Below are 144,179 nucleotides of genomic sequence, written 5' to 3' on the forward strand. Positions count from 1 at the left end.
TATAGAGATTCCCTTCATACTCTCACATTCCTTACCTCCCCCCGTGGGCACACTCTTCTCGATGTGACTCTGTCACTCCTGCCAGCATTGGTTCCGGGGAGCTCCACACACCTTGAACTCATATTTGTTACCGGCTTTTGGCAGTGGGTGTCCATTTTGTGACACAGCAGAGGTTGGGAAAGTGTTTGTGCTTTTCTGTTTCTGCTTTCTGCTCTCCCCCATCTTGTGGACACTCCTGGGCTAGCTAGAGCTGGATGGGGCCACTATCTCAGCAGACAGCCGGGCAACTGCCGGGCATGTGAGTGAAGTCAGCAGAGCGTTAAAGAACTGTCCAGGTGAGCCCAATCTAAATGCCTAACCCACAACCTCATGAGCGGAATTACCGCATTGTATTTTAAGCCCCTGAAGTGAGGAATGTTTGGTGTGTGGCATTATGGTGGCACTACATCACCAATCGTTGCTCAGATTTGCCCGTTTGAATGGCAACACAATGATATCACCCCAAGAGAATGCAGAAGAGAATGGGTGTTCCTTTTCCCCTTGCATGTGGGTTCCTTTTCCCCTTCCATCCATTGTTGTGTTGATTTAATCAACTCATTATAAGTTAGTCATGTAACATTCTCTGCCCTATTAACCTGCTAACAATGATAATAACTGTGTTAATATCAGAGGGATGGAGTTCAACTGTGTTTCAGACCACATGACATTAAAGCTGCTTCACCAAGATGACAGGTGGGTTCGAGGCTTATCACTTTTGAGGCATGCTTGTATTAGTTCATCCGGGTGCCCTGTGGATGAAATCAACTGATAAAGCAGGAAAGTCTTTTAAAAATCTCCAAGTATTCTTAATAACACCAGGCTACAGGCTGAATATTCAAAACCAATATGGAACCTGTGTTGTCACTTACATTGTTTCCAGAAGGATGAAACGACATAAGGGACTTTGTGCTATCACATGGCAGTAAGGCATACGTAACTTTGGAGCAAAGGAGCCCTGTGTACATGTGCCACCAGAATAGTTTAGCATTGTTGGAAATGTGGATATAATCCTTAAAACCTCTGAGCATTAGCTTTCTCTTTAAAACATGGAGTTATTAATGTTACTTCCATTAGAATGTTGCTTTGAGAATTAAATCCAATGATACATTCAGAATGCTTAACAGAACACCTGAAGACAGTTAACTGTTCCGTAAGTTATTATTTTATTATTATTATTTGGTTTGTTTGTTTATATATTTCTAAATTCCAGTTAACATATAGTTTAGTATTGCTTTCAGGAGTAGAATTCAGTGATTCATCACATACATACAACACCCAGTGCTCACACAAGTGTCCTCCTTAATGACCATGACCCATTTAGCCCATCCCCCACCCACCTCCTTTCCAGCAACCCTCAGTGTGTTCTCTGTATTTAACAGTCTCTTATGGTTTGCCTCCCTCTCTGTTTTTATCTAACTTTATTTTTCCTTCCTTTACCCTATGTTCATCTTTTTTGTTGCTTACATTCCACATATGGGTGAAATCATAGGATATCTGTCTTTTCTTTCGCTGACTTATTTTGTTTAGCATAATACAGTGTAGTTCCATCCATGTTGTTACAAATGGCAAGATTTCTTCTTGATTGCTGACTAATATCCCATTGTGTGTGTGTGTGTGTGTGTGTGTGTGTGTATGTGTATACACACACCCCACATTTTCTTTATCCATTCATCAGTCGATGGACATGTGGGTTCTTTCCATAATTGAGCTGTTGTTGATAATGCTGCTGTAAACATTGTGGTGCATGTGACCCTTAGAATCAGCATTGTTATGTTCTTTGGATAAATACCTAGTAGTGCAATTAATGGGTTATAGGGTAGTCTATTTTCAATTTTTTTTCCACAGTGGTTATACCAGTTTGCATTCAAATCACCAGTGCAAGAGGGTTTCCCTTTCTTTGCATCCTTACCAACACCTGTTGTTGCCTGAGTTGTTAATTTTAGCCATTCTGACAGGTGCAAGGTGGTATGCCATTATTGTTTTGATTTGTATTTCCCTGATGATGAGCGACGTTGAGCATCCTTTCATGTGTCTGTTGCCATGTGGATATCTTCTTTGGAAAAGTGTCTATTCATGTCTTTTTCCCATTTCTTCATTGGACTATTTGCTTTTTCGGGTGTTGAGTTTGATAAGTTCCTTATATATTTTGGATCCTAACCCAAATATCTTCTCCAATTCTGTAGGTTGCCTTTTAGTTTTGCTGATTGTTTCTTTCGCTGTGCTGAGGGTTTTTATCTTGATGAAGTCCCAATAGTTCATTTTTGCTTTTGTTTCTCTTGCCTCCAGAGGTATACGTAGTAAGAAGTTGCTGCGGCCGAGGTCAAAGAGCTTGCTGCCTGTTTTCTCCTTTAGGATTTTGATGGTTTCCTGTTATTAAGACTGCTTGCTGCTCATATAAGCCTGAAAACTTGGGAGCAGGAGTTTATTGAGAAGAACAGTGGTGTAGAATTCTGATGAGCTATGCAGAAGAGTCATGAATCACAATGTTTGTGACACAGAGTTGCCTCTTTTTGAAAATGGTGCAGATGATTTTTTTTAATCCTAACAGACCCATGCCCAAAGGATAAGAAGAAGCACGGTGACGACTGAGGTGTGTCTTGTTTATAATAGGATGTGAAAATTTGGGGGAAAGCTATCATCCCGAGCAGTATTCAGTGAGGCTACTTAATCATACGAATTACAATGTGCCAGGCAATGTTCCTGATGCTACCAAGACCTTGGTGAATTTTGGAGTCACATGAAGTCTTTACCAACTCTTGGTATATTTTAAGAACAGTTCCAATGATAGAAATAATTATACATTAGGAGAATAGTTGTCAATACAGACAAGTGAAAAGAAAAAAAATAGAGATCTCTCTTTTCAGAGCATAGATGTTTTGATGGATTATCTCCCAATCTTTCTGGATGTTTAAAGGAGAACCACAAACTAAATTAAAAATTATTTCAAAGGAACTAGTTTTGTTGTTTTTTTGATTTTGTTTTTAAGAAAGCAAGGTATTACTTCCTTGTCTCTGACAAAGGAAGCTGAGCGATGAACCCTGAGATTCCAAAGACAACATTCCAGTACAATATCAAAGTTCTTGTTTGTACCCTTAGAATTGCTGTAATAGACCTTGACATTTCTGAATTCTTGTTCTGCTGAAAAGTGCGAGGAAATGGGAGTAGGTGTCTCACATAAACGAGATTATATTAAACTGCCCTATATTGGTAGGTTGGAAATATGCTGATGAAATTAAATTAACAGTATCTTTTTTAATGTTTATTTATTTTTGAGAGAGAGAGAGAGAGAGAGGCAGAGACGGGCAGAGAGAGAGGGAGACGCAGAATCCGAAGCAGGCTCCAGGCTCTGAGCTGTCAGCACAGAGTCTGACACGGGGCTCAAACTCATGAGCCGTGAGATCATGACCTGAGCCGAAGTCGGACGCTCAACTGACTGAGCCACAGAGGCGCCCCAACAGGATCTTGAATAAAAATGAAAAGTACATTTTCTGGCCTATAAAAAAAAGCCCAATTCAGAAATTTGCCTTGGTTTTAAGTTTATGGGCACTCTGACTTATAGAAGGGATATTCAAAAATGATCTCATAATGCTTCATATCAGCACAATTCATGAATCCTTGTGGCAGAAACGTACTTGATTTCCTGATGCCAGTTTTAATTAGTCACGTAAGGGCATCCTGGAAGCTTCATAGTAACAGCCAGAGTCTTTGTAGGTCATGGATCCAAAAGGAGGTCAAACACAGTGCAGACTGACCCTAGCTAGCAGGTTGTTGGAAAGGTCCATGGGTGATTTCTGTTTAAGGATTTACATTTGGCTCCGTGTCCTGGATTGAAGCAGGTGTCCTGATTGAAGTGAGTTCCTGGGAGCCCATAAAAAACATCTTCCCCTGCACTCTTATAACCTGGGTCATGCCAGACACTCTCGGGGCTCTTACCTGATTTATAACCACCCAATGGCTCAACGAGCCACCTGTGAATGTGCACAAGTGCTTAAGTGGATCTGGACTTGGCCATACATAGCCCAGGATGAGGAAAGCTTCAAGTAGATAAAGGAAGTTGCTAGCTAACCGCTTCCATGACTCAAAACCTAAGCCATATTAAGAGAAGCCTATGTATCTTCACCACCTGTGCCCTGCAGAGACCACAAAATGATGGAAGAGGATGCACACATATACCAGAGATGTGAATTTCTTGCAATGCATGTGCCCGAGACATGAATTTCCCTTTCGATTCTCTGTAGGGTTTGTTTCCAAAGACACAACAGAAAATAACAGAGTGATGAATCAGTGCCTGGCAGATCCATAACTCTCAACACAGAGGAATGACTGGTAGTTGGCCAGATGACGGAGGGATTCCTTTTCAAATTACTGCGTTAGCTCAGATCTACAAACAGTTATTAAAAATGCAGAGGAGGAGGTCCCAAATCACCAGCTTTCAACATTAAGAACCAGAGAACTCATCATCATCCATTTGCTTTCCTAGAAAATATCTCCTTTTGCCATCTATTAATGAAGCACTTACTTGAGTCACTCTGTCTCTGTTATCAGCGTGTCATGATTTTGGCATTTCCTAATTGGTGCCCACCCGTTAAATGGAAATTTCACCTTTTTTGACTTCAATCAGTCAAATGACTGATTTCCTCTACAAATATATACAAACACTCAAACTATGAGTTGAGAGCAGTGCCTTAATGGGATTTCTCACACCACATTCCAGTATGTCACTAAGGAGCCCCATGCTTTATTTCCAGAGTATGCTCTTTGCTCAGTGCAGATAGATGAGTGTAAAAGAAATTTAGCCTACTTCCCTGTCCACAAATTGCATTGGCTCCCTGCCCCCCCCACCCCTGCTGGCTTCTCTATTTTCTTGTTTTTGTTATTGTTGTTTTGTTCACCCTAAAGGAAAAGATTTTATTTATTTATTTATTTATTTATTTATTTATTTATTGACAGAGTGAGCAGGGGAGGGGCAGAGAGAGAGGGAGTCAGGATCTGAACCAGGCTCTGCACTCAGAGTGGAGAGCCCGATACAGGGTCGAACTCCTGAACCTTGAGCCAAAGTAGGACGCTTGACCGACTGAGCCACCCAGGTGCCCCTAAAAGAAAGATTACAGTGTGAAAGGCAAGTCTGGGTCTGGGCTCTGAAAACGTATGTGGAAGAAGAAGTTAGCAGGTGTGGTCTTGGTGGCATTAGCATCATAGGGCACCACTGACCAGGCATCACCCAGGCACTGGAGTTCTGGTGTTTTCCATTCCTTTCCTTGCCCCACAACTTAAACTTATTAATGATTAAATGGAAACATCTATCCATCAGGTGAGGTGATGAGGAACCGTCACTTAGGAAGCGTTGGAACATGTAAAGATTCATCTAGAAAAGGCAGTGTCCTGCTGTTGAAATAATTGAACACCACAGGGTGGAAGAAATCAACGTAGGCATCAGATTCCAAAGGGCAGATGTAGATCTCAGAGGCATAAGTTACCAGGAGGTCGAGTTACCAAAAATGTAAAAAATATTCTAGGGAATAGAATTCTAAATATGCCTCCGTTTCATAACGAACATTCATTAATAACATTATGATATATATTCCAGCAGTTTTCCAAACAATATTGATATTTGCTCATAATAGTTAAAAAAAAATTTTAATGTTTCTTTATTTTTGAGACAGAGACACAAAGCATGAATGGGCGAGGGTCAGAGAGAGGGAGACACAGAATCTGAAGCAGGCTCCAGGCTCCCAGCTGTCAGCACAGAGCCCGATGTGGGGCTCAAACTCACAGACCATGAGATCATGACCTGAGATGAGGTCAGATGCTCAACCGACTGAGCCACCCAGGCGCCCCAACTCATAATAGTAGTTTTAATGCCTTTCATGCTGTCCGCCATTTAAGACATGTTCAATAAGTACTATTATCCTTATCCCTTCTGTTGTTATTATTAATTCAGAGTTTTCTTGGATATTAATAAAGACTTTGCAGACACAGATCATCTATCACCTACTCACTTCATTATCGTCAATACTAAGCTTATTCCTGACACGATAGACCCTGAATTAATGCTGGTTCAGTAATAAAAACAAAATAATGAAAGCAACATACTCTTTTTTTGTCTGATGGTTAAATAAATATAAAAAGACACTGGAAAGTATATAGAGAAAGCAGGATATAATTATATTAGGAACCACTGTGAAACAGTCACTAATATTGAGCAATATATTTAGTCCCGACAGAGTTTTCTGTAAATCGAAGCTGGCTTGCACTGTGTATTGAATAATGGAGAGATTCACAAAGATGTCAACTGGGTCCCTCAGGAGGGTCCTGCATATTTCTGTTCTGATGTGTAAGACACCAGGAAACACCCGAATGATTTTTAGAACAGTGCTAGTGCTATGGATGTGTCATTTTAATCTAATAGTATATGCAAATCTTTTTTTTCCTTTAATAAAAATTGGTGTCATATAGAAATATTTCCTCAATTAACTAGATACCTTAGAGCAATGACTATTTGATAAATATATGGATATGGATATTAGTTTACAGTCTCCTTTGGATATGGATGTGCTAGTTTATACACTAGACTAAACTGGGTGTGAGTAAGCTGGCCTACAGACTTGACTGGATATGAACAAGCTAGTGTATAGGCTCCATTGGGTATTGGTAAGCTAATATCTATACATTTTAGTGGATATTTATAAGTTAGTCTATGAACTCCAATCGGTATGAAAAAAACTAGTCTATAGACTTCACTAGGTATAAATAAAGTAGTCTGTAGACTCCATTGAATATGGGGAAGCTAGGCTATAGACTTAACTAGGTATAAGTAAATGAGTCTAAAGACTCGATTGGGTATGGGCAAGCTTGTCTAGAGACTTCAGTGGATACACATAAGCTAGTCTACAGACTCCATTAGAAATGGGTAAGCCCGACTTCACTGGGTGGTGTAAGTAAGGTAGCCTGTGGACTTCTTTTATAAAAATAGATCCATTTAGATGGCAGGGGTGGGAAATGCACAAGTGAACATGAAGAAGTGTCAGGATGAGCTAATATTCTTAGGAACAAACACTTGGATTTAAAAAATCAGTAGTGTTTTTGCACTGGGCACAAGCTTGCTTCTGTTTGCCATGTGTTGCGATAATCACCAGGTACAGAATTAAGCAAAAGAGAACAACATTATAACTGGTGCTTTCTCATGGTTAAGGACTCAGAACCACAAGCTACTGCCTGATGCAAGTAATAATCACAGAAAGGACGGGGCGCCTGGGTGGCTCACTTGGTAAAGCGTCAGACTTCGGCTCAGTTCATGATCTTGTGGTTCATGAGTTCTAGCCCTGCCTCGGGCTCTGTGTTCAAAGCTCAGAGCCTGGAGCCTGCTTCAGATTTTGTCTCCCTCTCTCTTTGCCCATACCCCACTTGTGCTCTGTCTGTCAAAAATAAATAAAAACATTTAAAAAAATTAAAAAACATTTAATCACAGAGAAGACAGTTATGTTACTAAAGTGTAATGTGAAGTCTTTTGGCTGATGGAGAAATTTTTCTCAACGGGTGATTGGGTAGAGAATCCTTCTTTGAACTAAGAATGATTAGTTGTGTTGAGGGTTTAGGAAGACCTAAGCAATATAGGACAATCAAATTGTTTAGTTTTTAAAATATCGGTAATAACATGACCAATACATTTTTTTAATGTTTATTTTTGAGAAAGGGAGACAGAGCACAAGCTGGGGATGGGGAGAGAGACAGGGAGACACAGAACCCGAAGCAGGCTCCAGGCTCTGAGCTGTCAGCACAGAGCCCCATGCAGGGCTTGAACACAAGAACAGAAAGATCATGACCAGAGCCAAAGTTAGGTGTTTAACTGAATGAGCCACCCAGGTGTTCCATATATATTTTTTGATAAGCTTATATTTTTTCATTTCTTTACATTTTATTGCATTGAGAACCTCAAAATTGGAACTCTTTTTTGTTTTTAAAGTGGATTTCTTTATTTTGAGAGACAGAGAGTACAAGGCGGGGTAGGGCAGAGAAAGAGAAAGAGAGAGAATCCCAAGCAGGCTCCACAGTGTTAGTGCAGAGCCCGACATGGAGCTCTAACTCAGAACCATGAGATCATGACCTTAGCCAAAATCAAGAGTTGCATGCTTAACCTACTGAGCCACCCACTCACCTCTGATCAATATGTTTCTAATTTTGATAATTATAACTAGATAGCACATAATGAATTCAGTCATTTAAAAGTCACATATTTTGAACTTTTTCTTACATAGGCCATAAACAAATTGTAATAGGTTGAGATTAGTCTTTCATGGTAACATGTCAGTGATACTACTTAGCTCAATTATTTTCGTTTCTCCGTTTCTGCTTTCTCTGACAAACTGCCTCAAAGAATATTAGATGTCATAAATGTGAAGAAACTGTTTAAGCATTGTCAGGGTCTAAGGAAAAGTCAGGAAAATCTGACCATTTATTTCCTATGTCACAAATGCTTCCTAGTAATTGTGTTTCTTGGCTAAGTCTGGTTAAAACAACGAGTTATTTATACCCCTGTTGTAGATGAGTGTCATCATGCCATGTTAGACCCCCCCAGTTTGTATGTTTTGAGACTTGCTAATTGTGTAAGTAACCAGGCTGCAGAGTCCATATGGATAGGTTATAGGGATAATTCAGACGGTCATGAGTTTGTAATGCAGCTGAACAAAGACTTTGTTTTATATAATGCTACGCCCTGGACTCATTAGTAAACAAATTATTTTTCTATTACCTGCTGCAAAAAGATGGAAGTTGTTTGAAATACAGTATACCTATTATATGTTGAAATTAAAGAGTCTTTTATGGCATTAAAATATCCCACGGATGGAGAGAGTCCAAATCACTGGACTCAATTCACAGCTTCACTGAGCCCTGACAGATCAATTTAATATGTGAACATCATTAACGTCAACATTTCTCGTGCAATTTAAGGCTCCCACCATATAATACAGGGGCAAAGTCAGGGTTTGGACTTGGACAGATAGTTTTTAAAAAAGCTATTAAGATTTAGGAATATGAGAAATTACAGTGGTTAGTAAAGTAATATGAAATATTCTAGAAGATTCTCCATTTTTAAGATACCACACACTAAATATGGAGTGAAATTTACTACAAATCAGGTGGACAGGTTTAGATAATTGTTTCTGAGCTCACATTTGAGATTCACTCTATCTATACTTTATATCTAATATGTATGCAGTACCTATATAGACACAGCTCGTTTCGTCCCCAGTCACCATTCTCTTTCACCATCTCATTTCTTGTCAGGAACAGAGGCTGTCACAGCAACATGGAAATCTGTTAGAGATGGACTGATCTTGCTTTTTAGGCACTTAGCCCTAAAATAACATTCTTTTTGTCTTTTACATATGCCAGAAGAAGAAAATCTATAGCTATTTAGAACCATATGTACGTTCTCAAATACAAAGACAAAAGGCATTCATTTTATGCAAATCAATATAACCATTTCTATCAAGTTTTAAAAACAGCATAATCATTTTTAATATCCAATATTTTCTACTGCAAAGAATAGGTTTTTAAATCATATCACAGGTCTTTGGTCTTGTAATAAAAAATCATAAAAAGATTACATCCACAAAGGATTTGACATTAGGCACTTTAACTGGGTCTGTTAAAAAAAAATAATAACGTTAGGGACGCCTGGGTGGCTCAGTTGGTTGGGCGTCCCACTTTGGCTCAGGTCAGGATCTCACAGCTTGTGAGTGTCAAACTCTGGGCTGACAGCTCAGAGCCTGGAGCCTGTTTCAGATTCTTTGTGTCCCTCTCTCTCTGCCCCTGTCCCACTCATGCTCTGTCTCTCTTTCTCCCTCAAAAATAAATAAGCATTAAAAACATTTTTAAATAGTAATAACGTTAGAAATTTCAAATACTTTTGACTTCATCTTACTCGCATTTTAAATGGAAATAAGATTGTATTTAGAAAAGGAGATCAAGTGTAAAAACCATACAACTCACCTCTAGGAAATGTGGAATGATGATTAAGGTATGAATGACTTACATTTGGGAACATGACTTCTCCCAGACTTCATTTCGCCTGGATTTTCTCATTGTTGCATAGTTGTGATATCATTCTTTAGACATTCTTGCACACAAGAGAATTTGAGATCCCTATCACAGAATAATGATTATTCTGTATTTAAAGGTCCATATTTCAGAACACTTTTATTGTGGAACCCTTTTTAGTAGATTGTGCACATTTAATCATGTAGTTAATGAGATTTTTTTTTCCCCTTCTGGAATGATGAGACAAATTTTGAGAATTTTTCCCCATGGTGCTTCCCTTTGCCTTTCTTAATAAATGAGATGTCAATAATGAGCGATAGCATTGTTATTAATATGGGTGTGCTGAAGGGAAACCTTTTTGATTTCAGCCAGTCTTAGGGGGAAATTACAGTCCAAGAAGTTCTCAATAAATAAGCAAGAGTCATTGAGCAAAGCCATCCCACACCGATGTCGCATAATCTCCTAGTCAGTAGTGTGAGTTTATGTCTGAATTTTTTTCTGTACATGTTCTGTCATCAGTGGGATCAGAAGGTAACTCGGGGGGCCGCAGAGGGAAATTGTGGATTTCAGGTATGGGAAGTACCCTTGAGATAGGGACTTCTTTTATTTGTTCATCTTTACACTGCCCCACATTTCCAGGTGATACCAATGCCGTTTCTAGCCAAGAATTATAATGACACCACCTTGGTTTTCGTAAAGGTGGGATCTAATTAAAAGGAGATTCATTAAATTGAGAAACTTTGAATTGTTTTCTTTAGTACATGCTCCGTCATAAGTGAAATAATGCTCCATACATGATAGAACCTTTGCTATATATATGTATGTATATATTACATGCATGTATAAAATAGCACATATATTACACATGTTATGTATGTTTTGTATATGCATACAGATATTTGTATCTAGATCATGTATATTATATACACAATAATATGTATCATGTTTGAACATGTATATGATATGATTATATATCACAGACTCTGGGTCTGGAGTTCTCTCTTGTCCAGCAAGAGAGCGGACGCAGGATTGAAATGAGATAGAGGCCAATGTCCGGGAAGAGGCAAGAGTCCTGAGTAAGGTTCCTTGCTCCGTTTTTATTAAGATAAGAAGGCTTACAAGCATGATGAGCATGCACAAAGAGACAATGAAACTGTGAACGTTAACTCATGGGCCTTGGGAAAATGGGGTTTTTAAGATATGTAGTGTTAGGGTTTTGGGTTGCTAGGTGGAAGGTTGTTTACAGCAGACATGAGGCACCAAGTCTGTTTACCTAAACTAGCCTAGGGAACAAGAAAGACAGAGCATCCTACCTCAGGGTCAACAAGGCACCTTTCTTTTGCTCATTAGCTCCACTTAGGGCAACTTCTGCCCTGCTTTACCTATTTACCTATTTGGGTCCTTCCTTCCTGTGAAAGCAGCTTTCTGCTATTGTACTAAGTTGGTCTTAGTTAGGGACGCCTGGGTGTTTCTGTCCTGAATACCTAATCTTGTTTACCTCATTTCTGATGTTTTCATCCTGAGATGTCTTATTTCTATACCTTTGTAGTATACTGGGGGCCTTTGTTTACCTAATCTTGTTTACCTCATCTTTTTACCCAGACTTGTGTGTGAGCATCCTGTGCTTTCTAATTCTTTATGCCTTGTTAACCCATTGGTGCAAGCTCAGGGAATTCCTAAGCTTATTCCCCACAATTATATATACTGATATGTATATATGCACGATATTGAATTCTACCTACACCAATATTTTGAATTTCCTTTGGTATAATGTTTGTTATACCTATTTCTGTTTAGGCTTTTTTTTTTTTTCATTTTATTTTTCTTCTTTCTATTTCTCTTGATTTCTTTGGCCATTAATTCCAGTATTTTAAGATGTGAGAAGATGTTTGAAATGATAGGATGTTTAAACCTAATCATGTAAAAAGATTCTAACAGTGCTATGGAACTTACTTTTCATAGAATATTGTGAATTTGGATTTGGTTACTTGATCAAGCTCAGTTAAGCCAAGCCATTGTTTCTTTAGAAATGGAAACCTGTTTCCAGATCCATTTCACTCTCTGGACTTAATGGATGAGAATGTGAACTGTTCACTTTATGCTGTACCTGCTTTCACAGCATAAACACAGAAGATACAATATAAAATTATCCACCAGATCTGAGGGTGTCGAAAATTCACAAGGTACCCTTCTTAAATAGCCAGCCATATGGATTCATTGGCAGTTTACATGAAAAGTGTGTATGTTCCCTATAAAGAGTGCTACTTTTCTGTTTTTGTTTTTGCTTTGTTTTGTTGTTTTTACACAGGCAATGCATCTTAACGTATAGGAGAAGAGTTCTCATGCTGTGGGAAGCTTGCGTTTGCAAGATTTTGAAGTAACCGTTACTTTTGTGCAACGTGTGTGATTAAATTCAGCCTTTTTCTTGATTAGATCACCAACAGTTTTCTTTATTCTCTGTAGCTTTTCTAAGAGTAGGGATAAGGGACATCATAAACCTACTGAAATCCTGTTTCAACTGGATGGCTAAAAGTGAGCTTAGGGATTGCGTTGTTAAATCTTTTTTTTTTTTTTCTTTGAAACACACATAGTAATTCGGGCCGTGTTCTTCCCTAGAAACCTTGAAGTAAGGAGTTCTGAAGCGTGAGGCTGGTGGTGACCCCAACCACTGCCTGTTGTGGTGGGTCAGGAGGTCAGGTATCTCAAAGAAGAAACTGGTCTTTCAAGTGTGGTACCCTGTCAGATATTGAGCATTACTTAGTAATTACTGAGGCCTCAGGGCACCTGGGTGGGTCAGTCGGTTGAGCGTCCGACTTTGGCTCAGGTCATGATCTCACAGTTTGTGGGTTCAAGCCCCGCATAAGTCTCTGTGCTCACCTCTTGCTCAGAGCCTGGAGCCTGCTTCAGATTCAATGTCTCCTTCTCTCTCTGCCCCTCCCCCGCTCACGCTTTGTCTCACTCTGTTTCTCAGAAATAAATAAATGTAAAAAAAAATTTTTAAATTTTAAAAAATAATTACTGAGGCCTCAGCAATCAGGGGAAGAATGCTTCAAATCATATATACTATACTTAACGAATTTGTATTGTTGTGTAGGGACTACAGGTCCTGGTCTAAACTTCGGAATACTGATGCCAATGTGGAAGGAAAGGAATACTCTCCGATGAAAAAGTGACGTGTGCATTTGAGAAATTCACCTGCTCTTTTTTCTCCTTCCCATTCCCCAAGTGCTAATAAAAATTGCGATAAATTTTTAGAATAGATTTTTTCCCTCTTGCTACTGTTATCATCTTTCATAGCAGTGGTATTTCAAATTCTTTTTGAGATTTTTATTACACCTATGGGGGATATGAAGGAAAAAAAATAACAATGGGATTTTGTCTGTTTGTTTTCTGAAAACATCAACAGGTTGCTCATGAAAAGGAGTCTTAGTTGTAATAACATTTTACTATGGTACATTATTAGTGGATGATGGCATGAGGTGTTCATTTCTGTCACAGTCAGGAAAACCAATCCCTTGCTGTGCTCTCAATTTAACTTAAACCTTATGATTTCATGTTTTGAACAAACACCTACTTAATTTCTGGCACTCACTTCCTCCCACTGACAGCAGATGCCTGGTGGCCGTGATTATTAACTCATACAGTGATGGCCAGAGGAAGGCATTAAGTCAAACCTTGGCTTTAGGATAGTGAAAATCCCTTAAAGTGTAGCAACACTTATCCATATTAGTGAAAATAAGTTATATCACAGAGTCACGTAGTTTAGTTTTTTCACAACAACACTGGTTCTTTGTTTTGCCTTTGGTGTATATGCATGAATCCTTCCTTTGGGAAATACACAGGTTTTGACTTTTTACTAAACTTAATGAAAGAGGAAGTGAAACACGGAGTGACCTACAGATAGCTGCGATCTGTGCTGAATCGTGGCTGCTCTTTGAGTATTTCTTCTCCGTATACATCTGGAGAAGTTGGCAGCAAAGTCACATTCTGCACAAATGCTTCTTTTGGAACATGCAGTTGTACTGATGGGAGAAATGCAACAGATGCTGGTTCTGACGAGCGCAGAAGACTGGCATCTCATGTGAGGACATCCATGCAAAGTCGGAACGTCAGCCTGCTGCATTAACGTGTTGTTTATATTCCCCTCCAACAAATGGTATATGACAACTTCCTTCACATCTATTCAGTGTCAGGTTTGTGTTGTGATCTTCTGAATGTCAGGGTCAGCCTCACAGCTTCAGGGGAAATAATACCTACAGAAAATGTCTTGTGTGCACATCAAGCCTGTGTCTACACTGAGGGAAAGGGCTGGCATCCTCCCTGGGATCTCTCCATTTGCTCCTTTTCAGTCCTCCCTGTACCTACTTCCTTGTGGCTGGCCAAGGCCAACACCAGCCATCACTGATTCATAGGGCTGACAAGGCTTGGGTTCTTGGGTCTTTACCACTCGATTTTACTTCCTGCCTGTTCTTGCCGCATGTGATGTTGCCCTGTATTTGCAAGGCAAGTGACCTCAGATTCAGTCTTAAGGCTGCAGAATTTTCCAGTGCACACAGCTCTGTTGCCATGTCCGGACAATAGCCATGCCCCGAGAACAGCCACGCCCTCAGAATAATGATGAATCCCAGTCCCCACCTCCTGCCATGCATCTTCTCTTGTTGGGGCTGCAGCTGAAAACCAATATTTGGATCTATGGACTCTTGAGAATGTACCGATGCTGACCTGGAATTGAGCCCACATGCTAATGTCTCCTAGTCCTTGTACACCTAAGTTACTCAAACATCCTGGCTCATCTTTAGCCTGATCAGTCTAAAGAAAGCAGTTTAACGCATGACAGTGAACTCTACAGAGGTTGAAAATTCAAAGTTTAAAGGAGTTATGTCTCATGTTTCAATAAAGGACATCTGTTTAGCCTTACACAGTTAATTGTCGATCAATCAAGGCTTGAAAGTCCTTTGAAACACGTGAGAAGCAATCAATTATATTTATTAAAAGGATCCTTTTAAGGGGCGCCTGGGTGGCTCAGTCGGTTAAGCGTCTGACTTTGGCTCAGGTCTTGATCTCATGGTTGGTGGGTTCGAGCCCCGCGTCGGGCTCTGTGCTGACAGCTGGGAGCCTGGAGCCTGCTTCTGATTCCGTGTCTCCCTCTGCCCCTCCCCTGCTCATGCTCGGTCTCTCTCTGTCTGCCAACAATCAATAAATGTAAAAATAAATAACTAAATAAAAATAAAAGGATCCTTTTAAGATAAAAGTCACTAAAATAGTGTCCAGAATATACACACACATATTTTATTAATGTGACATATTGTGTAGTATTAAATAATAAATAAATATTTGGTAATTATGAATAGAAAAAACCTCTAAAGTTACAGAGGTCCAAAATGTGTGCCTATGAGTAGCACCTGTATTATTAGTGTCAGAAAAGCACACAGTATAAAAATATGCACCAGGGTGATTTGATTTACAGAGTTCGTCACTGTCCATTTCCAGAATGCATTGTCACATTTCTCACTGCTGAGAGGTCCCATTACCACATGGCAGGATGGCAGGATCAATGCTCATCATTAACAAGGGGTGGCCAAAGCCCAGGAGCCAATCCATGTTTGGGGATCCCTTGTTTCCTCCAGAATCCTTCCCCTCCTTTCCTGAATCTCATGAGGCTATGATTCTGTGTCTGGCATTGTGTGTGACTCACTCAGATTCTCCACACATCTTTTCCTGCCTGTTCAATGCTGGTGACATTCCTCAACATTGGACACACTGGTAAAATGATGTTAATACAGTGGGTCTTTCCCACACCCAGCAGGACATCCTGGTTAGCTCCCTATCATTAGAAAAGTCCCCACTGCAAAGCTGTACCCCAGAGGGAATGCAGTCAGATGGCTGAGGAGAATCACAAATCCAAATGTGGGCACAAGGACAGTGTCGCATTTGGGAGTTGGCTGTGGTTTAACTCATCCAATTGTCTCGGTGACCTCCTCCATCCATATTGGCTGTTACCTCTTATTTAGTCAATCTGCACTATCAGTACATTGGCTGAAACGCTCCGGAGAGCATTCCAGGTTTCCGCTCAAAATGTGCTTCCGAATGAGTCTGGGCAGCCCTCTCCTGGAAGAGACAGAAGACCCTCCATTTTGGCTTCAGATCCTGATTCCAATCTTGGCTGTGTGGTCCTCCCGCAAAGAACATTCATGTCTCACTTTCTTTCTCTACAGATTCTACCTTATTTCAGTGTGTTCCTGTGAAATGTGCAGTGAATGTGAAAAGGTTTCCAACACAGAATACCTGCGGGGCTCAGTCGATTAAGCATCCAACTCTTGATTTCGGCTCAGGTCATGATCTCATGGTTTTGGGATCGAGCCCTGCGTCAGGCTCCATGCTGACAGCGTGGAGCCTGCTTGGGGTTCTCTCTCTCCCTCTCTCTGTCTCTCTGCCTTTCCCCCAACTGGTGCACGTGCTTACGTACTCTCTCACTCTCCAATTAAATAAGTAAGCATTAATTATTTTTTATCACACATTGGCATGGATCCAGGCATGTTCCTCCAGCTGCTGAGTAGTGAGGAGGTAGCTGCAGAAATTGTGGCTAATGAAAATCTGAAGGTGAACTGAAGAGTGGAAGGTAAATATGTGCTCACCTAGTCAATGGAGCAAAGGTATTCTAGGCTAATGGGTCCCTCTCCTACGTCGAATCTGTCACCCTTCAACTACAACCTAGACCTTCAGAACACTCTCTTGAAACGTGAATCATGCGTTCACTTTTATTGATAACCTCCCCTGAGAAAGGCATCTTGCTATTCATCAAGAGTATCGCTTTTGGGGCACCCACATTGCTCAGTCCAACTCTTCGTTTTTGGTTCAGGTCATGGTCTTGCAGTTCATGAGTTCAAGCCTCACATCAGGCTCTGCACTGACAACATGGAATCTGCTTGGGATTCCCTCTCTCTCTCTCTTTCTCCTTCTCCCTCTCCCTCTCCCTCTCCCTCTCCCTCTCTCTTTCTCTTTCTCTCTCAAAGTAAATAAATAAAAACCTTGAAAAACTTTTTAAAAAGTTTTCACAGCATCTCAGTAAATATTAATGACCCACAAATCCCCATCATAGACTTCGGGAATTTACCAATACCCTAAACTTTTTTATATAAGAAAAAATGAAACACAGTATATAATTTCTTTCATTTTCTTCAATGCTTTTTCACTTGATTAAGGTTTACATGGTACTTATATGCCTAAATATTGACTGTACGTTTTTAGTGACATTTAAACTCTGAATTATCTTTTTGTAAGTAAGTTTCTTTAGGCACATTGGTTTCTATTTTACAGGAAACCCTTATCTTTACATCACAAATAGGAATAATTTTCAAATGTTTATAATTTATAACTTTCAAATGTTACAAGGATGGTTCTAAATTTCAGGTAACCTCTTCCCGAAATTGCAACCACTCATTTAGTCTTTAATGAAAACGGAAAAACCAAAAACAATTGCATTAACGTGTCACTGTGTAGGGGCACGTGGCAAACTCAGACAGTTGAGCGTCCAACTCTTAATTTGGGCTCTGGTCATGATCTCACAGTTCTGAGATCAAGCCCCCATAGGGCTCCGCACTGAGCGTGCAACCTATTGAAGATTCTCTTTCTGCCCCTCTCCCCCACTCTCTTTAAAATAAACATAAAAGTAAAATTTTATTTTTATTTCTTTTAATGTTTACTTATTTATTTTGAGAGAGACAGACTGAGCAGGGGAGCAGCAGATGGAGAGGGAGAGGGAAGATCCCCAGCAGGCTCCACAGCTGCCAGTGCAGAGCCCAATGTGGGGATCAAACTCACGTACTGTGAGATCATCACCTGAGCCCAAACCAAGAGTTGGTGGCTTAACTTTAAGCCTTTGGCACCCAGACACCCCTAAAACTAAAATTTTAAGTGTATCACTGTATCAGAATCTGGTGACTAAGAAATCCCTCAAAGAACAGTGAGCCAAGATTACTGGGAGACTTGGAACACTAGCAAGGCTTAACTCCAAAGAATTTAACAAGTGGCCACAAATTGTATTTTCCTACGAGGAGCTAGGAACTGCAGATAGCATTTGGTGATGCATCGAAATGGCATCGCCTAGTGCAACTGTTGCACAGAAACTCCAGATCACCTCCTCTGTCTCTATTAATTTGGATAAGCTCCCACTAGCAAAGCATGACCCTGCCCTCCAGTTATACAGGCAGCCAGTAAGCAATACTGGTCTCCATCCTTCCATAATCTGTCGGCAGCTGCCATGACCAACCGGCAGCCAGTGGTTCCAAATGAGTGTGCCAGGGACAGCCCTCCATCCCAGTTGTTAATCTTCACCAGAGGAGGTAATCCAACCTTGGTGTTTCTTCCCAAGTATTTTGCAAAAGCCAACCTGTGGCTTTAAAATCAGCCGCCAGCTGACCTGAGAAGGCTTCCTGAGACTCAAAGACATCAGTACCATACGTTCTTAATGCTGCCTTTTCCGGAGCTTATGGAGCATATGTTGACCCAAGTAAAAGTGGATCCTTTGCATCCTGAGGCACATGCACAAAATCTCTCAAATATGCCTTCGGTTTATAACACCTGGCCAGAGATTTTTCCTCTGCCATCATCAGTGTCTCTGAAGCACCACCAGTCAGGAAAGAAGAATTTGTAGCTGAATGCCCTGATCTTTGAGAACTGTATCTTTTCCTGGTAGTCTGAAGGGGACAACATCAGCTAGGAGTCCTTCATCCCGTGCCTTCTTGGCCAGGCTGTGCAAGTACAGCACGTCCTCACCCTGGTCCAGTCAGGAAACCGCAGAAGCGGTGGCCCGCCCATCTGCAGAGTGGTCCATGGTCTCAGCAGTGCAGAACTCCACCAGTGCGGGGAGCTTGGATGGTCGGAAATTCAAACTGACCCAGAATCTTGGCCTTATTGAGACCAAGCATCATTTTCCTTACTTTCCTTGAGTGGTGAACAGGGACGTCAGGCAGTAACTTCATGACCACATCACACTGCCCAGAAGCAATCAACCCAATACCTGCAGTTATGGTTGGTTGGCAGAGATGAAAAGCATGGTGACCGTGGGAGCAGGAGTCTTGTCTGAGAAGCCAGCTCGGAGCCCAGCCTCTCCAGCCACACTGCCGGTTTTCACTTCCCATGTAACTGTGCCAAAGATGACCCTATCAGCGGCTTCCTTTGGGGCATTGGTCTGATGCTTCAAAGCCAAAAGTGCTGCTCTATCCAAACCATGTGGCATCAGGTCCTTCGCTGATGTGTCTAATTGCAAAAGTGGAATGTTAGCACCAGCCACCACCGCGATGCTCCTCGTGTTAGGTTTGGCTAAGGGGTTCTTTAATTTGGTCTTGGCGACTGGGGCACCCCTTGCTTGGAGGAACAGCTTCGAGGTCTTATGGAAAATCTGAGGCCCCATTCTAGTGCACTGGCAACATTTTTAAATGTGGCAAGACTAGACTACAACTTATTTCTTAGCAGAAGAAAACAATAGAAGTACTTGAAGGTCTGAATATGTTTTTGTTATTTTTTAAATGTTTATTTTTGAGACAGAGAGAGATAGAGTGCGAGCAGAGGAGGGGCAGAGAGAGGCAGAGACGGAATCTGAAGCAGGCTCCAGGCTCCCAGCTGTCAGTGCAGAGTGTCAGGGTGCTTGAACTCATGGACCGCGAGATCATGACCTGAGCCGAAGCCAGACACTCAACCAACTGAGCCAATAGGGCACCCCTGAATCTGTTTTATAGACAGACTATTTCTAGAAGTATTTAAATATGCTCGTTTGGAGTCTCAGTCTTTGTACTGACCTAACGCTTTTCAATATGTACCGATCAGTGCTGACTATTGGTTGATCAATTCAACAGTTGGGAATGATAGACTGTTCACGATACCCTCTATTCTTGACTTACTCTTATTTCTTTTCTTTGTCTTTCTCTTTTTCATATAGTAAGGTGGCAGAGTAAACAGCTGGATTTTTGTGTATGTAGAATAATCTTGAACTATTTGATAGGTCACAAATCCTCCCCCTGAGATCTGCGTTCATAATTCCATCCTGTGAGGTATGTGTGCATACACTCACGCACACACACATACAAATATATACACAGACTCATCAAAAGTTGATGGTCAGGGGCGCCTGGGTGGCTCAGTCGGTTTGGCATCCAACTTCGGCTCAGGTCATGTTCACACGGTTTGTGGTTCGAGCCCCGCATCGGACTCTGTGCTGACAGCTCAGAGCCTGGAGCCTGCTTCCGATTCCGTGTCTCCCTCTCTCTGGCCCTCCCCCGCTCACACTCTGTCTCTCTCTCTCTCTCAAAAATAAATAAACATTAAAATTTTTTTTAAGTTGATAGAAAATAAATGATGGTTATTGGCTTCTTCATATACATTTTTACTCAGGTGGAATTATGAGTAAACAGTTTGAATCAGCACTGAAGGCTGTTTCATTAATGCCATTTTTTTTTTGAAATTCCATAAAACTTCCTGATAATTATTATTTTCCAGTCTTTGGGTTCTTCGCTTCTGGAGTTCAGGTGACAAATTTGCTTTCTCTTCATTTGTTTGATACATATATCTGGTTTCTGTGCTGCAGTAAAAATGCCAACTGAGAGTTTTCTTCTTGTTTTTTCCCTTCTGTGAAGAATTTTTGCAGAGCTCCAAAGGAAATACAGAAAATACAAGATAAGCTACTGCATGAAATAAAATTCATAAAACGCCCCTCCCGACTGGTTCTCTGAGAAGCATGTGCCTCTGGTTTCTGAAGACTGCCAAGTTTATCTCTTTGATTCAACGGTACGAGCCACCCTCCAATTTCGTCCTGCGGATGTAGGATAGTTTACTTTTCAAGTCGGTCATAAAACACTCTGTTTATAAAGTACTTAGCTACAGTGCATCATGCAAAGAATAATGTGATAAAACACACAGAAGCTCTTTCTTAAGGAATTTGATTTTTAAAAGCATCACAGCACAGTGAATTATTCTCAAAAATCTGCCCTGCAGGATTCATGGTTTCAATTAACGAACGATTTCAAGGGCCAACACTCCAAAATTCGCCAACACGGGCCGACATCTGCTCTCCCGTCCTACTGTCTTTGACAATAGAGCTAAACACAGAATCCATTTCCCAGTTTCAAAAAGGCAACTATTCACACCAGTTGCTTGGTTAACATGTTTCATCAGACATTAGCCAGTCATCCATCAGTGAAGTCGTTCAGAATTAATTTTGTGACAATAAATAGCACATGTAGCAGACATGATCTGGAGTAGGAGTTCCCCAAAGGTTTCACAATGTTGCAACTATTGACATTGGGGCTGGACAGTGCTTTCTCAGGGGACTTGTCCTGTGCTGTGCAACGTATTACACAGCATCTCTGGCCTCTACCTTTTCCATACAGGTAACCAACCAACCCTCGTCTGCGTTGTGATAACTGAAAATGTCTCTAGACACCAGGGAGGGAAAATGTGCCCATGTTGAGAAGAACTGGAATTCTCAATTTCAAGATTTTTTAAGTGCTATGTTAAACCTCCCTGGGTGATTCCAATATGCAGCCGACTTGGAGAATCAGAGGCCTATTCCTTCGTGGCCCAAAGTCTTGTCTCCACACAGGGATAATCCCGTGGCAGCTTGTTAGGAATGCAGAGTGTCAGGCATTTTTCCCAGACCCCCCAGGCCCTATCCATGAATATCAGGTCTTCAAAGCACGTTCCTCTCTTGTCTGAGAATTCTCCATAACTCCCAAGTCCCGCCAATTGGGCAGTCCCTGCTTTGGTCAGCAGGTCAGGTGGGAGAAGATACGTGGCTCGAGTGTCGGAATTGGGGCAGAATCCATTCCTAGCGGAGAGTAAATCAGATTTCCCCTAGAGAGTTTATGTAACTGGAAAAGACTCAAGAGTTTGTGTGGGTTCTTGTTGGAAGACAGGAAGGAAAGGAGCTGAACAGAGCAGTGTGAGGAAAATGGCCGATGAGGGAGGATTGCCTCCTGTTTTTGTTCTGCAGAGCTTTCTCCTCTTTCTTTCTTTCTTTTCTTCTCAGCCCTGCTTTACAGATTTTCCTTTGCCACCAGCTGTTGCTGAACAGTGCATCAGCAGATTTTGAGTTCGCCTGCGAGGGCGATGCTCCTCATGACCAGTTATACCCAGCCAAAAAATGATTCTACTTTAATCAATGTGGAGTGGGGTGGGGGATAAAATAATGATAGTAACACTATGCCATTAAGTTGATAATGAAAATTCTATAGTCACACATTGTTGCTTCAAAATTTCTGAATGGCCATGTGATGAAAACATTTAAAATGGGCATAAAAATGGATAAGTACTTTACTGTCTAATACTGTTTTAAAATAAACACATATTTGTTTAAATATTTTAAATGAACACATATTTGGAAATAACCCAAAAGAATGAAAAAGGAGAGTTAAAACCAACTCCGTGCTAGTGAATAAATGAGTAAAAAATGTTTTGTAAACTGATAGAAAGATCATACAGCCATGAAAACATGTGGTTGTAAAATGTGTGGCTGTATAAGGAGGGAAATGTGAATGAAATACAGAGAAGAAGAAGCTTTGTTGTTTAAAAAAGAGATTGTGGGGGCGCCTGGGTGACTCAGTCGGTTAAGCGGCCGACTTCGGCTCAGGTCATGATCTCGCGGTCCGTGAGTTCGGGCCCCACGTCAGGCTCTGTGCTGATGGCTCAGAGCCTGGAGCCTGTTTCGGATTCTGTGTCTCCCTCTCTCTGACCCTCCCCTGTTCATGCTCTGTCTCTCCCTGTCTCAAAAATAAATAAAAAGTTAAAAAAAAAAAGATTGTGCACATTTTTAGATTTTTGTTTTCATAAAGTTAGTCAACCCACGAGAATGTACATGTGTTTCTAGGATACAGGAGACCTTAGATAGAGTGTGATTGTCTGTAAGGCTTAGATGGCACAAATTCAGGTATCATCTTGTTTTAAGTAGTTTTCAATCTACAGGAAAGATATAATGGTTTCAATGTAATTGTTTCAAGCATACCCAGGTGCAAGAAATAGGAAACAAGTTCTTTGTCTATAGTATTGGATGTGTTTCCAGAAACAAGTACTTTGTCTATAGCATCAGATGTGTGTCTGAGCCACGTTTAACCTATTGCTTATTTATGTTCTCATGAGCACAAGTTTGGATGCGGATAACTTGGGTGTGCCTGCCTTCAGAAGCTTGATGCAGTTAATGTGACTTTTTCAACTCGGCAGGCTCTCTAAGGCTCTACCCCTTGAGGCATGAAATTAGATGGTTAGAACAGTGGGGCACAAAGGTTTTATTAAAGGGACGTTAACACAAGACTTAGTGGAGTGCCTGGCAAATTATTCTCACTTAATGGATAGCAGGTGTCATTCTCATTGTTTCCAATTATGTCATCAACAAGTTCATATGTGAGAAGATAATTGTGTGGTCAGTGCCTTCTTTTTTACAGATTTTAAGCGTTAGTGTTTTATTATGATTCATAAGCATTAATATTTTACTATTTATTAATATATTAAGGCGTACTTATTAAACTTCAATTTATAAAGATGGTTTAATGAAATTGATGGAAGAATACCCACTGATCTTTGAATTACTGTTTGAAAATCTGGCTTGATTAGATACACACAAAGATCAAATTCTTTTGTTAGAAGCCCTAATGGAAAAGTACAAAGTTTTTCTCTAAATTTTTTTTCTGTTATTACATTTAGATGACCTAACCTATTGGAATTACTTAGAACTCTAGCAAACCAAATTGTCCACAACTTCTGTATGCTGTTTTTTATTCCCTTAGAAATGTGTTCCCGGTGGGGTGCCTGCGTAGCTCAGTTTGTTGAGCGACCAACTGAATTTCGGCTCAGGTCAGCATCTCAGGGTCATGTGATCAAGCCCTGCGATGGGCTCCTCTTTGAGCGCAGGCCTGGTTGGGTTTCCCTCTCTCCCTCTTTCCCTCTCCCCCGCTCATGGTCTCTCTAACCAAAGAAAAAATAATGTCTTCCTGGGGAGATACCAGCACCACAGTGGTTTTCACTGTCTACTTCCTGTTATAAACCATTCATTTTCCTCCAGCTCAGGATTGCTGTCCTGTAACCTAACCCACAGCACATGTACACACCCATCTTAGCACATTTGCTTCACCCCTAAAGACATTGGGGCAGGTGGAAATGATGAAAACAGGGTAAGTGCTCCACCTCCTTGATGTGTTGTGAATAATAATCTTTCCTTCACCTCTGACCCAAGATCTCATGTATTCTGCCAACATCCATGAAATGGTGGCAGGCACCTCATTGAGTTGCAAAGAGGGAAAAATCTAAAATCCTTCAGATCTTGATGTGCGTAGGAGTCCGCATCCTTAGATACTAAGTTTGAGATGCTTGTATGGCACTTAGGAGTAAACATTCTTAGTATTTAAAAGTTTCACTTGTCACAATATTGTCTCTGTTCTCTTTGCAAAGATTTTATTTTAAGTACCATTTATTTATTTTGAGAGAGAGAGAGAAAGCATGTGTGAGCGCAAATGGGCAAGGGGCAGAGGGAGGGAGGGAGAGAGAATCCCAAGCAGGCACCACACTCAAGAGGCACCCTACACAGGGCTTGATCCCATGACCATGAGATCATAATGAGCACAAATCAAGAGTTAGTTGCTCAACTGACTGAGCCACCCAGGCACCCCTCTTTGCATAGATTTTCAAATCCACCAAATCTATGTTGTTTTTTATACTATTTCCATTTTTAAATGATTTTTGAAAGATTTTATTTTTAAGTGATCTCTGCACCCAACATGGGGCCTGAACTCACAACCCGGAGATCAAGAGTCACACACGTTTTGCCAACCAGGCACCCCTACACTGCTTGCATTTTTAATTCTAATCACCCAAGATCAGATCCTTGGTTCTTTGTAAAAAAATTTTGAGTGTGGTTACATATATACATACAAACCAATTTTTATATTTTCTTTTTGCAAATCATAGGGATTTCTTTTATTTTCTTCTCAATACTAATTAAAACAGTTCTTTTTTAAATTTTTTAATGTTGATTTTTGGGAAAGACAGAGCATGAGCAGGGGAGGGGCAAAGAGAGAGGGAGACACAGAATCTGAAGCAGGCTTCAGGCTTGTTGCTGTCAGCACAGAGTCTGAGTCGGGGCTTGAGCCCACGAACTGTGAGATCATGACCTGAGCCGAAGTCGGACACTTAACTGAGCCATCCAGCCGCCCCCTAATTAAAATAGTTCTTAATGTTAGCAGTTGCACATTAGCCTAAACAATGGGCATTTAAAAAAAAAATCCCAATGCCTCCCTAGAACAGTGTGACAAAATCTCTTATTAAATCTCTTAATGCAGTTTGTAATGTGTTTCCCATTTTTATTTTATTTACTTATGTTTATTGATTTTGAGAGAGAGAAAGAGCATGTACACATGAGTAGGGGAGGGGGATAGAGGATGTGGAGAGTGAGAATCCCAACGGCGAGATGTGGGTCTCCATCCCACAAACCACGAGATCATAGCCTGAGCCAAAATGAAAACTCAGATGCTTAACCAACTGAGCTACCCAGGTGCCCCAACGTGTATCCAAATTTTAAAACCATTGGACTAAAGTTGCAAACGGAGCTGTCCTTGCCATGCCTCGCTTGTGTGCTTCTCAAACTTTAAGGTATGTAAAAATCACGTGGTGATCTTGTTAGGTTTCAGACTATCATTGTTTGGAGTGGGAGCTGTTAATCTGCACCTACAGTAGGCCCACAGTTGAAGTCATTGTTCCTGCTTCAAGTTGAAACTTTGAGATGCAATATCGTAAAGGTAATTCCTGCCAAAGAAAGCTAAAGCAAAATAGTACGAGAGAAAGAAAAGAAAAGAAAAGAAAAGAAAAGAAAGAAAGAAAGAAACAGAGAAAGAAAGAAAGAAAGAGAGAGAGAAAGAAAGAAAGAAAGAAAACATGACCCAATAATCAAACATTTCACCTACTGAGATGTAGAACATGCTTTTTATATTTTTTTTATTAAAATTATTTTTAATCTTTATTTTTGAGAGAGAAAGAGAGACAGAGTGAGAGCAGGGGAGGAACAGAGAGAGAGGGAGACACAGAACCCAAAACAGGCTCCAGGCTCTGAGCTGTCAGCACAGAGACCGACGTGGGGCTCGAACCCACGAACCGTGAGATCATGACCTGGGCTGAAGTCGGACGCCTAGCCGACTGAGCCACCCAGGCTCCCCACATGCTTTTTAAATGACCTTTTTTTGGTAAGAGCACTGAGCAAAAATCGGAATCTAAGAAAAAGAGACATGGTTATGCCGGGGTGTCAGCAGACTGTCAGTGTCTATCCAATGCACTGAGTTTTGCTACCTAAATCAGGGTCTGGTACAGAAAAAGCACACAGAAGTGTAAAGTTGTAACCAACTGAAGGCCCCCTGCCTTGCCTTGACATTTATGTAGCTGAAAGGGGCCATTACTTTAGGAAGTGCTCTCTCTGAGGCGTGATCTTCATTAGAACCACAGTGTCACTTCAGTCATATTTCTTGAGTACACTGTCCTGGACAGACAAACATTGAAGTGAATTGTACTGTGACACCCTTACCATGTGGGCCATGACAGGTGGTCTTAATGTGGTTTTAAAAGTACACTAATTGAAACACTGGGACAGTACCAGCTTTAGAAATACCTTCCCTGTTCATGTTAACCCTAAACAGTGAGTCGAGTTCAAAAGGCAACGAGAAACGCAAATGACGTGTTGTAGCTCAAATCACACACACACACACACACACACACACACACACACACACACAAAGAAAACAGAGATGACTATACAAGTATAACATCAGGTATGGGTATGTCCAAAACACAGAAGGTGAATAAGAAAATAAGCATGTTAACCCATGGACACACATGCATGTATCTTCATTGATGGGATGTAGCTCAAACTTGGAATATAGCAGTGACAGCAGATGTATTGTTCAAATGATGGATACACATACTATATGTTGTTGTCTGTCTGTACCTTTAGAAGGCCTGAAACTTACATGAGCCTGCAAACCGGACATGGAAAGTGCAGTGGAACGCTTTAGGATTGAAACAATTGGACAATTGAAACAATTGTATAACCTGGTGTGATAGGAGCTTATGTCAAGGGTCAGTGTCCACAGAGCTCCTATGGAGAATTATTTTTCGTTTCCTTTCCTTTTTCTTTTCCTTTCCTTTTCTTCCCTTTCCTTTCCAGCTTACTTAATTATTCATTTGTTTATTGAATTAATCTCTACACCCAACATGGGGCTGGAACGGATGGCCCCAAGATGAAGAATCTCATGGTCTTTTGACTGAGCCAGCCAGGTGACCCTGGAAAATGTTTTCTAAACAAAAACAACAAAACTGCACCACAAATGATAACCAATAGAAGGCCACTTTCTGTGACAAATAGAGCATAAAAGAGTCTTACTTGCTGAGATTTTGACCAAAGAAATGGCAGTGAAATGATATTTATTGTTATGGACACATAAACGTGTATGAGTGTATATGTATGCATATGTAAGAATATGTATTCACCGGGTATACACGCATACCATACACGCATATCTTTTTACATGTGCAATTTTTGAATTTTTACAAGACCCCGTGAGGCACTTACTATATGGAGCTGAGGCGGTACTCAGTCTGAGAGCTTAAATAATTTATAGCGTGTCAGGCAGGTAGTAAGTTACAAAGCTGGAAATCAACCCCGTAAGTTGTTTTTTAATGTATTAAGTGAATTTACTGATAGTGTCCACTACTAATCAGACCAAGAATAGGTTCCTACACCCTGGATGGCTATATGCTATTAACTAATGCACGAAAGAAACCTATAATTTAAAAAAGAAACAAAGAAATTAATAGTCTCTCATGTTTATACTAAACAGGCAGTACTATCTTTTTTTTTTGAGGCAAATGCTTTCTAAAATTTATTTATTTTTTATCATTTACATCCATGTTAGCATATGGTGCAACAATGATTTCAGGAGTAGATTCCTTAAGCCCCTTACCCATTTAACCCATTCCCCTCCCACACCCCCTCCAGTAACCCTCTGTTCTCCATATTGAAGAGTTTCTTATGTTTTATCCCCCTCCTTGTTTTTATATTATTTTTGCTTCTCTTCCCATATGTTTGTGTTTTGTATCTTAAATGCCTCATATGAGTGAATTCATATGATATTTGTTTTTCTCTAATTTTGCTTAACATAATACCCTCCAGTTCCATCCACGTAGTTGCAAGTGGCAAGATTTCATTCTTTTTGATTGCCGAGTAATACTCCATTGTATGTATATACCACATCTTCTTTATCCATTCATCTGTCGATGGACATTTGGGCTCTTTCCATACTTTGGCTATTGTTGATAGTGCTGCTATAAACATGGGGGTGCCTGTGTCCCTTCAAAACAGCACACCTGTATCCCGTGGATAAATGCCTAGTAGTGCAATTGCTGGGTCATAGGGTAGTTCTATTTTTAGTTTTTTGAGGAAGCTCCATACTGTTTTCCAGAGTGGCTGCACCAGCTTGCATCCCCACCAACAATGCAAAAGAGATCCTCTTTCTCCGCATCCTCACCAACACCTGTTGTTGCCTGAGTTGTTAATGTTAGCCGTTCTGACAGGTGTGAGGTGGTATCTCATTGTGGTTTTGATTTGTATTTCCCTGATGATGAGTAATGTTGAATATTTTTTCATGTGTTAGTTGGCCATCTGGATGTCTTCTTTGGAGAAGTGTCTATTCATGTCTTTGGCCCATTTCTTCACTGGATTATTTGTTTTTTGGGTCTTGAGTTTGATAAGTTCTCTATAGATTTTGGATACTAACCCTTTATCTGATATGTCATTTGCAAATATCTTCTCCCATTCTGTCGGTTGCCTTTTAGTTTTGCTGGTTGTTTCCTTTGCTGTGCAGAAGCTTTTTATTTTGATGAGGTCCCAGTAGTTCATTTTTGCTTTTGTTTCCTTTGCCTCCGGAGACGTGTCGAGTAAGAAGTTGCCACGGGCAAGATCAAAGAGGTTTTTGCCTGCTTTCTCCTCGAGGATTTTGATGGCTTCCTGTCTTACATTGAGGTCTTTCATCCATTTTGAGTTTATTTTTGTGTATGGTGTAGGAAAGTGGTCCAGGTTCATTTTTCTGCATGTTGCTGCATGTTTCCCAGCACCACTTGCTGAAGAGACTGTCTTTATTCCATTGGATATTCTTTCCTGCTTTGTCAAAGATGAGTTGGCCATATGTTTGTGGGTCCATTTCCGGGTTCTCTATTCTGTTCCATTGAGCTGAGTGTCTGTTTTGGTCCCAGTACCATACTGTCTTGATGATTATAGCTTTGTAATACATCTTAAAGTCCAGGATTGTGATGCCTCCTGCTTTGGTTTTCTTTTTCAAGATTGCTTTGGCTATTTGGTGTCTTTTCTGGTTCCATACAAATTTTAGGATTGTTTGTTCTAGCTCTGTGAAGAATGCTGGTGTTATTTTGATAGGGATTGCATTGAATATGTAGATTGCTTTGGGTAGGATTGACATTTTCACAATATTTGTTCCTCCTATCCAGGAGCATGGAATCTTTTCCCATTTTTTTGTGTCTTCTTCAATTTCTTTCATAAGCTTTCTATAGATTTCAGTGTATAGATTTGTCACCTCTTTGGTTAGATTTTTTCCTAGGTACTTTATGGGTTTTAGTGCAATTGTAAATGGGATCAATCCTTGATTTCTCTTTCTGTTGCTTCATTATTGGTGTATAGGAATGGAATCAATTTCTATGCATTGATTTTATATCCTGAAACTTTGCTGAATTCATGGATCAGTTCTAGCAGTTTTTTAGTAGAATCTTTGGGTTTTCCATATAGAATATCATGTCATCTGTGAAGAGTGAAAGTTTGACTTCCTCCTGGCCGATTTGGATGCCTTTTATTTCTTTGTGTTGTCTCATTGCCGAGGCTAAGACTTCCAATACTATGTTGAATAACAGTGGCGAGAGCAGACATCCCTGTCTTGTTCCTGACCTTAGGGGAGAAAGCTCTGAGTTTTTACCCATTGGGGATTGTATTAGCATTGGGTCTTTTCATATATGCTCTCTGTACTCTCCCCCCGCCCCCCCCCCCACTGCATCTCTGTCCTGTCTCTGCAAGCAAAAACCTCTCCCTGCCCTCCTTGGCTTCTGTCTCCCCCAGTTCACCTCTCCACACCGCGTACCTGCTCAATTCTCTTCTTCAGGTTGTGCAGATTGTTGTCTTAATCCTCCAATCAGTTTTCTAGGTGTGCAGGATGGTGTAGTGTTGATCTGGCTGCATTTCAGAGGCACGAGATGCAAAAAAATGCCCATGCCTTTCCACCATCTTGGCCCCTCTCTGCACAATAGTGTCCTTAAAAAGAAGTTGCTTCTACCTAGGACAGTATTTGTGGTGAGGATTTGTGTCTGACCCTACAGGCGATGCTGATAGTTAGGTATGAGGGTCCTCACTTTGTCCATGAGGAAACTGGGCCCGCAAGAGGTTAATCTGTCACCTGGTAAGACACCTAGCAAATGACAGAGTCCCTGCCCTGCCTCTTCCTTGTTCTGTGGTATGGGCTCCATGATACCTGTGCACCTTTTCCTGCAGACAGCATGTCCATTTCCATCCCTGTTGGCCCTGCCCCGGCCCCCTGGGTGTATGTAGTTGCTTCCCTGTCTCCATTCCCCATTGCCAGCTGTACCTGGATGCCCACATGTGTCCCTCTGTGGGCAGGTCCCACTTCTCTTTCCCTTCTGTCGACCTACACATTTTGCAAGAAAGCAGTTGCTTTGGTGCCCTGCATTCGCCCAAAGACAATGGGGGATCCAGAGCCTCATTTCAAATCCGAGTGAGATGGCTGGGCTCCACGTCGTCTTTTATATCTGCCAACACGGTCCTGCTCAGAGGAGTTATCTCTAATTAGGAAGATACGATGCCCATGGCAGGTTGTAGCGTTTAAACCGCTCAGATGCTATTATGTGGACAGTTCATCTGGCCGGCAGCCACAGACCTCACTGTGCCGAGCCCTGCTCACAGCCCTGTGAAGGATCCCCTACTTTCCACCAGGCAACTTCCTCTTTCATTTTATCAGATTATAATATTGGACTTAGTTGGACAGTGGGCTGTAATTCTTCTAGTGATCCCTCTGTGCGTCCAGACAAAACATTCTTGCCCAGCAGTCCCAGAATTGAAATTTTGCAGTGGGTCAGAATAGAGGACTCCCAGGGGCCTGAAAATGGATAAATGATCAGTTCCCAAGCTTGGTCCTGCATGAAATACTTTGACCTCCACTCAGGTATAATGCAGGCCTGTTTGAATGTCATCGTAGGAAGGGTTTTATCTGCAGGTGTGAGGAACAGCATGCAGTATCATTTTAGTACCTGGCTGGTACATATTGCTTGGGGGTGGCTCCATCATTAAATATTAAAGAAAAGAGTGCAGAAGGCATGAGATGAAATTGTCTGGAAACCCAGTGAATATTCTTCTACTCAGTGATGTTCTTTGCTAAGTAAAATGTGACTAACTAGCACAATATTTTTGTTTTCATTAATTTGGTTCTCAGAGGACTTGAATAAGAATTGTCAATAGCAATCTCTGGCCAAATCTGGCTTCTTCAGTGGTGTCTTGAAAACTTCTGCCCCTGTCTCATACTTTTCGGGCTGCTATAACAGATACCATGGACTCGGTGGCTTAATAAGCAACAGAAATTCATTTCTTGTGGTTGTGGAGGCCGCAAGCCCAAGATCAAGGCACAGGTAGATTCAGTGTCTTGTGAGAACCCATTTCCTAGTTCATAGATGGCCATCTTCTTGCTATGTCTTCACATTGCCAAAGGGGTGGGAGATCTCTCTGGGGTCTATTTTATAAGGGAACTAATTCCATTTTGAGGGCTCTACCCTTATGACCTAAACACCTGCCAGAGGCCCCACCTCCAAATACCAACCCAGTAGGGAAAAGTATTTAGAGGTGGGTTTTGGCTGGTCACAAACATTCATGCCATAGCACTTCTTAAAACTGGGCTGGCTTCTTGGCACCTTCTTGAAGAGGGATATGAGATAGACACAGGTAATGAATTGAGAAGCCTACAGTGTGTAGTGATTAGAAACCTCATTTTTCCCAACTGAAAATGTCCTGGAATGCTAGAGCCTCTCTCCCTGGTGTCTACTGGGGCCATGACAGTGCTCTCAAAGAAAGCCAATTGTCACAATGGCTTGTGGTCTCTCATGGTTTGGGAAGGATACAGATATACTGCCTGAGAGTTGTGACTTCATAGGTTGAAGGAGTGGGGTATGGCTCACCTGAACTTTTGTGTGACATGTAGGGAATGTAGAAGTTTATGTAAGTGTAATGGGGAGGTACAGAGGTGCTGAGAAGGGCACAGGGTCAACAGAGGCTGCAGAGAGGGAGTGAAGGCTTCCGTGTACAGGCTTGGGGACCAGGGGTGCATGGCACACCTTCCCAGCAGGATAGATGACACAGATACGACCAAGTCCAGGATCCAGACCACACGGGTTTCTGTGTGAGCATTCAGGGAAGCAATGTGTACCCAGTCTTCCTTCTCCTGAGCACCATGAAGTCATGGTGGTTTGCCAATGGACACAGATGTCATCTTGGAGATAAGCGTTTCTTAGTGGGGCCATGGTAGACTGAGCCCTTATCCAAAAGACCAAGCCATGTAAGAACATGAATGGAAGGAACTGTCCTGCTCAGATTTGATAGGTTGACAGTGTGTGATCATCTCCCTCTCTTAATGAAGTGGGGAGGATTAGATCTACTTTTCAATAAATCAAGATGTCATAACATTTCTTTGCACATCTGAGTATAGAATGAAAACATTTTCAAGTGGGGAAGAGACAATGGAATGTAGGCAGATGCTTAATCTCATTCTCTGTTAATTAAGCAACTAGGTAAAATACGAATTAACAAGTTGCTTTTTCAATAAAGCCCACACAGTAACCTTGGCATGTAGGTCATTTTGGTGAAAGGTTGAAGAGAAGTCAAAGTTTAGTTATATATTGTGCTTCTAGGGGCAGAAGAAGGGCGTCCCTAAAGACATGTACAGGAATAATTCTTTCTAGACTGGAGAATGAGTTCTAAGGCTTTCCTTGGCTAAGTTTACCAATGCACCTATGTTCTTGCAACTGGCTCCGGGCGGTATAGCTCCCATGCGGTCTTCATGATAGAAACACCGCAGTGCGGACCATGAGAGTGAACACTTAGGGTTGTATTATTAAAAACATATTTTTGCTAGAGAGTTTTCAAAAATGAAATGTCTTGCTCCTATGGGTCTTAGGAGAGATCTGGCTAGTTTACAGTATCACAATTACAGAACCTGGGCAACAGTCATTTATCTGTGCGTATCAGTGGGCCTTGCACACAGATCTCTTTCCTACGGTGTCTTTTAAAAATGGCATAGCTTGTATACAAAAATGTTCTTTTGAGATTCTTCCGCACATATTTAACTGAAACATAGGATGATTTCAGAGCTGTTTTTTATTCCCCTAATGGTTTAATTGCTAGGGGAACCTATTCCATTCTCCACATCATAGTTACAAACAGAAGCCCTTTATTTTCCCAGATCCATGCTGGGGGAATAGTCCATTTTGACCACATCCCAATTAGAGGGGGAGTCATAAGGGCCATGTGCAATTTTAAGTTTTAATAATTGTATATGAACAGAGGATTGATGCAGATACCTTAGTCTGATTGTTCATTCATCAAAACCCAATTCTTTGGAGGAACTCAGGGTCAAGTTCACAAACTCAATTTACAAAATTGCTCAGCAGTATCCAGGGAGCATTTTCACTAAGTTAGAAACTTGTAAGCCTGAAACTTGGAAAATTTGGAAGAATGAGTAAGGCATTTGCTCTTAATGGAACATGCTTTTATGTATCGAATGAGATTGTTTCAATCATATGCACACATGAGCTTTTTAAAGCTGAAGGGAACCCAATAAATATCACAGGCAGAACAACCTATCTAATAGAATGTTGGGTATTTCTTGATGGAGTAGGTCCAAAATATATTTTCCCTACCCCGAGAAACATTACAGTATATTTTCTCATAAAATCCTGTAACAGGTTTCTTTTTCATGTCCTTCATCTATCAGTAATGAGGTTTGTTTAAGATATAAAATGAGGGGTGCCTGGGTGGCTCAGTCAGATAAGCATTCGACTTCAGCTCGGGTCACGATTCATGGTTGGTGAGTTTGAGCCCCGCGTCGGGCTCTGTCTTGACAGCTCAGAGCCTGGAGCCTGCTTTAGATTCTGCGTCTCTGTCTCTCTCTCTCTCTCTCTCTCTCTCTCTCTCTCTCTGTGCCTCCCCTACTCGCCTTCTGTCTCTCTCTGTGTTTCTCAAAAATAAACATTTTTTTAAAAACCACAGAGATATAGTTCACAAATAAGTCATGGCTTTCACTATGCAAATATAGCTCTTAAAAAAAAAAGACATGAGAGGAAAAGTCCAGGCATGTGTGGGTAGTGGCTCAATCCATTAAACATCCAACTCTTCATACCGCTGAGGTCATAATCTTGTGATTGTGGCATCGAGCCCCAGGTCAGCCTCTGTGCTGAGTGGACCCTGCTTGGGATTCGCTCTCCTTCTGTCTCTAACCCTGTCCCGTGTGCACTCTCTCTCAATAAGTTAATAAAACTTAAATAAAATAAAGACATGAAAAGTAGTCCATGTGCTTTAGTTTTTCTATTGATCACCAATTATCCCGTCATATTAATTGATGAGTCCCCAAGTTAGTGCATTGCTACCTCTATTAATATCCTTTTTCCATACATGTATCGGTGTGTTTCTGGATGAGTCTATTCATTCTTTCCAATGATTAATTGTCCATTGCGAAACAACAATTGTACCTGACCAAAGAATTTACCTAAGTCTACTGTAAGGTGTTTCTCTATAAACTTCTAGCATGTTGAACTTTACAAGGTACCAGACATTGGATGATAAACCATAATTTTTGAAAATATTTATTCTAAGTCATTTCTGATAACTTTAAATGCAACAAACTTTTATATTGATCTTATCGTAGCCCAACCTGGTAAATTCTACCATTTGTTCAATAATTGGTATGCTGATTATTTGGGGGTTTCCACGTAGCGATCATTTCATCTCCAAGCCATTCATTTGTTTTCTTTCCAGTCCTTATCCTTTCAATTTATGCATGCATTTATTTTTTTATTACATAGTATGTGCATAGTACATACTATGTGCATAGTACATAGTACATAGTATGTGCATAGTACATAGTACATAGTACATAGTACATAGTATGTGCATAGTACAACAGGAATGATTTCTGTCTTGCATTTGCTATGAACTCTACGTTTGTAGTAGTTGATTGGGTAAGATGGTTACTTCTTTTCCTGTTTCAGTAATGGTCACTATCATGAATGAGTGTTGAATTCAAAGTTCACTAAATGTTCTCTAGGGAAACTCTGACTTTTTTTCTTAAAAAATATCATATGTATAGCTTGTAACCAATCATAAGGTAGGTGTGTAATATTGTGAGTTCTTTCCAGTCCTTGGGAAGACTAAAAATTAACCTGCTTTTAAGAAGATACTGTTGAAAGGATATATATAAGGATTAATTTGGCCACTAACCCTTAGAAATTATGGTGTCATTCATACTTTATCCGGACAAATTATTGATAGTTTCTTACTGAATTATGACACATAATGTGTCCATGTTACAGTTCATAATACTGAAATGGATTGAGTTAGTCGTAGCATTACGATATTTATCGGTTTTCTTGAATACATTGATAAGTATCAGTTGATAGACGTACAAAATTTCAAGAACATCATGTCTTGTATAAATTTGCTACAGTATAGGGGCACCTGGGTGGCTCAGTCGGTTAAGCATTCAACGTGGGCTCACGTCATGATCTCACGGTTTGTGGACTCAAGCCCCACATCAGTCTCGTGCTAACAGCTCAGATCCTGGAGCCTGCTTCGGATTCTTTGTCTCCTTCCGTCTTTGCCCCTTTCCCACTCACGCTCTGTCTATCTCTCTAAACATTAAATAAACATTTAAAAAATAAATAAATTTGGTATACTATAATGTTAATGCAGTGTTCATACAAATTACATGCCTTTCCTGAAAGCACCTGTTCCATAATAAAATTAGTGAGTGTCCCTAGATGTTGTTGTGGAGGGACTTACTGGACACTGCACAGACCTGAACCATGTCACTGGACCGAATCAGGTGGCTTTGTCCATGTGGAGTCAGGGGACAAATAAGGTTGACTTCAAGTCTGCGGTTCAGACATAGCTTCTGGTTGAGCCTGCTACATGCTTTCCAGTTGAGGCCACTAGTGTGTACTTGTTCTCCCGAATTTCCTGTCCTGCTGCAATGTGCTTTGGTGGCTAGTGTCTTATGGATATCATCCTCTTCCTGTGAGAAGCCCCCCAAGGTGACTTTCAGAAAAGAATGCACACAAATTCAGATCAGATGGGCAAGCATCACTTCCCAGCATGTCTGCTGTTTCATAGTGAAATGAAGACTTCTGATCTTCAGGGTAAGAATGTGATCTCCAAGCAGGGTTTTGGTCATCACGTGCTGAAGTCCTCTGTAACTGAATGGTCGGGAGGTCTCATCAGGGCCCCCATTTAAATCATATATTTATTGGATATTTTAATCTCTCTGGGTTTTGTTCAACTCACAAGTCGCCAGGTCTTCTCCAGAATGACAGGAGAACTTTCAACGAGGGCCCATTTGGACAAAGTCATTGTCTCTGCTGATTAGCAATGAAACTCTGAGTTCACTTAGAATAGGCAATTATTTGTTTGCAAGAATTGAGGTCATATTCTTTCCCATTTGTTGCATCTTGTTAGGAGGAATTCAAGTTTGCTATTCAGACAGGTGTCCTACGCCCAGCCTTGTCATGACATTTTGCCTCTGGAAAGATATTACCATTGTGCATACTTAAGGACAAAATATGGGTGACTCTTCCTTTGGGACAGAAAGAGGTCCATCTATTTGGTGCAAAAAAGAGGCCAAAATACAGATTCCATTAACTCCTTTAACTTTGCTGACATAGTGTCCTTGTTTACCAGCAAAATAACATATTCAAGAGAACTCCTGAGTTGAAATGAAATTCTCAGGGATTTCCTGAGGTTCTGATTTTAAAATGTTCCAAAGAACAGTGTTGGCTTGAGGTCCTCAGTGTGTTCCTTTAGGTCATTCAAGTGAAAACCTCACCTCCCAGTGACGATGGATGCTTACCACTCCTTACTCCTCATTTCCACAGCCTTTCTCTATACGTTATTTTAGTATCATAAATTTGCATGCTGGAAGTCCTGCATGGAGAATAGCAGCACCCTGGGATGGAGACCCTCCTTCATGATACAAACATTTTCTAGAGTAAATCAGGCCTCAGGGTTTAAAACATTATATGTGAGTAATCTCCCTCCAACATGTTTCCAAGGAGAAACAGATGCCATCTGGGTCCTGGGAGCTTTAAACACGAAGAATCCAGATTTAGTTTAAATAGGTGCCACCCTCTGCTTTGGCCATGATCCCAAGCTTTGGGACTCTTTCTCTGTATACAATTTCTTACTAATCAAAGACCTATTTCATGAAGCTTACCAGTAGTATTTTTTCTAATAACAAGTGGTAGAAAGACACTTAAGAAATTACTCCCAGGCCTGAGAGAGAGAGAGACTGAGGAAAAGTTTCTTCTCATTTTTAGCCAGTGTGCCTGGAGCTCAGGGTCAAGTTTGTATATAATTATAGATTCCCCAACTTATTTTTTTAATGTATGTATTCACTTTTATTTTAACTTCTTGGCTTTGGCCTTCTTAGTCAGTTCTTAGTGGTTTGGGATTTTCTCTATCCAAATCATTTATTATTGAGCATTTTCAAATATTTGTACTATAAAATATTAAAGAGATCACTTTATAGTTTTACAGTAAAATAAGATCACTTTACAGTTTTTTAAACTTAATCTAACCTTCATGTATTCGAAAGTGCTAGGCCAGACATCGACAGCAGCAAATGTTTTCTGTTTGGGACCAGAAAGTAAATACTTTTGGCTCTGGGGGCCTTGTGTATCCCCATTGTAATTACTCGGTTTTGCTGTTGTAGAGTGGAATTAGCTACAGGCAACACTTACCCAAACAGGCAAGGCTATGTTCAATAAAACTTGATGTGTAGACACTAAATGTTGAATTTCATATAATTTTCACATGCCATGAGATATTGCCCTTCTTTTAATTTGTTCCCTGATGATTTAAAAATGCAAAACCCGTTCTTAGTTTGTGGGCTAAATGAAAACAGGCAGGGGGCAATGAGTCACAGTTGCCCAAGCCCATTCTGAGTCAATCCCAGTATCAAACTTGATGAAGTGCCCATTTTGGATCATACCTAGTACGAACGTTGAACGGGTGCTTATTCTGGATGTACTCAGTACCTATCATGAAGTGGTTCCCCTTCTCGATTGTAGATAGTGCCTCCCTTGAAGAGATGTCCATTCTGGATTGTACTGAGTATCTACTTGGATTGGGTGTCTAACCTGAAGCGATGCCCATTCTGGATCGTACCCAGAACCTACCCTGAAGAGGTGCCTATTCTGTACTGAAGCCAGCACGTACCTTGAAGAGATGCCCATTCTGGATCATAATCAGTATTGAACTTGACAGGTTACCCATTCTGGATCATACTCAGTACTTTGCCCTATCTGGATCGTACTCTGTACCTACTTTGAAGAGATGCCCCTTCTGGATCACACCCAATACCTAACTTGAAAGGGGGTTGCCCATTCTCGATCATACCTAATACCTAACTTGAAAGGGTACCCTGACAATCCTGCATTCAGCACTCCGAGTTTCTCACACATCTGGACAAAGCATCAAGAAACATCTACATTGTCTCATGTATTTACATTGAGAGGACATTTTTGTTTGTGTCCTTGAGGGAAAGTACATGGGAGTTATTTACTCATATTAAAGAACAAGTTTTGAGAAGATAAACCACATATGAAATAATGTAGGCATATACCTTATATTGATTTTGGATAACTAAACGTATTCAGTAACACCAAAGAGCAGACAGGTGATTTGTTAGGGTAATGATTTTTTTTTTTTTTCATAAAACAAACCATTTGGGTTTACTTAATGATAATCTCATTCTGCCTTAAAAAAAAAAAGTATGACCATTTTCATGAATACATTGCCGTTGCATATTTTTTGGGAAAATGTTCAACTGTCTTGTGATATATGTGGATTTCCAACAAACCCAAAGTGATAAAGTTTAGCATTCACTTTTTAAAATCTTTTTTAATGTTTATTTATTTTTGAGAGACAGACAGAGATAGACCGTAAGCAGGAGAGGGGCTCCAAGAGAGAGGGAGACACACAATCTGAAGCAGGCTCCGGGCTCTGAGCTGTCAGCACAGAGCCCATCATGGGGCTTAAACCCATGAACCATGAGATCATGACCCGAGCCAGAGTCGGACGCTTAGCCATCTGAGCCACCCGGGCGCCCCTACTTAACATTCACAGGACATTCACTCTGCCATCTGTAGACATCTGCTGTCTTCTAGCACTGCTGTGGAATGCTTCTCAAACATCACCAAGACTTCCTGATGACAATTTCAACAAAATCTTCTCATTTCTCATCACAAATAATGGAATAATATTGGCAGGCCCATGATGGATCACTTCAAGCTACGGATATTGTCCCCCCAAGTCCTGATGGGGAAGGCTGGTATAACTTTTTCAAACAATTGCCTCTGACCATGAAATTTGTTTAAACATTGCCCTCGAGTCCCTCTTATCTACTTAATGAGCATGCATTGATTTCCCATTGTATGCTAGACTTTGTGCCTGGCTCTACGGGAGCAAGTGTTTCTGCTCCACTCTTACACATGAATAATTAAAGTGGAAATATGTTCTTCATTTACTTGAATTTCATGTTTAAAAAGTACTGGGCGAGCTACCAAGTCCAGTTTACTATTATACTACACTTGTGTAAATCCATACCAATCTAGATCGCACATGTTCGAATACCAAAGTGAGCACTTGAATTTAAATGTCAAGGTTTGGGGCGCCTGGGTGGCTCAGTCGGTTGAGTGTCCGATTTCAGCTCGGGTCATGGCCTCACGGTTCGTGGGTTCAAGTCCCACGTCTGAGCTATGAGCTCAGAGCCTGGAGCCTGCTTCAGATTCTGTGTTTTCCTCTCTCTCTGCCCCTACTCCGCTCGCACTCTGTCTCTCTCTGCCTCTCAAAAATAAAACTAATAAAAAAAAATAAATGTCAAGGTTTCTGAAACTCTCCAAATGATATGTTCAACATCGCTTAAGCAAAATGCATTTTGAAGTTATATTTTGCCATACATCAGCAAATTGTGAAATATCTTAACTGCACACACTTTCAATTAACTTACCACTTAGCGTAAGAATATATGATGAAATCAATGAAAGCTGATTATTTCAACATGCACTTTTCGAGGTGACTGTAAGTCTGGCATTTAGACCCAGGTAACAGACATTTAAATACCCAAACATGACTACTGCATACATTTAATCTTGAAAATTAACTCACACAAGATAGCTTCCCATGCTGATTGCATCATCTGTAAATGACTGTAATCCAACTGCATAAATATTGATGAACTTCTCAAGTTTGGAATTGCTATTGCTGAATTTTACTACGTTCCTTGGCGCTTCTAAAATGGAAATTCTTCTCTCGATCTTGGGAAAGTTCCATTATCAACGTGCCCAAAACAGGTCACATGCAATGATGTAGGTGATAAGAAAGAGCAGATGTGTGAATTGAATCATGTTATATGCATTTAGCTCTGTCTGTCTCTTAAGTATGCCTGAAAAGTCTGTCTTTTGACAGGCCCTGCAGACATAACCAGGGACCATTATTTCCTGTGAAGACACCCTCAGCAATCAGAGTTAACTTTTGGTTATATTAAAGTAGCAATCTACTTACTTAACTACCTATTTCAGAAGTCCTCCCACGGAAGTTCACCCTGAGTGAGGGGTGATTTTGCCAAAAATTCAGGGAGTCCGAAGACCTGGGACCATCATCAGTATTACACCTGTAACAAAACAAATAAGATGTTATTTTCACAGGCAGAAAAGCTAATGTGAAAAAGGTAGCTTTCCTTTCCCTTGATTTTAGATGCACAGGTCTGGGGACTGTGAAGGGTTTTGGTTGGAAGTGTGCCTTTCATTTACAGATATATTCCAAAGCTATGGACCTATCACTTAGGCACTACCCAAAGCTGTTTGTGTTTTTATTTGTTTCTTTTGGCTCTAGAATTGGGAAAGTGCCAAATAGGTATGGACTTCCGTTCTGGAGGTTTGAGACAATTTCCATGTATTGACATTTATCTGGAAAGAGTTGCACAGGGACAGGGAAAGTGTAACAGAATACTTTTTTTTTTTTTACTATGACAGAAGGGTTCAGGGATTTTTAATATTGTTTTCAGGTGGGTTTACATGTTTCACACTCCTGTCTCTTCCCTTTCAGTCTTAACGCTGTTCTGCCTTGTCGGCAGACTTAATGTAAGTTAAACATTACAATCTCAGGTTGAGTGAAGATGGCTAAGTGGACATACATGGGTCAGTGGGTTCCCAAGGTGGCACCTGTGCCCACCCAGCCATCCAACCCAGACTCACTGGTAAGAGGCAATTTTGAGGGACATGAAAATCTGTTACCCACTGAAAGATGTAACAGAAGAAAGTCACACCAGTTTAAGTAAAATGCTTAATCCCAGGGGAAGGAATGTCCAACCTGATGCTCCATGGCTACCAATAGGAGCCATGTGTCCCAGAATGTCCAGGTTGGGGAAGATACCATTTGATTGTGTAAGATCTCCTAACAGTTGTGGACAAAGTCTTGGATGGGCTTCTTGGATGGGATATTGATAATATTGGACCTTCTGCTGGTCTATGTGAGCTCTAACTGTACAATGGGACATCAGTGTGGAATTTAACATGCTGGATTCACTCAGCCCATATTCACACTGTCCCCAAAGATCACCCTAGTGGGTATTCTCTGATCCCAGGTAGGAGCAACCTGGACACGCTGGGCTGGTACTTTGCTAGTGATCCTCAACCAGCAACAGTCGGAGTTGATATAAAATGTCCCAGCTTCTTGGCCCCTTCCTTGGACAACTTTGATACATTTTCTCCTAGAGGATTGAGTCCCTGCTCTCCACAGGGGTACTCACTTGTTAACACAGTCTTCATTGGCTTTTCTCTTTCCTGTCTCACCAACCCACACCTTCCTTAAGAAGAACCACCTCTCAAATAAATGATGTGAGTCCTCAGCCTTACCTGGGAGGGTGGATTTGTTTTGGGGGGAGTCACAAGACAGTGCCTATGATGGAGAAGCAGGGCCGTCAATGCACTGAACTGGTCGGTGAACACATCCACCAAGGGCTGGTGCTACTGTCGTGTAACTTTTGAATTAACACTCAGCTGAAAGGTGCGTTTGATGGAGCCTGCACAATAAGGAGAATGTCGACCCTGCACTTTATGAGATTTAGTTCCAGACCCTGCATTATCATTTGCCACCCTCTCACACACAGACACTCACACATTATCCACTGCTTTGCTCCATCAAGGAGCGGTGGTGTTATCTAGCATCAGGTTGCAGGTCTCTGTTGGTGGAATAGTAGGTTGCACGTTTCTGGTTGAAATACTAATCGTATCATTTTCTGACTCTGTGGACCAAGCAAGTGAGATCAGTAATTTTCTATCTGGGCTTCAAAGATAAGACTTTGGGCGGCAGTTCCTGAAAATGGACTGTGCTTATTTAGGTCATCCAGAAAACACTCAAAATCCTCTGTGATTCTGCCTCCCTGGCCCAATTTAGCTCTTGGCAGACTTTAGGGGAATGGGCCCAACAGCTCTTTGTGTGTAGGAGTCAGCTTCCTGCACTAAGGGAAGGGTTGCTCATTGTTGTAACTCTGAACTGGAGGTCTCGACGGCCCAAGGGTAGGATTTCCCTTGGATCCTAAGCCAAAGTTCTCGGTAAAATGAGATGTAAAAATGTAAAACAAGTCAATAGCAACAAAAATGGTAAAGAAATAATAATAATATCTTGGATATTGGGAAAAGCTGCCTCTCAGACTCCATTTCATGCAGAGCATAGCAGGAGGCTTGTCTGAATATAACGCGACCCCAGAAGTACACTGGTAAAACCACTTTCTGGGTGTAGGTAATTAGGGAAGACACTGCATGTAGCAGTCAAGGCCATCAGGGAACAGATGACATACACAAATTGGGTCACTGTGCTACACGTCTGAGTTTTAACATCACGCTGAACTTTCCTTAATTAGAAAGAGATTTACATTATATTTTAATTGTCTGTTTGCTTGTAGCTTTCACTTGTAAAGTCCCTAGTACACTGGAGGTAATCAATGCATAGATGTTTTTCAGTGAAAGAATACATTGTGTGTGTGTGTGTGTGTGTGTGTGTGTGTGTGTGTGTGTGTGTTGTTCCAGTTGATAACTTTTCACTAATCCCTGAGTACTCCATTGTATATATGCTTTCTTTTACTTGGTCCAAGTGATATAACAGAAAAGAGCTTTCCCACATTTGCCTAATAGCTCAACAATAGCAACAGCAATAACAAAACACTCAAAATGGTGAATGTGTGCTATGTGCCTTTTGGCGGGGGGGGGGGGGCGGTATGTAAGGAAGCATTACCATATACAGACTTGGATGCAAAGAACACAGTGTGGCAACTGATGGGTTTATTTAAACAATTCCCATACTGCCTCATCTGCCTGATTTACTCTACTGTGATCTAAGTAAATGCTATAAGGAATAACACACGGTTTCCCAACCAATGCTCGATTCAAGAGTTGAAGCTGAACTTTGACTCAATAAAGTGAAACTAACAGGCAATGACTGTAAAGACTGGCGATTGAAAATAATTAAATATGGATACCCAGTGCTGCTGTAGACACAAGTTAGATGATAATACATGGAAAAACTTGGATATTTCCTCTTAAGCATTTACATATCCATCATTACTAATGTGTAACTGACATTTTGTAGTTTTCTTTCACTTTTCCATACAGAATCTCCCACGTTTACAATTCTGTACACCTTGCCTGGGTGCTTTAATTTCCACAGTTTGTTGGAATGAATTACAAATGTCTGTCTAGTAAACTTCTGTGACAATCCTGGTGATACAATATGTTGCTGTTGGTGTTTCAAGCTGGTAAGAACAAACCCAGGGTCTTCCTATAAATACAAAGTTTTGGAATAGGGTGGATCTGAGTTGGAAGTCCTTCAAATGATTATAATTACCCAGGGCACTTCATTAAAACAACGTTCTTGTCTAGGGGAAGTCCCAGGATATAGCACTCAGAACACAAAGTGATAAACAGTAGTGACCTTCATTATCTTCCTAGTGTATGTATTTGGCCAAAAAATCCTTGACCTACAACCAGTCTTTTCTATTAGTTCTCATTCTTTGGATGTCATGCAATTGCCTAATTCCCAAATCTCAAGTGTTATTATAAAAATTGTTTGTTTCTTCTGGTAATTGTTTTTCCATCCTAACGCCTTTTTATAACAATCAATTTTCTATAAAAGAAATGGTAACCTAAGTGATTTTTAAAATGAAGGCTTGGATCTCTTTTAATGCCTTTTATGACCAAGAATCTTTGGTTAATGCTTAATAACTTTTACTGTCAAGACATCCTTTTTAATCTCACACCTAACCTTCCCTTGTTGGCACTTAAATCCATTTATTCCTGCTCTATGAAGATTAGGAAGAGTTGGCCAGAGTTCTCTCCATAATGACTCTTCATTTGCTTGACAACAGTTACTGAGTCAGCCTTCTGAGTAAATGTCTCCAGCCTTCTTTGCCTTCCCTCAATGCCACTTTCACTGTTGCTCACATAAGTTGTCCTAGATGCAGTGATGTTACCAAAGCAGGGGGTGAGCTGCCTGTGAATATCTCATTGTATAGCTTCCTCCCCCTTCTCTGGAAATGGTACCTGAGAGAGGTTGGCCCCAGTGGTTATGCCCAAGTTGCATGAGCATTGCTCTTTTGGGTAGCTGATTGTTTCAAGGTTGAGTTGATTCAAGGTGGAGTCAAGGTTGATTGATTCAAGATTGACTGATTCAAGGTTGGTTGACTCAAGGTTGATTGATTTAAGACTAACTCAAGGTTGGCTGACTCAAGGTAGATTGATTTAAGACTGATTCAAGTTGGATAGTTGACTGATCTGTGGCCAATTCACATTGGACCTTCATCAGGTTGATCGAGAGACTGAAATTTGGGATTCAGATTCAGGGGCTGGCACTTCTGCACCCTGCATTGTGTTTGTGGCTATTCTCTTGGAGATGCATGATCTTCATCAGGTGAGGTCTCCAGAGTTGCCCTTCTCCCTGGGCTTCAGGTGTTTTTCCAACCCTTTCTGTCAGTGAGAAACCTAATCATAATTCAAATTCCCAATTAGGTCTTCAGGTAGCAAAACATAATGTCTGCTTCTTTTTTTTTTAACGTTTATATTTTTGAGTCAGAGAGTGAGTGAAGGAAGGAAGGGAAGAGAGAGAGGAAGATACAGAATCTGAAGCAGGCTCCAGGCTCTGAGCTGTCAGCACAGAGCCTGATGTGGGACTCAAACCCACAAGCCATGAGATCATGACCGGAGCTGAAGTTGGACACTTAACTGACTGAGCCACCCAGGCGCCCCAAAGTCAAAAGTATTCTAATACACGTTTCAATGACTCCCCTCTGAAAGAAAAAAAAATTCTGCCCAGGTTCTTGTGGAGAGATTAGGTGACCACACAATACGCCTCTCTGTTATTCTGGAGGAAGACATGGGACTGTCCAGATCTATGTATAAGCATCAGAGGTGGCACAGTTGACACTTGTCTAAATTACTTGTTTACACCTCAGTCTCCCACCTCTGGTGAGGTCTCCAAAGGAAGGGATAAGGCTTTAGGGACTTTGGTTCTGTGACACACTCCACTGGGATGGAGGGGCAGGTTCCCAGCACATGCTGACAGAATGAAGGTTTTAACAAGTAAAAATAAATGAGTCCTGTCCTTTGCAAAGAAAAGTGAATTGCAGGCACTTTGACTAAAACTCCATAACCACGAGAAGAAATAACCTAGTGTGTGCAGCATGAAGAATATTTACAATGGAGATAAAACAGCTCTTGAGAGCCGATAGTAAGGATCGAGGTATGCTTGATGCTTTTCCTGTGTGATCACATTAGTAACGAGAAGAAACATACAGCTCCAACCAAAAGATAACCCATCTGGACGTGTTTATATGGAGAGGGGAGAGGGAAAGGTTTGGTTAAGAATAACTACAGGGAGGTGGTTGTGGTATTTATACCACTATCCCCATACTGCTTATCTCTCATCCTGCTCTATTATTATTATTTTTGTGCTTATCACAGCCTAACAGGACACAATTTATATTTAGTCATCTGTTTATTTTTGTCTCTCTACATCCTGCATAATTCAAGAAGCCCAGGATCGTGTCTGTCCTGTTCCCTCTGGCATCCACAGACCCATAATCGTGTCTGGTACGTGACAGGACCCGGTAGTTCTTGTTTTGTGTTGATGGACTCCACAATGAGTAGAGATTCTGTGTGGGAGCTTTGTCTCCTCAGGGACTTTTGCAAGGAAGGACTTAGATTTGTGTCATGGATGAAGTGGCTGAGCTGGGGAACGGGCATTTCGGTCTCTAATTTCTTACATTCCTTTAGCTGCATCAGCAAAAGCACCTCGTTCTCTCTTAGGAGAAAGGGTTTGACCAGCTAGTGAAGGAGTAGGAGAAAAACTCCTCCAGACCTTTGCCTTATCTACCCAATCACCTTCAGGGCCATCGCAAAGATCTTCAGTAACTAGATGGATCCGTCCATGCCTCAGAATATTTCCACATCTGCTTTGGTGTATCTAATAGTTTCTTACAGAGGACTTTTGTTTGGGGGAGGGAGAGTGGTTTAGATAGATTTTTTTCTTTTGCCATAGGAAATAATAACTTTAAATTTAAAAATGTAGGGGCGCCTGGGTAGCTCAGTCTGTTGGGCGGCCGACTTCAGCTCAGGTCATGATCTCACAGTCTGTGAGTTTGAGCCCCGTGTCGGGCTCTGTGCTGACAGCTCGGAGCCTGGAGCCTGTTTCAGATTCTGTGTCTCCCTCTCTCTGACCCTCCCCCATTCATGCTCTGTCTCTCTCTGTCTCAAAAATAAATAAACATTAAAAAAAAATTTTTTAAAAATTAAAAAATGTAGGGGCGCCTGGGTGGCTCAGTCTGTTGGGCGTCCAACCTCCGCTCAGGTCATGATCTCACGGTCTGTGGGTTCGAGCCCCGCGTTGGGCTCTGTGCTGACAGCTCAGAGCCTGGAGCCTTCTTCGGATTCTGTGTCTCCCTCTCTCTCTGCCCCTCCCACACTCAAGCTCTGTCTCTCTCTCTCAAAAATAAATAGACATTAAAAAAAAATCACCACAAGACAGCCCCTTCACGCATATGTTGTCATTAAGTTGTAATCACATCAGTGTGAATAATAACAAAAACATTTGCTCCCTTGAACACAAGCAGGGAGTAAAGCTAGAAGGAAGGCCCACTTCCTGAGCTGTGGGAGGGGCCACCTCCGAGCGGGGGCAGTGCTTCTGAAGCTCTGGGACTCTTGAAGTGAAGCTTGGTGGTCTACTACCCAGTGGTGCCTGGGACCCTAGTCCATGGTGATGGGCATTTAGATTAATGTGTGTTAGTGAGACATGCATAAAAGGATCAACAACTCATATTTGGTGACAATATTTTTTCAAATTTTTTTACAGCTTATTTTTATTTATTTTGTGTGATAGAGAGAGAACAAGCAGGGGAGGGGCAGAGAGAGAGAGAAAATCCCAAAGAAGTTCCACACAGTCAGCACAGAGCCCTACACAGGGCTTAATACCAGGAACCATGAGATCATGACCTGAGCTGAAATTAAGTCAGACACTTAACGGACTGAGCCACCCAGGCATCCCAGTGATTTGTTTTTTTTTTTTTTTTTTTAATAACTAGTTCTTTCTGGGAAATCTTTACCCCCAAAGGATAGTTAAGGTTAAGGATGTAGTGTCTTTTAGTCTTCAAGGGAATAACGTTTAAGACTTGACTTGATCACACAAAGTTTACAATTCCTAAGTTTTTGCTGATGAAGATGTGACCCAGAACATTGAATTAGCAGAGAATGAGTTGGAATTCAGGGGTGCAGTATCAAGGATGACAGACATTTAAAAAATAAAATTACTCAACATTTCTTTTTAAAAAATGTTTATTTATTTTGAGAGTGCGAGCATGGGAAGGGAAGAGCTGCAGAGAGAGAGAATCCCAAGCAGGCTGCACGTTCAGCATGGAGCCTGACACGGGGCTCCATCTCAGGAACCTTAAGATCACGACCTGAGCCGACATCAAGTGTCAGTGACTTGACCAACTGAGCCACCCAGGCGCACCTCTAAAAATATTTTACAAACAGAAAAAGATGATGGATGTTATCCGATCCTACTTTAGTATGATCATTGGTGTAAATCAAGCCATCATCTTGCATGGGTGGCTTAAACTCATGCCATAGTGATGCATGCAGATTATTTCTTATTACAAGTGGAAAAAAATTAAAACTTCTGCATGTTGGACAGCTAAGGATGGAGTGGGAAGAGAAAGGGTGGACGGTGAGGAAGTAATGGAACAAATGGATGGGGGACGTCGGGGAGGACAGGTTGGATGTGGAAAGGAGACAGCTGATGTCACAGTGACAGGCAGGCAGGGCCACACAGCCATACTCTTCTCACTAAGAGAGAGGTGTCCAAGCGTGGGGAAGGAGTAGACAGAGCATGCTCCGGAAAAGGAAACTTTACGGATACAGAGGCACGAATGCAAATGAACCCATTCAGTGTTAAGTGAGTATTTTTCAAGGAAGACAAAGCAATGTAGAGGCTAAGAGTTTCAGCTCTGTGGTCAGAGATGTATATTCTGTCCCTGGCTGGGCCACCTTGGGGTTGTGGAGTGAGTTCTGTCCGACAGCCTTAAGCTCCCGTCTTCTCATTTTTAAAATGTTTCTTTAAAAGGCATTCATTTCTAGGATGTTGTGTATTCAATGAGATAAAGAACATTACGCCCTCAGGCGAATGGTGGACACATCCTAAATCAGGAGATGGAATCTCAAAGGCCAACAGGTGTGACTCCAGAAAGCAGAACTGAGGGAGATTTTGGTGAACTAGAAAGTGAATCCTTTGCGAGGAAGCCACTATCCCCTCCAACTGCTGACCTCCAGGCCCCAGATATCCAGATATTGCCACATCTTTAGATGACCTTCCAAGAGAAGGTATAGCACATTCAGGCTGTTAATTCAGTGTTTTAAAAATGCTCGCAAAACGATTCATGTTTTACAAACCATGTGCAGGGCTAATGAACACATCTATGGGCTGTGCTCAGGACCTCTATTAAAAAGTATTTGCTCTTACGATCATTGCTATTCTGGTAGCCTATTATGATGATGAATATCATTACGATTGTTTTGCCTTTGTTTTGGGGAGCAAATCACTGTCTTGGGAGCTAAAGAAACTATAAGAGAGAAAACAGAATCCATACTGTCATAGTAAGCTGAATGTAGAAAATCAGTTAATAGGCACAAATACGCACAATTAAATACCCTCCAAAATATTTTCAGAACTACGAGGACAGCAGGGGATTTCCTTTTTATTTTAAACACAGCTGTGATGTGTATTTTCTGAAGAGCTTCAAATAAGCTTCAGTTTATGGTGGTCCCATCTGAAATGGATTTCTGACTGAATTAGGTAACGCCTCCAGAGAGCTCGATATATGTTATTAGTCATCAACATGACCATCGTCATCATTACATGCAATCAGACAGCTAACCTACTTACGTACATCAGGTCTCAAATCCTGATTTAAATATTTCACATTGCCTCAAGGTTAATGAACTTGACACCAAATATGCAAATTAAAAGTTGTCAGACATTTGAACAAATGAACAAAGTTGTTAGGTCCAAGGAAGCTTGCTGCAGTGACGGAATAAAAGCTTCTGGGTGTTCATCGATAGGGCAGTTAAGTGCCTTCTATAAAATATGGCACTGTTGTTTAAAAAAGTTAATGATACTAATTGTGTAGCCTTTGCAATATGGGTAACACAAGTGATTTTTATTTCCTTTTTTCCTGTTAGGAGAATTTCTTCCACATGACTAGTCAGTTTTTCCATGGTGTCTTTCTCTTTCCAGGTCTACTTTTCTTTTGTTTGTTTAGGAACTCGTTATTTTAGACCCAGGCATCCAATGTGGATTCCTAGTTATATTTTCTTATAACTTGTGAATGTTTTCTTTTGTGTTGGCCATTATTTTTTTTTTTCAGTTTATTTATTTATGTTGAAACAGAGAGAGAGAGCAGGGGAAGAGCAGAGAGAGAATCCCAAGCAGGCTCCGCACCGTCAGCATGGAGCATGATGCAAGGCTCAAAGCCACAAACCATGAGATTGTGACCTGAGCCAATACCGAGAATTGGTCGCCCAACTGACTGAGCCACCAGGGCACCCCTGCCCATTAACTGGAGTAGGAACTATGGGCTCCAGATATGAGGCTCATCCTTATTCCTGTGGTTGGCATGGTCCGCCTAATTGAAACGTACTTCCTTTCTCCTTACTTTCAGTGGGTGATGTGTTGACCCCTATTTGTGGCATTCTCTGGGTAACTCAGGTGGCTGTGGAGGGCCAGGAAGACTTTCCTTTCCTATACCAGGCTCTGAATGACTTGGAGACTGTGGGGACCCTCTCCCACTTATCTTGCTGGTGTCTCCTGTGCTTCTGTAGGCATGAGAAGGTCCAAGATCCATTCAGACTTGCAGGTGGCCTGAGTGGCCCCTTGGGGCTCCAGCACAAAATGGAGACTATGCAGAAGAATCTGTAAGAGAAGTCAATCTGCCGCCCTTTTATCTAAGCTCTAAGGATTGTACTGTCTTCTTTCTAATTCAGTGGCTACTGGCTTTTGCGTGGAAGCACAGAAAATAAACCCCCAGAATCCATCATGTAGTTTCTCCCCCTGGAGACCACAGAAAAGGCCAAGTTCTAGGACGAACTCTTCATATTTTTCCAGCATGCTCCCCAGGCATGGAGGTTACTCTAGGGGCAGAGATGAGAAAGACAGTGGTCAGTGCCTTCTTAACCTAAACCTAGGCAACTACTATCCAGTGGCTACATGGAATAAATCATAATCCAGGAAATTAACACAGCATATCCAGTATTTCTGGATCTATCACATGCTAGTAATTTTCACCACATGAACACTCCTGTTCCTCACACAACAGTTTGGAGATGCTTAGTATGGATTCATATAAATATGAACACTGGATCACACGACACAGGATTTTCTACATTTTTATGATTCCAAATAGGTTTCTTAAAGAGTTGTACTGATTTAGGGGACCTGAAACATTGTCCAGTTCCTGTGGCCTTTAATCTCACCCATTAGAGCAGATGATTCTTTATAAGCCTCGATTTAAAAAGAGAGGGGGGGGGGGGAAGAAGAATTACACCTGGGGCCTTTTCCTCTCTTACTTTATAAAATCCCCTATAGTTCCTCATAAAGTTTGATGGATCCTTATGATAAAAAAGTTTAAAGTACAGAAAATGCATGAGTAGCTCTCTTCAGCCAAAGACTTTCCTTTTTATCCCTCATTTGCCTCTCGATCTTTAAAGACTTTGCCTCCCATGGGCTTCTCCAGGTTCTGTTATCTCCTGGAAATTTCTAGACTCCTTAGGGTACAGTAATTCCTCCCACTACAGAATCAACAAGTCATTGATTCTGGGAAGAGACATCTTCCCCAGTACCTTTTAGAACTGTGCAATTGCTGTAAGTCTTGAGGCTTTAGTTTTGTCAATTTTTGTTAATTTTATCCACAATTTCATAATGAATTAGAAGAGCTATATTTTTCTATAGGAGGTTTTCAGCAACAGCTGAGTCTATATAGCTAAAAGTGCTTACATCCAACCTTAAGAAATGGAATGTGGCCTCTGGGTGGCTCAGTTGGTTAGGCATCTGATTCTTTTTTTAGTTTTTTTAATGTTTATTTTTGAGACAGAGAGAAAGAGAGAGGCAGAGAGATAGAGCCCAAGCAGGGGAGGGGGAGGGAGAGAAGGGGACACAGAATTTGAAGCAGGCTCCAGGCTCTGAGCTCTGAGCACAGAGCCCGACGCAGGGCTTGAACCCGAGATCATGACCTGAGCCAAAGTTGGAGGCTTAACCGACTGAGCCACCCAGGTGCCTCTTGAGCATCTGATTCTTGATTTCTGCTCAGGTCATGAACTCATGATTCATGACATAAAGCCCTGAGTAGGACGATACAGAGTTTGCTTGGGATTCTGTGTGTGTGTGTGTGTGTGTGTGTGTGTGTGTGTGTGTGTGTGTGCCGTTTCCATACTTGTGTACTTTCTCTGTTTGAAAATAATAAACTTAAAGAAAAGAAATGGAATGAATTTCTGATGGTGCATTTGAGTGCTCTAATCGTATTCATGGCGTTGAACAGGAAAACCTCATCTGGTGATCCATGCTAACTGTCGAAAATGTGTTCCCTTTGGAAACATTTAGCCATCTCTGTTTCTGTTTTAAATTTTGTTTGTAGTTATTTTAGTCCCCAGGCCACTGAGTTTCAGTGTAGATCTTTTTTCTGAGCGTCCTCAAAGCACAAAGCAGCACGCCCTTTCCATGTCTTACTGTTGATCCAGTATATGTAAGATTCCTCTGTCAGAGACCCAAACTTCTGTGCTATCATGTTCTTCTGCCTGTGGCATTTCCTCTCTCGGTCACTTTTCTTGAACGCTTGTATGCCATGCATGTTTCACAGTGGCAAAACTCACCCTAACTTGTACAACAGAAACCAGATGGAGATGGAGAGATTGACACAATTAAAGGTTTGCAAAATGGTCCTCTTGGCTATCTGGCTTCCCTCTCTGTTATAACAACAACGTACGGGTCTGGTATGGCTGCTCCAAGAAATCCTAGTGCTCTTTGCCCTGCCCCTATAGGATTCCTATGGGTCTGGAATACAAATATTTGTGAACATGCCCAGTCACATTTCCCTACAGTTTTCATCACCCAAAATCACTCACTAGGAAATGTCGATCTTACTTGCAGAGCCCCAGATGGTTTCCCAATAATTTCCATCTTCTGAGCCAATTCTCCAAACTAGCATAAAAAGCATATTTAGGGTATTTTTAATCCTAAAGCAAGCCAAATAGACCCGTGTGGCACGACTCTGCAGCGTTAGTAAAATGATTAGTGCACCTCGATTGGGTAGGTATGCGTCGGGAGACTTTCAGAAGCATGCATTTTATTATCTGTTGCTTATACTCTAAGGGAAAGGGTAAGTAAACATTCTGCCTGAAGTGCTGTTTGCATTCTTGCCTGACAAATCCCAAGACACAGATTTGATATATACCCTCATTGAGCATAGCAGCTTCTTTCTGTTTCACAAATACTGGCAGGAAGTGAGCCTCTTGGTCTTGTCAGTCCCCCAACTGCAAGGAGGTGTTTGGAGAGGCTGAAGTCCCCAAGTTCAGTTTCAACTAGTGTTCGTGTACCACAGTTTCTCAACCTGACACTGTTCATGCAGGGGCTGAATGATTCTTTGTTGGGATAGGGAGGGGGTTGTCTTGTGCATTATAATGTGTTGACCAGCATCCAAGACTTCTCACTGGATGCCATTGGCTCCTTGGCACCTGCTCCCACTTGCGATAAACCAAAAGCTCCTCTGACTTTGCTAGTTGCCCACCAGGACGAATGGGAATAGAGTAAAATCATCCCTGATTTTCTTCTTCCCTGTCCAGAACTTTAGTATCCAATATGGTAGCCACTAACCATTGGAAGCCATTGAAATTAGTTACAATGAATTACAATTAAAATTCAGTCCCCTAACCTCATGAAATCACTGGTTACCATATATTATAGAATATTTCCTTCAATACAGCAACTAATATTGGACAGTGCTGTTCTAGGGCAAATATTCTTGGTGGGAGATCTCACATCCAAGGCAAAAACAAACTTATTTATTCTTGTATTTATGGCTTTCAAATAATTTAAGGTAACTGAAAATATGGTCATCATTGAAAAACAAGCAAAGAAGCCAGCGAAATTTTTCAGACAAAAGTTGACGAGATATTAGAAACACTTCAAACTGTATGGTTACTAAATGAAGGGACCCTATTTGAAAACATTAGATGTATTTTGTACTATAATACTGATTCAGTATTTTAACATTTTTATTCAACAAGAAGGGAATGTTGTGAATGAAATAGTGTTTTGATGATGAATTAATTAATGCATTCAATTTAAACAAAAAAAGAAAGAACCAAGCTCTTTCAATAAATAGGTTATTGTAGTGTATTGCCCACCTGATGCCTGATGCCCTTGGTGGGTTTGGGGAGCCTGTTAGCTATGAGGTTTTAGGGAAGACTGAGCTCTGCTATTTGCTTTCAAAGCAACAAGATCCTGGCTCTCCCTGACCTGATCAATGAGAGACCCATGACCTATTATTAGCCATTTGGATGTTCCCACCCAGGACTTTATATCTGGGTCGGTTGACACACTGTGTCAGGCCGTTTAGAATTTTGGTTACCTACATCAGTTCTTTTAATAAATCTCCTAGCGTCTTATATTCCCCAATATCGATACCTATATTTTATGTCTAAGATTCTTGTCTAAGGGTTTTCCATAAGATGCATCTCTGGTAAGAGTTTTGCTTTCTTTTTTTTTTTTAATTTTAAAAATTTCTTTTTTCTTTTTAAGTAAACTCTTCTCAACCTGGGGCTCTAACTCATGACCCCCAAGATCAAGAGTCTCCTGCTCTACAGACTGAGGCAGCCAGGTGCCCTACTGGTCGAGGTTTAGAACACTTTTCCTGTAGAGCACCATGCTTTCTGGAATTCTGCCTGGAAGTCATTGCCAACACAGCCTCTCTGAATTTTGTCTGTGTCTTCTCAACTCAGCTAGATTGCCTTCCTCTGCTTTTACAGCCTCGAATGTTCGTCTGGGTATAATTGGGGCAATTGTCAGACTCACCATATTGTTTCCTTTTATCATGGATCACATTTCTATCCTCGCCACTGTGTAATATCCAAAAGCAACTGCTGCATATATTTTTTCCAGTTTTCTCATTGTTCTTTGTTGATTTCTTTTTGATCTAATGGATAAATCATGCCAATCCTCATATATATTGTGATGTAGAGATATAATCAATATCAGTATTGATATTTCTGAGTGCTGTCTCATTGTTTCTTATTTTATTGAAAGTAGCCACACCAATTACTCCGTAACTCTTCACTCTGTTCATTTTCTTTTTAAAGAATTTCACAATCTATAAAAACATCTTCCTTACTTATGGGTGCACTTGTTTATTGGATTCCTTCTCCTTAAGGCACTTTATTTGCCCAGAGTATGTGCCCTAAACAATGTGGTAATTATCTTGGTGAAATAACTGTATCTCACTAATTTCCGGACTAATCATTTCACAATTAAATTTGCAAATTTTACCCCATCTTTTTTAGAATACCAGCTCTTTAGGGATTTTTCTAGCTCTAATTTTGACAAGAGGATAATTTCATATTGTTTCAATACAAATAACAAAATACAGAAAGTTCGCTGAATAAGGTTTATGCCTCAGAAAATATTTCTCAGATTATTGTCAGTGTAAGGACCCCACAGGTAGCCAGTGGACGATCCACAATGCTCTAGATGGGTTTTCACGGATGCATAGTACCATACGGCAATCTTACACAGCTCACAAAGGTCACTTTTCACCATTTTATGTCTTCTGTGGCATCACCAGCTGATCTTCTGTGTCATGGAAGAGATAAAGACACAGACATTCGTAACATACTACCCATAAAAGTCAATTAAAGTTTATATGTCTGAAATTGTTGGCTTGCTGAATTTTTAGGCTTTACAATTGGGGTGTTATCGTTACTTTTCGTCTACTCTCTTTGCTTGTTCCCTGGAATATAGTGATATTTACGTTGTCCTGAGACTCATCGAGACACTTCATTTCCCAGCATGGCATCGTAGAGCAGGGACTGGGCCCTTTTACTTCTCTCTGGTCACAATTCTTGACATTTGTTCTTACTCTTACTCAGTGGCCACAGTCCAACATCGTAAAGTAGTGGGTTATTCCAAGGGAATAGACAGAGTGGGCTGTTCATCAAGGTTTGATCCCAGACATAACTGAAGTATATCCTTAAGTGACTTTTAAAACCTACTTGAAGTTCCGGGCCACAAAACATATTTATTTTTAATGCAGTTCAAAATAAGAAAGCCTACAGAAAATGAAAAGATTACCACAGCTGTTTTTCAAATCCTAATACTTTAGATTATCCTATAAATTTTGGATTCAAGAAAAAACTGGGAAATAGGTTACGAAAATAAGTCTCACATCTTGCATTGCCTTTGGAAATACCTGCCTAAGAAAATATTATGGAGGTAATTGTTAGAGCTTTTGCATGGGCATGCTGCTGTTTTAGATATATTCCTCTTTTAAAATGCATGTCAGTCTTTCTGAACACAGATACGGCACAGCGGAAAGACAGGTGCTTCTAAAGCTTGCGGCTTTACAATTTGGGCACAGGATGGTGGCACAGGATGGTGGCAGCTAAATTTCATTTTGGCTGGTTAGACTGAAGGGGAGGAAGAGCCCTCTCTCCGCTCCTCCTGGCGATCACACTAAGTTTTAGCATGGAGGTGGCAAAGGGTTGCTCTTTCAGGATTAATGGGAAGACTACAAGTCTTGAGGACAAGAACGGATAACAAAGGAAGGGAGCCAAGTCTCAGACACCTTTGAGTAGGAGATCTCGTGGACCCGATAACCCAAACTTATAGGCTCCAATGGAGACCAATGGCCAACCTTTCCCAGAACTCCCCTGTGCATTGACAGTAACCCTGTTGGCCTGCTCCCTTCCCAAACCTGAGAACCAACTGCTTTTTTGCATTGCCAAGGTCGGCTCTGATCCACGTTAGCATCTTCACCCCCAGTCATACTTCCTCTGGGCATGTCTTGATATCAGAACTGGCACCATGTTTGACGGGTCCCATCACTCCTTTTGTTTGAGAGGATGGAGAATATAGTTCTAAGACTGTGAAAATTGTGTGAATGAAATGGTTTCCTAACTCCATAGCTGGCAATAATTAGAGTCACTCACTGCGTTTCCGGCCATCAGAGTTTGCTATATTTCCCATAATTATGTTTGTTGTTTGAAGTAACAGGGGTTCATAAAAATAAAGTTTATGGTTAGACACTTGGATCAGAAGGAAAGAGAGCTAAAACGGGGTAACCTGTGAAGATCTTTCTTAAGGATTGACAAGTACTGGAGGGGGGCTAGCGAGATAGACATTAGAGCGGTATTTCTCAGCTGGAGACAATTTTGTCTCTAGGAGACATCTGCCAATGTAGGGAGACATTAGTGGTCTTGCTACTGGAGAAGGGTATTAGTGGCATCTGGTAGGTAGTGTCCATGGATGGAGCTAAACCTTCACACAACGCAAAGGACAGTCCGACCACAACAATTATCCAGTTGCCAAAATGCCACGTTTTGGGAAACCCTGACTTGGGCAGTTCACTGGGAAGAAAACGAAACTGTAAATTACGTTTCGTTCCTTCTAGTAGATCAGTACTTTCTAACTGCATACATTTGCAAAGGTGTGGAGCTCACAAACATGTCCTTCTAGGAAATCATGGCTTATAATTGTAGGTGCCAACTTTAGCAAAACTAGGACAGCAAAGGTGCATTTATTTAAGTATTCTTAATATTTAATCCAGATGCTTCCTACACTCACTTCTCACTTCCTATCATGTATTAATTTAAGTGACTCTTGCAATCTATAATTTGTTCCAATCTTTCTTTCCTTTTTTTAAAAGCATTTACATTTTTTAAATGTTTATTTATTTTTGAAAATGAGAGACAGAGTGCGAGTGGGAGAGGAGCAGAGAGGAAGACACAGAATTGGAAGCAGGCTCCAAGCTCTGAGCTGTCAGCACAGAGCCTGACGCAGGGCTCGAACTCGGGAGCTGTGAGATCATGACCTGAGCCAAAGTCGGGTGCTTAACCTACTGAGCCACCCAGGCAACCCTATTCCAAGCTTTCTTGAAAGGCCTTTCAACTAAGAAAAGCATATGTATACACATGTATATTTTAAGTTTATTTATTTATTTTGAGAGAGAGAGAGAGAGCATATGTGCACAAATCATATGTATATTTTTAATCCTTGGCACAGTGAGGTAAAAAAATATCCCATTGATTTCCAGTTACAGGGTGAATATTTCTTTTTTTTTATTTTTTTTAAAGTTTTTTTTAACGTTTATTTATTTTTGAGACAGAGAGAGACAGAGCATGAATGGGGGAGGGTCAGAGAGAGGGAGACACAGAATCTGAAACAGGCTCCAGGCTCTGAGCTGTCAGCACAGAGCCCGACGCGGGGCTCGAACTCACGGACCGTGAGATCATGACCTGAGCCTAAGTCGGCCGCTTAACCGACTGAGCCACCCAGGCGCCCCACAGGGTGAATATTTCTTATTTCCACTTGTTTTCCTCTGAACATGTGTAGTGCATGCCACGTGTTCCTTGGGGCAATCCTGGCTCCTCCCCCACTGTTCTAAATGGCATCCAAGTCTGTCTCTTCTTGAGAATTCAATGAAAGTTCAAACCTCTTCCTGCCCTGATCTCCCCAACTTTTGTTTTTCTATTGGAGGTGATTCACATGTCTTGTTTTGCACCTTGGACTGTTACCCTGTTATCCATCAAACTGCTTCTTAAATAGACTTCATGAACGTACCTTCTTCATTTTGTTTCTGTGACCAGGTTTCTCCCATGTGTATGTCATGGAGCTTTGAGAAAAGGAAGCCCAGACGGCAGTTGTTGGCATCTCCCATAGGAACTAGTTCAGCTTCAGAACATAGTGGGAGTGTTTATTAAGGCACACTTGTGGGCACTTGAGGATACTCTTTGGCCAAAGTTTTACTCTGTGATATATATTATATGGCATAGGTGTAAATATATATGTAGATCATGTATGTACACCACATGTGTAGCATATATTCATATGTATAAGATATATGTATGCCCTGTATCTTTATATATACACCTATTATGTGTGTATATATTATATATGCATGTACCTATGATATATAAGTATATGTAATAGACATATGGCATCCATAAAGCTGTCTGTGGTGTATGATATATGTGCATTTCTGATACATAGGTATTTGAAAACAGGAATCTCAATACAGCTCATGCAAGGAGGAATCCTCAAACCTGTAAGCTCTCAGAAAGAGCAGAGTGGGTACTTTTCATTCCCTTAACTTGTTTTAAGGGACCCGTGAAGTTTTACCAACCCTTCTCTTTTCACTTCTGCTTCACTTTTCTCTGTGGATGTCTCTGCTTTTTCTTTCTTATAGTCCACACATGTCTGTCCAGATTCTACCCATGTCATGGTCCCTCTGACCAAGTCAGTGTCCTAGGTGACGTGCTGGTGTCCATCTCTGTTGGCTTGGCATCGGTAGCTGAAGGAGCAGGAACTAATGCAGGCTGATGGCGTGGCAAAGCAGTGTATTGAAAACACACTGAAAAGCTTACATCATTGCCAGGAATACTGGAGAAATATGCTTAGAATGCAGGTAGGAATAACGGGAATCCTTGGGAGATAGGTCGTATAGACAGGAGAACCGATAAAGGCTGATGTGGACAGCACTGTCTTCAACACAGGGCATGGATGATGTAGCTCTACCTGCATCCAAGAAGTATGGACACATGGTCCATTGGCCCCTGGAAACTGAATGCTGTGACCCCCACTTTCATGGCTAGCAGGAATGTTCTGACATTCCTAATACTGGATCACCGTTGACAAACTCAACATCCTCATGGTAGGTGTCTGGTCACATAGTCAATCAAATGCTGTCTGTCTGAGAGGCGGAGAAAATAAACACATGGGCTTTTGTTTTCTGCAGGGAGAGGTGGATTCTGATACCATAATAGCAAGCATGATAAGGGTGTCCCAGTACAAGGAAAGGGTTTTTGTGCTAAGGGATTCCATTTGGTCCACTCAGATAAGTCAGGGTAATCTCACTGTCTCCAGGCCATTTGGTTACTACCCTTAATTCCATGTGCAATTTTAATTTCCCTCTGCCACATAATGTAACATATTGACTGGTTCCGCGACTGGGATTTTTGAGGGCTATCATTCTGCCAGCGACAGTAACTTATATTATCAATGGTATTTTGGCCATATAAAATAATATTTTGTATAAAGAGACCTAGATTTGGAGTAAGAATGGTCTCACATGTTGACTCTGGTATTAGGCATGATCCAGGTCAACAGATAAACTTCTCAGTTAAATTTTCAGGTATGAGGAGCTTGGCACCTACTCCAATGTTGTTTTCCTGATCTTTTAAGCTTGGTCTCGTCTGCAAAAGGAAGGAAAATCCTATGTGGAGTTTCTGCGTGATGTAGAAACCAGATCAATCTTGCTTTCAATCATGACTGTCCCTCTTTCTAGTTAAAGTCACTAAGTTCCTTGGCTTGTCTTTCTCCATTTTCTCATCTCAATAATGGGTACAACTTCCTAGGACAATTGTGAGAATTAAGTGAGGCACTTGAAATGGAGATGCTAAGTGCCACACCTGGTTCACAATGAATATAACACCAGAAAATATCTAAGTGTATTTAAACCACGATTTCTGCAACATTGCACTTCAGATATTTGAGCCCAGGTAATTATGTTTGTTGGGAGTAGAGAGGGCTTCCCAGTGTATTGTGGGATGTTTGGCAACATCCCTGAGGTCTTCACGTTAGCCCAGTTGCCTCTTTCCCTTCAGCTGTGAGACCAGCTGATCTCTAGATACTGCCAAATGTCATCTGTGGGGAAGATCGCCCCTCCACTTCTGAGAACCCTTTCTCCAGGCAAATGACCTAATGAATAACCATATGTTCTTTACAGTATCTAATTGTAATTATACATGTGACTCATGGAAAACCATAAGCAGTCATATATTTACATGCTGTCTTACAGGTAGATAATAAGGAATATGTGCAACCCTATCTCCATCCATGGAGAGAGAAGAGTAAATGTCATTTTTTTTTTTTAATTTGTTGCCGGCACAGATAAATATCTGATTTATTGAAGACCACAGAGTCCATGCTTAACATCCCATTTAGTGTGGGATATTATTCCTTTTTTTTACTTATCTACATTCATTTTGAGGCAATTACCACAACACACTTATCAGTTTAACTTAATCAACTGTGTACATTTCTATTTTGTTAGAACGCAAATCCAAAATAACAAGTGAATGGGGAAAGCTTATCTTTTTCACTAAAACCTATTACTTGTAGTCTTAGGAAGAAGCCTCCAGCTGTGTCTGTCTAAATGCAAACCGTATGAGAAAACTAAAACATGCTCACTATTTTAATTATCAGCTTCTTGGGGAGCGGGGTGACAATGACCCCAGTTTTCCCTCTTGACCTGAAGGAATATGTAAATTAAGTGCTCTAGCAGGTGAGAAAGGATAAGCATAGGGAGCGCCTTGATTAAATTTCACAAAAGTATATGGATTATTGATTAGGTTCACAGCATGAAGCAGCCCAGAAATGTCACCCTTCAGTGGACTTAGTAGATGAGGAAATTTTGCCAACCATGAGGTAGACGTTGAAATCATCCCTTTGTTGAGTGTCCCCTTACACATTGATCATGAAAGTTTTTCCCTGTGACCCAGGGTCCAATGGATTAAAAGGCTGTGGTAAGAATGTAGATCCCACTGAACTTGATGGCACAATCATCAGAGTTAAGAACTGGCCAGTTGCCTGGATGGTGTCCAGATATTGGCTGGGAGGCTGGGACACACCCCACATTAAAAGTTGGATGGTTTTTAACTACAGAAGGTTGGAGAGCTTCCAGAAAATACTAGACCATATTGGGTTTCCTTAGATGTTTGTTTGATAGCCAGACCAGGGTCACAGAGCAATGCGAAATGGATGAAGCTGAATAGGGAGGTTCAAGGTTGTCCAACCGAGAATACGAAAGGTGACCCAACAGGTGGGTGATGGCACTGAGGGCACTTGGTAAATGACAGCAGAACTGATGAGGGTCTCAAGAACAAAGTCGTGATCCATTCTCTTAAGGGAATGTGATCAGGTGTCTCCTGGAAGAAGGTCATTCCTAGGAGAAAAGAGTTTGGACCCTGGAAAGGTTACCAACCATAGACATAAGCCCAGGGGGATATAAAGGCACCATCTGTGAGAACAAGGACACCATGGGGGTCATCTAGGCTCAGGACCAGACTTGGATCCCAAGATCAGAGCTAGAGCAACATCTGGACTTCAGGGAAATGCTCATTTCATCCATAAGATAGTTCTCAGCAAACTTCCAGAATTTTGTCTGCACAGCTGCCTTGGCGTCAAAGTTAAAGTCTGAACAGCAGGAACTGGACGTGCACGTAGATCTCAACCCAGAGCCTTGAAAAGCAGTCTGCTTAAAACGCAAACCTGCTAATGGTTCTGCGTTTAACAAACGCTCTGATGTTACCTTAGATGAAGGAAACGTTGCCTTCCTGCCTATTCTGTATGTGAATTTATTTTCCAAAACAGGCATAGCCTTGGGTAAGTTACTATTTTTCATATCCTCTAAACTCGAGATAAAGCATCCTCCGCATAGGAATGTAAAAATAGAGAAATCTGTATTGGTTCGGGATTTTTTTTTTTTGTCAGTTAAATTATTAGTATTATTCTCATCTCTCAAATACGAAAGTCAAAACCTGTAAATAGTCCAGAGTCACCGAACCACAAAATGCATTCCGAATGGAAATAGCCTTTATTATCTTGCCAGCAGAAAGTAAAAGTAATTAGTATATGGATGTTTGTCAGGTTTCGTCTATAAGGGGTCTTTAGACCAGCCTCATAATAACAGTGTTGAAAATGAGAACTGAAGAGGTTAAGATGATAGTCAACAGAGGAGAACAGTGAACAATCCATCAGCTTGGAACAAAGGAAGATAATTGCACGTTGTCCCTCATGGACTTACATGGTAGGTGAACCCTTCATTTTGTCCACTGAAGATGATTTTGTGACCAACAGCCCCAGGTTTCAAACTAGCAGCTGTGGCCTTCAAAGAAGAAACATGATCCAAATCTCCAGCTTCACCTAATGGATAAATCAAAGTGAGGGCCGCCAGCAGCCAATAGGAAGAGTCAGAAGGCAATGTAGAGAGGCAGCTTCCAACCCTGGTGGCAGGAATTGTACTCACTAGCGTCGTTTCTGAAGGTCAAGACAGGTTTAACAGAAAGGTGATTTTTATTTTTTATTTGTTTTAAATGTTTATCTTTGAGAGAGAGTGCAAGCTGGGGAGGAACAAAAAGGGAGGTGGGACAGAGGATCCCAGGCCAGCTCTGTGCTGAAAGCAGAGAGCCTGATGTAGGGCTCGATCTTTTTTTTTTTTCTTTTTTGTAATTTTTAAATTTATTTTTGAGACAGAGACAGAATACGAGTCAGGGAGGGGCAGAGAGAGAGAAAGAGAGAGACACAGAATCCGAAGCAGGCTCCAGGCTCTGAGCTGTCAGCACAGAGCCCAACGTGGGGCTTGAACCCATGAACCATTAGGTCATGACCTGAGCCAAAGTGGGACCTTTAACTGACTGAGCCACCCAAGCATCCCCAGAAAGGTGACTTTTTAAAATCTGTGTACTTGCACATCAAGGCAACAGTCTTCTTGGGCACTAGAAAAGCAAGGAAGTCTGAAGTCGAATGCAGAGTCAGTCAAGATCACCACACCTCAGTCAAGGTCACACGCACCTTGTAAGCACCCAGTCTGACCCAGGTTCCCAGTGATCTTGAGGGTGTGGGCCCACAGTGTCTTAGCAGCTGCTTCATGACACCTCTTGGAAAAAAGAAAGATTGAACAGTTTGTGTTAAGTAGGCTGCATAGGGCACCTGCCTGGCTCAGTCAGTAGAGCATACAACTCTTGATCTTGGGATTATGAATTCAAGCCCCATGTTGGGTATGGAGATTACTTACATACATACATACATAAAGAATACATATAGTAACATTTTACCCAACACTAAAAAAATTATATATATGAAATTTTAAAAACCTTATTTTTATTTTATCCTTGAATGACCACATCCATTTACTAAGGCGTATGCCTGTGAGTCACTGCAAAACTTCACAAACATTGAATCTGCTTACACGCCCCCACCCTCATTTCCTGTTCCACTTTGATTTTTCACATATGCCCAGAATCAGATCGGTAGGAAGAGAGCATGATTTAACGTTACAACTTGGAACAACCTCCAGCAAGTTGTTTGCCGCTGTCTGATAGAATCAACTGATTCTGCCTTTCCCTCAAAAATTTGAAATATCTTATGATGCCTCTGTGCGTCCTACAGCCTCTGTTGACGCAAGTACTCGATTCTGCTGTTACGGCACAAAAGCGCTATAAACCCTCCGTAAAGCAGTGGGTGTAGTATATGGCTGTGTCCTAATAAAATCTTATTTGTAAATATTCCCACATTTTGTGAAAACACACGGGCGATGTAATGGATATGACACATACGCCATATTTTACCGATGCTTGTGCAAACACTTTCTATCCTATGTAGTATAGGACTGTCTCAAAGGTGGGCATGACCAGGAATCCTCATTGTTTCCTTTAATTCCTGTAAAAATCCATGTGTTATAATATCTGTGTTCCGGATGAAGGACTTGGGCCTCGAGCTGGAACTTGCTAAAAGGTCAAATGGTTAGCCTTGCAAGGAAGCTGATACTTTTGTGGAAACCAATTCCTGGAAGTTGGCAAAGCCGCAGGCCATTCTGTTCCACCATAATGAAATGGAGTCTGGGCCCAGGCTCCCAATCATTTGCTCTTAAACTCTGTGAAGGACATTAGCTTCCCTTGGCTATGTTGATGATTTAGACAGAGCGAGCCCTTTTCCCCTACCCTTCCAGGCACTGTCCAGCTACACAAAGGTCATAGATGTGGAACATTCTGGAAAAGCAATGGATAGCAACATTGTAAGGTTCTCACTCTCAACGATGGCATCTTCATTCCCTTTCTCTTACCCACACGGTTTTTGCACGTGGCTGTCCACGCTCAACAAGTTTTGCAAACTATTTTGTCAAAGGAACATTCCATGTTTTTATTCACGTCTCAATGTCTCTCCTTTCTCCACAGTGCTGAAGTTTATTGATCCCTTGTCATTTCTAAATTCTCCATGTTTTGACCCACCACAAGTTCTTCTCTAGGGCTGTTTTACTCCTGTGAGCATAGTCTAGCTTACAGGGACTAAATAAGCTATCTTTCTTCAGTGAGACAGAACAATTTTCTATTTCTGAAAACATTCCATTTCTTTGAGCCTGTTCTTAGAATACTTTTTTTTTTTGTCTTAATTGCTCAGAATGCTGGAAGCATACAACTCAAAGGAAATGCCACAGATTGCCAAGTCCATAATAAGAAAGTAAAACAACAACAACAACAAAACACAACTCCAATTAACATTTTGGTTCGTAACTTAAGCAAATGATTGGGGAGATTACTACAATACATTTTTTTTTTATAATACTCTGTGTAATATATATAAAATGAACAGAGTTCTAAGCATCAACCAGATATAATTAGAGAGGTTTCCATCATAATTAGGTTATTTTAAAGTTTTGTTTGCAAACGCCTTCAGTTCTGTCTCACAAGTATTAATAGCAATGACTGATTTCATTCTCTAGCCCCATTCTCTTTGCAACTCCTGTATAAGTATAAAGGAGTGATGTCAGTGTATAGTAGGAGTGATACAAGCATTTGGAGCTCCCCGCAAACAAAACAAAGAAGAACAACCACAAATACAAAAAATAAGAGAGAAGATCGGAAGAAATAAAAGAGCTCTGTGGAAAACTAAAGAAAACAGGAACAAAGGAAATGTAATACTAAATAAATAGCCACTCTGATTGAGTCTGATTCCCACTGCCCTCAGTTTATTAAAAATGTTGTGATTTCTTCAAAACTCAGTGTCGTGTGATAGCTAAGGGGTGATGGATGTCTTCGGACACTATCCATCCTTAGCCAACTTATCCACTGCCCCTTTTGAAGACTGAACTTGTTTAAGTCCAAGGCAACTCAGACATGAAACACCCATTTGGATTTGCATCTTTTTGTGGGGATTGAAATGCGTAGTGTCGTGAAATGTACATTGATGCTGATGGCACCCACTGTTATAGTAATTTGGACCAAAAAATCTGGAGAAAAGAACTTTTCATTCACTTTTCCACCCCGAGCTCTTGGCAATAGTAGAATAGGTTAATCTAAATGATAAATCACAACATGGGTTTAGGGTTTGAGAGGAAGTTTATAAATGGCAGTCTGGGAGGTACATATTTCGCCTTCATAAATGAACATTTTTTCACCAGTCTTTTTGGAAAATGGAGTGAAGGAAACAAAGGACAGAATGTACTTCTCTCTCGTGCAGAAGAGTGATCAGTTTGATCGGTATATTCATTCCACAAACTTGTACTCAGTGTGTGCTGCGTGTTAAGCACAATTAGGAAAGAATCTGAGACAGTAGCAAATACAAGAAAACATGATTGAGATCTTCTTATTAGGAAAATAGGGGGTTGGATTCCTGGAAACTTCTAAGCATATAGAATAAATGAGAGTATTATCTAATGAAGCTCCATTATTGAATAAAAACCCTGCATGCAGTGTTGCCTGTAAAACCACTCCCCCCCGATATCCATACTCTTTGCCCTATGACTTGGTAGGTTTTCCACTAGAGGCAAAATAGATTTCCCCTTTCCATTGCTTGTGCGCTTGGTCATGTAACTTGTCTTGGCCAATGGGGTGCAAGAGAGGCTTACAGTCTCTTTGTGTGATGAGGTATGTCCACTTCAGCTTTTGACACAATCATGAGAAGAAAGTGGCTGAGATTACTGGCCCCTCCAAAGACTGTGTGTAATAGAAGTATCCAGCCTAGACCTACTGACCACCAGATGACTCACATACATATGAGAGAGAATAAACAATTATTTCCTTAAGTCACTCAGCATTGGGAATGTTGGTGCATAGCAAAAGCTGACTCATACACCCATATGTACATCCTCTTGATTTCACCAATTTAGTCCTTTCGACATATTATGTTTGACTTTTAAATTTGTTTTTTGACATAAATTACAGATATCATTATATTTTATTGCAAAACTATCTTTTAGGGGTGCCCGTCTGGCTCAGTCAGTGGAATGGGTGACTTTTGTTCTCAGGTTTGTGAGTACACACCCCACACTGGGTGTAGAGATTGCTTAAAAATAAAATCTTTAAAAACAAAAATCAAATGAAAACAAAACAAAAACCACACAAAGCTATCTTTAAAAAGAAATGAGTGTCTTCCATCATATCACAGTACTTTTTACCTACCTGACAGTAAAATAGTTTTCTGAATATCACCAAGCCATATTTAAATTGTCCCAGTTGCCTCCATGTAGAGGGTTTCTGGAAGGTTTGTTCAAACCAGAATGTATTCAAGGTTGTTTCTGGAAGTCTACATCTGTTATCCCAACCTCACCGTTTTGTCATGATACTGACTTGGCATGTATGAAAAAAAATTGTTAGCAGAGTGCTTTGGATTCGTCTGATTGTCTTCTTGTATGGTAACTTGCCCTGTCTCCCACATTTCCTAATTGTGGGCAATACTACAGGCTTTAGTTTTAGCGTAGTCATGACATCTTCCTAAGTGGTGGTGTTCAATTCCATCTGGTGGCCCATGATGCTTCCTTCTCCACCACCAAGATTGTAAGAGTAACGCTGGAGGAAGTCAGTGGGAGCCTGATCCCTCCATTGTACACTTACTTTCCCCCCTGTAACCAATAATTTTGCCAGATACACAGGTATATCTAGTTCCCAGGAACCTTGCTTTCTTAAAAGTGAGCTTTTAGAATGAGATCTTGCCATTTGCAACAACGTGGATGGAACTGGAGGGTATTATGCTAAGTGAAATAAGTCAGTCAGAGAAAGACAGTTACCATATGTTTTCACTCCTATATGGAACTTGAGAAACTTAACAGAAGACCATGGGGGAAGGGAAAGGGAAAAAACAGTTTCAAACAGAGAGGGAGGCAAATCGTAAGAGACTCTTAAATACAGAGAACAAACTGAGGGTTGATGGGGGAAGTGGAGGGGAAGGGAAAATGGGTGATGGGCATTGAGGAGGGCACCTGTTGGGATCAGCACTGGGTGTTGTATATAAGCAATGAACTGCAAGAATCTACTCCCAAAGCCAAGAGCACACTGTATATGCTGTATGTTACCTAACTTGACAATAAATTATATTTAAAAAAATAATTCTTTAAAAAATAAATAAAAATGAAAAAACTAAAACATTCCACTGCTGGAAAAAAATAAAGTGAGCTTTTAGATTTTAGAATACTTTTAAGTTTACAGAAAAAAATTACAAAGATAGCACAGAGAGTTCCCATATGCACTACATCCCATTTACCCTATTATTAACATCTTACAAGAATATGGCACATTTCTCACAATTAATGAACCAATATCGATACATTTCCATACGCTATTCAGATTTCCGTAGTTTTTCCTTAATGTCTTTTTTCTGTTCCAGGATCCCGTCCAAATTCTGCACTATATTTAGTTGTTATGTCTTCTTAGGATTGGGTTGGCTGTGACAGGTTTTCGGGCTTTCCTTGTTGTTGATTGTCTTGACAGCTTTGAGGAGTGCTGGGCAGTGTTTTGTTGAATGCGTGTCAATTTGAATTTGATATAGGTTTTTCTCATGATTAGACTGGGGTTATACATTTTAGGGAGACAGACCCTAGGTACAGACTGTTGTTTTTATCACATATCCAGGATGTATATGGGATTTATCACAGTTGATGTTCACCCCCATCACCTGTCTATTTGTGTTTGTCAAGTTCCTCCACTATAAACATACTATGTTTTTTTTTCTTTTATCTCTACCCATACTGTACTTTAACAAAAAAAAATTTTTAACGTTTATCCATTTTTGAGAGACAGAGCATGAGGAGAGGAGGGACAAAGGCAGGAGGACACAGAATCTGAAGCAGGATCCAGGCTCTGAGCTGTCAGCACAGAGCCTGACACGGAGCCTGTACTCACGAACCATGAGATCATGACCTGAGCCGAAGTCGGACACTTAACCAACTGAGCCACCCAGGTGCCCACCTATTCTGTACTTTTTAGAAGCAAGTAGGCACCAAGGACGTAGGGAGTAATTCTCTGCCTACTTAAGGCTGGAGCACAACATCAATTATTTGCAATTCTTCTGCATGGAAGATTTGAGTATTCTTACCTATGTATCAAATATTTCATTTATATCACCATGGACTCTTGGATATTTAATAATTTGGGTGAATAATCCTACTTTATTCATTTTGACCATTAAACTTTTAAATAATGGTCTTACCATTCCCTGATCCTTCCATTATATATGTATCATTAGGAAGTTTATTCGTGTTAACTCTGTCATTTCTCATGCATTTATACCTTGTACATGTTCACAAAGAATCTCTTTGCTTCCTTACCTAGGGTGACCCGGCTCCCTGAAGTACAATTCCTAGAGAGGCATACTCTGAAATGCAGCTTTTCAATCCCTAATTTTTAGAGTAAAGGGTTGGTGCATTGGTCTACAAATATTGTATTGATAATTATTTTTCGGAGTTTATTTTATTAACCAATTATGACACGGAAGTCACTGCACATTATTTCAAATACCCCTCATAAGAGGCTTATTAAGAAAGGTTAACTTAATTTGCTTAGATTACCAAACTTTGAAGCTCTATAGGAGTGACATATTGGAGCACCAGTCTGCTGGTTCCGGAACCTACCACCTATAAATTCCCACATTTTCTAAGCATACCGCTCCGTGTACATCTATCCCACTTACATCTTAAACTATGTGTAGAATGTGGAATGTTTCATTATATAAAATTATTATTCCATCTCATCTTCTCTTGTACCTTATAACCATTTAAAGTTACTACCATGCCTCCTATCCTTAGTTTTCTTCAGAATTTCTATTTCCCAACACAGAGAATCAGCAATTTACACAGAACTATGAGTGCATTGTCCTTCCCACCCCCCTTTTTTTTAAGTTTATTTTGAGAGAGAGAGAGAGAGAGCGAGCATGTAGGAGGGCCAGAGAGAGGAGTAGAAAGAGAATCCCGAGCAGGCTCTGCGATGTCAGCATAGAGCCCGACGCAGTGCTGGAACTCACGAACCAGGAGATCATGACCTAAGCAGAAATCAAGAGGTGGGTGCTCAGCTGACCGATCCACTCAGGCGCCCCTTTCCTTTTTTTCATATAAACGGGGACTTTTGCATGCTCAGTGCTGCTGGGGGATTTTGATGCTCAGTGCTGCTGGGGAGAGGGGCATTACTCCCAGTTTGATATTACTGCAAATACACCATGTGTGCACATAAGAAAATGCAGATTGCATCAGACTCTTTGCCCCCTACTTCTGCGTGGTTGTCCCTCATTTTCTTATGAAATAAACGAACAGCCAATATTGGCTTGAAATAGTTGCCAGCTGTCCTCAGTATGTAGCTGCTCTGGGTGCACGTAGGGAAACAGAGTGCCATCTAGGAGGTAGAGGGGAGGTCCAAAGGGCTAAGGTTTTTAAAGGTAGAGAGGGAACCGGAAAAAGGGAAATTACTAACAAAGAACCCATTGTTTTAGGCAAGGTGGCCCTCCTCAGGGGATCCGGAGGAGTTTGTTGGCACAATTCCTAGTACTGACTTGGAGAATCCCAAGTTCACTGCTTCAAGATTACATTTCTGGGGGTTTCAGACCGCAGTTAAATTAGATATTAAGTCTTGATTTACTTACTGGGGGCTTCCACCCAAGTGATGCCAGTTTGGGCTTGCGATTTTCTTCGCAGCAGTGTTAACATGGTTCCTTTACATGGGAGAAAAGGAACCTAGAGCGAGAGTTAGAAACCTGCTGGTCTGGTTCTGTGCACACGTGTGCAGGCCCTGCAGGCTGGGCGTGTGCACACAGCCCTTGGAAAGCACCGGCAAGTTCAGGGGTGTTTGCCAGGTCACCGGTGTGACCTGTTATCTGGAAGCTTGGGCTCACCAGGTGGATGTGCGTTCCTGCCTGTGCTTAACAGATGTGAGTTCCTGCCTGAGCTCCCCAGGTGGGATGCACGTTCCCACAGTTAGATTTTCCTGGAACTTTACCTACTGCTGGGTGCGTTTTGCAGGAGGAAAGAAAAAAATGCTCCCACACAGCTAGAAAAAAAAATTTAAACATTTAAAAAATTTTTTAAAATTTAAAATTTTAAAATTTTAAATTTAAAATTTAAAATTTAAAAATTAAAAAAATTAAAAAAAATTAAAATTTCCCTCTCACAAAAGAGTCTCCTGAGGAGAGAAATGTTAACAAATGTTTGGACCTTTCCAGAACTCAAGGCCTGGGATAATTTAGCAGCAGGGAGTGGCAGTTAGAAGGGCCTCCTTCACCTAATATTAGGCTTTCTGAATCATATCTTAAAATATGACTCTTTACTTATATCTTTTGAATTAAAAGATGGTTTGAAAACCCCGAACCCAACGATTAATTTATTTGTTCAAATAAATGAGTAAATGTTGTAAATGACTAATGTAGTTACTCATCTTTTTATTTTTATCTTACATATTTTTATAAATATATATTATATAATGTTTTATATGTACAGAGAATAATTGTATAAAATATATTTCTCAGAATAGTATTACATATAGTTATGTAAAATATACACTAAATATATAAGTATTTTTTGTGTATAATAAATATGAGATATCTTTTTGTAAGTGCATATTATTCATTTGTTTATTTTTCCCTATTTCTGTAGACTCTTTTCTCCTGTGCGTTCATCTTTTTTTTTCTAAGTTTATTTACTGATTTTGGGAGAGAGCAAGTGAGCACGAACGGGAGAGGGGCAGAGAGAGGGAGAAACAGAATCCCAGGCAGGCTCCACACGGTCAGTGCAGAGCCCGACCTCACAAGCCCTGAGATCATCACCTGAGCGGAGATCGGAGGCTTAGCTGACAGAGCCACCCAGGTGCCCCTCCTATCTCTTCATCTTTGAAATGATAGAGAAAACTCTTCTGTGCATGAGGCTTAGTAGGACCCTGAGTGCTATATCAACAAGGCCTTAAATGCCAGGTGTGGCCAGATACTTTCTTCCCAGAGGCTTGTGACTCTAAGTGTCCCTCTGGCAGCCTCAGTGTGGCCTGAGCCTATTGGAAATGCAAACTCCTGAGCCTGACTGACATTCACCGAACCTGCAGTCAGCGGTTAAACAACATCTTCTGGTGACACACATGCACATTAACAATTGAGAGCAACTATTTAGACCAGGGTTTCTCAATCTTGGCTGCACATTAGAATCACTTGATGATCTTGCTATAAATCCAGACGCCTGCAGGATGGATACGTCTTGGGGATCTAATGTGCAGCCTGGGGAAGGCAGTTAGCAACACTGTATCATATACTTGATGTTTGCTAAGAGAATAGTTCTCAATTGTTCTCTCAAAGGAAAAACAAATAGTTCTGTGGTCATGGTGATGGGTGTGGTTTTTTTTAGCATGATGGTGGTAAATATCTCAGTGTATAACATAGAGAAAAATGTCATTTTGTTCACCTTAAATATACACAAGTTTTATTTGCCTGCTATACCTCAATAGAGTTATGGATGGAAATAATGATGCTTGACCTTTGGTGGCAGATATTCTGAATTAATTTATCTAGCGGTGTGTCCTGTCTCCATTTCCTCTTTCCTTTTCAACCTGTGATGTACTGAATCTACATAAGAATCAACTAGGAGTTTTTTAGAAAGTTGAAATCTCACAGTCTGAGTTTGAGCCCCTGCATCAGGCCCTGTGCTGACAGCTCAGAGCCTGCAGCCTGCTTTGGATTGTGCGTCTCCCTCTCTCTCTGCCCCTCTCCCGCTCATGCTCTGTCTCTCAAAAAATGTGTAAATGTTAAAAATTAAAAAAAAAAAAAGAAATTTGGAATCTTGTACCCTGCTGCAGACCCACGAGCAGCGTGGCCCTAGGACTTCCTTCCTTTGGGAGGCACTGCATCATGTGTCTTTAGGACTTGCAGAGATGCATTTGACTTGGGGATTATACCATCTATGCATTTTTCTATTTGGTGGATATTGAACTCAGAGTTGATACTCTGACTCAGACCTTCTCTTTTTCTGACCTTAACGCTTGCTTTTTTTTTTTTAATTCTTTTTAAATGTTTTATTTTTATTTATTTATTTATTTTTTTAACGTTTATTCATTTTTGAGACAGAGAGAGACAGAGCATGAACGGGGGAGGGGCAGAGAGAGAGGGAGACACAGAATCGGAAGCAGGCTCCAGGCTCTGAGCCATCAGCCCAGAGCCCGACGTGGGGCTCGAACTCACGGACCGCGAGATGGTGACCCGAGCTGAAGTCGGACGCTTAACCGACTGAGCCACCCAGGCGCCCCTGTTTTATTTATTTTTGATGGAGAGAGAGAGAGAGAGAGAGAGAGAGAGAGAGAGAGAGAGAAAGAGACCATGAGCGGGGGAGGGGCAGAGAGAGGGAGACACAGAATCTGAAGCAGGCTCCAGGCACTGGGCTGTCAGCATGAGCCTGATTTGGGGCCTGAACTTACAAGCTGTGAGATCACGACCTGAGCCAAAGTCAGATGCTCAACCGACTGAGCCACCGAGGTGCCCTATAACTCTTGTTGCTTGAACCAGATTTCTTCCCGGTTCAAAGGTACGTGTTTCTTACCTCATTTGGAAAAATGAGCCTTGTGTTTCTTTAGTGTGTTATTTGGTTTAGGCTATTTTTAACAAATGCTTGAGCTGCAAAGATCTCTGGATTATTCTAGTAGCACAGAGAAGAGATCTCAATCCCCAGACAACATGATCAATCAGATATGTTTTTGGAATTTGGGATGCTTTAAGAATGTAAATGAGTAAAACATTCTTGTGTGATGTTGAGACACTAGGTGAACATCACAGCCAGCTAACTGCCTTTAGAAAGTTGAGCGCCCTTTCTTGCCTATTTCCACTTACGTGTCACATACTATTTCTGCTCTCAATATAATAAAATGTGGATTTCTAACTCAAAAAACGGGAGACTCGGGGTGCCTGGGTGGCTCAGTCGGTTAAGTGTCTGACTCTAGGTTTAGACTCAGTTCATGATCTCATAGTTTCGTGAGTTTGAACCCCGTGTCTGGCTGTGTGCTGACAGCACGGAACCTGCTTGGGATTCTCTCTCCCTCTGCCCTTCCCCCCCTCAACGCTGTCTCTGTCTCTCTCAAAATAAACTTTAAAAAGAAATGGGAGGCTCAATAAAATTGAACCTGTTTCCCAATTCTTGATGGATTAGATAGGGACTGGGATAGGTTTAGATTACAAATGATCTAATGTGCCCTTTTTATTTTTTCTGGCCAGTGAGTGCATCCTGAGTGTGCTGGGTTTATGTGGTAAGGTATTATTCCAATTAATGGAAATGGGCAGAATCAGACAAAACTGTCTAGGTTAGTGTTGCCACTGCTCCTTTACTTCCCCCCAAGTTTCTAACCATCACCCGCTCCAGTTGGCCATTGAACTGACTTATTCATCAGGATGCAAAGGGAATGTGCTCTCGTTGCTTGTGGATTTACTTCTTACTGCAGATTTCACGGGACAAGGATGTCCACCTGCACAGTACACATGGAAGTTTATATTCCGGTGAAGATAAGATCAGGTCCTCTGAATTACTGCCATATTCCATCAGAAACACTTCACTGGGTTGGAAACGGGCCTGATGGTTTAAAAACCCAGGTTCTTACAAACTGCCTGAATCACCAGTCTTGGATCTTTGACCTCAGGGAAGTCAGCTCACACTGCCCATACTATTTTTGCAAATACCTGGGCCTCACAGTCTGAGAAGACCGTTCACACCAGGTACACATGTGGGTCCTTTTAGACACTGCCCTCCACTGTCTCTCACTGTTAAGAGTGTCACAGAGGGGCACCTGGGTTGCTCAGTCAGTTGAGTCTGACTCTTGATTTCAGCTCAGGTCATGATCCCAAGGTCGTGGGATTGAGCCCCCTCAACATCGGTCTTAGCAGGGAGCATGCCTAAGATTCTCTCTCTCTCTCTCTCTCTCTCCCTCTGCCCGTCTACCCTACTCATGTCTCTCTGTCTCTCTCTCTCTCTCTAATAAAATTTAAAGAAAAAAAATTTAATTAAAAAAAATCATCACAGGAAATGACCCACATATAAATTATACATTTGAAAATGTGAGCCACCATTCTGTGACAGCTAAGCTAATAAAACTACTGTTCATTTAATATAATTTAATATTGATAAAACTGTACATGGGTGTATGTATTTTATAGAAACGGAGGACAAAATACAGTTGCAAAATTAAATATTCACTAATGGGATTGATCACCCTGATATAAAATCACAACTAGCTTCATCCTGTGTTACAAATTATTTGTGTTACAAATAATCGGTTAAAATCACTTTCTAGCATTATTTTAGCACATTGTGTTTTCACGAGAAATATTTACAAAGGTAAAATTCTTCTCCATTACCACGGGACATTGTATCATGCTCCTCACTGTGTACAGTATTAGCCGATGAGGCTGCTGGTAGCTCAGAAATGAGAAAGAAGATGGTATAAAGTAGTTTTCTTAGGAACGATTGCCAAAGAATACCCTGGTGGTTAAGAAGAGATAACACCCCGTTTCCCATTAGAAAGCAAACACTGACTTTTCAGGTGGCTGCAAAATAGCCTTTCACAGCTCATTTTCACCGAGAACTCATTCATTCTAGTTTCCTAATCTGAATATTCCATGGTGTTCAGGACAAACCCTGGGGATTTTACCCTGGTTTCCACAGAGCTTCCAAAGACCTTGAGTCCGAATTCCCATTTACAACAATCAGCCCTTGCTCAGTGAATTCGACAGGGTAGTTTTCAGAACGGTGTGAAGCTTCCATGTAAATAATTTGAGAAAATGACATGGATGAAAAATAGAGGAGTCAAGAACAATGTGGTTGAAAAAGAAGGGTTCCTGTTTGTTTCTTTTGCACGGAAATTCTTAGTACTCTAATATCCCGAGTTTCCTTCATTTGCAGAATGTACTTGTGAAATTGCTTATTTAAATTCCACTCAGTCCATTCCCTAAGGCCATCTTGATTTTATGTATCCATATATACAACAAAGTGGTACGGGTGGGTAATATAGACAGTAAAGGAAGGTTTTATTTATTTATTTTCTTATTGTTTTGAACCACTATTTCAGGCTCCAACACATTTACTTTTTTTTTTATTAGATTTTTTTAAGTGCATTTATTTAATTTGAGAAAGACAGAGCACACAAGTGCATTTACTTAATTTGAGAAAGACAGGAGCAGAGAAAGAGGGAGGGAGAGAGAATCCCAAGCAGGCTCCGTACTGCCAGCGCAGAGCCCGGTGTGGGGCTCAAACACGTGAAACCATGAGATCATGACCTGAGCTGAAACCAAGAGTCAGACGCTTCACCAACTGAGCCACCCAGGGGCTCCTCCAACGCATTATCTTTTCCCAACACATTTTCTTTTAATCTGGACTACTTGGTTTGTCAAGTATATTCACCAGGGAATTTACTCTATAAGCATAAAATCTTTGTTTCTAACGTCTGCTCTTTGCTGAGTAGATTGTCACAAAAACGAAGAAGCCGAATTCACGGTGCTAATATCGCTTTTTGTCATGTGGTGACCGGTTTATTTCATGTAGAATAATGTTCTCAGGGTTCATCCATGTTGTACCTTGTGTCAGAATCTCCTTCCTTTTCAAACCTGTGTAGTATTCTATAAGGCTGTCCCTTGATTTTGAACAGGAAGGGCACGTGCCGAGATGAATACTTTACAACAAAGCGGTTTTATCAGGACTCCACCTAATGTAAGGTGTTCCTTAATCAGCTACCCTCAGTGTAACATACCTCCAGTCCACACCTCGTGGTTGCTGTGCATACCACTTCTCTCTGCTCTCCGAGTTTTTGCCTAAATCAACTTCCATAGCCTAACACTTTCTTCCAATTTCCTTGCCATTTTACGTGATTGCTTTTGGCTTGCCATGAACGCTGGCTAACTATAAATCCCTGGTCCTTTTTCTGCACTCCTTTTTCTGATATTTATTACTGACAGAAATCCTGCACCTCTGTATGTAGAACTCTGTTATTCACTTTCATCCCACATGAGAATCGTAGCTGGTAAAGAGCTCTGCAACGTGACTTTTCCCTTTGCTGTCTTTGTGGGAGTCCAGGACATTGCCACATGGATCCTGAGGCAGGACTGCAGATTTGGAGGACAGCAGGCTAGGAGGTACAAAACAATCCGTTAGAATTAACTAACAGGAACTTAACACAGCGTCCACTTGGTTGGTGTTTTATGCATACTTTTTATCCTTCTCTATCATGACTGAACAAATGGATCCTGAGAAACTGTTAGCCCATTCCCCTAACCTTCTGGCGTGTTTTGGACGTCTGTACTGTGTTATCTGCTACCAATGAAACTGAAAATCTGATAAGGGCATAGCATGGCGGCACTTGTAATGTTAGATTCATTCTGTGCCCTGTTCCTTTTCTTGTTAGGGAAGGAAGAGAGCAGAGAGCTGAAACAGCTGGCCAAGCTGGCCAAGGTCCTGCGATTCCCAGGATTAAGTCCGGCACCCATGTTCCAGCGTCTGTTTCCTTCCTGTCTGCTTCCATGCATGTGTGTGCCCCTATGCACGTCTACCAAGCATGTGGCTTACTTGGTGTGTGCCATCGTGGTGCCTTATTTATAGAAGTGCAATCCGAGCACAAAAAGTCAATGAAATAGAATTCCATTCTTTATTTGTGTCTCTCCACGAATATTAAGAATCCAATTAATGGTCTTTAGGAATGCTTTTATTTCCTTAATTCTGCCCCATTTCATATTCTGGACCCTCTTTTTCACCTACCTTCTCCCCAAACCATCCCTTTTTACTTTTCCATACTATCTAAGTGGTATTATCTTCTCCCAGCTCATGAATCTACTCAGGCAGAAGAGATGGACACATTTTTATTGGAATTATCCAGGGCCGTTTTGCGGGGGGGGGGGGGGGGGGGGGCTCTGTTTGACTTCGTTAGGTCCCTGTACTCCAGGATATAGCTTAAAATCTCCTTCCCCAGCAAATCGTCAGGCAAGATAAGAAAAGATGAGCTAAATTAAAGGAAGGAATAGTTCTCTGAAAGATTAGCCTAAAGGCTGTTCACGAGTCGACCAACACACCAGTAGGGGAAGTCTTGGATTTCAGGATGTTTAGTCCTGATATGAGTAGCAATTTGTCAAGTGCAAGGATCTGAAGCATGTTCCAAGAGTTTTCACAAGAGCTGAGGTTTACGGGGATCACAGGTGTCTTAGTGAATTGAATCAGGATTTAAATAGCTTCCTGCCAGCTGGAATCACTACCAGGTCACAAGATCCAGTAGGAAAGGGTCAAAGACATACTTAAAACCAAGTACAAGATGGCCTGCAACCCAAGAAGAAAACTTTGCAGTCCACTGAGAAGTGTCTTTCACCCACTAGGACCTCAGATGCCTCACAGTGATGCCGGGGAGAGGTTGTCCCGGGGCTGCAGAGAGGAGGGGAGCAAGTCTTAGACAGACACAGAAGCGGTGCCGAACCCAGCTCACCTCAGAAAAGAAGGGTCATGCCTTTGTGCATGACAAAGCATAGGCATCCGGGGGATAGATGCTCGCAAACATTGCTGACCAAAGTACATTTTAGCTCAGTGTCCATTGGAGTTAGGATCAGAAACCGGGACTGTGTTTCTCTGTAAACATTTTTTTTTTCTAGCTCCCTGTGGAGAATTTCATGTTTACTGTTAGCTATCTGATAAAAGCTATGCTTGAACATTTCCAAAGCCGTCTACCATCAGCTCATCGGAAAGATACCAAGTCATGCAAAAGACACCAACAGACTGGAACTATGCGTCTACTTTTCCAAGATGAATGCTGATGATGTGAATATCCCAGCCTTTCCTCTGGCAGCCCTAAGAGAACTTTAAAAGAAAACAGACTGTGGATCCGTGGCACCGAATTTAAAAAAAAGAAAAATCAAAGCAAAACTCAAGTATCTTATTATTTCATAAGTTGGAGATATAAATTGAACACAAAGACACCGGAAGTAGCATCTCAGGCTTCATGCCCAGGGAACAGTATCTGGAGGGAAGGAGGCGATGACCGGGTTGCACTCTGCAGGCTGGGAGATGTTGACTCCATGGTATATTGGAGTAGTTACCTATCTGTGGTGACATTGAAAGCTCTGGGAATCTTGATCTTGAGAAGCAGCAGACTACAGGAGGTGTGTTCCTTCAGAAGGACCCACCATATGGGAGAGAATTGTACAACCTGAGGAGCTGAGACACTTGAAGAGAGGCAAGTCTCTTAGTCAAGTCCCCTAACCTTTGAAAGCCTGTTTTGTCTCATCAGCTGCAAGGAGGGTGACACTGCTTACCTTCAGTGGGATTTTATCATCACGGAGGTCAGAGGACATGCAAGGAAGTTCTATTTGATCTCCGCATTGATTCTTTTACACCTGAATTGAGTAAGGACTCTCTCAGTACTCAGTGTCTTTTCTATCTTCTTCAAAAGATAATTCAAGGAGGGCTTAACATTGAACCTGTGCAAACAGTGGATGCTCTGGCCTCATCCTTATTCTGGCTCTTCTTTCAGCAGCTCATCCCATGTAGCCATCAAGACAGATGAAAAGGAGACAGCTGCCGAGCCGTGCCAACCCGGGTGGGAAATGCTTGTCTAGATTTCTAGTTGTGGGCCCCCTGTCTCTCACCTTGAAAAGAACACGCTTGCATGGAATGCTGAAATGGAAGAGATATAGGAAGTCCTGACCGCATCCCTTCCTTTGCTTGAAGAGTGAAGGAGAGATAAAGAAAGGTGCCTCAATGGCAACATCAGGACTGAAAACCCTGTCCCTTGTCTCCCAGACAATAGCTTTGGTCACCACGCCATGTGCTTCCCTACAGATAGGAGCAAATTAGCTTCCAAAACAGTACACCCTGTGGGAAACTGACTTGAGGGTCAATAGTATGCATGTATTGACTTAAGGAATAGTCAAGCTGCAGAAAGGGTCGATGCTAGTTTTCTTTCCTTGACATTTTTATTAATAATTTAGGCTATGGAGAAAGTAGGATGCCTTCTGGAATTGATATGAGTTGTAAATTTTTAGATGTTAGCATGAAAAGTGAAATTAAGCCAAGAGATTAGGATGTTAGATTGTGACATTAAAATAATGCGAGATGCCCCGTTAGCACAGACTGATAAATGCAAGATGTGAGGGTAAGGAAATACTAGTCTGTAATTTTTGCTCTTTACTGTGGTTTTTGTTTATGGTTCATTTAGAGCAGTTATGTTTTAATTGCATTTTAAAAAGATACCCAAACTCCCCTATCCAAATGAATATTTCCTTTCCAAGTAGTCAATTTGTAAGCTTGCCTACTTATTCCAGGAATGTTTAATATTTTTTTAATGCTTATTTATTTTTGAGAGAGAGGGGGGGACAGGGTATGATTGGGGGTGGGCAGAGAGAGAGAGAGAGAGAGAGAGGGATACACAGAATTGGAAGCAGGATCCAAGCTCTGAGCTGCCAGCACAGAGCCCGACGGGGAGCTCGAACCCATGAAGTGTGAGATCATGACCTGAGCCAAAATCAGATGCATATCCAACTGAGCCACCCAGGCGTCCCTTAAAATGTTTTTTTAATGCCTCCTTTAGAGCCTAAGTCATTTTCTTTAAATATTCTTATTAAACAGAGTTTCCCATGAAGTCTAGGTTGACATTTGTGATAGAAAAAAAATCTTTATTTAGATAAAAAGTATGTGCTTATATAAAGGATGTGAGAGGATGAGAAAATCATTTGGAATCAAAAGGGAAAAGGGGTAGATGACCCAAAATATGGCAGGGTCTTGTAAATGGATGTGTGTGTTCTGAAGGTACAGCAGACAGTGGGAGATCAGGATGTGAAGGTGGGCCATTGTGCCTTCCTCTATCTAGATGACTGTACTTTAGTTTGAATGAATAGCAGTTCTACAGGTGAACATGTCCTGTGCCGTGTTACTCAGACCTTGAACCAGCATTCTCCAGCAATGCTGTCTCTGTCTCCTGCCTCAGTCAAAGGCACTTCACTGCAGTGACTCAGTCTATGCCTATTTTGACATGTATATAAGCTTAGACAGGAACCAAGTCATTCAAATGTTGTTGTGGTTAGCCAATATGTAAAGGAGTGGTAGATGTGTGGGACCGATATGAAGACAGACAAAGGATGTTGAAGATCTGTCAATTGTACATGGCACACTGCTCTGTATTTGATGCAAAGAAGAGGAAAAGGAGAGCCTTTAACACCCAATGTCAAGTCAAAGAGACAGATGGAGGCTTCCTGGGTTTTCTTTGACTCAGTCATGCCACTGGATCCCAAAGCTGGCCTTCTGTGATTCGCCCGATGCAAGAAAGTATGCGGGCAGGGGAGGGTTGCACAACAGCAGCCATGCATTTGGAGTAAGCCCGTAGGAGAGCATTTTTGAAGAATCTGCACTTCCCTGTATTTCAGAAGCACAATTTTTTTGGTGCCTTTTGTGGTGCAAAGCATGTCTTGTCCCAAGGACTCAGAAGCTACATCATTTCCCAGGGAGCCACTGGCATCAGCCCCAATTCAGAACTTCTGGGTCAAAGTCAGGTTTAAGAGAGCCTACTTTGATGGTCTTCATGCAAGATCGAAAGAAAGATGAACCCCAAGCAAGTGTTGAGAGCGATAGGCACTCTGTTGTTCTTTACATCTACCAGTGACTTACTCCAAAGGGGATCACTCATAAGAAAGACAGTTGATAAAGTAGAAATCTAAAAAACATAACTGAGCGTCTGCAATGAGGTATAGATTCCCCAGGTGGGAAGAAATGTGCCAATCAGTGCTGATATATAACATAAAACTTGGTATTTTTATATGTACGTTTCAAATCCTTTTTAAAATGTAGGTGCATTTCACATCGTCTAAAAATACAAATGCTGGGGCTAAAATCAAAAGGGAAAATTGTATTTTACACTGACGGAAGGCCATCAGGAGGAGGACAGAGGAGCTGAGGAGTAGGAAGATACAACCTCATTCGTTAACGGGGACTTGACGCTCTCTGTTGGACGGGGTGCCTGGGTGTTTATTTTATATGGTCTGTTTTTCTCTACAATCTACCATTGGCTCCCGCAATAGAAGCTCATGTCAGAGTTCCCTTCCCAGGGTGCCTAGTGGAAACTGCACGGTCCCTTGAGGTTTACTCTCCAGACCTCGCTGAGCATCCCGTCCACCATGTTTTGTTGGTTACGGCACACCACAGGCTACGTCCAGTTCAAGTGTGTGCAGGCCAACTCCACGTACTTAGGGGACGAGCAGCCACTCGTGGCTGGGTGCACACGGATGTGTGATGCGTTGGCAGTCAGTAAGAAAGTGATGTGCAACATTTCTTTCTGCATTGACCCTGGCAGAGAACATGACCAGCGTCTTGATGTCCGTAACTCATGTCTTAAACCCTTAGGTGGTTCCTTTCATTACACAGTTGATACCTATGGGAAAACGAAATCTGGAGAAATTAAGGTATAAGATCTACAGAAAATAGTCTTGACTATATAATAGTTTAATTAAAAAGTTCACATGTTTTGGTATCCTGCAGCTAAATTTATTTCTGATTGTTCATTTGTTTTAATATACTTAGTATTGCAATAAGTTTATATGCATATAGTACAAAATTCAAAGATACTAAAGGGCATATAGTAAAACATAAGCCTCTTTTCTGTGTCTTTTTCCTTTGCTACCCAGAAACAACCATGTTGCTGAAATTGTGGAAAATTTGCTTTTACCTAGATTCATCCTATTCAGATCACATATTCAGGACAAAAATAAGGAGACCCATGGAGTCCGAAAGAGAGTCAGCAACTGACTGTACCACTTTCTGTGGATTTACGGATTAGAAACATAAATTGGAGCTGGGTGGGGTGGAGGAGAAGCTTGGAGATGAATACAGATAAAAGTCCAGGAAGTTCCAGCAGGGCCCATCATCCTGAGCTGCAAAATGCCTGCAGGGTGACAGGATGTGGAATCCTCAACCTGATCTCCCAGAGCATTTGCAAAAGCAGTTTTTGAAGGTCATATAAAATATTAATAAGGTGCATACGTTTATTTAGCTGATGCAGACTATGAATGACCCACGTCACCGTGGGCACTACATTAGCGTTTGTCTGTGGTGCTGCAAAGAGGCTGTGATCACAAAAGAAGATTCAGGAAAGGTACCGGAGTTTGTCGGGAGGCAGGAAAACTTACTGAGAAGTGTCCAGTTTCCAAGATTCATTTCAGACGTTTACGTGGGGCAGAAGCGAGGCTGCTGTGGGTTGAGAAGTCAGACAAAAAAAAGAGCAGGTCATAGACAAGTCTGTTAGTGTTTGTGAAGCAGAAGGACATAGCCAGAGTACTCATGTGGTCACAGAAGTGCCTTTTTTTTTTAATAAGAAAGACTTGAACATCAGCCTTTCCTCTTGCTATCAGCCAACTTTGTTGGAATTGAGCAAGTTTTCTGGAGAGTCACACACAGCCACCCCACCTTCAGTAGACACCTCACTTCCTGTAACTATAGACACCTGTTCCCCCTGTCCCATGATCCAGGTCAGGGATGACTGAGGAGGAGCTAATGACTATAGCTGGTGTTGACTGGATATACCCTGGCCTATCCACTTTACACACGTCATGCCATATCATCATCACAAAAATCCAACTGGGGACTTACTAGCTGTACAGTAGGTATAATAAGATGAGGAAACTGAGGTTTAAAAAGAGTAGCTGATTTTCTGAAAGTCACCCAGCTAATAAGTGGCCAACGCTGGTGTCCGATCCCTGCAGCCCAATAACAGAAGCTAACGTGTTATTCCTCTATTCCTGAGACTCAGAATAATATCAAGACCTGGGTGAAAGTGTACGGAGATATTTGATCACGTAGACCAAACCTCTGTAAGCATAGAGTCCACGAATGTAGAAGTTGGGTCTAAGTGTTTCCCTTTGTCTCTGTAGTTCCCGCTTATTTACATACTTCATTATAAACACAACTAATCTGAGTATCATCATCTGTGACTTGAAGATTTCAGGGATTAGCCAGTGTGCAAACAAAGTCTGAAGTAATGCGGATTTATCCAGGGTACGGTAACTGAAATGATTCAACACGGAGGAACCTGTTCTCTTTGATGTGAGAGAGAGGTCTTTCATGGATAGACGGAAGAGGTGGTGAAGGGTGAAGATTAAATTTTATGTGTTGGCCTGGCTGGCTCTGGTGCCCAGATGTTTGGTCAGACTCTAGTGTACTTACTGCTATGATGGTCTTGTAGATGTGAGTAGCATCAATTAGCACTTGACTTTAAGGAGATTACCCTTGATAATATGAGGGGACCTCATCCAGTCTCTTGCACACCTTCAGTGCAAAACATGAAGAGTCCCAGGAGTTAGGGATTGAGCTCAAAACTGTCACATAGAAATCTTGAGTTTCTAACCTCTGAGCCTGTCCTACCAAATTCAGCTCCCACGATCGTATAAGCCAATTTCCCAAAGGTAAAGCTCAATATACAGATACACTGGAAGGTAGATAGATAGATCTGTGGAACCTATACGGTCATCTCTCTACCTACCTACGTGTCATCGATGAGTCTGTCCTCTATTGATTGATCGATCAGTTGATCTATCATCTATCCTATTGGTTTTGTTTCTCTGGGAAACCTGATGATACAGCCAGTGTGACAAGAGATGGAGCAAAGTTACGGAGAGCTTATAGGTGAAACTCCTGTTTCCACAACAGCTTTCTTTCAAGTTGACAAAGGCTTGATTACTCACGTCTGGGGCTTCGGTCTGGACACGTTCACAGTATTTCTTCTTTGATTTTGGTGTGCTCTTGTCTTTGTTTAGAATTCTCTATCTTCACCATCAAATATTTCTTTTTTTCTCGTGATCTGTTTGCTTTCTTCTCTAAATTTCGTCGGTAATTGTACGCTCTTTTAATTGCTTCAGAACACTTGTGCGGTATAACTTCCCGACAAGAAGCACTATTTACCACTGCAATATGCCAGTTGAGAAGCATGGTTTCCTGGGATCCCACGAGGTGAACACATGCTTTGGATCCAATGGATTCAGGGGATAATCATGTTCGGTGGTATTAATTATGCAGTTGGTACCTAAACATCGTTTGTATGTCCATGAGCCACCCAGCCAGGCATGAATGCTAATGGGCGTGCCTTATTTACCACAGGGATACCTAATCATTGTTTTATTGTAAATTTCATCTGTACCTTTGGATTACAAACTCAACTGTTAACTCAGAATGTTAATGTTTACAAAAGTAATATAGCTTTATTATTTCATCAAAGATCCCTCAATACAATTTAATAAAGCTTTGGTGCCAGATAAATCTCTTCGCAGAAACGTGGCTCTTGCAATTTATGATTTGACGGCGAAAACAGCAAGCTTTTAATCTCTATAAATGTCTTAGGTTATTTTCCTTCAATATTCCATAGCTAAGAAAAGCATTACCTTTTTCCTGTCCAGTTAATGTGTGCTTGAAGTATTAACGGAAGAGATAGATCCCTACGAGAGAAAGAACATATATAACAAAGATAGGTGAATATTTAATAAGATAGGTAGAAAATATATTACAAAATCAAGTATGAAATTTTATTGTTTCCTAGAGTGTCCTTTTTCTTTTAAAATCTTCTTTGTAAATTATTTTTCTTCGTTCCCTGTGCTGCTTAAATTTTCTCTGATGTCTTTGCAATGATATTGCTGTGCAGATACCTGAATTATGTCAGATCTACAGATCACGTGAGAATGTAGCCATAGCAACGGACAGGCCAGGTAATGGTTCTGATTTTATATAGATTCATGAGCCCTTAAAATTAGACCTTTTCCATTTTAAGAAAAAAAAAAAGAAACATTTCTACCCTTAAGAATTAGGAATACTGAGTAGTTTTACCCTTTACAATCATATGTACGAATGATTGTATTACAATTATTGCAAGAGTAAAATGCAGTGAATAAAATATAGATTCTATTGTGAAAATGTCAGAAGTGCAAATTGTACATCAAAATAGAAAATTTGTAAACCTCACTCCCTCACATTAGTGGAAAGAGTGGTCTAAATTATATTACAATTTAAAGGTTTCCCATTTTAAAAATCTGTACAATATATGAAAGAGAACTTTGCTTTGCAAAGATAACATTTTGCTAGGCAATGTCTAAATCTCATGAACTCTCAATTAGATCAGCAATAATGAGATGTTATCTTAGGAGGGGAATGTCTTAATTAGTGAGTGCAGCTTAATCTGGTGTTTGCAGAAGTGGCTTTATATCAAGTGTGGAACCTGCATTAACACCTGATTTTCCTCTACCTATGCTATCCTTTCTGGTGCACAAGGAACTCTCCAGTATAACATCTGAAGAGTATGAGATCCCTATGTAAACTTCTGAGGACTTATATTACGGTGCACATTTTCCAGGGCACTATTTAAAGCAAAAACGTTAACATCAATAAAGTATTCATGTTGTGACCAACTCATTTTCCTCCTTAAAAATTGCCATCTCATCTGCATAAATAAATAACGTTTAATTTTAAAACCTCTACCAGTTCATGCCACCCTAAATTATTCTCATCACACCCTCCTCTTAATGATCCATTACTCTTAAGAATCAGTATTCATGCTGGGACCTTAAATTCATATTACTAACTACAAAAAGCTACTCTGAAAGGATTGCTGTATGATCCCAACTCTGTGACATTCTGGAAAAGGCAAAACAATGGAGACAACAAAAATATCAGTCGTTGTCACGGCACAAATAGAGCACAGAGAGTTTGGAGGGGGGGCATCGTAAGTACTCTATATGGTATTATAATGAGGCATATATGTCTTTATAAATTTGTCCAGACGCAAAGAATGTTGTGCAAATGCTAAAATAATCTGCGGATTTGGGGTGATAATGATGCATCGGTGATGTTTCATCAGTGGTAACAGATGTACCACTCTAGTGGGGATGGAATGTGCCTGTAAAGGATTAGGGGGGTTATGAGAAATCTCTGTACCGCCCCCCTCAGTTTTGTTGCAAACTTAATACTGCCCTTAAAAAATAAGGCCTTTTAAGAGCAGTTTTAAGTTTGCAACAAAGTTCAACCGACTGAGTTTGCAGTCAGATTCTCAATCGATTGGGCCACCCAGGCGCCTGATGAAATTTTTATTTTACTTAAGTTTTTAATTTTAATTCCAGTATGAGAGAAACTGGGGGGAAAAAAAAGCTAGGGGAATACACTTTCCTCCAGCATTTTATACTTTGGGTCTCCAGTCTTCGTGAGTTGGGGACATGACGTGAGGTAAGGGCAACAAGGAATGTTTACCCCCAAGTGTGCAGCGTTGTTGAGCAGGACGATGGGTTCTATTTTTGTGTGACCTGTGGTGCCTGTCACGTGTCGGCATCCATCACCCTTCCAGGTAAACACAGAGTCCTGATTTTTAAATGCTGAATTAACACTTTTGACATAAAACACACTCATCAACCATTAGTCTCATGCTAGCAGTCCTAGTCACTAGACTTTCTTTCTGCATGTGCCCTGTTCCATTAGTTAAAATGCAGTCAGCTTCTCCTTAGTTTGTAAGCCCAAAACAAGTCGTCAATAAGTTTCCCTGCAACCTATTTATTCCCTGGGCTTTGTAGCTGGTATGTGATGCCCTCTGTCTACGGGAAATGGATATTTCTTTTCCAGTCTTAAATAATTAACCAGTGTGATTTTCCATCCTCCTTTGCTGCCTGAGCACATGCCAATTGTGAACATCCATTTTGTTTCCAGTGACTTCTTTCCTAACCCTCATCCAGTAAAAATCACATGCTCAAATATATTTCAAACAGTAAACGGTTAGATTTGTTTCAAAATCCCGTCTGCTTTCAGAGAAAAAGGTTTGGACTATAAATCCATTTGAGGGAGGGAGAAAATGCAAAATCAATTTTTTTTTCCTTTTGGCTTTTATGCTTCAAATCTAAAAGTCATTAATTTTTAATTTTCATCCTGAAAGCATGTTCTTTCCCATCTATATACAGTGCCCAAGCGTATCGGGGAATTTTAAGCAATGGAGACGAAAAGTTTTTTGTTTCTCTTTTTATTCTTTTAATAATACTCAGTTGAGGGGCGCCTGGGTGGCTCAGTCGGTTGAGCGGCCGACTTTGGCTCAGGTCATGATCTCGCGGTCCGTGAGTTCGAGCCCCGCGTCGGGCTCTGTGCTGACAGCTCAGAGCCTGGAGCCTGTTTCAGATTCTGTGTCTCCCTCTCTCTGACCCTCCCCTGTTCATGCTCTGTCTCTCCCTCTCTCAAAAATAAATAAAAAACGTTAAAAAAATTAAAAAAAAAATAATACTCAGTTGAAACTATCTGGTTAAAGAAAGGCTTTGGGAACAATCACGTCTGTGCATGGTGGCCACAGCTCTCTTTGGTATCTATTATTTAGTATATCCTATATGGGAAAATGCATTGTGTGCTTGGGGTTTTGATACTGATTTTTCAAAAGGATGTTTTGAGTCGGGGTTCCACTTCTACCGAATCGTAGTTGGCAGGATGCGCGTCCTTAGGTCCCCCTCGTCCAGCCCCGGACGTGCTGTAGTGGGTACTAGTGAGTCCCGTAACCTCAGAGGCTTCCTGATCTCCCCAGTCTCTCTGTGCTGCTGATCCCACTAAATGCCCCCCACTGGAGAAGAGCAGTGGCGGGGTTTAGGAACAGACAGCTTACAGGAAAGGAGGACATGCCGTGTGCCAAACACAATAAGGAACTAGCTGTCCTTGTGTTTGGCTTGTCCCCATTCCCCTGCCCCCTTTGCTTTTTCCCCAGTCCTGTTCCTGGCTCGTCCCTCTGGGTCTAGTGTTGTTCTCTGTTCTGGATCTGAGTTGCCTCTCCTGGGCTTTCTCCCTCAGGTGCATATTCTCCCCCCAACCCCTGAGTCCCCTTTCCCCAATTCCCTCCCTCTCCCATTCTAAAGCTGCCATCAGGCTAAATTTTAAGAAATTAAGATCACTGAAATGATTTGTGTAAAAGAGGGTAGCTTAAATGTAAATTAGAATAAATGCATATAGCATAAAAATTGACTTAATTTTGAGTGTTCTTTCAAAGCATTTTCTTACCATCTGAAAATCTTTTTCAAGGCTTGGTTCCAAGGCCACTCTCCCTACCACCTTCACGCCCCACCCTTGTTGGAGTGAGTCACTCCTGATTTAGCACTAACCATATAGCTTTTTCTTTGTTTCTTTTTTGTTTGTTTGTGTTACTTCTGTTGTGCATTTTATCCTGAGAGACTTAGTTGTTTGCCTGTCCTGATTTATAGAAGCTGCCAGAGGGCAGAGGTGAAATTGCACATTCTCTTACCATTTTCTGACAATTGTGATAGGAAACAACAGCTCCCTTTTTTAGACACAGATTTCTATCTTAAAACCCCTTGCATTCACCCCCACCATACCTCCATGCTGCCCCACACTGTAGTAGAAAACTGGATTTTTTTTTTAATGTTTGCATCCCTAAGTTTATAGACCTGAATTAAAATCTGTTGATGTTGTGCATTTGTGTGTGTGCTGACACTTTTTAATGCACAGCTTTTTTAAATGTTTTATTTACTTACTTATCTTGAGAGAGAGAGAAGGGGCAGAGAGAGGGAGAGAGAAAGAATCCCAAGCAGGCTCCACACTATCATTGCGCAGAGTGCGATGTGGGGCTCGAACTCCCAATCCGTGAAATCATGACCTGAGCTGAAGTCGGATGCTTAACCGACTGAGCCTACCCAGGCTCCTCTAAACAATTTTTAATTAAATGTTTGCAGTTTAATGAAACTGTTACGTTTGTGAAATCATTTTCATCCATCCAGTGAAATATCAAAAAAAAATCTACCTAAAACTTATGCTCCTCTAAAAAATGATATTTTGAACAACTTGGTGATATAAATACACAAAGATAGCTTGCTTCTGCAAAAACATGGATTTTTGTTCTTTGCAGCAACTTTAATAGTTAGATTTTTCCTAATCAGATGATTGACTTACCCTGTTTTCTATTTTTGGGTTGTTGCTAACTGAGTCATCTTGAGCTATTTTTAACTTTTGCAAAGTTTATGCAGAAGCCCTAAAATTGGGAAAGAAAAGCATTGTGTTAACAATGTCTGTTTTCCCAGAGTATAGCGAAACTTTGCTTGTAGAAGTTTAATTTGCAAGGCACAATTTATAACACTATAAAGAGACATTTCTCATGAAAGCAAGAGCCCCATCATTTCTTTTCTCCTTCGACATCTGCAGAGTGAGAGTAAATATTTCTTAATTTAGAGGTAGGTGAGGCTGTTTTTCAAGCGAATCCCCTAAATTAATCGTCAGGAGTAGGCGTTATGTCCTCTATCACACGTCTGCCTTAAATATAGTACCTGCAGAGATGAAGCAAACATAAAAATAGCTTCCGCTTTAAATAGGTGATATTGTCTCATATAGAAAAGATGAGTCTCGTTGGTGATGTAAAAGTAGCTGTGGTTTATACTTGTAGATTTTCAGTGGCTTTATTTTCTTCATAGAGTTCTTAATTTGGTATGTAATTAATGGAGAGACTTAGCTTTGCCCTTCAAAAGCTTTTCATTTTTCTAGTAGGATTGAATCACTTGCTAATAATGAACAGTGCTATATTTCTGGCTACCTATTCATCTATTTTCTGTCTAAATCATTGATTTATCTATAGCCTGTCTTGTCCTAGAAGCCTCAAAGGTGATAACACATCTTAGGAAATGGTATCCTTACTTATATGTTATCCTCAGTTTGAAGATATCAGACTATGGCAGTATCCAGGTTAAGAGGTCAAGGAATGATTCCACATGAGAAATGTGATTCTGGTTATATATTCAACCAAATAGCCAGTATCCAAAATATTTCCGTGAGATTTACATGTTGTCATGTGCACAACGTGCTACATGCACGTGTTCATAGCAGATCTGCAAGGCCAACCTCATTTGGCTCCCTCTGATGTACTTACCTGGCCTGTTAGGTAGAGGGATCATGTCTCTTGCGGCTTCCTGTCTTGGTGGGCTCAGGCTGCCATAACCAAATTCCGCAGACTTCAAGAATAGAAATGTATTTTCTCACAGTTCTGGAGACTGAAGTCTGAGATCAGGATGCCAGCCCTATGGGATCTGAGTCTATCCGTGTTGCTATGGCAAGGCACTATTGACTGGATGACTTATAAACTGGTAGGAATATCGTCTTCATGGTTCTAGAATCCGGGAAGTGTGAGATCAAGGTGCTGGCAAATTCGGCATCTGGTGACGACCACTTCCTGGTTTATAGATGGCCATTTTCTTGCTGTGCCCTCACATGGCGGGAGGAAAGAGGGTGTTCCCTGGTGTCTGTTTCATAGGCGTGGACCCCCCATGACCTAATCACTTTCCAGAGGACCACCTCACATACCATCACATTGGGAGTTAGGATTTTAAGGTTTTATTTTTTATTTTTTGAAAGTAGTCTCCATGCCCAACATGGGGCTGTAACTCCCAACACTGAGATCAAGAGTCACATGCTCTACCAACTGAGCCAGCCACGTGCCCCAGCTGAATTTGCAGGGTGGGGGAGAGGGGACGCAAACTTTGCATTGTGGTGGAAAGAAACATCTCTGGTGTCTCTTGCTTCTTCACAAAGGCCCATCCTTATGACCTCATCTAAACTTACTCAGATACCATGGGCCCATCTCCAACTCAGATCACACTGGGGGTCAAGAGGTTAATCTGAATTTTTGGGTCCCCCAATTCAGTCCATAGCACCTCCATTTTAGATGAAATTTTAGTCTCACACTTTGAGGTCTGTTCTTTGCTTCTAACATGTAAGACTGAGAGATAAAACATAAAAAATAATGGAAGGTCCTGCCACGAGTCTGTGAAATGGCCCATCCCTTCCTAAAACAAAAATATTCGTGTTGAATGTTTCTGTTTCACTCCTTTTGGAACTTCACCCTCTCCGTTAATATTTTACTACATTTGTCCGCACAACTATTTATTTTACCTTTATTGAGGAAGACTTTCAATAATTAAACAAAATGTTCTAGGAAACATAACAAAATAGAACAAAAATGTTCTAGGAAAAAGTTAAAAGGCATCAAATGTTCAAAAGTGTTTTCCCCTCCAAAAGTAATTACTTACACAACCAGAATGAAAGTGGGATTTCCTACAATAATAAAATCTTCCCTTACTGGGAAGGAAAGCGATTGTTTGTTTTCTAGTCCATTCTGCTATGTCTGGGAGCAGTTTCCTCTTCCAAGTGACAGGACCAGTTCTGTATCTCAGCCACAGCATGCGACGTATCTGTTCCCGGAACGTCCACACACAGATAAGGGGCTGCTGTTCAGGTCACTGCACATTTTCTGTAGGGGCTCTTTCCCAGATGCATCTTAGTCTCTTATTTTTCCTTCAACAGGTGCTCGTGAACTGAGTATTGCAACCTTTTCTTGAAAATGTAACCAAGTGGTCTGTTATTGAGATACCACATTTTTAAATAAGCTCTGCTATTTTTTTCATAGAAAATACATCACACATTGAGTTGATCAACAATACTCTTTGACCACAGAAAGGCTGTTGAGAAAGAAGGAAAAAGGATGAAGTAGGTTCAGTTCTCCAATCGTGAGGCTCAGAAACAGGGATTGCTCTTTCGTTATTTCCAGCACATCCTCTTTACAAACATAGGAATGTATTAATTGAATACGTGTAGTCACAAGAGAACGCAAGGATGGAATTCTTTAAAACACACACATGCACGCACATGCACACACACACGAGGGTGTTTCTTAGAGAAATCCACACCTATCTTGCATGTTGAGGGTTTTTTCCAGCTGTTTGTCTAGCCGGATAATACACAAACATGTCATTCGTGACACTCAAGAGGGAGAATGAGCAAAATAATGTTATTGTGCATGAATGCTGCTTTCAGAGATGCAAATTAACCTATCCGTTGTTGTTTCTTTTTTTATCACTTGGACAAAGCAATAGCATAAAATATTACTCTGTCAAAATGTCTTTTGGGGGGAGAACGCTTGATTGATTCAGTGCCAGGGAAGCTGCACCATGTGCAAGAGAGAAAGGCACACGTATAACCGAAGGCACAGGTGTGGGAGTTAATATTGAAAACCATCAGCCCAGCAGTTAGGATGTCCATTCTCCTGCAATCCCCAAAGAGCGCCCGTCAGTCCAGACTTATTTTGAACTTGGAATTGAAGAAATGCCAATGAATTTCGGCTTAACCAAGAGTGGTATACCTTTGAAGACTGACACGTAGAGTCACTAATCCAATTATCTGTTAGTCCTTCGCATAAATGTTATTGCCTTTCAGTCACTTCCTTTATTGCTCCATATACAGTCAATGGAATTCATTATAAGGGATCAAAAACTTTAACCATTCTGTTGCTTCTTTGTAAGCACCTCAAGAATGATTCTGCAACGTCTCCATCCTGCTTTGCAATCCATGGCAATGCTCATTTCTAAGAGAAAAAAGAAAAGATGCACATTCACCAGCTCATGGTCTTGAGAGGAGCTAAGAAGTTTATTCCTACCCCTTCTAGCCCAGCAGCATATGTTACCATAGCCAAAGGCAGACCTCCAGGACAGCACATCACACACCCAGCAGAGCAAAAGCCAGAATGGGACTCCGTGCTCCGGCCCTCCCTCTTTTTTCGTTTCCCACCTGCTGTGGCCAGCTAGATGTCTAAATACAAGAGTCTAAGTTTCCACATCAGACAGAACGGGTTTTATTTTTGGTCCCTCTTGTAACCTTGGCAATCGACTCGACCTCTGGGGCTCAGTTTCTTCTTTTATAAAAGTGATGTGTCAATGCCTACCTTACAGGGTAGCCGTGAGGATTTGCCAGTGGACATACATAAACAGCTAAGCAGAATGTCAGGCCTTGGGGAAGGGTGATAGAATCAGAAGTGCCTTTTCTTGGGGTACATGCACCCCAATGTTTATAGCAGTGCTATCGACAATAGCCAAAGTATGGAAAGAGCCCAAATGGCCATCAGTGGGTGAATGGATAAAGAAGATGTGGTATATATATATATATACACACACACACACACACACACACATATATATCTGTATACACACACACACACACACACACACACACACACACACACAATGGAGTATTACTCGGCAACCAAAAAGAATGAAATCTTGACATTTGCAACGATGTGGATGGAACTGGAGGGTCGTATGCTAAGCGAAATTAGAGAAAGACAAATACCATATGACTTCACTCATATGAGGAGTTTAAGAGGCAAAACAGATGAACATAAGGGAAGGGAAGCAAAAATAATATACAAACAGGGAGGGGGACAGAACATAAGAGACTCTTAAATACAGAGAACAAACTGATGGTTGCTGGAGGGGTTGTGGGTGGGGCGGTGGGGTCAATGGGTGATGGGCATTAAGGACGATGCTTGTTGGGATGAGCACTAGGTGTTGTACATAGGGGATGAATCCCTGGATTCTACTGCAATCATTATTGCACTAGCTGCTAACTAACTTGGATGTAAATTTAAAAGTAAATAAATAAAATTAATGAAAGCCGCTCTAAAAAAAAAGCAGTGCCTTTTCTCTTCGGATCCCCATGGGGACATGGCCATCTTGACCAAGCCTTCCCTGACTGGTACTATGTAAGTCAAAGCCACCCAGCCCCAAGATGTTCTAGAATCAGAACTGGGTAGCAGCAAATACAGCAATGGCCTTGGGATCTATATCTGACTGCACACAGGAGCTTGCAGACATAACTGTTTTTAAACCAAGTGGAAATTAATTTTATCTTGACAGTATTCTAAAACTCTCCCACTCCAACCAAGGCCAAATCCTCAAATTCATGAATTTTCCACAGGTATATCATCAATGGTTTCTCTTCATCCCAAAAGCTTTCCTTCCAAGGATGATCCCCCCGCAAGGGAATTGTACCGCTGGAGGGAGAAAAAAACATGAAAAACAGACAAACAGAAAAAACAGAAAACATGAGGCCCGACTCTGTATAGTTCCGCAGGGTAACTTGAAAGGAAAGGGCCAATTTTCACCGACAGGTTTCTAACCCACCCTCATGAGGTGATCTTGTTCTTACCCATCTGGTGAGCAGGTGAAATCATGATGGCTTCATTATTACCGTCTGCACCCCAGCACCCTACCTTAAGTGTGATAAGCGTCAGCCTGCTAATTTGCTTAGAGCAAGAGGAAAGTGTCTTTCCTAGTGGACGTGGGAAACAGGCGCTCTGCCTTACTGTTCTCGCGAAACCTTATGGTTTCCGAATTTAAACCACCCTGTGAGGTCTGTTGAAGGCTGTGGAATGTGGACTCTCTTTACTCAACAGAGAATTCACTCCCTTGGCAGCTCTTTCTGCCCATCCGTTCTGTTGCTGTGTTTTAATAAAAATCACCTTTGGGGTGCCTGGGTGGCTCAGTTGGTTAAGCATCCGACTTTGGCTCGGGTCATGGCTCACAGTCCATAGGTGTGAGCCCCACATCGGGCTCTGTGCTGACAGCTCAGAGCCTGGAGCCTGCTTTGAGTTCTGTGTCTCCCTTTCTCTCTCTGCCCCTCCCCTACTCTCTTTCTCTCTCTCTCTCTCTCAAAAAGGAATAAACATTTAAAAAAAATAAACAACAGAAAAATCACCTTTCTTGCACCAAAAAAAAAGAAAAAAAAAAGATTTCGCTCTCCTATTTTGTCATCAGTGATTAAAGCAAAAGTCAAGCCTTTCTCAGAGTGTTTGAACCCAGAGTGAAAGATAGTGACTATGGAGGAGGCTGTATTTTCTGGAAGTAATACTGTCCAGCCTTTAGATGCTTCTCTCTAAATCTGGCTATTTCTTTCCTCTCCAAGAAAATTCCATTCTTTGTTCGTGTCCCCTATCTCAAGACCTCAGAACAGTGTATGGTTCTCCTGTGTGCTTGATTTATAAAGTTATATGCATCTCTTTAGAGAAATTTCTGAATCTGTGCAGTTGAAATGGTTTTATTTAACACTTATAGTCCCTTCTGACTGCTGGGCTCAGTGTCAAATGCTCAACCTGTGTTAATTCTTTCCATCTGTAGGACAATCACATTCCTTAGCCATTCATGTCCCCCCATCTGCAGATGGACATACAGAGGTACATACAGACTGGTTAATTTGTATTTCATCAGGAATATTGCTTCGATGGTCACAGTCGGGTATGTCTTTCCAAACCAGGGCTCTGAATGCTTGTTCCCTCCACATCGCCCTGTGAAAGCATTAGGACACGACTTGGGTGGTCCTTACCTCCACTTAGGTAATCACACTGCCATCTCTTGCAGTGATGGGCAAAATCTTATTCTTCTGCCCACTAGCCTCCATCAGCCACCATCATTCTTCAGGTAAGCCTTATACCTTATCATTCCCTAGTGTGAGCCTTGCAAGCTGCTTGGATGAAGGGTTGCATTGGGTGTGATAATCCAGGGGCAATTATTGAGTGAACACTTAGCTTTCAGAAGGAGGATATAAGTCCTGAGAGGTATGGAGCCTTCCACAGGCTTTGGGTGGGTAAGATCCTGCTCGAACTCAACCCTCTGCCTTCTGTCTCTCACAGCATGGGCTAATCTGGTCTGAGAATCAAACCTATTTCAAGGCTGAGACAAATATAGTCCTCCAAAATGTTTTTCTAATTCTGTGTGTGTTATCTATAGAAGTGTAAATGGTTCACAGCAAGGAATTGCTTTTCAGAGAAAGACATATGAGATACAGAAATCTCTAGACTTACCTGTACCTTAACTTTGAAAAGGGGAAACATTTAAGACAGAATTTCTTTCTGAAGAGTCATTTGGAAAAGTTTTTAGATCTTCCTGATTCACAGCCATCATTCCAAGGAACTGAGATTATTTTGTAATTAGAATGTTTGAACTGACTTTATTCTTCCGGACTGCAAAAATACAAAGGCATTCATAGCGTATAAGGACAAGATGGATGTACAGATGACCGAACAAACGAAAAACACCCAGAAACCCCAAACTCAATGACCACGTTTAAATTTGCATTGAAGTTATGAAAGAACGGAACAGACATTTTAAAAAATCGATTTTCTGGCATATAAATATGTGGGCACTTTCCCAGACTGTGTAAAAATAGGGAAAATAGACTTACACGGAAACAGATTAAGATTATAAATGACAAAGAAGAGAACCAACTTATAATTAGTGTTCTTGAAGGTGGTTTGAAACCACATGGAGCAGAAATGATAGGGTTTGTGACGAAAGAAGAGCTCACCAGAGTGAGAGAACAACATGATTCCAGCCTGAATGGGTTCACTAAGGTTTCTGGCAAAGTTAATCAAAACAGAAGCAAACCAAGACAAGCTGTGTCATTATGATTTAAATACAAAACATCTGTAAATACGCCACAAACAAGGCAGGTGAGACAGAAAGGAAGCAACCCTGGCCTGATCTCCATCTGCTCTGGAACACCAGATACTAAATGGTCACGTGACATCTACAGACCGTCAAAGGGTCAGTATTTGTGAGCCAGGAATTCAACCTAAGATTCTCCTTGACTGGGAAGGCAATGTAAAAAAATAATCTCAAGCATGCTGTGGTTCATGGTATGTCCCATATACGTAGCTTTTCTGGAAAAAAAAAAAAACAAACAAACAAGTACATGAAAATATGTTCTCGTGTACCAGGATAGAGGTTAAGATAGTGAATATAAAATTGTTCCTGATAATGAGCCACTAATTGAATTATTCAGCTTACTAGACAATTATTGAAAATGTGGTTGTAATTGAAAGGGTGAACTCAATGTAATGTTAGAAAAGGATTAAATGGGAAAAAGTAGTTATGTAGTAATTGCTCTTGTTTGTGTACCTTCTAGAAGCTACTCACTATATCTTGGAATTCATATTGTCATCTGTTTTCAGTCTTGTGATGAGCATATGAGTTCTATATCATAGCCCAAACACATAGAGACAAAATACACGTGATGTCATGTCCCCACGATGACATGGCTGTTTGTAAGTACTAGATTCAGGATGACAACAAAAAAAATATGCTGGCTAATTAATTACATTACTCCTCTAATTGACAAAAAATCTAGACCAGCGGTTTCTAAATGTGTCTTTGTATCGGAAATACCGTGGGAACATCAAAATGTAGTGATGCCAGCCTGCCACTCAGAGATTTTGATTTTATTTTCTGCTTGTGTCACATGGTCTTTGGAGTTTTAAAAAGTCATTGGATGATTCTCAGGTGCATACACAATTGGGCACCTCTCATCTAGACAGTAGTAATAGTATCTGATATACTCCACAAAGACCAGGATTTTGTGTGAGGGGAACAGAAAGAAATTTATATCTGTCTTTAGTTCAGTGAGGAATAATCTTCACTTGTTGGGGTGTTGTTCATTTTGATAATTAAAAGTTGCTTGAAAAACACTTAATTGGCTTCAGGGAACTCATTGGTGGGAAATGGTGAAAGACTCAAAAGGGGATGTTCCCATGGAATGGGGTTGAGCTAGGTTAGCGATGCTCACTTGGAGGGTGACTGTGCCCCCAGCAGACACCTGGCAATGTTGGAGGCCTTCTGGATTATGACTAGGGAGCGAGGAGGGAGCTGGAAGCTGGCTTTTTAGCATCTAGAAGAAGCCAGAGATGCTAATGAAAATCTAGGGGGAAGGCATGGGTTTCCACTAGAGAGCATATGATGTAAGTCCTAAGGATGTGTGATGGTTAATTTTATCTGTCAACTTGATTAGGCCACAGGATGATCAGATACTTGGTTATATATTATCTCTGGGTGTGTCTGTAGGGTGTTTCCGGATGAGATTAGCATTCGAATTGGTTGACTCATTATAGCAGATGGCCCTCCCCAATGTGAGTGGGCATCACCCAATCTGTTGAGGGCAGGAACAGAACAAAAAGCTGGAGGAAAGGAGAATTCACTCCTTCTGCCCAACTGCATGGGTTGACCATCTGTCTTCTGTCCTTGGACTGGCACTTAGTAACACCAGCTCTTCAGTTCTCTGGTCTTCAGACTTGGGCTGGAACTAAACACAAGCTTTCCTGTGTCTCCACCTTGCAGATGGCAGATCGTGGTACTTGTCAGCCTCCATAATCACATGAGCCATGTCTATACATATGTATGTGGTCTGGTTGGGGACTTAACGAAACAGGCTGGTGAGAACTTCCCAACTAGCTTTAAAAGAATCTTACTGCAAACAATGCAAACCACATTTCATTCATAAGTAACCAAAGCCAAGAACCCCACCAAAAAGTTATGCAAAAAGGGACAACTAATGACTCATACAACTTAACAGTCAGTAACCGGTTAGAAGAGCCTTTATCCAGGACACTTCACTTGCAGCTGTGTTCTCTGCTGAGCACTGGACACAATAATGTCTGCTAGAAACTCTGCAATATTGTGCTATTGTCAAATTGTGAGATAATTTATTCTGATAAGAAATCAGTCGGCATTATCCTTGGTAACTGCAGACCAACTGTTTGGAGCAATTCTTTCCTGAAACTCTTTCTTGGAATAATTTGTCATTTTTCTATATACCAGGGATGGGTCAAAAAGGAAATAGTATCAGAAATCTTGCAGAGAATGTATCCCAAGAAATAAGACGGGCACTTGGGTGGCTAAGTCAGTTGAGCATCTAACTCTCGATTTTGGCTCAGGTCATGATTGCGTCATTCATGAGATGAAGCCCCACATCGGGCTGAGAGCTGACAGCATTGAGCCTGCTTGGGATTCTCTCTCCCTCTCTCTGCCCCTCTCCTGCTGTCTCTCAGAAAGAAAAAAAAAAAGATGTCAGTTCAAAGTAAAAATTGATTTTCAGAATAAATTGTTAGCTATTTGCTACTTTTAATCAGCAAAGATTTAAGTTCACCAATTGACGTAGCATAATGTTATCCAGGTCTGTCTGTTTCCTTCCTTTTGAGGCTGAATAATATTCTCTTATATGTATATATATTTTCTTTATCCATTTATCTGTTGATAGACACTTGGGTTGTTTCCATATCTTGGCCACTGTGAATAGCGCTACAATGAACATGGGTGCAGATATCTCTTCAAGATCATGATTTCAATTCTTTTAGTTATGTACCCACAAGTGGGATAGCTGGATACTATGGTGGTTCTATTTTTAATTGTTTGAGGAACCCCCAAACTGTTTTCCATAGTGCTCTGCCATTTTGCTGCCATTTTGAGGGTCCAATCTCTCCTCATCCTCACCAGCAGTTAACTTTTGTGTTTTTTTTGTTTTTTGGGTTTTTTTTTAGTTACTTTCAACTTAACAGGTGTGAGGTGATATCTCATTGTAGTTTTAATCTGTGTTTCCATGAAAGTTAGCGGTGTTGAGTATCTTTTCCCATACCTGTGTGGCCATTTGTGGGTTTTCTTTGGGACAATGTGCAGGAGAAAGAAGCCAGTTACAGAAGAAGGAAGCCAGTACAGAATACTGCATGATCCTACTTAAGTCATGCAGAATACAGCATGATTCCACCTAAATGATCAGACTCATAGAATCAGAGAATAAAATGGTGGTTGCCAGGACCTGGGTGGAGGGAGAAATGGAGAGTTTGTGGTTCAATGAGTATAAAATTTCAGGTATGCAAGATGATTTAGTTCCAGAGACTGGCTGTGCAACATAGTGCCTAGAGTTAACAACATAAGGGAACTTGAAATTTTGATAAGACCGTAACTATCAGGCAAGATATTCTTACACAAAACCAACACACACACACACATACAAACCAACAGAGGGATACACAGATACTTCAGGAAGCGTTGGAGATGTCCACTTCCCTGTTGTATCCATAGATGTGTGCATATGTCCAGTGACATCAGATGGCACACAGTTAAAAAGTGCCATTTTCGATATGGCAGCTTTAAGTCAATAAAGCTGAAAATAAATAAATAGATAGATAAATAAATAAATTCACCCACTGAAAATATTTATAATATCAAAAGTATCGAAAGCAGAATTAGGGGGAAAATGTTACATTCAAGGCTAAGAAGATACCAAATAATTTATTTGAGAATCAATAAAAGGAAACTTTTTTTTCACTTCTGAAAGCTGTAATATATCAAGAAAAGTTGTAAAAAAGCACTTTCATAAAGAAAGCTTGCCTATTTAAAAAGTCACAACTAGATAATGGAAAATTTTTCCATTTAAAAATTGTTAATCTGTATTAAAGAAATCCTGCCAAAAAGAGCTGGGAATCTTTCGTGAATTTATAGGCACTGTTTGCCAACCTGATCCAATTTTTCTCTTGTTGAAACTGCTTCATTAATTTAATGTGCAAGAAATAAATATTTGATGTGCAATTAGTTGGAGATTATTATGGCCATAATGGAACCTTTCCAAATAAACAGCTGCTCTAGCACTTTAAATGCATGAAAAGCAAGGCAGAAAATGGAAAATAGAATGACACATCAGCTCTACAGAGGAAAAAAGTTAAAATATTCAATTAGCGTGTAAGATCGTTGCTCATTTAGAAGTTTGGTGATGGTTTATCAAAGCATAACAACAAAAATGCTACCACCCATTTAGCCAAATATCCATCCACCTGAATCATCATGGAAATGCTTGCCTACAGATGTAACATAGTCTTGCCCAAGGAGAAAATATTATGGAAATAGATATTGATCCGTTCTAACAATTCTTTGAGGTTATTCATTTTTATTTATATATGGACGTATGTCAATGTGCAGTTGTTGAATTTGATTACTCTATATTAGCACTTATACGCATGGTACAAATGCTGTTTTTCTATCCACATATAACTGTAATGATCCCACTTCAGGAGGGAATGTTCTGGAAACTTTCTGGAAATGTCACCATTGGCTGGGGTTATGTTAATTTTGAAGAAGCCTTTGACATTTCATAGCAGCTGCTCAGACCCTGTGAAGGAGCTCATGTAGGTATTTCAACTCCCTGTGAGTTTTACAAAATTGTACCTTCCTTTCAAGACAACCATAAGGATTGGAGTCAGTTGTCTTTCTCCACTTCCGCACCAGGAACTACCTGAGGCCGAGATTGTGACAAATATCTCAGTATCTCCAAATCCTGATATAGTTCCTGACACAGAGTAGCTCAGTGATGTTCATTGAAAGGCTGCCTGAAGCTGTTTGCAATACAGAAGGAGGAGAGAAACGTCAAAGGGCGAGCATGATGAACTCCACAGAAAACTGTCTGCTAAAAATAAATAGACGATGTCTTTTATGAAAAGGGGCGCAAGAAAAGGCATTCTCTTTTCTGTTCTCCTCCCCTTGGGGAGTCAACGGCAAAAGAGCAAAGGGCATTCCCGGAACTGGTAAAATTCTGGCCTGGGAGCACAGATTTGAGGATCAGAGCGGTCAGGAGTAACTGCTTACAATAACCAGTGTTTTGTATATTCTTCTAGAACACAGACTTGGGGCACGTTTATTACTTACTGGGTTCTGTTGCCCTTCCGATTAAAGTCTGCAATGCACTGCATTTTACCCTTACTCTGCTCTAAAACATGCCCTGCTCCGAGGGATGCCAGATTCTGTTATTGTCTCAGCCTCTGCTGCCTCTGGGACCAGCACCCACAGGCACAAAGCACAGTACTGTGGAGAAACAAAGGAGGACGTAGACGTACATGTGTAACGCCACTTTATCCTGATGCAAAGAGTGGCCTTGTTCTACATCGACGCAGATCTTCCCTTAATAGGTAGGGTTAGTGCTCCCTCTCCTGCAGTCAGTGTGGGTCTGTGATGTCACTACGGCAGAAGTGATGTCCTGTATCTCCCACGCCTCCATACCCAAACGTAATTCAGCTCCTGCCTCGGGCTGGTGGCATTGTCACCTTGGGACCCAGCCACCATGCTTCGGGGAAGCCAGGGGGCCACACAGACAGGTAACACGCCTGCCAGCAGCCCAGCTGAGGTCCCAGATGACCATCCCCAGACAGGAGAGAGTCACATTTCAGATGACAGCCTCCAGCTAGGCTTCCAGCAAGCCAGCTGTCACCCCGTGGAACAGAGACAAGCTACACCCCCTGAGACCAGCTCAAATCGCAGATTTGTGAAAAATAACAAAATAAATGGTTGCCGTGGATTTCAGGTGGTAAGTGTCGGAGTCTTGTTGGGGAGCAAAGCAAAAGGGAAACACACATGTGCCAGACCTGGGGCCACTTAATAAAGGTATTTTTAGCTAATAATGTACAAAGGCTATTCAAACGTTAGCACTGTTGTTATTCACATCCTGCTCACCCTGCATTGCAACAGCAGGGATGGGACATTTAGTATAAACATCCTTGTGTGAAACCAGAACTCGAGTCATTTCTGCTTACATTATTATAGAGAAAATAGGGACAAACACATAAATTAGTGCCATAAAAGAGTACACAGGAGTTCTTTGCAAGTTATTCATACACAACTCATGTGTTGAGAACTACTGTAGGCCAGGAACATTGCCCTGTTGCACCATAAACACTGCAGGGATGTTGCAGGTTGCATTATCAGGGATCTTACATTCGTGTAGGTGTAGATAACCATCACGCTAGCAAAGGGATTAACCACTGCCGATAGAGACCAGTGCGGAACAGGGCCAGGTGGAGAAGCTGAGATGAACTAGGACCTTAGAGGCAGTATTAGAGAATTCTTTGATAAAATGGCATTTACGCTGTGACCCTGCCATGACAGCTGGCTGGCTTTGCCAACATACAAGGGACCAGTGAGAAGAGAACGTAGTCGTTGTTGGAGGAACGCTTTGAGAAACACATAGAATATAAGGAGCAGGGGCAAAGCAGTGAAAGGAATATCTTTTGGAGAAATGGGCAAGCTGTGAGTGGGTCCTTGAAGGCCGTTGGAAGGTGCTAGAACTGTATTATGCTGACTGCAGTGAGAGGCTGCCTTGTGGTGTTCAGCAGGAGATTCTAACAATTATCATATATATATGGCCGGTAAATGATGTCAACTGCCATGTGGTGTCTAGGTCAGAGTGGAAACAGGGAGACGTGTCAGGAGGCTGCAGTCCCTCCTCATTATTCACGGATTCCGTATTTGCGAATTCATCTGCTTGCAATCTGTTTGTAACCTGAAAATCCATACTCCAGTCCATTGGGGGTCATTCATGGATTTGCACACAGCGGCGAAAAATTCAAGCAGTTTTCCAGTTGGGGTTGACCAAGGTGACACTCTGTGTCGTTTCAGCTCTCAGGCTATCAACAAGTGTCCTCTCTGGAGACTGCTGAGTGCCACATTTTCCACATTTCTGTGCCCTTTGTTTGTGATATCACTGTTGAAAATGACCCGCAAGCAAGTGCTGATTTGCTGTCTGGTGTAAGTGCAAAAAGCCTGTGACATGTTTTATGGAGAAAATACATGAATTACCTATGCCTCTTGTAGACATGAGTTATTAACATTGGGTCCCATGTGAATGAGCAAAATTACCTGTTAAATATGGTGTCTTCAGGGGTGCCTGGGTGGCTCAAGTCAGTTGAGCATCCTACTTTGGCTGAGGTCATGATCCCACAGATCCTGAGTTCGAGCCCAAGTCAGGATTGGGATTCTTTGTCTCTCTCTCTCTCTCTCTCTCTCTCTCTCTCTCTCTCTCTCTCTGCCCCTTCCCCACTCGCGTGCTCTCTCACCCTCAAAAACAAATAAACATTAAAAAAATTACATATAGTGCCTTTAAAACACACTTAAACACACTTAAAACACACAGAAATACACTTAAAACTAGGTTATATAGTGATCAGTTGATAAAAGTGTGGTGACCAAAGACTCCCAGAAACCTAACTTGATATTTCAACCCTCAGGCATGGTTCGGTATTCGCTAATTCAGTGTTGACAGCTCCATTATAGACCATAACAACAAGAGAATCGACCGTGTTTCACTAGGTCCACATGGTCCGCAGAGGTTGTGGGGGGTGAGAAGTGGTGGAGCTTGCTCAAGTGATGGGGATTGAGAGTAACAGGGATGTCAGGCGTGAAAAATCCAGCACTATTCCCAGGTTTTGATGTTGAGCGGAAGCTAGGAAAAGATTCTTCCAACCGAGGAGAAGACAATTACATATGGGTTTATGTAGAATCCAGCACAGTTTGAACTGTGAAACAATAGGCTAAGGGATATGAAATTTAATATTTGACCACACGTGCACATGTATTTTTATGTGGGAATTGTGTGCTCACAGGGCACAGGAAGTGCAACTCAGAAAAGTTGTGAGCAAATTAGAGTCGTTGCTTACGGTATTTTTAAGGTTACGTTTTGTTTGTCCATATCAAGAACCTCAAACCTTATCCACAGCAACATGTATGTTAACTCAAATGAATCACAGGTACATGTAATTAAAAAATGCCTGCAGAGTCAAGAAGAAAGTATAGCAAAGGCAATAAATGTTATTCTCTCTGTAAACCTAAAACATAGAAGTGAAGGTTCTGACATAGAAGCAGAGTCCGACTCTGTGGGAGTTAAGACTCTTTATGCTATCAGTCACTAGAGAAAATCTAGATAAGACAAACCAATTACTTACAAATAACACCCTTCCTTCCCATCCTCCCTCCTTCCATCTCTCCTTCCCTGCATGATTTTTTTCCCAGTATTCAGTGAACACTTCTGATGTTTAAGAGACCTCTCCAGAATCTAGGAATACTTTAGAACTTACATTCTGTTGGAGTGAGGGCAGAGAAATATTGAGCAAAAATATATTTCACAGGGTTATTTCTTTAAATGGGATAAAGTGCCATGAAGAAAATAGAATTACATGCTACAGGGTAAGGGTGAGTGTTGGCCTATTTATATGAGATGGTTAGGGAAGCAAAGCCAGTAACACTTTGTATGGCTAGAAAAGTAAAAACGAAAATATCATTCTATACTAGATGGTGTATTTCTTTTTGTTTTTGTTTGTTTGTTTGTGTGTGTGTGTGTGAGAGAGAGCACACACGTGCAAGCAGGGGAGGGGGCAGAGAGACAAAATCTGAAGTAGGCTCCATATTCATCATGGAGCCCATCACAGCCTTGATCCCACAACCCTGGGATCACTACCTGAGCTGAAATCAAGAGTCAGATGCTCAACTGACCGAGTCACCCAGGCGCCCCTAGATGGTATATATCTGTACATTCTCTATCTCTAAATATGTAGGTGGGGTGCCTGGGTGGCTCAGTCAGTTAAGCATCCAACTTCAGTTCAGGATCTCACAGTTCGTGAGTTCGAGCCCTGTTGGGCTCTGTGCTGACAGATCAGAGCCTTGCAGCCTGCTTCAGATTCTGTGTCTCCCAATCTCTCTCTGCCCCTACTCTGTTCGTCCTCTGTCTTTCTCTGTCTCTCAAAAATAAATAAATGTTAAAAAAAAAAGGTAACAACTCGTTAACACAACGTATATCATCCAAAAATAAATAAATAATAAATAAATAAGTAGGCATCGATAATTTGTCTTTAACCCATATTTAGCTGTCTTTTTGGTTTGTTTGTTTTTTAGCAAGGATTTTGTTAACTACAGAGCAGAGAGTGAGTTAAAGCCAAGTAATGGGAAACATCAGTTACAAACAGGTGGTACCTCTGGGTCTGCCTCACCCACTGTCAGACTTGGTGGTTTTCAATAGGATGTCCTCAGGCCATATGCATCATTATGTAAAAGGCAGGTTCCAAAGTCCCACGTTCAGTCTTATCACTAACAAATACATGCCATGATAATCTGGAGCCTTAATGTTTGAGCATCATTGACTGTCTGGTTGCAAATTCCAAATTTCTGACATAAGGGTATTTGCTTCTAGGCACATCTCTGTGATCATGAGTCACAATGGACCTTGTGGCTTCATTCAAGGACTTTTTAGGTTTTCCACACTCCCCAAGTTTCTGTCTTTCTGGGAGAACTCTGAAATGTGAATGTTAGACCGTGTGGCCAGAAGTTGTAACACAAGTTTAAGATCCACTGATGCAAGAAAAGCCTCTGCACGTCCCAGTATCACACTTGAGCAGGATCAAAGGGACAGTAAGTGCAAAATCGTATAGGCAGCCAACTCCACTGACGTCCTAACCTGCAATTTTGGTGAGTCAAATATGTAAATCATATGTTGATATAACTTTTCCACGAAGGAAAAGGACCAAACGTGATTTAGATCCTACTATGTGCCAAGATCTTTCACAATATCTCAAACGAAATTGATGAAATCCTTTCCAGCACAGTTTAGGGACAGCATTGCTCCCTACATCCCCGCAGGAGAAATCACTTGCTGTGGCAAGTGGGAGAACAGAATTGCACACTTACCATTGGCTTTTGCCACAATTCTAGGTGAATTCTAAAAGTATTATTTCATTATTTTATTCTAATTTCCTTTTTTTTAATTAAGAGTATTTTATGTGTTCCTCATAGACATCAACCAAGAAAAATTTTAATTTGGCTTTCCTTAAATAATTCACCGTTCTTTCTCCTACTGTTTAATAACACGTTCTAATATGAAACCATGACTGAGATCTAAGAATTCACTTCAGAACATATGGCTTATCAGCGGTAGCGAAGTTAAAATGCACAAGAGGTACAGATACTTATCCCAAGAGTTTACATATGTATATTTATATTTATATTTTGCTATTGACCATCAAACTGTAGACCGGTTTTTGTCTAATCATATTTCCAACATAGTGTTTAATTAAAGATATATAAATATATTAGGGACACCTGGGTGGCTCAGCTGGTTAAGCATCCGACTTCAGCTCAGGTCATGATCTTGTGGGCCATGAGTTTGAGCCCCATGTCAGGCTCTGGGATGATGGCTCAGAGCCTGGAGCCTGCTTCAGTTTCTGTCTCTCTGTCTCTCTCTGCCCCTTTCCTGCTCATTCTCTGTCTCTCTCTTTCTCTCAAAACTACATAAAAATTTAAAAATAATAAAAATTAAAAAATAAAAATATATACATTAAATATATCTTTAATATAATTGTTGCTGTGGGTAAAGGTTGATGTTCTTGATGTGTACAAACTGTATAAATAAATATACACACTATATATGTATATATATATATTTATAAAATACTACATATATATACATATATATGTGTGTGTGGGTATAATTTCTTTCCTTCCTCCCTAACCTGTGGAAACATCAGCAACACAGAAAAGTACCAGTGAATAAAGCTGTCCATTTTGGCAATCTAGGGAATACCTTATAGCACACTCTGTCCTACTTTGTTTTTCTGCTCAAGACTCCTGTAAAAATTCCCCAGCCAAAGATAATTCATGGACCTTCATCATATACTGTCCAATATGCATGTCAAAGCATTGCTATAATCATATATATTGTATAATGTCTCCATTAACTTACATTGTGTTTGCTTATTATTTTTTATAATATTTTTTTAATTTTTTAAACATTTATTCCTTTTTTGAGAGAGAAAGACAGAGCGAGAGTGGGGGAGGGGCAGAAAGAGAGGGAGACCCAGAATCCAAAGCAGGCTCCAGGCTCTGAGCAAGCTGTCAGCACAGAGCCTGACACGGGGCTTGAACCCATGAACTGTGAGATCATGACCTGATCTGAAGTTGGACACCCAACCAACTGAGCCACCCGGGAGCCCCATGTTTGCTTATTATTAAAACATTTGTTCTGTGCCCCGAAGCAAGGTATCTGGCCACTTTTTATTAATTCACTTTAATATATATTGGGAGAATCAACATATTTAATATTCCTACAATGAATATTTACCAATGTGTAGTAAAACCATATTTAAATGTATGTAAAAGAATTCTGAACATAGTATATTAATGATTCAAGTACGTCAACATATATGTGAGTGCACATATGTGTGTATACATATAGAGAGAGAATTTTTTTAAGTTTATTTATCTTGAGAGAGAGAGGGAGAGAGAGAATCCCAAGCTGACTCTGCAAAATGTCAGAGCAGAGCCAATGAGGGGCTCCAACTCACGAGCTGTGAGATCATGACCTGAGCCGAAATTAAGAGTTGGATGCTTAACCGACTGAGCCAACCAGGCACCCATGTATAGAATTTCTTTTAAGTTTATTTGTTTATTTTTTGGGGGGTGAGTGTGGAAATGGCAGAGAGAGAGAATCCCAAGCAGGTTCCCTGCTGTCAGCCCGGAGCCAGACAAGTGGTTTGATCTCAGGAAACCTGAGATCATGACCTGTGCTGAAACCAAGAGTCTGACGCATATCTGACTGAGCCACCCAGATTGTTTAAAATTCGTGCTCCACAAGCAAGCTATGACGAATAGTTGTATGGAATCTACAGGATTAAATTAACTTAGACTGTGTATATAATTAACCTAAAAACAGTACTCACTGGGGTTCCTGGGTGGCTCAGGCGGTTGAGTGTACCACTCTTGATTTTGGTTCAGGTCATGATCTCACGGGTTCATGAGATCAAGCCCCGTGTCAGGCTCTGTGCTGACAGTGTGGATCCTGCTTGGGATTCTCTCTCCCTCTCTCTGCCTCTCCCCCACTTGTGTTCTCTGTCAAAAATAAATTAATACATTTGAAAAAAGAAAAGATAAAAAAACAATACGCAGCACACTGCAGTCCCAGAATTTAAGTTTTCCATTATTTTATACATTCATTCCCTTTCTATAGCAAATATGCACTGGGGAATGACTTATACTCCTATGGTTAACTGTAGGATTTTTAAAACCCAATACAACCTAATAAAATAATATTTTACAAACAAGAGAATTAATTTCTATTAACTATTTATCTGTTTGTATAGTACATCATCATAAATCAAATAAAAGCATGATATACCCTGGAGCTGAGAAGGACACATAATATACCCATCCTAACATGATTTTTATTACCTGCCTTTCCCCCCAGAGGAATACAGTGAGCGAATTAATGAAATCTGCTTTTATTACTGATTCACTGCTTTTGAAATGAAGACTCAACTGTGGAAGTTCCCGTATTTAAATTGAAAGTAGACTAGGAGTTCTGAAGTCGGTTGTCTGGGAGGGACAGGTGGTTTCTGGTGGGGAGAGTTTTGAAAGCATTGAGGGCATGGGTGCCTGGGCCAAAGGGGCCAGCAGGTCATTTGTAACTAAAGCATAAAAAACCCCTGCCTGATAGTTTTAGCATGAAGTGCAGGACAGCTGAGGGAAACCCATAGGGAATGCAGACTTGTAAGCTGAAGGATCTTATGGAATCTTCAGCCCCTAAGGGTCCCCACCCAACTGAGAAGGTAGTCTAGATCCTTCCAGAAGTGGGGAACACAATGTGCGGGTTATTTCCATTTCTTCTATCTGCATAGGATTTAGCTTACCCTGGGATATGTCTCAGCTAGGGAAAGCAACAATGGGCCAAAGCACAGCTGATGCATACTGGAAACTGTTGTGTGTGCAGAAGGGAGGTAGAAAGGCGGGGGGGGGGGGGGTGCCTGGAGGCTGCACAGTGTAATTCAGGCTGTGTGTCCTCCAGGTGTCATTGTGACTTCCCAACGTAATGGCATTCTGTCCTCTAATCAGTCCACAACGTAAGCAACTTTTTCTCACAGTGCAGGACTGGCAGGAGGGACGTGGTGAATACTTGTTGGATAAAAGGAGGACAAGCAGTGGATGTGTTTGAGATGGATGGATGTGTGCAAAGATGGACGGTTCATGGTGTGTAGATGGGGCAAAATGAGAAAATGTTGCTTACATTGTTTTGAAGTTTTTCAAGAATACATATAAAACAGGGTAGTCCCTTCAGAGAAATACTGGATTGCACAAAGCCTCTGGCATCAGGTCTTAAGCTCGTGTGATTCCTTTAGCACTGCTGGACAAGAACCTTCTACCCTGTATACAGAACATCAAAACAAGCCCCGGATGATTGAGCGTCCATTTGTGGCTGCAGGTCTGACAAAACCCTCTCGGCTTCCCACTGAGCTTTCACGTGTTTTGTGTCCAATGTACCCCCTCTGTTGCTTTCTCTTCTTGTTTGAAACTTAGGCGCTGTTTAAAATTTAGACGAGGATGGGCTTGGTTAAATTGCAAACATTATAAAACCCTGCTTTAGTTTCCTTCATTTAGCTTTCACTGCCAAACAGTGCCTCTAGATCAACACTGATTCTGACCACGGGACACCAGAAAAATCTTCACTGCTGCACAGGAGCGGATCCTAGAGGCACTGGAAATGTATGAAGCATCAGGGAAGTAGATGTCTGGGCAGCTCTACAAGACGTCAGGAAAGCTGATGGAGATGTTGTAGAATTTCACCTGTATCATTCCGCAAAGACCATCCCTCATGATGGTAAAAGTCCTAACAATTAATTACACACCAAAAGACAGCACAGTACAGCTGGGAACATGAACATCCCAGGCCGGCATGTACAAGGAGGACCCTGGTTATAGAGTCAGGGCAGGAAGAACCATCTAGTAACACCAAAAGAGGGATGAAAGAGGATGTGTAAAGGATGTGTTTCAGCAGGGAAACCATAAGACACTAAACAAAGGGGCAGCTATGAATCACAGTGTCTGAAAAGAAGCCAGGAAGTCAAGGAGGCCTAGAATGGAATGGAGATGCTTGAAATGATTCTACGATGCGTTTTCCTGAAGCACCCAATGAGGATATTCTCCAAGTTTTGGTAATAGATGCAGGGTGAGTCCTCTGAGCACGTTAGCTCGACCTAAAGGGACTATGGTAGAGATACAGTCTTCATTACGTGTGGCGGCATGCATGTGTCTGTGGAGATGACCATCAGAGAATTCGGGAACGGTGTGCCATAAAATGGAGTGTAATTTTTATCCTCTTCAGAGCACATTAGATGCCTTCTCTGTGACAGCCGTTACATGACTTGAAGCTGACATGCATGTCAGGTGTCTTCACCCACAAGTCCCTACCAGGGCACCAGATGCAAATGCCTCACAAGAGCTCAACAGGCACCTACTGGCTGGGCACCTTAACTATCTCGTGTCAGCATGGTGCTTACGGCTTAAAATGTCCACGTTCAGGGGCGCCTGGGTGGCTCAGTCAGTTCAGAGTCCCGCTTCATCTCAGGTCATGATCTCATGGTGGGTGAGTTCGAGCCCCACGTCAGGCTCTCTGTCAGCACGGAGCCCACATCGGATCCTATCTCTCTCCCTCTCTCTCTCTCCGCTCCTTCCCTGTTCACTCTCTCAAAAATAATAATAAAAAAAAATTTAAATGTCTTCACATACATTCACTCATTAAAATCCCCCACTATTCCACGAGGCGGGTGCTAATCTCATCTCACATGGAGAAAACGGAGAGGCTGAGACATGTGTCCTAATAAAGGCAGAGTTGTCTTTGTGCCAACGAGGTCAAGAGCCCTTCCCTCTCTTCTCTAACAATGGAAAAGTAGCAGCTATATCCCCAAATGTCCACTGTTAAACCAGTCCTAACGGTCTTACCGATGTGAGACGTTAAGGTGCAACATTGGAAATTTTGTTCTTCATTCTTTAGTGGCCCCACCTACAAAACACTAGTAATAAGAAAAATACCTAAGAGGCCCCTGGGTGGCTCGGTTGGTTAACTCTCTTGACTCTTGATTTTGGCTCAGGTCATGATCTCGTGATTCATGGGTTTGAGCCCCACATCAGTCTCTACGCTAATAGTGTGGAAGGAACCTGCTTAGGATTTTCTCTCTCTCTCTCTCTCTCTGCCCCACCCCTGCTTAACACTCTTTCAAAATAAGTAAACATTAAAAAAAAAAAAAAAAAAAAAAAAAAAAAAAAAAAAAAAAAAAAACAGAAAAATACCTAAACCACAGGGTGCTATGCGAATTAAGTAAATGAACACATGTGAACTTCCTGCAACGGTGCTTGGCAGAAGGCCACCATTATCACTGTTGTCGACACTCCATTAGTACAACAGACATGAAAAGTGCACATTTTCCTTGGGGAAGCCAGTTGTTCATGTGTGAGGTATCTCCCATAAGTAATAAAGACGTATTTTGGAGGGCACCTGGGTGGCTCAGTTGGTTAAGCGCCGGACTTTGGCTCAGGTCATGATCTCACGGTTTGTGGGTTCAAGCCCCACATTGGGCTCTGTGCCGACAGCTCAGAGCCTCGAGCCTGCTTCGGATTCTGTGTCCTCCTCTCTCTCTGCCCCTCCCCCACTTGCATGTGTGCTCTCTCTCTCTCTCTCTCTCTCTGTCTCTCTCTCTCTCTCTCTCAAAAATAGATAAACAGTAAAAATATTTTTAAAAAAGAGGTATTTTTTGGCTCCCATTTGAAGCAGGCAAATTTTCAAGGGCCAAACAGTGATGAAAGCCGGTTAACATGCCTGCCTTTCCAACGGGGTCTCAGGATCTGATCCATCAGCCGCAAAGCTACACACAGTCTCCTAGCTGGACTGCTGCTACCTGCTGCCCGCCAAGGACACCGTCCTCCCGGCAACAGCAGAGAGGAAGCGGGATGTCCTGTCGGCTACGCCAGGACTGTTCCTTCAGAACCACCTTTGAGCCGTGCGGCCTTCGGCACACCCACTTGGAGGGCACCATGTCCCCGAGATCCACTCTTCCCGCTGGCATCTCATCAACATGGTGGCAGTAATCCGTCAAGACAGTTGGCTGAGAGTATTCAATAAATAACACAAACAGGTTCTGAGTGAGTGAGGAAATGCTATGAGCTTACGATGGCTGATAGGAACTGCTGGCAGATTAGCAGGGGCCAGTGGGAAGGGTGTGGGGGTGCGGGCCTCTGGCCACAGCAGCCGCGTCACAGTAACCTCTGACCTCACAGAGAAGGCTGTGGCAGCAAAGGTGACATGACGCTGTAGCAAGCACAGACGTCCCATGCACTGAAGCGGCCTCGTTGCCTCCCCCCACCGGCGCCTGCTCCTGCAAGGCACCAAGGAATGGATTCCCGCATTGACTCAGTACACACTAAAGGAATGTCTGTTGTTCACGGAGCCACTGTAGGTACTGGAAAGCATACTGAGGGTGGCCCACCAGGCTTCTGAAGCTGCTATTCGAACGGATGGGGACAGATGCTACACAAACAGGAAGACAAATGATGATAGTGGTTGAAATTGGGGACAGTGAAGACAACGAAGGAAGGTAATGGAGTACATTGGATGATAGCAGCCGCTCTTGCAGAAAATGCAAGAGCAACGGGCAGGATAGGAAGCTGGGGGCAGGGTGGCCACTTCAGTTCGCAGACGGGACATCCGAGTGGAAGAATTGAATGGTGGTAGGAGCAAACCCTGAAAACTACAGGTGTGTGTATTCGGGAAGGAGGATCAGAGCGGCCAAGGTGCCAAGACAGAGCCTGGGAGGTTCTGGAGAGGTCTGGCATGTTGGGAGTGCAACAGACCAGGAGGGAATGTTGTAGGAGGGAAGCAGTTTGTGGAGCGGAGCGCCACGGGAGAGTGTGGGTCTTGTTCATGTCGTGATGGAGGCCCATCGGAGGATCAGTAGGAATCTGCCGCAAGGAGCTGATTTAGAGGATCGTGCTGCTGCTGAGTGGAAGGTGGGCTGCAGTGGGTGTGGAGGGGCATTGTGGGAGAAGCAGCATGCCCCCAGGGGCCGGTCACAGTCCCGCCGACAGGACTGCTCATGTGCGCATGGCCAAGAAGCTTTCTGCCTCCCCACACCTTACGAGATACAGAAGATACAAAATACTTGTGATTGGACAGGAACCAATAGATTGTTTACAGAAATGCTCTTCAAGTAGAAGTAGGACATAAAATAGACATCGCTCAACACATTATAAAGCCTCAGCCTTGACTGTCGCCGGTATCATGGTGAACAATTCCAGTATGAATCACGACGCCCCACGGATGGTCAGGCACATAAAGCTCTTAAGTCTCAAACATTACTACTGAAAAAGAGAAGGCATGGGGTATGTAAACAGGAAAGACACCTTGGGAATGTTTCATAGCACACTTTGCTAAAATTTGCTTCTTTGCTTATATATTTAAAAATCACATGATTTACGGGCACCTGGCTGGCTCAGTCAGTAGAGCATGCAATTCATAATCTCGGGGTCGTGAGTTCAAGCCCCACACTGGGCGTGGAGCCTACTTTTTATAGATACATTTAGAAAATTAAAAATTACATTATTTAAAGGATGACTGAAATGGAATATTCGTATCCAGTAATTTTATTGACAAGGCAAAATATGGTAATTTCTCTCTTCTTTTGATTCTTTGTCGGAACACAATGAGTTTACTCCAACTCGTCCAATATGGACTGCCCACTCTGTATCTCGGCCTTGCTACTGCTCTGAGTCTCCCTACTGTAAAGGTGAGCTTTGCTACCCCACTTCCTATTCATTGTAAAGCTTAACTCACACCCTCCTTTCTCCTCAGCATCATTATATAGCACGTTCTCATCTCAGTTCCTGAAGGGACACGTGTCCCCAGTTTGATTTCCAATGTGTGATTCCCAGCCCAACATTTTACAGTATTCTACTTTGTGCATTCAACTACTGGAAAATGATTTCCTGTTGCCTAGTTTGGGGGCACAGATTTGTAGCAATTTTTTATCGGTTATTCCCAGAAGGCAGTTTGCTGATGTTTATAGAGTTTGGTCTATTACAGCGAGTAAGATGTGCTTTGCATAAGGACATCCCTAGTATTGTTCTTGATAGCAGTACTGTGGAATGTGCATAGGCCCTGCCGAAATGGACCATGAGGTCTGAATCATTTCCACTTCGATTTTTTCCAATGCATCAAAAAGGCACAAGGAGGTATTGCTGTGTGGCTGATAAAGCCAGAAGCTTTTATTTTTTTTTTTTCCAGATGATGATGATGAGAAGGCCCTGATTGTGTGCTGCATTCAGAGACACGAAGTTTTTGGGTGAACTTCATGAATCCTCTGGCACTGACAGAGAATATCAAATTGAATAGGGGCAGCCTGGGAGGAAGGAAAGAAAGACCTCCTGCAGTCGTATGCGGTTGTCAAGAATGAATCACCCACTAACTCTTCCTATGGAGCCTCTCAGTCGGAGATATAAAAATAGAAAGAGACACTCAAAGCCTACTCTGTCATTCACCTTTCTCCCTGGGAAACTGCTTTGCCAAACACCAGACAGAAAAAAGAAAACCTGAAAACACTGGCAAGATCAAGGTCTATTGTTGGAAAAGAAATATTCCTGCATAGAAATGTCTGGAGACTGAAAAAAGAAAAAAAGAAAAGGCAAAGTGCTTCCCTTGAGGTTGTTGATGCTTGATGGGAATCTGTGTAAAGTCTTTCTGAGTCAACAGTTTAATGGGGTGCTGGCTGCGGATACACCTTGAAGGATGAACCTTCAAGAATGTGTTCTTTGAGAGACCATACGATATTATATACCTGCCTCCTGGAGAGAACATCTTATAGATTCCTATTGGAGTAGAGTTTCTGCAATTTTGCAAATGAATTTTTGCTCACATCCTCTATTATCACTAATCAAAGCCCACACAATAAAACACGCCTTGAATTTTAGTTTGGGGGAGGTTGCAGTGGGTGCAAGGGAAGGGAGAGATAGGTTTCGACAAATAAATGTGTGTGTTTTCTCTTATGAGCAAAGGATAATATTAGACTGATGAATCTCTCTTTGGTGTCTCTCTCAGCAAATGTCGACCTAAATCCTCAACCCAAGCTTCTCAAGCTACTGAATAGGGGTGCCTAAGAGCACCAAATTCCTCTGGGTTTTCTGATGGATTGCATCCTGATACATCTTTATGTTTTTATTTTGTGCTTTGTCTTCATTGGGAGTTGACTCATAACCATGTGGCTGTCAGCAGATACGGACATCAAATGAATGAACAGGATTGTCTTTTGTTGAGCCTGTGTATGCCTCATTTTCCTGAGAGTCCAAGTTTCTGGGGATGTCTAGAAACCCTTTTCTCAGTTATGTTGCGTACACAATTCTAAGACGAGGCAGCCTAACTGCTCAAGCCGTCTTTGGGCATCCCTCAGCAGAACATGTTTCTCTTTTAGATGGTTCAGCCAAGGGGAGACATCTACATAATATACTATCACATGGGTCAATGACACATGATATCTATGAAGAAAAATGACACAGAAATAAAAACATAGTAAGTGCAAACCATATAGTGGACCATTTGGGGTTGTGGAGGCTCCTCATTAAAGGATGGGCCCATGGGGCATCTGGGTGGCTCAGTCGGTTAAGCTCAGTTGGTTATCCAAGTCTTGATTTTGGCTCAGGTCAATGATCTCATGGTTCCTGAGACAGAGCCCCACGTCGTGCTCTGTGCTGAAAGCGTGGGGACTCCCCAACTCGCGCTCTCTCTCAGAATAATTAAATAAACTTTAAAAAAGAAATATAAAGGATGGGCTCACTTAATGCGTTGGAAGAGACAGGTATTCCTCAGCTACTCACAGATGACTCAGAAATAGCTTGCAGTCCACAAAACTGCCAGGTCACTAAACCTGAATATCTCATTTTCCCAACTTCTAAACAAACCCTACTATTTTCTTGGGCACCAAATCTTTGTCTTACTCGTATGGAACTGTCACCTTGATTGCTGCCATCTGTACTAGATTGAGATGATGAAAGCTCTTCAAAGTGTTTTTTTGGGGGGCGGGGTAGATATTATTGGGATATTACTGCATACCTGTTGAAAACATACGAAACATATGAAACATATGAAAACATACCTATGAAAACATAGTTGGACTTAAGCTACATAATGGATCTGAGTTGGACACCCGTCAGTCTTCTTATTCAGTCTTGGGCATGATGACAATGTAATGTTAATATCTTATGGTTTTCTGGGTATCTTCTTCCATGTAGACATGAAGCTACGAGCTTCGCTTCCACAAGTGCACATCAGGAGCTCTGGCTAGCCCCCGCATAGCATCACAGTCCCACCACAGAAGGTGTCTTCCGCACAGTGTTGGAAAATGAAAACGATGAAAGTGCCCAGTGGAAAAGAGGTAAGTAAATCATGGCGCCCACATAAAATGAAATTATGCTGCTGTTTAAGAATTATGTTTTCGGAGGCTTGGATGGCTCAATCGGTTAGGTGTCCGGCTTCGGCTCAGGTCATGATCTCACAGTCCATGGGTTAGAGCCCCGCATGTGGCTCTCTGCTGTCAGTGTGGAGCCCATTTCAGATCCTCTGTACCCACCCCCCTGCCCCCTGACACTTGTGCTCCCTCAAAAATAAATAAACATTAAAAAAATTAGGTTTTCAATACATGGGTTCATGGGTAAAGTTCAAAAATAGAATATTAATTGGGAAACAAGATATAACACTATATAGAATTAAATTTTGAAAGTTATATGCATACATATCTATATGACCTGTGTATACACCGATTTACATCCCGTATGCACATCCCCCATCACATTTACCAGAGAGAGAAAGAGAGAGGGGAATGGGTGGAGGAGGAGGATGAAAGGGATAATATGCAGAATCTTGAGAGAGGTTAACATATCACTATCTCTAGTAAAGGCATTTTTAGGTCACTTTTACTCTCTTCCTTGCCTTTTAGGATTTCTAAAATAAAATTAAATATTATCGCAAAGGTGGGATATAAATCTCCAAAGGTGATTCTTCTGTAGATACATGGCTTTCTGTTTTGCTACCATGGGCCTCCCCAGAAGTTAGTTACTCTTGCCCTGTAGGCAAGGGAGAATTGCAGTGTTCACTTTGGATGTGTACAAAGACAATGCAAATTGTTAAATCCATAGCTTACATTAACACCCCGCCCAAAAAAAGATTTCCGTTTTTCCAAAACTAATGCTGTTATACAACTTTCTTATGCCAAGGTGGCATTTTAGTAGGAAACTTTGTTGATCTTGATTATACTTCAGCAAATGCATACTAGCCAGGCAAGCGCTGTGCCGACCTCTGTGTCTTGACTGACAAATGGCCAAGTTGCCATCTGGCGTTCATTTGAGATGGTCACCTGGGAAACCTGAGTTAATAACACATCAGTGAGTCAGGTAATCAGGTACCATCATTTATCGGGTGCTGATCTCAGAAGCTACAGAGATGGTGGGAGTGACACTTGCAGAAAGACATTGCCCTGGTTCTATTTCTGTCAGCTCAAGAAAGCAGAGATACTCATTTCTTAACTTAGAGCTCTCTTTGCACCCTCTATGAGGAAAGTCAGACTTCTCACACTACATGATAAAGATTTTTCTTTAATTTTGTTTAAATAGCCGAGATTCTTTTCTTTCACATACACACAAGTATATAATATTAGAGTCCTGCATATATTTTAATGTGATCCTTCTGCCTGCTATTAAATCTGGGAAACTTTGCAAGAAGCATTTAAAATTATGTAGCTGTTGTCCTTAAATTTTCATCCTTTTTTTCATTATTTTCTGTTGTAAATACGTTTTCTTATCTCTGGCAGTTTTTCTTATAGTCCTTTGGCTCATTGTCCTTTCCATCTCTTCTGTTGTACTGGTGATTGGGAGACTCCCCTAAGACCCCATGCTGGGCCTCCATTTTTTTCCTCCAGTCGCTCTGTCTCCCCAGCCGATGTTTTCTATTCCTGTGGTCATCTCATACCTTCATATGACTGCCAAATTCTTGTCCGCAGCCCTGACCTTGCCCCTAAAACTCTAAATCCAACTATCTGATTAATATCTACACTTGGATGTGTATAAGGCTCTAGAAATTAACACATCCACCATAAAGCTGTTGATTCTGTATTGCACACAAACATTTCCTCTCTCTTCCTCAGTTTCTCCATCTCATTAAACAGCAGGTGAAATCACATTTACACATCTGGTTTTTGTCTTTCTATCTTACCACACCCATTAATAGACCATATCAATAAGCCTCTCCACTCCATTTTTTAAATTGTAGTCCAGGGGTGCCTGGCTGGCTCAGTCAGTAGGCCATGAGACTCTTGATCTCAGTGTTAAAAGTTCAAGCCCCATATTGGTAAGGAAATTACTTAAAAATAAAATAAAATCTGGGGCGCCTGGGTGGCTCAGTAGGTTGAGCTTCCGACTTTGGCTCAGGTAATGATCACAGGGTTTGTGAGTTTGAGCCTCGCTTCGGGCTCTGTGCTGACAGCTCAGAGCCTGGAGTCTGCTTCAGATTCTGTGTCTCCCTCTCTCTCTCTCTGTGCCTGCCCAGCTCACATACTGTCTTTCTCTAAGGTAAATAAACATTAAAACAATTTTTTAAGAAATAAAATAAAATCTTTTAAACATTAATCAATCAATTAATTATAGTCCAAACCAGTCCAATTTCTTTCATGCCCACCACTGACACCTTACCCCTGACTGCCACCATAGTTCATCTTTGCTGTTATGAGAGCTTCCTAGGGCTCTCCCAAGACCAACTTGCCCTGTTGTGCAGTCCAGCAACTACTAACCGACAATTCCACACTTTTTTGGTCATAAATTACCACTCATGCTCAAACCCCCTCAGTGCTTCTAATCACGCTTAAAATGGCAGCGAAACCCGTAGCTTAGCCTAAAAGCCTTACATGATGCCTTTGCTTACCTCTCTAGGCTCATCCGCCATCTCAAACACAAAGCACATCATAATGTTTCATAAAGTTGTTTTTAGGGGTAAAGGACTTAATGTACATCAAGTACTTAGAGCAATATTCACACGGGCAGTCAATAAATTTATTTTTGCATACCACATTCAATAAATATTAGCCAGGTAATATGAGCTATCCTATTATCTAGGATATGAACTAATTTGTTTTAAATCACAAGTAATAATTAGGCAATATTTCTCTCCTGCGGTGACCGTATCCAATATCCAAATCATCACTGCTGCCTCCAAACTGAAGCAGGTCAGATATCTAAGGCTTTCATTTTCTTCTCGGAACTCTGTAGCTTAAAAACACTACAGAATGGTGCTATAACCATTCTTGCCCGCGTGTTTTGGTGAACACACATACACATTTACGTAGGATATTTATCCAGGAGTGGAAATGCTGGATCATGGGATACCTGTGTAGATACCACCACATGGCTTCACAAAGTGCTTTTATTCCAGATTGCACACCATGCTATTTTTTTTTTTTTGGTCTTGTCAAATGGTTTTCAAATTAGCTAGGTTGAAAAATAATTCTTCCAGGATATACTCCATATGACAAAATGTATTCCTGTTAGCTCAAAAGATTATTATAATTAGGAAGAAATGTATCAGCATAAAAATTATCTAGGAATTACAAATTACATATCACTCTGCATTTGTATTGCATGTATCATTATTTGGAATATCTCATTATTTTAATTGCAACCAATTACTCCGGTTGGCATAGTCACAGCAAGCAGTATTATATATTTTAGGAATAAATTAAATATATCATCTAATAGCTCATTTTAACATCCTGCCTTTGCATTCATTAAAGGATCAAAGTTTCCATTAATGCTCATAGGAATTCTGAATCCACATAAATATATCATGAGGCTGAAGGTGCACATCTTTAAGGTGGGTTTACCAGCAGTTGGGAATGTTAAATTGATGGCTCATGTACACTTCTACTTTTAATTTAGCACATTCAGTTACAGGAGCCTTCAATACTCATGTTGATTGTACTGTCTGTAAGATGTAAAAATAACTACACTCCGAGATGATATTCTTTGATCGTTTCATCTGGTTTTTACTAGTGATTCCCTAGGTAAATAAATTAGTTTCCCATCTCTTAAAAAAATTTATTTTAGAGAGTGTGAGCTGGGGACAGGGGCAGAGTGGAAGAGAAAATCATAAGCAGGCTGCTTGCTCCGTGCAGAGCCCAAGCCCAAGGGCAGATCCTGAACCCTGGGATCGTGACCTGAGCCCAAATCAAGATTCGAGTGCTCATCCAACTGAGCCACCCAGGTGCCCGTCCACTTTCTTAAAGTGTACAAATATGTTTGTTGAGTGAGAGAAGTGACCATTTTGAAAACAATTTGGGGTAATAATATCCTGAGTTGTAGGACAGAATTTCAAAGATTGTAGTATAAACACTGAACTTGATAATGCTGTTCAATGGGACTTTCCTCTGTCTACCAAAATGAAAATGCTATGTTTTGGTGCCGTGTTACATAATTTTGTTGCTGTGCTTCCTCATACTCGGCAACAGATTTAACCTGAGTGTGTGCCATGTACCTGTGGGTAGTTCATTGCCCCTGCTGATGTGCACATCTGATCTCTGGCTTTCACTTGGCATTTCACTTTCAGTGTGCAACCACATTCTAACTGCACACTGCTAACATTTATTGAAATTCGTTCTCTTCCTATCTTTTCCGGCTGGTTTTTTTTATTGGTTTCCTCTTTCGTTTGTATCATTTCCTGTGTGTCATTCGATTGCTGCTCACTGATTTACACAGATTAACAAATAAATCCTACAAAAATAAAAATACATTGAGCACAGCCTTAATATTGGAGGAATTAACTAAGTTAGCTTCCTTTTCTGGAATCTGTGCTTTTCTTTTCCAATATGGATTTAGAAGTAGATAGAAAATAAAATCTATTTGGAGCACGAACTATACCTAAGATTGATGTACACTTCTTCCTGTTTCTATCCTAATCCACCACAAATACAAACCCAGTGTCTTCACCCAGAATATTCCGGTCTGGGTGGCTTATAAACAGAAGACATTTATTTCTCACATGTCAAATTCTGGAAGTCTGAGAGCAAGGTGTGAGGAGGTATCTGGTGAGCCTCACTTCCTGGTTTTAGTCTTCATACTGTGTCCTCTCTCTGAGGTCTGTATAGAAGGTCACTAATCCCACTGATGAGGGCTGCACCCTCATCACCTAATCACCTTCCAAAGGCCCCTCACTCCTAATCCCATCCCATAAGGGGCTGGGCTCCAGCATTAATCTGGGGGGACACCTTAACTCTATAGCACCACACTTTATTGTTTGTATTTTTTTAATTATAAATTATTGTCAAGTTAGCTAACATACAGTCCATACAGTGTGATCTTGGTTTCGGGGGTAGATTCCCATGATTCATCATTTACATACAACACCCAGTGCTCATCCCAACAGGTCCCCTCCTCAACGCCTATCACCCATTTCCTCCCTCACTCCCCACCCCCTACCAACCCTCAGTATGTTCTCTGTACTTAAGAGTCTCTTATGGGTTTGCCTCCCTCACTGTTTGAAACTATTTTTTCCCCTTCCCCTCCCCCATGGTCTTCTGTCAAGTTTCTCACGTTGCACATATGAGTAAAAACATACCTGTCTTTCTCTGACTGATTTATTTCACTTAGCATAATACCTTCTAGTTCCATCCACGATGCTGCAAAAGGCAGGATTTTATTCTTTCTCATTGCCAGGTAGTATTCCATTGTGTATATAAACCACATCTTCTTTATCCGTTCATCAGTTGATGGACATTTGGGCTCTTTCCATGATTTGGCTATTGTTGAAAGCACTGCTATAAACATTGGGGTACATGTGCCCCTTCAAATCAGCATTTTTGTATTCTTTGGATGAATGTCTAGTAATGCTGTTGCTAACACCACACTTGAAAGCTTAAAGCATGAGTATGGAGGCATCAGAACACCTTGGCCATATTGATTCCTCTGTAACAATGTCATTTTTAGAGGGAAAAAAAACAATGGTATTTTATAGAAATCTGACATAAAATGGCTATTTCTAAAAGCGTGGTGAGTTCTGGTATCTAGTCCTTGCATTAGAAAAAGTCCCATTTTTACACAAGCCAAAGTTGAGCATCCTAACACTGTATAGTTTATATATCTTGGCTTTAGTCAGAGGGAGGACAAGGGATAGAACAAGGGCTTTGGAGCCTGGGAAATGTGGGCTCAAAACTTTAGCTCTCTAAGCTGCCATTCCATACTCTGGGGGACAGAGATACTACCGTCAACAAAATTTGTCGAGTACATAGCAGAATATATGACAAAGTGCCCTTCAAAATGGTTGTACCAATTTCCCACCTTCCAGCGCCATGTGAGAATTCCACTGACTTCTCTCCCTCATGGCCCATAACCGACCAGCTGCTAAGCTCTCACCATCTGATCTGTAACAGAGGCAAAAGAATGGCTATATGGTGGAAACTTCGGGTGGCGTGGGAAGGTGGGTGGATGGTGAGATACTGCTGAGAATCTGGCAGCATCTAGTGCACAGAAAACCCAAGGGTCACATTCAGTTAAAGTGGGTCTATACCCCAAGAGGGAGTATCTTTGAATGTGTTCTTCTCTTTGGTCATCTGTTCTGTCTTCACCCTCTCCTCCCTTTCTTCCTGTCTGGACTGACGTATGTCTAATGCCCATTCCTGTTTCAAATCCCGATTAATCATCATCTTTCCCAATATGGAACCTAATTTCTTTTTTCTCTACCACACTGCATCCAGTCTTTTGCAAAGTCTGGTTCATCACAGATGTAACTTTCTCTAGGAAGGTTGACTGACACCTCTCATTGACTTAGTGGTGTTCTGAGTGAAATCACATCTACTTAAAGGGACCAATAGCTTTCAGAAATGTGTCTGTTTCTCCCATACACCAGGCATCCGAAAGACAGGAGTGGCCTCCACTTTGCTCCCCAAATACTCTGTCATTCTGTTCGCTTAATTCCCACCACCCCCTCCATCTTCCCCCTTCCAAGACCCTTCTCCCACCAGCCTTGGGCATTCCCCTGACCAGCCTACTCTATTTGAGGACTCAAGGATCATGCCCCCAGCAATACTAATGGAGTGATGCAACACTGTCAGAAGTATAAAGTACATGCAGGGCTGTTTTTGCCATGCTGCAAATGAACTGTTTACAACATAGCTTGCTATTGCTTCTTCCACCATTACTTAGAACTGGCTTCCTTTTTCTTCCTTTTCCCTTTTCAGTGATTTTTCTCATTTCCCCAGAGACTTATTTAATCATAGACACTGTAGCACTTAATTAATTTCTATTGAGTACGGCCTCAAAATATCTCAGACTTAAATGCGGGGTCTCCTGTTTTCCATCAATGACTTCCTGGCAAATATTGAGTTATTTACCCGCAGAGCAGGAAACATACACAGTCTCATTAATCTCTACTCAGCTATCCCAAAGTCCCCCTCCTCCCAGACCTCAGTGGGAAACATATTGAGTATCCAGTCTCATATATTATTTAGAGGGTACCATTGATTTATACAACTTTTCCTAGGTCAGAAGTCTGGTGATTCATTGGCCCCATATTTAGTTTGACTGCAGGAAGAGTAACTGTTTGTGAGAATACTATTTCTCAATGCATGAGACTGTTGTAGTGGGTTTTATCTACTTTTGGCAAAGAACAGCTCTCTGTAGGTGTAACAGCCTGAACCATGTGGCCTGCTTGGGGAATAAACGTTCTACGGTAATAGCTGAAAGGGACTGCAGAAACTATTAAACTAAAAAGGCTTTCCCCAAATCAGAGATTATCCCATCACCCATGTATAGATGGAGAGATTTGAAAGCAATATGGATTATATTTCCACATGACTGATGAACAAAGGAATAAGGTATGTCCACAAAGAGCTCCTATTTTCAAAACCATTTTTGTATTAGACAAATGCCCACTCCGTTCTCAGAAGTCCATGGCAAACTTCTTTTATGGCTTTGTTCTGCATGCCGGAAAATACTGGCATTAGTTCCCCTCGCTTTCCAAAGTTATCTGAACAATCAAATCTTGGCTCATTCCCTGGGTGTTTTCTGATGTTTGAAAATTTCAAAATGATAATAAAAGAGTTTAGGGAAAAAAATGTAATGCCAAAATGTTAACAGCCTTGGAAAAGATGGGGCTTGCGGCAGCCCATGAATCTACTCTTGCTTTTCGCTGGAGACACTGAGAAAAAGAAAGAAAGGGGACCAGGACAGCTCCCCCGTGTCAGCTCTTGGCGAACACCGTAATGCTATTTCCTAATGGGAGAGTCCATATCTATGATTCACTTGGAGCAGAAGGTAACTGGCATGGCTAGGTTTCTTTATGCATTTAGGGACATGGCTCCCCCCGGAATATTACATAAGCTATCTAACTATCTGAGTGCAAAGGAGAAATTTCAGGAGAGAAGTTGACTCCCTTCTTTGTAGAGAATGTTCCCACAAGCATTGCTTAGAGATTCCAAGAGTTGAATGAGAGCCACAGAGTGTCGCAGTGAAACAAAAAAGAATTTGAATGGTGTTAATGATCCCAGAATTTGCTCTTCCTGTATTATTAGTAAAGTTTGATACTGGGTGAGATTTCGGGACCTCATTTGATAATCCAATGTGACTTATCTCTATGCTGATTTTATATTAGTAGACATTCTTCACCTTTGTCTTTAAACATAAATATATCACATTTTAATGTTTTATGCATACTGTTCACTTAGCTCTGTCATATTTGTAAAGGAGAAAGGCTCAAAATTAATGCACAAAGCATCCAATTTTAGAAACAGAAGAATACAGATATATCATTTTTAAGGATAATTTTACCTGTCCTCTGAGTTACTTATTTATCTTCTTGTTAGATTTGGTCTATACATCATGTTAAAATATAACCACTTGATCATTCCAGACTGTGCAATCCATTTTGAGAGTGACACACTAAAATGTCTGCCTGTAACTTTTTTTTTTCTTTTGGTGGACTTCACACCAGAGTAACTCAGTAGGGACCATGATCTTCCACAGGAGGACCTCCACTCAAAGAGCATCGAAGTTCCTTTCCCGTGGGTCGGTCAGTTTCTTGAGAAAGGAACTCTGGCTGTCAGCACTTGGTGGGCAAGTGAGGGAAGGATTGAATAATGTGTAATTTTGGATGAAGAATTTAGCCTCATTCACAGTTTTCATGATCAAGGCACTCCACCACGAAATAAAAACAATCAATAATCATCTTCATGTAGAACTTTGCAATACCTTGAAAAATCCGTGGGAACATTATTCCCCACATAGAATCCCATATCAGACAGAATTATCAATCGTGTGTGAATGTAAAATACAAATATTTGCATATTTTCAAAGTCTCAATAATTTACCTTTTCTGAAGAAAGCACTAAAGTGTGTGCTTTACTAACAGAGAAAATATTGAGGGTAAAGACATAGGAGTACCAGTATAAGAGAGAAACCAAAGAAATTTGAAGAAGATGGGGAAGAGAAATCCAAGTATGGAAGCTACATGGCATGTTGGGAGACAACTAGTGCAAAATGACACAGATTTGTTTGTGTCATACATCTAGATGTATGCTTCTGGGAGAAAGGTTGGTGATAACTCAATAACAGAAAAATAAAAATAAGTCAAGCAAATAAAAGGCAATTACTAACTCCAGGGAAAACCAAAGAGTTATACAAAAGTTAACGATATCATTGTACATTATATGGTTTGGTTTGGAATAACGGGTATACAGTCTTAATAGTATAAGTGAAGACTATTGATTCAGCCAAAACTTGTGATTGTTATATGGGGTGTAGGAGAAGTGTTGGAGGGGAAATGGTAGGAGACACAAATCAATAAGTAGTAGGTGGATAATCTCTAAAACTAAAAAACTCAAAAATTGCACATCCTTGCTTTTTTATTTTTTGCTTCGTTTTAATGTTTATTTATTTTTGAGAAAGAGAGAGCAAGTGGGAGAAGTCAGACAGAGGGGGACAAAGGATCCAAGGCAGGCTCCACACTAACAACAGAGAGCCCAATGTGGGGCTCAAAGTCACAAACTGTGAGATCATTACCTAAGATGAAGTTGGACACTTAATTGACTGAGCCACCCAGGCATCCCCATCTTTGCTTTTTTTTTTAATAGGAATACCTGAAGAAACAGCAAAAATAGTGAAAAATGCATACCTCCTGAGCTCTAGAGATGGGGAAGAGTGATATAAAGGACTACTGGTTTTTAGTACAGTACAGCAAGATAATTTTGTTTTATATATGTACACACATATACCTTTAATACATTTTTAAATTAAACACTTTTATGAAATAAAAAGGTTGCTTTCCAGAAACACCCTCAATTTCCAACTCTTGGCTCTTTTGCCCCAAGCACCCAAACTACGCCCATTTTATGAACTGGCCCTCTGCTGGGTGTAGTCACTTTGGGGACCATCGGATGGTGTTTTTCTCTGTCTGTGAAATAAACACCAAATTCAGAATTTTTTTTTCTGTGCTGCCAAAGAAATGCATATATTGTCCTATGTAAATGTAATAGTTTTATTTGTATACTCTTTAAATATTTTGTACCCTCTAAGTTTTGGTACCATTGGGCAAAGCTATGTCCCCTCATTCTAGATAAAGTCCTCCTTTGAGGAACAAAGTCTGTCCAAATCTGACCTTAACTCTTTCTAACCTTTCATCTGTTCCATCCCATCCTGCTGTCTTCACCTTGGCTATGTTGAAACTATGCCCAAGCTTTTTCACATTCTGCACCATCTAATACTAAATTCCTTTATTCATCCCGAAAGAATGAAAAACTTAGAATACTTTTTTTTTAAGTTTTTAATTCTTTCAAGCCTTACTGAAACCAGGACTCCATTCACATGAGTCTGGTCAATCCATTCTCTCTCCTCTGCCCACAAGACTGTTTCTCTTCTTTCTTCCTTACCCTCAGGAATAAATACTTATCTGTATACACGTTTCCCCTTTTGAAATGAGATCCTCAGACATAGAGAATGTATCTTAATCATCATTATATGATGATTCTGTCCACGGTCAGCCCAGGACAGTAGCAGACACTCAGTAGAAGTGCAGTCAATGAATATATAGAGAATGACTAAATAGTGATTAAGTTAATGGACAAAATACCAGCCTACTTGCAGTGTAAGGAGAGATGGATTCTCTTCTTCTATTATATGCAAGATCTGCATGGGCACAAAATTAAAAAAAAAAAAAAAACCTAGAGTGACACAAAGCATTGTTCACAGACTGTTTTTTATGAACACGGAAATGAATTTGTTCCTTTATCAATTCTCAAAACATCCAATTTTATACTAAAATATAATGCCATTTTCATAAGATGGCTGTCGTAGTTGAAGTACTTGTATCCATCAGCAGAATAAAATTGTTTCCATAATGGAAATCAAACAACATACCATGAGATGCACATGTATTCACTGAGACTGAACTTCCGGAAATACTTTTCTTGAGATATCATTGATGTTTTACTATTTAACTGTCTTCGCCATATAATTACACATTAGGTAGATGAAATCGCTGTGATCAAAATCGTTTCTGAATGTTACAGAGACATTATGTACAAGTTCTTTGATTGATCATGAGCTGTTGTTAAGCTCCTGGTTTTTAATGTGCAGAAGTGAATGGTGAGTCTTTAGTATTTGCTAAACAAAGCTTACACGTCTACATCAAATTTTGTGTGCGTCCCCATCTTAGCAATTGACAATGAGTTCTTACCTTCTGTCTGTCCTTTGTTCTTTCACATTCATGTGAATAGATGGCTCACTGTCCAGAGATGCTCGGTGTGTACTTATTTTTATATACCCAGCATCTGGGACACTGCCTGTACATGCATAATCATTTTTTTAAAAGTCAGTGTAGGGAGGAAAAATGTAGTCTCTACAGATGAACACAAACGTAACAACATGTTACTGGTGGTAAATCAGGAGTAGGAAGAACACAAGATGATATCTTTTTCTTGTTTCTTCATTTCTGTACTTTTCAATTTACAAAGCCCAAAAAATATTTCCTAAGGACTAGATATTCACATTGTGGCCCACAGACCTGCTGCACTGTGGACATTGCTTAGGAGCCTCTTAGAAATGCAAATCCTTGGTCAGGTCTCTAGAGGTACTGAATCTGAATTAGATTTTTTTTTTACGGGATCCCCAGGTGTTTCATATGCATATTTAAGTTTGGGAGGCATTTTTCTAAAAGAGTTTGTCTCAATATCCAACAAAGTGTTTATCTCCCCATTTTGAAAATGTACTTCATATTGCCAATAATGGTTTTGGTTTTCTTAATATGAAAAGCTTGATGAAAAATATTACTGCCTCCTATAGTAGGCACTGGAGAACCAGAGAGGTCAGGAAGAAGAAAGCCATGTGCCTATCTGAGGAAGAGCCTTGTGAGGAGAAGTCCATGACTTCAAGGGGATTTAAATGTTCACGGATCAGAAAAGGGCTTTATGTGGCCCCTGGGAAAGAGTGGAATGAGCAAGACGGGAAGAGTAATAAGAAGTCAGGAAAAGGGGTCATGAAGGAAGAAGTCGTCAGATTCTGCTTGTACTTGGAAGGTGGATGCTATAGGAAACAGGAGGCTCTGAAGGATGAAGAGAGCTCCAAGATAACACCTTATGCTTTGTCTGAAGAGTTGACATTATGTTGTGTGGGGAATAAGCTTAGGAATTCCCCGGGCTTGTACCAATGGGTTAACAAGGCATAAAGAATTACAAAGCCATAGGGTGCTCTCACCCAAGCCTGGGTAAACAAGATAAGACCCCCATAATAAAGTAGGGAGAGGCCTAGGCCCCCAGGATAGAGAGGGAGGGGCAAAGTTCCCAGAATAGAGAGGGGGACAAAGGTCCCCAATAGAAAGGTATATGAGGTAAGCAAGATTAGGCGTTCAGGGTGAAAACACCCCGAATTTAGTATTATAGCAGAAAGCTGCTTTCACAGGATGGAAGGACCAAGTTAGGTAAACAGGTATATAGGGCTATAGACAGTTGCGCTGTGGTTGAAGCTGTCCAGAGCAGAGCTGATTAGCAAAAGGAAAGATGCCTTGTTAACCCATTGGTACAAGCCCAGGGAATTCCTAAGCTTATTCCCCACAAAGTTGGAGAAGACAGCAAGGGAAATAGGGATCTTTGCTTTTTTTTGGTTATGGCATTGGAGAAGAAGTGCTGAGATCTTCAGATTTTGACTCATTAAGATGAGTATACCTTTCTTTCTCCTGGATAAGCCACTTAGGACAACATGGATGGAACGTGAGGGCATTATTCTGGGTGAAGTAAGTCAGACACAGAAAGACCAATACTGTATGACTTCCCTTATCTGTGGAAGCCAAACTCGTAGAAACAGAAAATAAAGGGTGGTTTCTGGATGATGGGGTATGGGGAAATGGGGAGATGTTGGTCAAAGGGTACAAACTTCCAGTAATAAGATAAATACGTTCTTGGGATCTGATGTACTACTCCATGGTGATTTTAGTTAACAAGTTAGCGACACTGCATTGTATATTTGAAAGTTGCTGAGAGTAGATCTTACGTGTAATGACCACTAAAAAGAAATGGCAATTCTGTGAAGTGATGGAGATGTTAGCTAACTCTACTGTGGTAATCATTTCACATTTTATAAGTAGGGCACATCATCACATTGTACTCCTTAAATTTGTACAAAGGTATAGGTCAATCATATCTTTAAAAAGCTGGGGGGAAAGACTGGGATGGATTTTAGGCACCTGTGTAGAGCTGTTCAGGGAGAGCTGAATGTGTCAATCTGGCGTTCAGGGGAGACATACAAACTTGAGATAGAAATTTTATCAGCAGAGGTGAAGTCTGAAGCCATTCTGCTAGATGAGATCTTGATGGGAGCACGTGGAGACAAGCAAACAGAAACATCTGAAGACCAAGCCTGGGCCACTGCAGAGCTGAAACGTTGCGTATACAAGGGAAACAGACAAAGGAGCTTGGGAAGAAACAGCAAGGGACCTAGGGAGGGACAGAATGGGAGAGCGAGGTGTTCTTATGATGAAAGGTTTCCAAGGTGGAGACAGTGAGGATTGTGTCAAATGACATAGGAAGTCCAGACTGAGGGGACAGGTGATGTAGGTGATGGGAATTAAGGAATGCACTTGTTGTGATGAGCACCAGGTGATGTGCTGAATCAGTGTATCAGACACCTGAAACTAATATAACACTGTACGGTAACTAACTGGAATTAGAAATATGTTTAAATGACATATTAAGCCCAAGCGGCTGAGGACTGGGGTTAGCATTGTATGCAGCAGTGTGAAGGTTACTGGTGACCTCAAAAAAAGCCCATTGTCATTGCAGAGGTGTGCAGACACCTTCCTTGTGTTAAAGAAGAAAGTAAGGTAGAGATCGGAAGATGTCAAAGTCAAGCAATTTTTTTCCAACATGTTCTCTCATCAGGAGAGAACAAGGGGACAGTTCCTGAAAAAGGAAATGGGGATAAGAAGAAAATTATTTTTTTCTGTTCCTTTGCATGGGAGTGAGGCTTGACAGCTGAGTAATCACTCACTGCTGATTTGATTAATCTAGTTCAGTGTGACCGACTAATGATCGCAGAGAAGAGAGGGAGAACCATGGAGGTCCCTGAGAAGTCGAAGTGGGGCCTCTTTCACTGGATGGGTGCCGGGGGTGGACTGAGGTCCCAGAGGGGAGGGTGAAACGTGTGGGCTTTACGAGGGGTAGGTGGGTAGACTGGAACGTATTGATGGCTTGTGCTTTCCCAGTGAAACATGAAGGTCATGACCTGCAGGCAAGGATGGGGAGAATGTATGGGGCATTGGACAAACGGTCTTTTGAGGAGAGAGGAGAAGGAAGGTTCTAGATCCCTGCCATTCAGAGCGTGTTCTGCAGACCAGCAGCGTCGTGACAACCTGGGAGTTAATTTAGTTATCACCAACTTGTCCTTCACTGAAGGAACCAGCATCCGCACAATCTCTCAGTGATTTCTAACCCTGTTGTTTTCAAATTTGTACACTGGATCCAACCAGGAAGATTTAAAATATCTGGATGCCCGGGACCGTGCTCAAGACCAATTCCATCAGAATACTTTGGGGTGTGACCCAAACATCATCATTCTTTAAAACTGCCCAGATGGTTCTAGTAGAAAACCAATTTCTATGAGTGTAGGTAAGTCGATGCCCTTGGGAAAGCCCACCAGAGGTTAACGATCCTGTGTTTGAAGACACCATTCTGCTAGGTTCCAAGTTTTTCTCCAGCTCTATTCTGCACGAGGGCAGGTGCAGAATACAAGATGAGGTGCTTTTAATGAGTACTGGAGTTTTGCCAAGCAGTGAGAATAGGAGCAGAGTTCCGCTTACTCCTCTGCCTTTTTTCTCCTGCTCTGTTCTCACTCTTGCCAACCAGTGGGGCTCCATTTGTAACTCTTCCACATTTTAGCTTTCTGAAGGGATTTAAAAGGAAGTTTTTGAGAGTTGGATGTCCCGATGTGTGCCATGCTTTCCCTTCCCTGTATTCATCACATATCCCCATCAGAATCATGCAAGCATCTGATAATTCAACAGATCCCCATTGTGTAGTGTGTGAATAATTTTATTTTGTTGTTTGAGCCTGTAGAAACTCATAAGTAAATCTTTGTGATCCCAGAATCTTGATTATTATTTACTGGGTTTTTTTTTTTCCCTTTTCTTTCCCTCTTTTTCTTTTATGGATTTACACAGATTTCCAACTTCCCCCTAGACTCCCTGATTTAATTTTGGTAATTTATATTTTCCATGGATATTCTCCATTTCTCTAAAATTTTCCAATTTGTCTGCACATATTGGCACATCGTGTTGCCTTATAAATCCTTAATTTCTTTTCTGTGTGTCTGCCATATTCAGTTTCTCGTGTCCAACTTTGTGCCTTTTTGTCCTGCTTTTTCATTATCTTGTACAGAGTTTTGTTTCTTTTAGTAATTAAATGAAAGACTAATATTCTGGGGCTTATTGATAATCATTGTTTTCTTTCCTTTTTGTGAAGATATATATATATATATATATATAACATATATATAATGATTGATATTTTATTTATATGTAATGAACATATTTATAGTAGGAAAATTAGGCTGCACATATAGGAAAGGGAGGGAGAAACAGTCATGACACAAAGCCCACGTGACATTTGATAGTTCTCTGCAAAAATGTTTCCTGTGCTTTTCTGTACAGATGCTGTCTGCCTATGTAGATTTCAGGTGGCCTCATAGTATAGTCTTCATTGTCTGCTGTGTTTTCTTATTCTCACTTTGATGGTAGAGAAAGTGATGAAGTTAGAGATGAAGTTATGGAGCCTGGAATTCAGAGTCTCAGCTTGTTACTTTGCTTTGTATCAAGATACACATTTCTTATCCACTGTGAAAGGCTCCCCCCTCTGGTACTTTCTGTGGGAAGCGGAGATAGTCACACCTGCCTCACAGGGATGATGAGGTGATTGTGAATATAAACAGTTTCTGCCTCATTACATATGCATCAGGTCAATGGCTATTTTATAAGCATCCCTTTTATCCGTTAGCTTGCTTCAAGGTTTTTTATTATTATAAGGAAATTATTCTAAATCCCTCAATAGGCATTTTGTATATTCATCTGACAATCTTTACAGTTTCTGGAAGTACAATTGTTAGAAGTACTGGAAAGATTTTATTTTATTTTATTATTATTTTAATGTTTATTTATTCTTGAGAGAGAGACAGAGTGTGAGTAGGGAGGGCAGAGACAGAGAGGGAGACACAGAATCTGAAGCAGGTTCCAGGCTCTGAGCTATCAGCACAGAGCCCAACGCAGGGCTTAAACCCATGAACCATGAGTTCATGACATGAGCCGAAGTTGGACGCTTAACCAACTGAGTCACCCAGGCGCCCCAGGACTGTAAAGACTTTGAATAAATATGTCTGAAAATGCAATAGTTTACATGATAAATAATGCTTGACCTCATTTTCAGAGAAGAAAACTGCATTTTCAGAGAAGAAAACCTTCTGTTGTTTTAATATGACTTCATTTATATATGCACAAAAAGTGAATCCACGTAGCCCTTTTCAACCCAGATTAGGCCCTAAGGATAATGACTTTTTTGGTAAAGCTTTTATTTTTAAGTAATCTTAACACCCAACTCGGGGTTCAAACCTATAACCCTGAGATTAAGAGTTGCATGCTCCACTGACTCAGCCAGCCAGGTTCCCCCCTCCCCAGCCAACCAGCACCTGTATTAGTACTAGGTTTAAGAAAATGGTCACCGGGTGCCTGGGTGGCTCAGTCGTTGAGCGCCCGACCTCAACTCCGGTCGTGATCTCTTGAGTTGGTGAGTTCAAGCTCCAAGTTGGGCTCTGTGCTGACAGCTCAGAGCCTGGAGCCTGCTTAGATTCTGTGTCTCCCTCTCTCTCTGCCCCTGCTCAGCTCACACTCTGTCTCTGTCTCTGCCTCTCTCTCTCTCAAAAGTAAATATGGAGCCTGCTTCGGATTCTGTATCTCCCTCTGTCTCTGCCCCTCCCCCCTCACGCTCTGTCTCTCTCTCTGTCTCTCAAAGAGAAATAAATATTTTTTTAAATGGTCACTAAAATCACTGTTTATATGCTGTGGTTGAGGTAAACAATGCTCGTTGGGATGGAATTAATAGGGAAAATTAATTCAAATTAATTAATTCAAATTCATTTACTATATTTAAGATGAATATTCCTTGAGAATGATTTTGGGAAATTGATAAATGGAGTATGTTCAAAAGCAATCAACTGCCTTCAAAGAATTGGTTTTTAATAATTTGGCATTAGATTGATTAAATTGCAGAAATCAGCTATTTAATAAATAAATCTGGAGCCACACCATTTGATATGTAGCAATTAATTCAACCTTATGTAATTATTCATTTTCCTTGTTTATTTTTGCCTTTTAATCTGTCAAAAGCAGGAAAGATAGGTTATGTCTTCAACTGTCCTTTCTGTTAATTTGCCAATTTTTTATCTATTTTAGATTCACATTGTTCCTAACTCATTAGATGCCATCAAAAAAAATTTTTTTTAATTTAGTTTTGAGAGAGTGCGAGCAGGGGAACAGCAAAGAGAGGGGGACGGGATCCAAAGTGGGCTCTGTGCTGACAGCAGTGAGCTTGATGCAGGGCAGAAGCTGTGGAACCAGGAGATCATGACCTGAGCCGAAGTTGGACGCTGAACCGCCTGAGACACCCAGCTGCCCCATTAGTTGCCATTTAATCTATGTTTAGTTTGTTGTGCTTTTTCAGTTTTGTTCACTTTTCTCTTCCCTTTTATAACTAAGATCAATGACTAGTAAATGTATTGTTGGTTTTGTTTGTTAGCTCAATGTGTAAAACTTTTTCAATATGAACTTGCCTCTAAGTATACTTTGGGCCAAAGACCATATGCTTCAATATTCAGCCATTTCTGGCCACCAGCACCACCAATGGCCACTGTCTGACGTGTCCATCTTTTCCCTGTCACATTATGCTTCTGAGTGAGATGAAGGCAATTGATATTTTTCCCTTGAACCCAACTTATCCAATGTATTTCAAAATATTTATTTATGGATGTATTATTGAATAAGACAGAGAAGGTTGAGGGATGAGCCAATAGGTTTGTCAGTAAGCACATGAATAAAAAGATACTCCATCATCAAGATAGTGTGGTATTAGCCAAAGAGTAGACAAATGGGTGAATGGAACAAAACAGGCAGCTGAGAAACAGACCCACACGAACACAGTCAACTGATCTTTGACCGAGGAACAAAGGAAATACAGGGCAAAAGAGAGTCTTTTCAACAAGTGGTCCTGGAACAGCAGGATGTTCACATGCAAAAGCATGAATCTAGACCGTAGACCTTCTACTCTTTATTTTTTATATTTTTTAAAGGTTTTATTTTCAAGTAATCTCTACACCCAAAGTGGGGCTCAGACTTACAACCCCGAGATCCAGAGTCACTTGCTCTAGTGAGTGAGCCAGCTGGGCGGTCCAGACATTATATCCTTTAAAAAATTCAAGTGCATCGTAGACATAAACGTAAAATGTGAAACTCTAAACATCTAGATGATAACAACATCTCGAAAAAATCGAGATGATCTGGGGTTTTGCGATGACATTTCAGGTACAACACCAGTCTATGAAAGAAATAACAGACAACCAACACTGCATTAAAAATTAAAAAGGTCCGGGGGCCCCTCGGTGGCTCATTCGGTTAGGTGTTTGTGACTCAGGTCATGATTTCACAGTTCATGGGTCCGAGACCTGCATCGGGCTCTGAGCTGAATGCTTGCTCAGAGCCTGGAGCCTGCTTCGGATTCTGTGTCTCCTTCTCTCTCTGTCCCTCCTCCACTCATGCTCTGTCTCACTCTGTCTCTCAAAAGTAAATAAATGTAAAAAGAAAAAGAAAAAAGAAAAAAATGAAAAAGGTCTGCTCTACAGCAGGTACTATCAAGAGAATGAGAAGACAAACCACAGGCTGGAAGAAATATTTGCAAAAGACACATCTGAAAAGGACTGTTATCCAAAATATAGAAAGAAGTCTTAACCCTCAACAATAAGAAAATAACTCGATTTAAAAATAGGCAAGAAACCTAAATAAAGAGACAGCTCACTAGAAAAGGTGTACATACATATGGCAAATAAGTGGATGATGACAAGTTCTACTTCTTATGTGATTAGGGAATTTGCAAATTTAAATAACACTAGACACACAAATGTTGGAATAGTCAAAATCCAAAATGCTTACAACACTAAATGCTGGTGAGGATGTGGAAGACCAGGAACTCTCATATGTTGCTTATCGAAACGCAAAACGATAAGGTCAGTCTGGAAGACCGTTTGGCAGTTTCTTACAAAACCAAACTGACTTTTACCATAAGATCCAGCAGTGCTGCTCCTTGGTATTTATCCCAAGCAGTTGAAAACTTATGTCCACCCAGAAACCTATACATGGATGTTTATAGAAGATTTATTCATCAGTGCCAAAACTTGGAAGTAACCAAGGTGTCCTTGAGTAGGTGAATGGATAGAAAACTGTCGCACATGCAGATAATGGAACATTATTCAGTGCTACAATGAAATGAGCTATCAAGATGTGGAAAGATATGGAGGGAATGCATAGGTGATAGAAGCCAATCTCAAAAGGCTACATATTGTGTGATGCCAACTCTGACACTGGAAAAAGCACAGGTAAAGAGACAGTAAAAAGATCATTGGTTGCCAGGTGTTGGAGGGAAGTAGTATGAATAAGCATAGTACAGAGGATTTTTAGGGCAGTGAATCTGTAATGTATGCCGTAATGGTGGATACACATTATTAACATATTTGTCCAAACCCACAGGTTATACAGCACCAAGAATGAATTCTACTGTAAAGCATGGACTCTCGATCATAAAACGTGTCAATGGAGGTTTGTGGATTTTAACAAAGGTACCATTCTTGTGTGAGATGTTAATAGTGGGGTAGGCTATGCACATGTGTGGGCAGGGGGTGTATGGATAGTCCCTCATTTCTGCTCAACGTCACTGTGGACCTGAAACTATTCTATAAACTAGAATCTAATTTTTTAAAGTTATTCTGGGGGGCATCTGGTTGGCTCCATTGGAAGAACGTGCAACTTTTAATCTTGTAGTCATGAGTTTGAGCCCATGTTGGGTGTAGACATTACTTAATTTTTTTTTTATTTAAAAAATAGGGGCCCTGGTTGGCTCAGTCAGTTGAGCAACTGACACTTGATTTCAGCTCAGGTTGTCCTCTCAAGGTCCTGAGATTGAGCTCTGTGTTGGGCTCTGTGCACTAAGCCTAGAGCCTGCTTAGAAATCTTTCTCCTGTCTTTCTGCCCTTCCCCACTCAGCCACTCTCTTTCAAAATAAATAAATAAACTTACACTTTTTTTTGAAAGTCAAAGGATATTTCAGGTGACCGTTTTGAAGAAAATTCCTGAAGACAATATAAGGAGTAGGTGGAAGGGGGCGATTTTGATGGGTTATGGGTGTTCTGAGGGAATTGAAACTCCTCTTCTTTTGGGGAGGAAGGCTGATTTCCCATGGTTTGCTGCTGCCCTTATGATGAGGAGAGTATTGTTATTACCATATTATTAGCAAATTGTGTGTGTGTGTTCCAGTCAAAGAATGTTTTCAGAATTGTTTTTTTTTTATTTTTTTAATGTTTATTTATTTTTGAGAGAGAGAGAGGGAGAGAGAGAGAGAGAATGAGCAGGGGAGGGGCAGAGAGAGAGGGAGATACAGAATCCAGAGCAGGCTCCAGGCTCTGAGCTGTCAGCACACAGCCCGATGCAGGGGATGAATTCACGAACTGTGAGATCATGACCTAAGCCAAAGTTGGACGGTTAACTGCCTGAGCCACCCAGGAGCCCAAGATTATTTCTGTTTTTAAAAGTTAACATAATATTCTTTATTACCTCACATCTGATCCTTTTTGTGAGGCCACCTGCGTACAACTGGCCAAAACAGAAAGAGCATCCTTTGCTTCTAGACTCGTAGTGTAATTTACGTCGGCTAACTAACACTGTTGATCACATTGCATATATTCTCTGCATTTTCATTGATTTATTTCTTTTGACTTATTCTGTCAAAGGCTGGGAAAGCATATCAAGTTCCCCAAACGGTTCAGTGTCGTCGCATTTTAAAACACGTTTTGCAAGTACGTTTCAAATATATTCGGATGCTTTGTCATCCACCTCATAAATATTCACGACTATAATAGCGCCATTGACATTTTATCTTAATTGATGAGTGCTTTCAAATTTTGTCCTTGACATATTTTAGTATCACATATTTCAACAAATCAAACTTTGTTCCAGCTTAGAGGTTTTTTTTTTTTTTTTTGTAAACTTCTTTTTGTGCAGATGCATTGGTAAAATACTTGGAACGTTAATTTTTTATACAGAGTTCTAAAAAGAAAAATAGCATTACCTAAGATCAACTTCAGATTATAGGCAAGAGAGAAAAATGCTTCTCAATAACCTTTCCTAGGGTGATGAAAACAAGTGAAACCACAAGACTTCGTCACATGAAGTCATCATTCAATATATGCTAATTTTGAAAGGATCTAGATGGGATAGTCCAGCCCAAATTATTTAATTAATTAATTTAAATGTTTTTATTTCTTTTTGAGAGAGAGAACACAAACGGGGGAGAGGCAGAGAGAGAGGGAGACGGACATAGGCTCTAGGCCCCAAGCTGTCAGCACAGAGCCCAATGTGGGGGTTGAACTCACGAGCTGCGAGATCATGACCTGAGGTGAAGCCAGATGCTTAACTGCCTGAGCCACGCAGGTGAGCCATGTGCAGCCCAAATTTTAAAAAGAGAAAGAGAGAGAACCAAACAGTACAACACACTGATATACATATTTATTGGTTAATACATTGATAGTTAATGTTTATTCATTAATGTTTCAAGTGTCTCATCAAATCCTGGTTTCTGTTTTACCATGTCCTGTGCTTCGACCTTAGAGATTGTTGTACCGTGACATGCCTTGTCTTGTTGCGTTTATGTTGTATTTATGTATTTCACTCAGCAAGTTAATAAGTGTTAATATTTATATGCTTAGACGTTTAAAAATAAGTGCATGAGATCTCCACGTTTTCACATTTAGAATGTTTCTACAAACGGCACACTAGATTTCTTAAAAAAAATTTTTTTTTAATTTTTTTTTTAACGTTTATTTATTTTTGAGACAGAGAGAGACAGAGCATGAACGGGGGAGGGTCACAGAGAGAAGGAGACACAGAATCTGAAACAGGCTCCAGGCTCTGAGCTGTCAGCACAGAGCCCGACATGGGGCTCGAACCCACGGACCGCGAGATCATGACCTGAGCCGAAGTCAGACGCTTAACCGACTGAGCCACCCAGGCGCCCCAAAATATTTTTTTTATTAAATTTTTGAAAAAGTTATTTGGAAAGAGAGAGGTGGGAGAGGATGAGAGAGAGAGGAGAGAGAATCCCAAGCAGGCTCCACACTGTCGGAGAGGGGCCCGATGCAGGGCTTGAACCCACGAGCCTTGAAATCATAATCTGAGCCAAAATCAAGAGAGTCGCTCAACTAACTGAGCCACTCAGGCACCCCAGAAGATTTCATTTAACAGTATTATCATAGTGGATATATATATCAGAGTTAGGCAAATATAGGAGACAAGCATAGTTATGAAACAGAATTATGTGGTTTTAGGAGTAATTTCTTTTTTTTATTTTTATTTAAAAAAAATTTTTTTTAACGTTTATTTATTTTTGAGACAGAGAGAGACAGAGCATGAACGGGGGAGGGCCAGAGAGAGGGAGACACAGAATCCAAAACAGGCTCCAGGCTCTGAGCTGTCAGCACAGAGCCCGACGTGGGGCTTGAACTCATGGACCGCGAGATCATGACCTGAGCCGAAGTCGGCCGCTTAACCGACTGAGCCACCCAGGCGCCCCAGGAGTAATTTCTAAATTTTATTCCTTAAAGCTCAACCACATAAACTCTATGTGCTTGAGTTTCAGATGTGTAAAATAACAGGAATTAGATTATGTCAATTATATTTCGGGCAGAAGAATGCTGCTTCCCACAAAGACGTCTGTCTCTTAATTCCCAAAACACATGACTACGTCCCCTTCGATGGGAAAGGAGAATTCTAGATGCAGGTGGAATTAAGCCTGCCAATTCACAGACCTTAAAATAAGGGGGTTATCCTGGGTTTGGTCCACGTGGACCAATGGAATTGGAAGGGTCCTTCAGTGTGGGACAGAGGACAGAGGACAGAGTCAGTGTTCAGATGAGATGACACTAAGCGGACTCTTGAGGTCATTGTTGGCTGTGAAGAGGAAAGGGGCACCAACGGAAGAATGAGGTCAACAGAAAACACGTTCTGCCAGAGCCTTCAGAAAGGACCACAGCCTTGCTGACATCTTGGAAGCCCGTTAAGGACTTCTGAAGTCCACAGCTGTTAAGATGATCTGTAAATCTGTGTTGTTTCTAGTGTTCAATAATTTGCAATTTGTAGATTCACTCGCTTGCAGTTCAAATATTTGCCTAAAAGCCAAAAGGCTTCCTGGTTGTTCAGACTGATAAACTTGTGTCCACCAAGAAACACAGTGATGGGTTGCAGAGCCAAAAATATGGACCATTGGGAGGGCATCAGCGTTCGTACAGTGCAACTGTATTGGATTCCGGACTCCCCATGCTGAGCTCAGAGAGCCCCATTTTTGCAAGGTGACTCGATTTCAGTTTTGCAAGCTCACGGTTTTAGAACTTCACTGGAAACAGTGTCAGGTCTTTTCGTTCTTTATTGTCATCGCTGTAGCTAGATTGAAATAGAAGGATAAGAGCTTAATTATTTTGCTTTTTATTTTATTATTTCCTTTTCGTTAGTAGTAATGAAATGAGGCACACATCTGAAGTTAGCAGAAAGACTTTGTGGTAACGACTTCCTTTATGCATCACTGAATTTCCTCATTCAATCAATAATTTCATTATTTTATGGGGAAATTTGTAAAGCTCCCCTTTCCGTGTACATACATATATAGCCAGTTTTGTTGTTTGTAAACATCCGTTCCTGGAGCTCCTGGGTGGCTCAGTCTGTTGAGCATCTGACTTTGGCTCACGTCATGATCTCACGGTTTGTGGTTTCGAGCCCCGCATTCAGATCTGTGCCGACAGCTCAGAGCCTGGAGCCTGTTTTGGATTCTGTGTCTCCTTCTCTCTCTCTGCTCCTCCCCTGCTCGCATTCTCTCTGTCTCTCAAGAATGAATAAACATTTAAAAAATTTTTAAAAAATCTGTTCCTGTCAAAACTATGTATATAATTTAAAAATATTATAAATTTCCATGTTTAGTTCCTATCAGCCTACCATCTTGATGATATTATGGAATATCATTATTCAGATCTGAAGTTTTGACAAATGACCACAACCAATCTAGTGATTTGTTCCATTACACGATAGGAAAAGTTTTTCTTGGTAGCAATACTGCTGAACTTCAGAACAGTGTTCCCATCAGCAGATAGAGGTCCTGGGTTTTTCTCTCTCTGTTGGAGCACGTGGTGTTGGCTATAACACAGACTGGAATAACTATATAGGGCTACAGAATGAAAACCAAAATCAAGGGGATCCTGCAGGTATATTTTTTTCTCAATATTTTTTGCTAATACTCACCTAAATGGAAGGCAAAGAAATGCATAGAAATGTGGTGTCTCCAGTTGTGAAATGTTGAGAATTTTTTTTCAGGGGAAAAAATGTGCTTTGAGTTTCTCGGTCTTTTGCAAGACTCTTTCCACCTAAGTAGACACTCCCTTTGTCTCCTAGAAATGTGCCTTATATTTATCCTGAGTGGTTATAACTCATTTATGGGTAGCTCTATTTTGCTCCTCAAGTAACATCTGAAGATGCTTCCTTTTTTATAAGAAGGTAAGTATGCTTTCTCTTTGTGACAATCCTTTGTACCGCCTGTGTACGCGTGTACCTTTTTATCTTTTTTTTTTTAATGTTCATTTTTGAGTGTGCATGAGCTGGGGAGGGGCAGAGAGAGAGAGAGAAAGAATCCCAAACAGGCTGTGCACTTGTCAGCACAGAGCCTGATGTGGGGCTCGATCCCACGAACTGTGAGATCTTGACCTGAGCTGAAGTCAGATGCTCAAATGACTGAGCCACCCAGGCACCCCACGCATATATCTTTTTTTTTTTTTAAATTACGTTTATTTATTTATTTTGAGAGAGAGCGTGCACGTACACGCCTGCACAAGTGGGGGAGGGGCAGAGAGAAGGAGACACAGAATCCCAAGGAGGCTCCACACCATCAGGGCAGAGTCTGGTGTGGGGCTCAGTCCCACAAACTGTGACCTGAGCTGAAGTCGGATGCTCAACTGACTGAGCCACCCAGGCGCCCCACACATGTATTTTTTTAAAAAACAAACGAAGGCTTCAGAGTTTTCCAAGCCCACGCAGACCCCTTCTGTTACAAATCCTCTTATATTTAAGGAATTGTAAACCTAATTTTCAGTTCAGTTACCCCCCGACCCTTCTTATGTCAGGGTGAGTTCTAGGGTGAGATGTGTGTAGCTAATGTTTTCTGCTGTAGAGCAGAGTTGGTTAGCCGTTTGGCCCCCAAATGTCCAGAGGGCATATCCATTGAAAAATCTACAAAGGCGCTGCTAGGTATTCTGGGATCAGGGAAGGAAGGAGGAAACCAGGTCGCTCTGAAGGTGTTCCTGCTTTGAAGAGTAGGCTGCACACATTATTTTTACAGGAAAGGTAACAAATATGTATTGAGCTGCTCTCAGTCCCCATGTATGTAACCCTCATAACAACTTCAAAATACGTCCTATATTCCTTTGATAAATGAATACATTTTGGCTCAAGAGGTGAAGCAACTTATAAGATGATTGAGTTTTGTGTGTCTACAATGTCCTGTCTCTTATGACTGTCTTCTCTCTTTCTCTCTTATTCTCTGCCACACAACAGATACGGTTATCCAGGCTGCTCATGTCTCTGGGCTGTGCAGGAATTTACAGACCATCCACCGAACCATCTCTCTCGTCCGTGGAAACCAGAGAGGATGGGGTTAAGCCCATAAAAATAGCACCGTCATTTCAGAATAGATGCAACGCGAGATGATGTTTGATTACGATACATAATGGATTCCTCAAACGCTTA

The 144,179-nt window shown here is 41.1% G+C and overlaps 1 pseudogene; it reads right to left on the reverse strand.

Moving 5' to 3' along the window:
* Window positions 1-18,231: 18,231 nt before the first annotated feature.
* LOC125932330 (trifunctional enzyme subunit beta, mitochondrial-like) lies at window positions 18,232-103,009 on the reverse strand (annotated as a pseudogene).
* Between the last annotated feature and the right edge of the window lie 41,170 nt (window positions 103,010-144,179).

This window comes from Panthera uncia, chromosome X, assembly GCF_023721935.1.
Source record: "Panthera uncia isolate 11264 chromosome X, Puncia_PCG_1.0, whole genome shotgun sequence".
Taxonomy (NCBI): Eukaryota; Metazoa; Chordata; class Mammalia; order Carnivora; family Felidae; genus Panthera; species Panthera uncia.